This window comes from Tiliqua scincoides, chromosome 5 (genome assembly GCF_035046505.1).
Source record: "Tiliqua scincoides isolate rTilSci1 chromosome 5, rTilSci1.hap2, whole genome shotgun sequence".
NCBI classification, from domain to species: Eukaryota; Metazoa; Chordata; class Lepidosauria; order Squamata; family Scincidae; genus Tiliqua; species Tiliqua scincoides.
Window position 1 is genome coordinate 113952701 of NC_089825.1, and position 143381 is coordinate 114096081.

At 44.1% G+C, this 143381-nt stretch overlaps 8 protein-coding genes and 2 pseudogenes across 8 annotated transcripts; 9 read left to right on the forward strand and 1 right to left on the reverse strand.

The window, feature by feature from the left end:
• Positions 1–794: 794 nt before the first annotated feature.
• Positions 795–9516, forward strand: LOC136653243 (vomeronasal type-2 receptor 26-like). The gene is made up of 4 exons (XM_066630151.1): positions 795–937; positions 2369–2501; positions 7787–7913; positions 8609–9516. Exons 1-4 carry the CDS (start codon positions 795–797, stop codon positions 9514–9516), a joined length of 1311 nt encoding a protein of 436 aa, XP_066486248.1.
• A 10669-nt stretch (positions 9517–20185) lies between these two features.
• On the forward strand, positions 20186–41671 carry LOC136653244 (vomeronasal type-2 receptor 26-like). The gene is made up of 4 exons (XM_066630152.1): positions 20186–20293; positions 39049–39276; positions 39447–39573; positions 40773–41671. The coding sequence occupies exons 1-4, from the start codon at positions 20186–20188 to the stop codon at positions 41669–41671; spliced, it is 1362 nt and encodes a 453-aa protein (XP_066486249.1).
• Positions 41672–51934: 10263 nt separating this feature from the next.
• LOC136653245 (vomeronasal type-2 receptor 26-like) lies at positions 51935–64552 on the forward strand. The gene is made up of 5 exons (XM_066630153.1): positions 51935–52167; positions 58412–58703; positions 59750–59881; positions 62386–62512; positions 63654–64552. The coding sequence occupies exons 1-5, from the start codon at positions 51935–51937 to the stop codon at positions 64550–64552; spliced, it is 1683 nt and encodes a 560-aa protein (XP_066486250.1).
• Positions 64553–76545: 11993 nt separating this feature from the next.
• Positions 76546–77448, forward strand: LOC136653246 (vomeronasal type-2 receptor 26-like). The gene has a single exon (XM_066630154.1). It carries the CDS (start codon positions 76546–76548, stop codon positions 77446–77448), a length of 903 nt encoding a protein of 300 aa, XP_066486251.1.
• Positions 77449–87840: 10392 nt separating this feature from the next.
• Positions 87841–88740, forward strand: LOC136653247 (vomeronasal type-2 receptor 26-like). Its single transcript, XM_066630155.1, has one exon. The coding sequence runs from the start codon at positions 87841–87843 to the stop codon at positions 88738–88740; it is 900 nt and encodes a 299-aa protein (XP_066486252.1).
• A 2364-nt stretch (positions 88741–91104) lies between these two features.
• Positions 91105–91224, reverse strand: LOC136654667 (5S ribosomal RNA; annotated as a pseudogene).
• Positions 91225–92950: 1726 nt separating this feature from the next.
• Positions 92951–93069, forward strand: LOC136654664 (5S ribosomal RNA; annotated as a pseudogene).
• A 3318-nt stretch (positions 93070–96387) lies between these two features.
• LOC136653248 (vomeronasal type-2 receptor 26-like) lies at positions 96388–102513 on the forward strand. The gene is made up of 4 exons (XM_066630156.1): positions 96388–96477; positions 96598–96702; positions 98933–99059; positions 101612–102513. Exons 1-4 carry the CDS (start codon positions 96388–96390, stop codon positions 102511–102513), a joined length of 1224 nt encoding a protein of 407 aa, XP_066486253.1.
• A 3188-nt stretch (positions 102514–105701) lies between these two features.
• Positions 105702–113079, forward strand: LOC136653249 (vomeronasal type-2 receptor 26-like). The gene is made up of 5 exons (XM_066630157.1): positions 105702–105718; positions 107028–107319; positions 110213–110440; positions 111424–111547; positions 112181–113079. Exons 1-5 carry the CDS (start codon positions 105702–105704, stop codon positions 113077–113079), a joined length of 1560 nt encoding a protein of 519 aa, XP_066486254.1.
• A 3971-nt stretch (positions 113080–117050) lies between these two features.
• Positions 117051–130362, forward strand: LOC136653250 (vomeronasal type-2 receptor 26-like). Its single transcript, XM_066630159.1, has 6 exons — positions 117051–117062; positions 118658–118842; positions 119788–120079; positions 124419–124652; positions 126768–126894; positions 129431–130362. Exons 1-6 carry the CDS (start codon positions 117051–117053, stop codon positions 130360–130362), a joined length of 1782 nt encoding a protein of 593 aa, XP_066486256.1.
• Positions 130363–143381: the final 13019 nt, after the last annotated feature.

Genomic DNA, 143381 nt, shown 5'->3' on the forward strand with positions numbered 1-143381 from the left:
CTTAGGGAAATGTGAACCATATCATTAAGTCAAAGCACTACGATTGGGACCCCCCAGAGTCCAGAGTGTTTTTCAGAGACTCTGATCGCTCTTCAGAATCAAGTTGGAAAGTGGATATAAGCAGCATCCTGTATTCAACATAAGGGGCAGTGTGAATAGATGAGGTTGTCATGATGATCTGTAAGCTTTTTTTAACTTCCTTAGATGAGCAACTGGCAGGCAGGGCCTCTGCAAGGAATTTTATCAGGCACTACAAAGTTTCTTTTGGGCCCCTTTTGAAAGAGGGAAGGGGTGTAACAGAGTCTAGGGGTAGCAATGGGGGTGGGCAGAATAGGGGGAAAGTGGCAACAGCCAGAATAGTCTTTGGAGCCCAGGTCTACCAGTCTTCCCAATGCAGAGCTCAGGTCTACCTGCCTGCCCGGCGTTGGTAGCTAGATACGGAAAACCAAACACACTCAGAAGCTTCTCCAAACTCTTTCAGATGTATAAATGTATTGCAGGAGATGGTTATCATTGTATTTAGGCTCACCCTAGAAAGGAGAGTGTCCTCCCCCTTTAACCCCTACTCCTAGGTCCTGGTGGCAGGATCAGGAACCATTCAAGGGTGGCTTCTGCCAGGTGGATAACACAAAATGAGAAAAGATCTTCAGGAGGCTACTCTAAGCTGCCTCACAGAAAGGGACAATATGATAAAGGGAAATTGCAGCTTCAGTGCGTTTGCTCTCAATATTGCGGTGGCATCTGTGTTCCTGCTCTTTCCCATTCACTGCAGAGCAGACACTGCCATTTGCAACATGGCAAATCACCTGGAGTTCCCACCTGAGCATTACCAGGCAGGGGATCTTCTCATTGGTGGGATGGCATCTCAGCTCATCACGGATATTGACACTGAAGACTTCAGTGAACTTCCCAGAATACGGCGTATGGAACTGCCTGGGTAAGGAGATCTTTTTTCCTAAGCTGAAGGACAAGGTCAGGTGATCACATCTTCAGATGGAAAATGTTCATGGACCATCACTATTTACTTACTTACTTACTTACTTACTTATATATATTTTGGTGTTTATGTAACACTTTTCTGTGACATTGAGACAGCATTCAAGGTGGCTTACATGGGCAGGCTAATCTAAACTACCATTTTCCAATGGAGGTTTTACAACGATAATCTGTAAATCACAGAATCCTCAGTCACCAGGTGTAGCCTACACTGTGAGGCTTTGGCTTCCTTTCTCATCTCACACAATATGATGACCTAATCAAGCATGTACTTTCCCTTTTCAGTGCAGTACCAAGGAATTACCAGACTGTCCTCTCCTTGATATATGCTGTCAAAGAGATCAATGAGAACCCCACCATTTTGCCAAATATCAGTTTGGGACTTCACGTTGAAAATGACCTTTTTGATGCAAGGATGATTTATCAGAATACCCTGAAACTTCTGTCTGATCAGGAAAATGTCATCCCTAATTTCAAGTGTGGCAACTGTGAAAATCTAATAGCTGTCATTGGGGGATCTGACACAAGAAGTTCCCTCTTGATGGACACCATCTTAAGCATCTACAGGATTCCACAGGTAAGATCCCAGGAACTTAGGTGTGAAGGGAATTTTATTATTTGCAAAAGTTCCAATGAAGCATGGCTGCAACTTGTTCATGACACTCTTTATAGTCAGTTTGGGTGATCTTACTATAGGCACTGACCTGATAGTGTCATCCTTCATCTTACAAAGTGGACATCTGCTGTAGTCATTCATCTTCTGAAATTTTGCTTTGATACTATGTGTTGAAAGTGCCTGTTCCTGTGCAGCTAGGATGAGACCTTCCACTTCTTTCTTCATTTTGCAGCCATTTCCAAGGGTTTTATAAATTTTATAAAGAAGGCAGGGCTGCAGCAGGCTGCAGGAGGTGCGGGGAGTCCTGCACAGCCCACCGCAGCGCACCCCAAGGCTTGACGCACTTGGAAATAGCAGGACAAAGCGCTTCCTGCAAATGGAAGTGCCTTGCGCCCGTTTTCTCCGAACGTTCCAAGCCATCATACAGGCAGATGTTCATGGACCCATAATATCCTTAACAGATGTTTAAAATGTGCTTTATTTAAAGGTTGCTTATGGCACGTTTGCTACATGGAAACGTGGTGGGACCCAGACCTCTACCTTTTACAACATGAATCACAGTGCTCAATACCAGTATAACGCGATTGTTCGATTACTCCTGCATTTCCAATGGAACTGGGTTGGGGTCATTGGGTCCGAATCTGAAATAGGACAGACATTCACAGAGACACTGACAGCAAAGCTTTCCCAGCATGACATCTGTGTCGCCTTCACAAAAACAGTGCCAGGCAGTGAATCTCTTTTGATCTTTTTCAGGTATGAAGATATGTGGGATATAATCTCTTCTCTAACAAACACCAAAGCAACTGTCTGCATCATATATGCAGATATACAGACCATGGGTACATTCCATACATTCCTACTTGTGGAAACCATCTCTGTTGGCAAGGTGTGGATCATGACTGCCCACTGGGATTCTTCATCACAGTTAATAATCGAGGCTTCGAGTAAAAAAAACTTCCATGGTTCCTTCTCTTTTGCAGTCCATTCTGCGGAAATGCTGGAGTTCCAAAATGTCCTCCAGAGGCTAAATTCAGAGTGGGAAAAAGAACGGTTCTCAATGACAGACTTTTTAGAAGGGGTCTCCAACTGTTCCTTGCCAAACTTCAAGGAGGGTCAAGGAAACAATGGAAGCTGCTCTGAGCCAAAGCTGGAGGATATTCCTGAGACACTGGTGGATATGAGCACAACCCGTCAAAGCTACAGCATCTACAGTGCTGCCTATGCCATTGCACATGCTTTACATGCAATGCACATGTCCAGAACCAGGCCAAAGGTGAATGGAGACAAACTGGGACCTCCAGCTCTGCAACCTTGGGAGGTACGTTTTCCATCTACACAGCTACGGCACTTTTTTGCTGTTTATTTTATTTTTTAAACACATTCACCCTTTGGATAAGGATGCACAAAGAGTCTTACAACGTTGAAAACCAGTATTGTTTAATTGTTTATTTTGATTTGAAAAATTTATATCCATTAGGAGAGGGGGAACTGTTTCGTCCATAAAAAAGCAGTCAAGCCACTGCAGTGTTACAAAGGCATAGAGAGCAGACCTTAATCCAGTGATTTTCAACCAGTATGCTGGGACACACTGGTGTGCTGCAAATAGTCCTCAAGTGTGCCTTGGGAGTTTGAGGGAGGGTCATTTATTAGTAGGGCTATAGGGGATGTGACCCCCCACCGGCAATGTGGTGTGCCTTGTCAATTACCCAAAAAAGTGATGGTTGCCTTGACAATTTTAGTGCCTTGTCAGTGTGGCATGAGATGAGGAATGTTGAAAATAGGTGCATTAACCCATCAACCAATTGCCAGATGCAACAGGGAAGACTTGTCCGCAAGCCGCCATCCCCCTAACTTTGGATAGAAGAAGAGCCCCCCAGATGACCTAAGAGGGTGACCCGGATTATGTGGGAGAAGGTGGTCCCTTGGATAACCAAGAATCATGCATCACTCCTTTATTCATAGCACAATTATTCCCTCGAGCACCCCAACACATTATCTCAGCAAGGGCTTCTGCACATACACCCACATACACTCACAACAGACTTAGACCAACACAAAATAGCAACATAAACCAATGAGACTGCAACCTGTATCTCTGTAGCAGCTTAAGGGGGAGGAGAACAGCAGAGAATCCAGCCAGGCAAGAGGTGCTCTCTCCAACCTTCAAGTTCAGAAGGAATCCCGTTGTGCCCTATAACTTTCACATTCCTTTCACCAGAATGGAAATGGTTTCACCAGATGGTTTCACTACATCTACTGGTTCATGCAGGCTTTCCTGCAAAAGAAGACCAAAGGCCAGGAGTAGGGTTGCATATTAAGAATATAAGAACATAAGAACTGGATCAGGCCATAGGCCCATCTAGTCCAGCTTCCTGTATCTCACAGCGGCCCACCAAATGCCCCAGGGAGCACACCTGATAACAAGAAACCTGCATCCTGGTGCCCTCCCTTGCATCTGACATAGCCCATTTCTAAAATCAGGCATTCTGACATAGCCCATTTCTAAAATCAGGAGGTTGCACATACACATCATGGCTTGTAACCCATAATGGATTTTTCCTCCAGAAACTTGTCCAATCCCCTTTTAAAGACATCCAGGACAGATGCTGTCACCACATCCTGTGGCAAGGAGCTCCACAGACCAATCACACGCTGAGTAAAGAAATATTTTCCTTTGTCTGTCCTAACTCTTACAACACTCAATTTTAGTGGATGTCCCCTAGTTCTGGTTTTATGTGAGAGTGTAAAGAGCATCTCTCTATCCACTTTATCCTTCCCATGCATAATTTTGTATGTCTCAATCAAGTCCCCCCTCAAGTGTCTCTTTTCTAGGCAGAAGAGGCCCAAACGCCATAGCCTTTCCTAATAAGGAAGGTGCCCCAGCCCACTTGCATCTTAGAGTGCAATCCTAACCCCTTATGTCAGTGGTTTCCAGCACTGACATAAGGGCAATGCAACTCTGAGGTAAGGGAACAAACATTCCCTTATTTTGAGGAGGCTTCCGTGAGTGACGCCCAACTGCAGGATGCAGCACACGTCCCATTGGCATCGCTATGCCAGTGCTGGAAAGCACTGACATAAGGGGTTAGGATTGCGCCCTTAGTCACTTTCTTTTGCACCTTTCCCATTTCTACTATGTCCTTTTTGAGATGTGGCGACCAGAACTGGACACAATACTCCAGGTGTGATCCCAAGCATAGACTTGGACTTCTTCACTGCCGCCGCACATTGGGTTGACACTTTCATCGACATGTCCACCAACACCCCAAGATCTCTCTCCTGATCTGTCACAGACAGCTCAGAACCCATCAGCCTATATGTGAAGTTTTGATTTTTTGCCCCAATGTGCATGACTTTACACTTACTGACATTGAAGCGCACCTGCCATTTTGCTGCCCATTCTGCCAGTCTGGAGAGTTCCTTCTGGAGCTCCTCACAATCACTTCTGGTCTTCACCACTCGGAAAAGTTTGGTGTCATCTGCAAACTTAGCCACCTCACTGCCCACCCCTATCTCTAGGTCATTTATGAAGAGGTTGAAGAGCACCGGTCCCAGGACAGATCCTTGAGGCACACCGCTTTTCACCTCTCTCCATTGTGAAAATTGCCCATTACATCCACTCTCTGTTTCCTGTTCTTCAACCAGTTCTCAAACCAGGACAGGACCTGCTCTCTAATTCCCTGACTGTGGAGTTTTTTCAGTAGCCTTTGGCAAGGGACTGTGTTGAACACCTTCTGAAAGTCCAGATATGTAATGTCCACGGGTTCTCCTGCATCCACATGCCTGTTGACCTTTTCAAAGAATTCTGAAAGGTTTGTGAGGCAAGACTTACCCTTACAGAAGCCATGCTGATTCTCCCTCAGCAAGGGAGAGTAGTAGACTTGCTGTAACCTGGCAATCCTGCTGGTGACTTCACGGGCTAAAATTCATAATCCTGGACCTGTGAATCGGATTTCATAAACAGCAATCAAACTAAACCCACTGCTATCATATGCATTAAAACACAATAATGATATAATTAAACATGAAGAGTCCAAACAATATTATCCACAGCCTCAAAGTCTAGAAGATGTAATGAATCCATTTCAATAGGACAAAAGTCTAAATTTTGGTGCATGTACAGAGTCTTATCTGCAAAGTGCATACCTAATTCATCTCAGGGAGCAACTGAGGGCCCAACCTTATCCACCGTTCCCAGGAATGCCCTCCTGATACCTTCCCCCTGATCCCACATCTCTCAGTGCATACCTGCGCCAGCAGCTGGAGCTCCCATTGTGACACTGAGGGAGTAGCACACTCCTTCCAGCTTACTGTCTGAGAGGCACAAATGTGCTTGATGGCATGTTTGTGACACCCACACGGGTGCTGCAGGTGCAGGGCTGGCAGTGGGGCAGCAGAGGATCAGGTTACCCATGACAGTAAAGAAATATTCTTTCTTTGCTGCCATCCCCATTACAGTGTAGGCTTTGGAGCATATCAGGGTGAGAGGGAGAAGGAAAAAAGGCCTTCTTCCTTCCTACAATGTGATGAAGTTGCTTCTTCCAAACCTCGATCCACCTTCCTTGGTTTTCATGGACTTGAGCCAGTAAAATGGCTTGGGCAGGACTGATTCGACCCATCACAGGAGTGGAGGCCTAACTCACCTAGGCAAGGGGATAAATGGAGACCGCTGGGACAGCCTTCCTTTGGGATGCAGCACAAACTCCACCTGCCTGGCTCCACTGGTGGGGGGGGGGAGGAGTTAAACAGAATTTGCAGTCAATCTCATTGCTTTTTTTTAAAAAAGGATCATTCTTCCTCTTCAGCTTCACCCTTTCCTGAAGATGTCATTTAATAAGAGTGTGGGAGAGAAGGTTTCTTTGGATCAGGAGGGCAAATTTGCAGCTGGACTTGATCTTATCAACTGGGTTGTTTTTCCAAACCAATCCTTCTTGGGAGTGAAAGTAGGAAGAGTGGATCCTCAGACTTTGTTGGGCAAGGAGTTGACCATTAACGTGGACAGTATCAAATGGCACAGCTGGTTTGACCAGGAGGTAGGTGAATGAAGCTCTTTCAGGACAAAGTTAAGTGGAAAATGTTCCCTAATATTAATAAAGTCTCTTAAAACAAAAACATTTTTACTGTGAAAAGGGTGTCCTCCATACAGGTAAAATGTCATTCGTACCTTGATAATCTTTCTCTGTTTCACCATGCAAGTTGACCTGTATCCTAAACTGCTTTCCTGTTCCAGTGCTTTCAAAATATAAAACTGTTAAGGAGAGGGTTCCCATCCACTCTGTGCTGAATTCACAAGACACAATTCTTTTACTGAAATGTAGGGCTTGTTTGGTGTCAAATAGGATGAACACCAATTATATTTTCAATGTTATTTTGTTACATGGAAAACAAAATCTGAACATAGCAACATGAATGAAAAAGTGATTGATTGTATCCCATGAATTCCTGTAATGACATAGTTCCATTGAACAACGAGACTTAAGCTATCCTCATCTTCTTTACCTCACTGACATTAACGATGCTTCATCAGGAATGTGCTGAGGATACAATATTTCTTTCAAGGTTTGTAAAACAAAAATTGACAAAGGATTTTCAGTCCCCAGAGGTCTCCTCTTGGTCATTTGTTTCCTTGCCCAGGGATAAGCCTCAACTGCCCAAATGGGCCTACTTGAACAAACACTCGCTGCTGAAAGAAGTCTCAGTGGACTCTGGTAGAGGATCAAGGAGACAGGATATCAGTTATGCCACCATTACCAGCCACTTCTTGGCCCTGATCCACACACACACACCCCGTCACATCCTGGTCTCCAACTTATTCCTTCCCCTCCCTCTCCCATTCAACCAACCTCTTGCCTCCATCTTCACGAGTGCTGACTTCTTGGAGCCAAGGCTCCTTCTCTAGCCCCTGGTGTGTGGCTGCTGCTGCAAGTTGTGGCCCAGCCATACTGAATGGCATGTTACGTTTGGTGACAGCCACAAAGGGCACTGTGTTGCGAGTACACTCGTTCCAGCAGCACAAGGCCCCATTCGATTGTAACCAAGTGGTCATTATATTTCTTCATCATACGTGACCTACATATGTGCTGCTCGCTCTCCCAGGTGTATGATAACATTATAAGACTGGAACAGCCTTCTCCCCTTCTGTTTTGTTTTTGTTTTCTTTTGTGTGTACAGGTGCCTCCTTCCTCATTATGCAGTGACCACTGTCAGCCAGGCCACAGCAAGCAAAAGAAAGAAGGGATGCCATTTTGTTGCTATGATTGTCCTCCGTGTCCAGAAGGGAAGATTTCTAACCAAAAAGGTGTGCAGTATAGAGAACAACCTCCTAACTCAACCGAGGAAGAAATTCCTACTGCTCCTCAGCGTTTGGACCAATCTAGCATTGGAGTACCCAAGATCAAGGGTGGGCACATGTTCAATTTTAGGTGCCCTGGACCTTTAACAATTGTATAGAAGAGGGAATTTCAAGCTGCACCTGCTGAAATTCTCTTGCTTACACAATAGTTGAAAGTCCAGGATCTCTAAAGTCGAAAGTTTGCTCACCCCTGCCCTGAATAATGCCAGAGAAAAACTGTGAGGGGCGGCGGGGTTTCTGTCTGAGGGAGGAAAGGGACAGGGACATTTGAAAAGAAGATATAGGATCCAGCATGTGCCACTGCTACCAGATCCACCACCACACTGCCCCAGTTCCTCCCTTATCCCTCCCCAGAAACACTATCGTTCTCCCACTCTCTCCCCCATCCCTCCCAACACCAACCCCCACCGGCAGGAGTGTCCACCAGTGACTTTGCCGGCAGCCTTCTTGTTCCTGTTGGCAGTGCCAGATTGCACAACATCTGCCAGGATCCCAACAGTTCAGGATGCCAGTGGACCCCAATGACTGGAATTGGCTGCCTGTCTATAAGGGCTCATTTCTTTTGATAGAGGATACTCTGCAGCAGAGGAGCAATTATTGTAAATCTGAGAAACTCAAACAGCCTCTTTTCCTTCTTTCAGACTTGGAAAGCTGTTTCCAGTGCCAAGAAGATCAATATCCAAACAGGGACAAAGATCAATGCCTTCCCAAAGGTCTAAACTTCTTGTCTTACGAAGAACCTTTGGGGATCACCATGGCTGTCTTGGCACTGTCTCTTTCTCTGGCCACAGTTATGGTGCTAGGAATCTTCATCAGGCACCAGAACACTCCCATCGTCAAAGCCAACAATCGGGATCTCACCTATTCTCTACTCGTCTCCCTCTTGGTCTGCTTCCTCTGCTGTTTTCTATTCATTGGCCAGCCTCAGCCGATCACCTGCTGCCTACGACAACCTGCTTTTGCAGTTACCTTCTCCCTGGCACTTTCTTCTGTACTGGCCAAAACCATCACTGTGGTTCTTGCATTCATGGCTATCAGGCCAGGGTCCAGAATGAGACTGTGGCTGGGGAAGAGACTCACACTCTCTGTTGTCCTCTCTTGTTCCATCCTTCAAATAACTCTGTGCACGGTGTGGCTCTGCACAAGTCCTCCATTCCCTGCTCTGGACCTGCATTCACTGGCAGAAGAAATTGTGCTGGAATGCAATGAAGGCTCATCTGTCCTCTTTCCTTGTGTTCTGGGCTTCCTGGGCATCATGGCTCTCGTCAGCTTCATTGTGGCTTTCTTTGCTCGGAAGCTGCCCAGCAGGTTCAACGAAGCCAAGTTCATCACCTTCAGCATGCTGGTCTTTTGCACTGTTTGGGTATCTTTTGTTCCAGCTTACCTGAGCACCAAAGGAAAGTACATGGTTGCCGTGGAGATCTTCTCCATCTTGGCGTCTGGTGCTGGTTTGCTTGGTTGTATCTTTGCCCCCAAATGTTATATCATTCTCCTGAGACCAGAGTTAAACAGGAAAGAGCATCTCACACAAGTTAAGCTGACAGAATAGGATTCTTAGGGTGCAATCCTATCCAATTTTCCAGTGCTGGTGCAGCTGTGCCAATGGTTCGTGCACTGCAGCCTGTGGTGTGGAGACAGTGACATAGGCCTCCTCAAGGCATGGGAACACTTGTTTCCTTACCCCAGGGCTACACTGCGGCTGCACCGGTGCTGGAAAGTTGGATAGGATTAGGCCCTTAGTCCTTTCCTTGGTTTTTAAATGCTGAAGCCAATTTCAAAAGTAGTCATTGTAGTAGCAGTAGTACTTCCTTTTCTATCTTGCACTTCCTCCAAGTAACTACTCTTTTAGCCCAACAATACTTATGTTAATAAATGTGTCACGGCTCTTAAAAATGGACTCCTGCTTCAGAAACCATGAATACGTTAAGTTCATGCATGGTCCTGACTTCTACATCACATAAGCAAGGAAGACCTATACTGTTTGACATACTGTGCTGATTTACCAGTTAGATTCTGTGTACCTCCAGCTTGCCTTAGTCTGTTAGGTGTAGGGCTTGGGGATGTGTTCAGGCAGAAACTCAACATGTGTAGCTTTACAAAACCCTTTCTGCATAAGTGGCAAATGGATGCCTGCCTTTTCCTTCCAGGCAAGGAATAGCCTCATAAGAACATAAGAACATAAGAACAGCCCCACTGGATCAGGCCACAGGCCCATCTAGTCCAGCTTCCTGTATCTCACAGCGGCCCACCAAATGCCCCAGAGAGCACACCAGATAACAAGAGACCTCATCCTGGTGCCCTCCCCTGCATCTGGCATTCTGACATGCCAACATTCTGAAACTCAACATGTGTAGCTTTACAAAACATGGCATTCTGAAACTCAACATGTGTAGCTTTACAAAACCCTTTCTGCATATGTGGCAAATGGATGCCTGCCTTTTCCTTCCAGGCAAGGAATAGCCTCCCCCCTCCTCCAATGATTTCATGTTATTTCATAAATGTCTGAAAAGCTACATTGTCCCTCTTCTGCAAGTACTTCATTCAGCCTGCGCACCTGAGCCAGGCACTTCAGTAAAGGACATACCAAAGTGGTCAAACTCGTTTCATGCAGCCAGCCGAATCACATTCATGATGCCTGCTGAGGGCTGGGAGTGGTGGCATTAAGTAGGTACTGATGCCATTGAGCAGGTCATAACCAGAAATAAGCACTTTCTTCTCACTTAGGGACTCAGTAGCTGCAAATGTCAGAAGCGAAAATATGCAGATAACTTGGTAACTTCAAGTTATGGGAAAGTCCAGTTATCACGGGGGCTGCCCTTTCAGCAGTGACACCTCAGCTGGGAGCAGCTGACCATGGTGCTGGGAGAGCCCAAGAGTTGTAGAAAGAGTTTCCATGGGCCAGATGTGTTACAAGTCCCAGTCACCCCCCCCCCCCGAAATCACACATTTTGGGCACTCAGGTCAGACTCGAGTTCTCAACACTGATTTATTAGACCTACACCCTGTATTTTTCCAAAGTCTTTGTTTAGTTTCCCTTTCCGGAAAGCCAGTCATTCAATTCCCTGATTGATTTTTGACTTTTAAGTTGATATCAGATTTACTTACTCCCTGATTCCCATTCAGACTTCAGGGACTCTTATACATATGAAAGCTGTGCCCCAAGCACCCAGCAATCAAATTCAGTACCCAGCCACCCCAAAATTCTTTCTTACTCCCAGCTCAGCGCATGGTAAAAACCTCCTAAGCCCTTATAAGAGAGGTCTTCCACTAGAACTCTTTCTCTCTCCTCCCAACTGCTCTACAGGACAGGTAACTACGTAATTCCACTTGCAGACCTTTGACTATCTCTTCCCCCATCTCCCCATTCTCTTTGTCTTTAGTGCCTAGCAATTGGGGTAGAAGGACAGGGTCCCCTAAAATCCTTCCCTGCAACCTTCTTCCTTTTTCTGATTTCTCCCGGGTGCCCCAAACACACTTCACAAGCAAAAACCATGAAAAACCACAAAACTGGAAGTGGAGCACCATCGCTCTACTTTTGCTTCAAAGCGGCTGGGGAGCCCTGCAGGCACTCGCGCAGGGCTGCCCACACCCCGGGAAGGCTGCTGCAGGGACTGGTGAGTACATCCCAGTCCCTGCAGCCCCCCTGAGCAGTGCTATCCTGGTGATCAAGTCGCTACCTTCCCTCCTGCCCCCGCCCCTTAAGGGGGCAGAGACCAGGGCTCTCAGACTGGGGTGAGCATCTCTCTCCTTAGCGTTGTAGGAAAGCTGTTTGCCCGAGTTGTACTAAAGAGGCTCCAGGTACTTGCAGAGAGCGTCTATCCAGAATCACAGTGTGGATTCCGAGCCAACAGGTCCACCACTGGTATGGTATTCTCCCTTAGACAACTGCAGGAGAAATGCAGGGAACAACGACAGCCACTCTTTATAGCCTTCATAGATCTCACAAAGGCTTTCGACCTGGTCAGCAGAGACGGCCTCTTCAAGATTCTCCCCAAGATTGGATGTCCACCCAGGCTCCTCAGCATCATCAGATCTTTCCACAAGGACATGAAGGGCACTGTTGTCTTCGATGGCTCCACATCAGACCCTTTTGACATCCAAAGCGGAGTGAAGCAGGGCTGTGTTCTTGCACCAACCTTGTTTGGGATTTTCTTCGCTGTCCTGCTGAAGCAGGCCTTTGGAACTGCAACAGAAGGCATCTATCTCCGGACCAGATCAGACGGAAAGCTCTTCAACCTCTCCAGACTGAGAGCAAAATCCAAAGTCCAGCTGAAATGTCTGCGTGACTTCCTCTTTGCCGACGATGCAGCTGTCACTACCCACTCTGCCAAAGATCTCCAGCAGCTCATGGATCGTTTTAGCAAGGCCTGCCAAGATTTTGGACTGACAATCAGCCTGAAGAAAACACAGGTCATGGTTCAGGATGTGGACTCACCTCCCTGCATTACAATCTCTGAGCATGAACTGGAGGTTGTCCATGACTTTGTGTACCTTGGCTCAACGATCTCCGACACTCTTTCTCTCGATACCGAGCTAAACAAGCGCATCGGTAAAGCAGCTACCACGTTTTCCAGACTCACAAAGAGAGTCTGGTCCAACAAGAAGCTGACGGAACATACCAAGATCCAGGTCTACAGAGCTTGCGTCCTGAGTACACTTCTGTACTGCAGCGAGTCATGGACTCTTCGCTCACAACAGGAGAGGAAACTGAGCGCTTTCCACATGCGCTGCCTCCGACGCATCCTCGGCATCACCTGGCAGGACAAAGTTCCAAACAACACAGTCCTGGAACGTGCTGGAATCCCTAGCATGTATTCACTGCTGAAACAGAGACGCCTGCGTTGGCTTGGTCATGTCGTGAGAATGGATGATGGCCGGATCCCAAAGGATCTCCTCTATGGAGAACTCGTGCAAGGAAAGCGCCCTACAGGTAGACCACAGCTGCGATACAAGGACATCTGCAAGAGGGATCTGAAGGCCTTAGGGATGGACCTCAATAAGTGGGAAACCCTGGCCTCTGAGCGGCCCGCTTGGAGGCAGGCTGTGCAGCATGGCCTTTCCCAGTTTGAAGAGACACTTTGCCAACAGTCTGAGGCTAAGAGGCAAAGAAGGAAGGCCCATAGCCAGGGAGACAGACCAGGGACAGACTGCACTTGCTCCCAGTGTGGAAGGGATTGTCACTCCCGGATTGGCCTTTTCAGCCACACTAGACGCTGTGCCAGAACCACCTTTCAGAGCGCGTTACCATAGTCTTTCGAGACTGAAGGTTGCCAATACAATACAAAGACCATGGGTACATTCCTGACATTCCTACTTGCGGAAGCCATTTCTATTGGCAAGGTGTGGATCATGACAGCCCACTGGGATTCTTCATCACAGTTAATAATCGAGGCTTCGAGTAAAAAAAACTTCCATGGTTCCTTCTCCTTTGCAGTCCATTCTGCGGAAATGCCAGAGTTCCAAAAGGTCCTCCAGAGGCAACATTCAGAGTGGGAAAAAGAATGGTTCTTAATGACAGTCTTTTTAGAAAGGGTCTCCAACTGTTCCTTGCCAAACTTCAAGGAGGGTCAAGAAAACAATGGAAGCTGCTCTGAGTCAAAGCTGGAGGATATTCCTGAGACACTGGTGGATATGAGCACAACCCGTCAAAGCTACAGCATCTACAGTGCTGCCTATGCTATTGCACATGCTTTACATGCAATGTACATGTCCAGAACCAGGCCAAAGGTGAATGGAGACAAACTGGGACCTCCAACTCAACCTTGGGAGGTACGTTTTTTAACTACACAGCTACGTCACTTTTTTGCTGTTTTATTTTATTTTTTAAACACATTAACCCCTTTGAATAAGGATGCACAAAGAGTCTTACAACGTTGAAAACCAGTATTGTTTAATTGTTTATTTTGATTTGAAAAATTTATATCCTGCTTTTTCCATGTTGTAGCAAAAACCCAAGACAGCTTACAAAGCTCCATTGTTAAAGTGCCACATAAGCAGCAATATGTAAACTCATGTAAACACACACACACACACAGAGAGAGAGAGAGAGAGAGAGAGAGAGAGAGAGAGAGAGAGAGCCATTAGGAGAGGGGGAACTGTTTCGTCCATAAAAAAGCAGTCAAGCCACTGCAGTGTTACAAAGGCATAGAGAGCAGACCTTAATCCAGTGATTTTCAACCAGTATGCTGGGACACACTGGTGTGCTGCAAATAGTCCTCAAGTGTGCCTTGGGAGTTTGAGGGAGGGTCATTTATTAGTAGGGCTATAGGGGATGTGAGCCCCCCACCGGCAATGTGGTGTGCCTTGTCAATTACCCAAAAAAGGGATGGTTGCCTTGACAATTTTAGTGCCTTGTCAGTGTGGCATGAGATGAGGAATGTTGAAAATAGGTGCATTAACCCATCAACCAATTGCCAGATGCAACGGGGAAGACTTGTCCGCAAGCCGCCATCCCCCTAACTTTGGATAGAAGAAGAGCCCCCCAGATGACCTAAGAGGGTGACCCGAATTATGTGGGAGAAGGTGGTCCCTTGGATAACCAAACCAAGAATCATGCATCACTCCTTTATTCATAGCACAATTATTCCCTCGAGTACCCCAAAACATTATCTCAGCAAGGGCTTCTGCACATACACCCACATACACTCACAACAGATTTAGACCAACACAATATAGCAACATAAACCAATGAGACTGCATCCTGTATCTCTGTAGCAGCTTAAGGGGGAGGAGAACAGCAGAGAATCCAGCCAGGCAAGAGGTGCTCTCTCCAACCTTCAAGTTCAGAAGGAATCCCGTTGTGCCCTATAACTTTCACATTCCTTTCACCACAATGGAAATGGTTTCACCAGATGGTTTCACTACATCTACTGGTTCATGCAGGCTTTCCTGCAAAAGAAGACCAAAGGCCAGGAGTAGGGTTGCATATTAAGAATATAAGAACATAAGAACTGGATCAGGCCATAGGCCCATCTAGTCCAGCTTCCTGTATCTCACAGCGGCCCACCAAATGCCCCAGGGAGCACACCTGATAACAAGAGACCTGCATCCTGGTGCCCTCCCTTGCATCTGACATAGCCCATTTCTAAAATCAGGCATTCTGACATAGCCCATTTCTAAAATCAGGAGGTTGCACATACACATCATGGCTTGTAACCCATAATGGATTTTTCCTCCAGAAACTTGTCCAATCCCCTTTTAAAGACATCCAGGCCAGATGCTGTCACCACATCCTGTGGCAAGGAGCTCCACAGACCAACCACACGCTGAGTAAAGAAATATTTTCCTTTGTCTGTCCTAACTCTTACAACACTCAATTTTAGTGGATGTCCCCTAGTTCTGGTTTTATGTGAGAGTGTAAAGAGCATCTCTCTATCCACTTTATCCTTCCCATGCATAATTTTGTATGTCTCAATCAAGTCCCCCCTCAAGTGTCTCTTTTCTAGGCTGAAGAGGCCCAAACACCATAGCCTTTCCTCATAAGGAAGGTGCCCCAGCCCACTAATCATCTTAGAGTGCAATCCTAACCCCTTATGTCAGTGGTTTCCAGCACTGACATAAGGGCAATGCAACTCTGAGGTAAGGGAACAAACATTCCCTTATTTTGAGGAGGCTTCCGTGAGTGACGCCCAACTGCAGGATGCAGCACACGTCCCATTGGCATCGCTATGCCAGTGCTGGAAAGCACTGACATAAGTGTTTAGGATTGCGCCCTTAGTCGCTTTCTTTTGCACCTTTCCCATTTCTACTATGTCCTTTTTGAGATGTGGCGACCAGAACTGGACACAATACTCCAGGTGTGATCCCAAGCATAGACTTGGACTTCTTCACTGCCGCCGCACATTGGGTTGACACTTTCATCGACATGTCCACCAACACCCCAAGATCTCTCTTCTGATCTGTCACAGACAGCTCAGAACCCATCAGCCTATATGTGAAGTTTTGATTTTTTGCCCCAATGTGCATGACTTTACACTTACTGACATTGAAGCGCACCTGCCATTTTGCTGCCCATTCTGCCAGTCTGGAGAGATCCTTCTGGAGCTCCTCACAATCACTTCTGGTCTTCACCACTCGGAAAAGTTTGGTGTCATCTGCAAACTTAGCCACCTCACTGCCCACCCCTATCTCTAGGTCATTTATGAAGAGGTTGAAAAGCACCGGTCCCAGGACAGATCCTTGAGGCACACCGCTTTTCACCTCTCTCCATTGTGAAAATTGCCCATTACATTCACTCTCTGTTTCCTGTTCTTCAACCAGTTCTCAAACCAGGACAGGACCTGCTCTCTAATTCCCTGACTGTGGAGTTTTTTCAGTAGCCTTTGGCGAGGGACTGTGTTGAACACCTTCTGAAAGTCCAGATATGTAATGTCCACGGGTTCTCCTGCATCCACATGCCTGTTGACCTTTTCAAAGAATTCTGAATGGTTTGTGAGGCATGACTTACCCTTACAGAAGCCATGCTGATTCTCCCTCAGCAAGGGAGAGTAGTAGACTTGCTGTAACCTGGCAATCCTGCAGGTGACTTCACGGACTAAAATTCATAATCCTGGACCTGTGAATCGGATTTCATAAACAGCAATCAAACTAAACCCACTGCTATCATATGCATTAAAACACAATAATGATATAATTAAACATGAAGAGTCCAAACAATATTATCCACAGCCTCAAAGTCTAGAAGATGTAATGAATCCATTTCAATAGGACAAAAGTCTAAATTTTGGTGCATGTACAGAGTCTTATCTGCAAAGTGCATACCTAATTCATCTCAGGGAGCAACTGAGGGCCCAACCTTATCCACCGTTCCCAGGAATGCCCTCCTGATACCTTCCCCCTGATCCCACATCTCTCAGTGCATACCTGCGCCAGCAGCTGGAGCTCCCATTGTGACACTGAGGGAGTAGCACACTCCTTCCAGCTTACTGTCTGAGAGGCACAAATGTGCTTGATGGCATGTTTGTGACACCCACACGGGTGCTGCAGGTGCAGGGCTGGCAGTGGGGCAGCAGAGGATCAGGTTACCCATGACAGTAAAGAAATATTCTTTCTTTGCTGCCATCCCCATTACAGTGTAGGCTTTGGAGCATATCAGGGTGAGAGGGAGAAGGAAAAAAGGCCTCCTTCCTTCCTACAATGTGATGAAGTTGCTTCTTCCAAACCTCGATCCATCTTCCTTGGTTTTCATGGACTTGAGCCAGTAAAATTCCTTGGGCAGGACTGATTCGACCCATCACAGGAGTGGAGGCCTAACTCACCTAGGCAAGGGAATAAATGGAGACCGCTGGGACAGCCTTCCATTGGGATGCAGCACAAACTCCACCTGCCTGGCTCCACTGGTGGGGGGGGGGAGGAGTTAAACAGAATTTGCAGTCAATCTCATTGCTTTTTTTTAAAAAAGGATCATTCTTCCTCTTCAGCTTCACCCTTTCCTGAAGATGTCATTTAATAACAGTGTGGGAGAGAAGGTTTCTTTGGATCAGGAGGGCAAATTTGCAGCTGGACCTGATCTTATCAACTGGGTTGTTTTTCCAAACCAATCCTTCTTGGGAGTGAAAGTAGGAAGAGTGGATCCTCAGACTTTGTTGGGCAAGGAGTTGACCATTAACGTGGACAGTATCAAATGGCACAGCTGGTTTGACCAGGAGGTAGGTGAATGAAGCTCTTTCAGGACAAAGTTAAGTGGAAAATGTTCCCTAATATTAATAAAGTCTCTTAAAACAAAAACATTTTTACTGTGAAAAGGGTCTCCTCCATACAGGTAAAATGTCATTCGTACCTTGATAATCTTTCTCTGTTTCATCATGCAAGTTGACCTGTATCCTAAACTGCTTTCCTGTTCCAGTGCTTTCAAAATATAAAACAACTGTTAAGGAGAGGGTTCCCATCCACTCTGTGCTGAATTCACAAGACACAATTCTTTTACTGAAATGTAGGGCTTGTTTGGTGTCAAATAGGATGAACACCAATTATATTTTCAATGTTATTTTGTTACATGGAAAACAAAATCTGAACATAGCAACGTGAATGAAAAAGTGATTGATTGTATCCCATGAATTCCTGTAATGACAAAGTTCCATTGAACAACGAGACTTAAGCTATCCTCATCTTCTTTACCTCACTGACATTCACGATGCTTCATCAGGAATGTGCTGAGGATACAATATTTCTTTCAAGGTTTGTAAAACAAAAATTGACAAAGGATTTTCAGTCCCCAGAGGTCTCCTCTTGGTCATTTGTTTCCTTGCCCAGGGATAAGCCTCAACTGCCCAAATGGGCCTACTTGAACAAACACTCGCTGCTGAAAGAAGTCTCAGTGGACTCTGGTAGAGGATCAAGGAGACAGGATATCAGTTATGCCACCATTACCAGCCACTTCTTGGCCCTGATCCACACACACACACCCCGTCACATCCTGGTCTCCAACTTACTCCTTCCCCTCCCTCTCCCATTCAACCAACCTCTTGCCTCCGTCTTCACAAGTGCTGACTTCTTGGAGCCAAGGCTCCTTCTCTAGCCCCTGGTGTGTGGCTGCTGCTGCAAGTTGTGGCCCAGCCATACTGAATGGCATGTTACATTTGGTGACAACCACAAAGGGCACTGTGTGGCGAGTACACTCGTTCCAGCAGCACAAGGCCCCATTCGATTGTAACGAAGTGGTCATTATATTTCTTTATCATACGTGACCTACATATGTGCTGCTCGCTCTCCCAGGTGTATGATAACATTATAAGACTGGAACAGCCTTCTCCCCTTCTGTTTTGTTTTCTTTTGTGTGCACAGGTGCCTCCTTCCTCATTATGCAGTGACCACTGTCAGCCAGGCCACAGCAAGCAAAAGAAAGAAGGGATGCCATTTTGTTGCTAGGATTGTCCTCCGTGTCCAGAAGGGAAGATTTCTAACCAAAAAGGTGTGCAGTATAGAGAACAACCTCCTAACTCAACCGAGGAAGAAATTCCTACTGCTCCTCAGCATTTTGACCAATCTAGCATTGGAGTACCCAAGATCAAGGGTGGGCACATGTTCAATTTTAGGTGCCCTGGACCTTTAAGAATTGTATAGAAGAGGGAATTTCAAGATGCACCTGCTGAAATTCTCTCACTTACACAATTGTTGAAAGTCCAGGATCTCTAAAGTCGAAAGTTTGCTCACCCCTGCCCTGAATAATGCCAGAGAAAAACTGTGAGGGGTGGCGGGGTTTCTGTCTGAGGGAGGAAAGGGACACGAACATTTGAAAAGAAGATATAGGATCCAGCATGTGCCACTGCTACCAGATCCACCACCACACTGCCCCAGTTCCTCCCTTATCCCTCCCCAGAAACACTATCGTTCTTCCACTCTCTCCCCCATTCCTCCCAACACCAACCCCCACCAGCAGGAGTGTCCACCAGTGACTTTGCTGGCAGCCTTCGAGTTCCTGCTGGCAGTGCCAGATTGCACAACATCTGCCAGGATCCCAACAGTTCAGGATGCCAGTGGACCCCAATGACTGGAATTGGCTGCCTGTCTATAAGGGCTCATTTCTTTTGATAGAGGATACTCTGCAGCAGAGGAGCAATTATTGTATATCTGAGAAACTCAAACAGCCTCTTTTCCTTCTTTCAGACTTGGAAAGCTGTTTCCAGTGCCAAGAAGATCAATATCCAAACAGGGACAAAGATCAATGCCTTCCCAAGGGTCTAAACGTCCTGTCTTACGAAGAACCTTTGGGGATCACCATGGCTGTCTTGGCACTGTCTCTTTCTCTGGCCACAGTTATGGTGCTAGGAATCTTCATCAGGCACCAGAACACTCCCATCGTCAAAGCCAACAATCGGGATCTCACCTATTCTCTACTCGTCTCCCTCTTGGTCTGCTTCCTCTGCTGTTTTCTATTCATTGGCCAGCCTCAGCCAATCACCTGCTGCCTACGACAACCTGCTTTTGCAGTTACCTTCTCCCTGGCACTTTCTTCTGTACTGGCCAAAACCATCACTGTGGTTCTTGCATTCATGGCTATCAGGCCAGGGTCCAGAATGAGACTGTGGCTGGGGAAGAGACTCACACTCTCTGTTGTCCTCTCTTGTTCCATCCTTCAAATAACTCTGTGCACGGTGTGGCTCTGCACAAGTCCTCCCTTCCCTGCTCTGGACCTGCATTCTCTGGCAGAAGAAATTGTGCTGGAATGCAATGAAGGCTCGTCTGTCCTCTTTCCTTGTGTTCTGGGTTTCCTGGGCATCATGGCTCTCGTCAGCTTCATTGTGGCTTTCTTTGCTCGGAATCTGCCCAGCACGTTCAACGAAGCCAAGTTCATCACCTTCAGCATGCTGGTCTTTTGCACTGTTTGGGTATCTTTTGTTCCAGCTTACCTGAGCACCAAAGGAAAGTACATGGTCGCCGTGGAGATCTTCTCCATCTTGGTGTCTGGTGCTGGTTTGCTTGGTTGTATCTTTGCCCCCAAATGTTATATCATTCTCCTGAGACCAGAGTTAAACAGGAAAGAGCATCTCACACAAGTTAAGCTGACAGAATAGGATTCTTAGGGTGCAATCCTATCCAATTTTCCAGTGCTGGTGCAGCTGTGCCAATGGTTCGTGCACTGCAGCCTGTGGTGGGGAGACAGTGACATAGGCCTCCTCAAGGCATGGGAACACTTGTTCCCTTACCCCAGGGCTGCACTGCGGCTGCACCGGTGCTGGAAAGTTGGATAGGATTGGGCCCTTAGTCCTTTCCTTGGTTTTTAAATGCTGAAGCCAATTTCAAAAGTAGTCATTGTAGTAGCAGTAGTACTTCCTTTTCTATCTTGCACTTTCTCCAAGTAACTACTCTTTTAGCCCAACAATACTTATGTTAATAAATGTGTCACGGCTCTTAAAAATGGACTCCTGCTTCAGAAACCATGAATATGTTAAGTTCATGCATGGTCCTGACTTCTACATCACATAAGCAAGGAAGACCTATACTGTTTGACATACTGTGCTGATTTACCAGTTAGATTCTGTGTACCTCCAGCTTGCCTTAGTCTGTTAGGTGTAGGGCTTGGGGATGTGTTCAGGCAGAAATTCAACATGTGTAGCTTTACAAAACCCTTTCTGCATATGTGGCAAATGGTTGCCTGCCTTTTCCTTCCAGGCAAGGAATAGCCTCATAAGAACATAAGAACAGCCCCACTGGATCAGGCCACAGGCCCATCTAGTCCAGCTTCCTGTATCTCACAGCGGCCCACCAAATGCCCCAGGGAGCACACCAGATAACAAGAGACCTCATCCTGGTGCCCTCCCCTGCATCTGGCATTCCGACATAACCCATTCCTAAAATCAGGAGGTTCCGCATACACATCATGGCTTGTACCCCATAATGGATTTTTCCTCCAGAAACTTGTCCAATCCCTTTTTAAAGGTGTCTAGGGTAGACGCCAGCACCACATCCTGTGGCAAGGAGTTCCACAGACCGACCACATGCTGAATAAAGAAATATTTTCTTCTGTCTGTCCTAACCCGCCCAACACTCAATTTTAGTGGATGTCCCCTGGTTCTGGTATTATGTGAGAGTGTAAAGAGCATCTCCCTATCCACTCTGTCCATCCCCTGCATAATTTTGTATGTCTCAATCATGTCCCCCCTCAAGCGTCTCTTTTCTAGGCTGAAGAGGCCCAAACGCCGTAGCCTTTCCTCATAAGGAAGGTGCCCCAGCCCCGTAATCATCTTAGTCGCTCACTTTTGCACCTTTTCCATTTCCACTATGTCTTTTTTGAGATGCAGCGACCAGAACTGGACACAATACTCCAGGTGTGGCCTTACCATAGATTTGTACAACGGCATTATAATACTAGCTGTTTTGTTCTCAATACCCTTCCTAATGATCCTAAGCATAGAATTGGCCTTCTTTACTGCCGCCGCACATTGGGTCGACACTTTCATCGACCTGTCCACCACCACCCCAAGATCTCTCTCCTGATCTGTCACAGACAGCTCAGAACCCATCAGCCTATATCTAAAGTTTTGATTTTTTGCCCCAATGTGCATGACTTTACACTTACTGACATTGAAGCGCATCTGCCATTTTGCTGCCCATTCTGTCAGTCTGGAGAGATCCTTCTGGAGCTCCTCACAATCACTTCTGGTCTTTACCACTCGGAAAAGTTTGGTGTCGTCTGCAAACATAGCCACTTCACTGCTCAACCCTGTCTCCAGGTCATTTATGAAGAGGTTGAAAAGCACCGGTCCCAGGACAGATCCTTGGGGCACACCACTTTTCACCTTTCTCCATTGTGAAAATTGCCCATTGACACCCACTCTCTGCTTCCTGGCCTCCAACCAGTTCTCAATCCACAAGAGGACCTGTCCTCTAATTCCCTGACTGTGGAGTTTTTTCAGTAGCCTTTGGTGAGGGACCGTGTCAAACGCCTTCTGAAAGTCCAGATATATAATGTCCACGGGTTCTCCCGCATCCACATGCCTGTTGACCTTTTCAAAGAATTCTATAAGGTTTGTGAGGCAAGACTTACCCTTACAGAAGCCATGCTGACTCTCCCTCAGCAAGGCCTGTTCGTCTATGTGTTTTGAGATCCTATTTTTGATGAGGCATTCCACCATCTTACCCGGTATGGATGTTAGGCTGAGCGGCCTATAGTTTCCCGGGTCCCCCCTCTTTCCCTTTTTAAAAATAGGCGTGACATTTGCTATCCTCCAATCTTCTGGCACCATGGCCGTTTTGAGGGACAAGTTGCATACCTTAGTCAAGAGATCTGCAACTTCATTCTTCAATTCCTTAATAACCCTTGGGTGGATGCCATCAGGGCCCGGTGACTTATTGATCTTTAATTTATCAATGAGGTCTGAAACATCTTCTCTTTTAACCTCTATCTGACTTAACTCCTCGGTTAGGAGGGGCCGTTCGGGCAGCGGTATCTGCCCGAGGTCTTCTGCCGTGAAGACAGATGCAAAGAACTCATTTAATTTCTCTGCCATCTCTAAGTCTCCTTTTATCTCCCCTTTCCCTCCCTCACCATCCAGAGGGCCAACCGCTTCTCTGGCAGGTTTCCTGCTTCTAACATATTTGAAGAAGCTTTTATTATTCCCCTTAATGTTGCTGGCCATGCGTTCCTCATAGTCTCGCTTGGCCTCCAGTATCACCTTCTTACATTTCTTTTGCCACAGTTTATGTTCCTTCTTATTCTCCTCATTAGGGCAAAACTTCCATTTACGGAAGGAAGCTTCCTTGCCCTTCACAGCCTCTCTAACTTGGCTGGTTAGCCATGCAGGCACCCTCCTGGATTTAGTGGAACCCTTCTTTCTTTGCGGTATACACCTCTGCTGGGCCTCTATTACTGTTGTTTTAAGCAGCCTCCATGCACTCTGGAGAGATTGGACTATTTTTACCCTCCCTTTCAACCTCCTTCTAACCAGCCTCCTCATTTGAGGGAAGTCCGCCCGTCGGAAGTCAAGGGTTTTTGTTAGAGATTTGCCTGGTATTCTTCCCCCAACGTGCACGTCAAAACGGATCGCAGCATGATCACTGTTCCCCAATGGCTCAGTAACGTTTACATCTCTAACCAGGTCCTGCGTACCGCACAATATTAAATCCAGAGTCACCTGTCCTCTGGTGGGCTCCATGACTAGCTGATCTAAGCCACAGTCATTTAGCATGTCAAGGAATCCGGTTTCCTTATCGTGACCAGAACACAAATTGACCCAGTCAATATGAGGATAATTGAAGTCCCCCATGATTACAACCCTGTCCCTCCTTGTCACCTCCCTGATCTGTTTCCTCATTTCAAGGTCCCCATCAGATTTCTGGTCTGGAGGACGATAGCACGCCCCCAGTATTACATCACTGCACAAGCCTGGTAATTTAACCCACAGAGATTCTACGGTGGAGTCAGACCCACCTTCAATCTCTACTTTGCTGAATTCTATCCCTTCCTTAACATAAAGGGCCACCCCACCTCCAACACGCCCCTGCCTGTCCCTCCTGTAGAGTTTATAGCCCGGGATTGCGGTATCCCACTGATTCTCCGCATTCCACCAGGTTTCCGTTATGCCCACTATGTCAATATTTTCCCTTGTCACCAGACATTCCAGTTCTCCCACCTTTGCTCGTAGACTTCGGGCATTTGCATAAAAGCATTTATACATGGAATGCCCCAGGATGGGCTGCTTATTCGCTCCTTTGTCCCCGCATCCTCTCATTGTGCTAAATTGTCTATCACATCCCATCACCCTACCTTTCCCAATTTCTTCTCCTACTCTGCCTTTGTCTTGTTGTTCTCTAACCTCCCCATCCTCATCCCATAGGGATGAGGAGTCCCGAACCGGATGCCCCTCGGCTCCTGTCGGCCTTCCCCCAGGGATCAGTTTAAAAGCTGCTCTGCCACCTTTTTAATGTTATGCGCCAGCAGTCTGGTTCCATTCTGGTTCAAATGGAGCCCGTCCCTCTTGTACAGGCCCCGCTTGTCCCAAAACGTTCCCCAGTGCCTAACGAATCTAAACCCCTCCTCCCTACACCACCGTCTCATCCACGCATTAAGACCCCTTATCTCCGCCTGCCTAGCTGGCCCTGCGCGTGGAACAGGTAGCACTTCAGAGAACGCTACCTTTGAGGTCCTGGCTTTCAGCTTCCTGCCTAAAAGCCTAAATTTGGCCTCCAGGACCTCCCAGCTACACTTGCCCACGTCGCTGGTGCCGACATGCACCACAGCCGCTAACTCTCCCCCAGCACGGTCTACTAGCCTGTCTAGACAAGAAGTGATGTCCGCAACCTTCGCACCAGGCAGGCAAGTCACCATGCGGTCCTCACATCAGTTGCAAACCCCCCTCTCTATGTTTCTAATAATCGAATCCCCCACTACAAGAAGCCCCCGACCCCCCTCCCACCGAGGAGTATCCCGAGTGCGCTCGGATATGGGCCCATCCCCTGGAGAAGAGGTCCCCCCTAGGGGATTGTTTCCCTCCTCTCCAGGATGACGTCCTCCAGTCCCGAGACTTCCCACCCGGGCAGCCGAGGAGCTGCATGCCTGAGGTTGGGACGAAGCCTGATTGTCCCCAGAAGTCTCCCCACGGTCCTCCTCTGCCTGCCTGAGCTTCTCCAGGTTGGCCACCAAGGCTTCAAGGGAGCGGACACGTTCCCTGAAACCCTGGAGCTCCTTGCACCGAGGACACACCCATGACTTATGCCCCAGAGGCATATAATCATACATGTGGCACTCCATGCAGAACACTGGATAGCCCCCACCCTGCTGCTGGCTGTCTGACTGCATAGCTTTTTTGTTGTTGTTGTTGTTGTTTTATTTAGGGGTCCTTTTAAAAACCCTACACTGGATAGCAGCCCTCTTCTCAAGGGAAGAGGAAGGGCAGTGTCTGGGGCCCTGGCCTCCTCGCCCTGCTGCTGAACTCGCCCAGATGCTAAACTCTCGTGCCTTACCTGGCACTTAGTTCCTGAGGCACTGGGTTCCCAGAGGCCACACGCGATGGCCTGCCTAGCTTTATACTCCTGGCTGGCTCCTCCTCCCTCCTTCCTTCCTGATTGAAAGGGGGCTGGCCTTCCCAGCTGAGTTTACAAAAGCTCGGGAAGACAACAAGCCTACTCTGCAGGCTCCTGAATGGACTGCTTGGATTAGCCTAATGGGGCGGGAATTGGCCCTTCCTAGGTTCTTTCCCTCCTAGTTCTGTTCTCTTAGGCTGGACTGTTTTTGTAACCTCAAGCTAGTTTTTATTTGGGTTTGTTTAATTATTTATTGCTCTCTAAATCCTGTGTCCTGTGTCCCAATTTACTGACCTGTTTAGGTTATGTTCTAACTTAGATTAAGTTTAACCTGGGTTAAGTATAGGTTTAATTTAAACAAGTAGAAAAAACTGCTTTTCACTTTATCCTCCTCCCTTCCTTCGATTAGGTGCTACCTTAGGTGCAGCTAACTTTCAACCTTGATTTAAATGCCTGACCCTTGGGCTCTTACTCACGAGTAGGACTCTGCTCTTACTCACGAGTAGGACTCTGCTCCTGCTCAGAGTAGACCTATGTACCTCCCTTAGGTGCTAACTTTCAATTTTGATTTAAGGTTGCTTTAAAGGTAAGGTTAAGGTTAGAAGACAGGGAGTTAGAAAGACAAAGCGTTAGAATGAGTACACTTACCTCCTCCTCCTGCTCCTCCTCCTCTCCTTCTCCAAAACTCAGAGGTCTCCTTGACTTCTCCTCGCCCAGATGCTAAACTCTCGTGCCTTCCCTGGCACTTAGTTCCTGAGGCACTTGGTTCCCAGAGGCCACACGCGTCTGCAGAGCCTCCCCCCTCCTCCAATGATTTCATATTGTTTCATAAATGTCTGAAAAGCTACATTGTCCCTCTTCTGCAAGTACTTCATTCAGCCTGCGCACCTGAGCCAGGCACTTCAGTAAAGGACATACCAAAGTGGTCAAACTCGTTTCATGCAGCCAGCCGAATCACATTCATGATGCCTGCTGAGGGCTGGGAGTGGTGGCATTAAGCAGGTACTGATGCCATTGAGCAGGTCATAACCAGAAATAAGCACTTTCTTCTCACTTAGGGACTCAGTAGCTGCAAATGTCAGAAGCGAAAATATGCAGATAACTTGGTAACTTCAAGTTATGGGAAAGTCCAGTTATCACGGGGGCTGCCCTTTCAGCAGTGACACCTCAGCTGGGAGCAGCTGACCATGGTGCTGGGAGAGCCCAAGAGTTGTAGAAAGAGTTTCCATGGGCCAGATGTGTTACAAGTCCCAGTCACCCTCCCCCCCCCCCAAATCACACATTTTTGGCACTCAGGTCAGACTCGAGTTCTCAACACTGATTTATTAGACCTACACCCTGTATTTTTCCAAAGTCTTTGTTTAGTTCCCCTTTCTGGGAAGCCAGTCATTCAATTCCCTGATCAATTTTTGACCCTTGAGCTGATAACAGATTTACTTACTCCCTGATTCCCATTCAGACTTCAGGGACTCTTATACATATGAAAGCTGTGCCCCAAGCACCCAGCAATCAAATTCAGTACCCAGCCACCCCAAAATTCTTTCTTACTCCCAGCTCAGCGCATGGTAAAAACCTCCTAAGCCCTTATAAGAGAGGTCTTCCACTAGAACTCTTTCTCTCTCCCCCCCCAACTGCTCTACAGGACAGGTAACTACGTAATTCCACTTGCAGACCTTTGACTATCTCTTCCCCCATCTTCCCATTCTCTTTGTCTTTAGTGCCTAGCAATTGGGGTAGAAGGACAGGGTCCCCTAAAATCCTTCCCTACAACCTTCTTCCTTTTTCTGATTTCTCCCGGGTGCCCCAAACACACTTCACAAGCAAAAACCATGAAAAACCACAAAACCGGAAGTGGAGCACCATCGCTCTACTTTTGCTTCAAAGCGGCTGGGGAGCCCTGCAGGCACTCGCGCAGGGCTGCCCACACCCCGGGAAGGCTACTGCAGGGACTGGTGAGTTCATCCCAGTCCCTGCAGCCCCCCTGAGCGGTGCTATCCTGGTGATCAAGTCGCTACCTTCCCTCCTGCCCCCGCCCCTTAAGGGGGCAGAGACCAGGGCCCTCAGACTGGGGTGTCACAACGCCCCAGTCTGAATAAAACTGCTATACTCTGCAGGCTATACGTATCTGTCAGTAAGCACCACTGAACACAGTGGAACTTCCTTCCAAGTAGACATGGCTTCCTAAAAGTTTAGAATTCCTGTTTTATAAAGTTTTTGAGCTATCCCCTTCACTGGCAGCTTCTTTGATGCCAGCAATCATTGTGAATAACCAGGACACTCTTACTGTCAGTCAACAATCAGACTCTTATTCCCAATTCATCTTCCCCTTGCTCTGCTGTTTTGACACCTCACTATACATTGGCTTCCTGAAACACTGGTTGTATAAACACTGGTGCATACAGCCAGATGGCTTTTGCGGCAATCTTTTGAGATCCTGGCTATTTCTTGTGGTTTGGGAGAGGGGGGAAAATCAGTGTGATTCCAGCTTTAATGGCCACTAAGCCAGGATCCAAGATTAGAGACTGGATAGGGAAAAGATCGGCATAGGCAACTGGGTAGGGGAAAGAATCACCAATTCAGTTGTGCTTGCTGCTTCACCCATTCAAGCAGGAATTTGGACTATCTGTACTGTTTTCCTATTCCCAGGTATAGACATTATTATTTTTATTATTTATTGGATTTGTAATCCGCCTTTCTCCCCGAAGGGCACCCAAGATGGCTGACATCACTTAAAAAGACATAAAATACATTTAAAATACATAGAATTATGAAATATAATAATAATAAAATAAATAATACAACAGCAAGACCAGCAGCAATAAAACAAGCAGTATAAAAACAATTATTCAAAAGCAGCCATCATGCCCTCTAACAGGCACTGAACGCTTTCTGAAATAAAAAAGTCTTCAGGCCTTGCCGGAAGGTTAACAATGAAGGAGCTGTTTGAACCTCAAAGGGGAGGGAATTCCACAGTATAGGAGCCACCACCGAGAAGGCCCTGTTTCTGGCCGACATCCCCCTCACCTCTCTCAATGGTGGCACAACCAATAGGGCCCCCCCGATGACCAAAGAGGATGAGCCAGACTATATGGAAGAAGGTGGTCTCTCAAATACACTGGTCCCAAGTTGTATAGGGCTTTAAAGGTCAAAACCAGCACCTAGAATTGGGTCCAGAAATGAATGGACAGCCAGTGCAGCTGCCGGAGCAACAGCGTTACAGAGTCAAACTGCTGACCTCCAGCAACTACACGAGCCACCGCATTCTGCAGTAGCTGCAACTTCTGGACCATCTTCAAGGGCAGCCCCACGTTGAGCATGTTGCAATACTCTAATCTTGATGTCTCCATGGCATGGACCACTGTGGCCAGCTCCGACTGAGGCAGGTACGGCCGTAGCTGGTGCGCCAGCCAAAGCTGGGCAAAGGCGCTTCTGGCAGCTGTGAGTCCAGGATAACCCCCAGGTTGCGAGCCTGCTCTTTCAGAGGGAGTGCAACCCCATTCAGAGCAAGGTGATAGTCCAGCAGCTGCATCGTGGATTTCTGCACCAGGAGGACCTCTGTCTTGTCGGATTGAATTTGAGCTTGTTCGCCCTCATCCAGATCTCAACTGGCTCCAGGCAGTGCTCCAGGACAGAGACAGCCACTCTGGAGTCCGGTGGAAAGGAGAGATAGAGCTGGGTGTCATCAGCATACTGATGGCACTCAACTCTAAAACCCCGGATGACCTCTCCCAGAGGTTTCATATAGATATTAAATAACATGGGGGACAGTATAGAACCCTGTGGCACCCCACACTCTAAAGGCCAAGGTGTTGAACAGGAGTCCCCCAAGACCATCATCTGGGACCTGTCGACCAAGAAGGAGTAGAACCACCACAAAACGGTGCCTTCAATCCCCAACTCAGCCAACCGTCCCAGAAGGACATGTTCAATGGTGTCAAAAGCCTCTGAAAGGTCCAGAAGGACCAGCATGGATACACTCCCTCCATCCAGCCCTTGACGTAGGTCATCCACCAAGGTGACCAAGGCTGTCTCTGTCCCAAACCCAAGCCTGAAGCCAGATTGAAAGGGATCCAGATAATCCACTTCATCCAGGGCCCTCTGGAGCTGTCACCACTCGCTATACCACTTTGCCCAGAAATGGAAGGTTTGATACTGGCCAATAATTATCTAATATTGAAGGGACCAGAGAGGGTTTTTTCAGGAGGGGGAAAACAGAGCCTGCTTTAAAGCCAGTGGCAACACCCTCTCTGTCCACTCGGCCAGTCCCTCCTGGGCAGATAAAATCAGCCATGCTGGGCACAGGTCCAGCAGTCAGGCAGACGGCCTCACATGCCACTCTGTGCTGAATTCACCAGACACAATTCTTTTTCCTGAAATGGAGGGCTTGTTTGGTATCAAATACGATGAATACAAATCGTACTTTCAATGTTCTTTTGTTACATGGAAAACAAAATCTGAACATAGCAACATGAATTAAAAAGTGATTGATTGTATCCCATGAATTCCTGTAATGACAAAGTTCCATTGAACAATGAGACTTAAGCTATCCTCATCTTCTTTACCTCACTGACATTCACGATGCTTCATCAGGAATGTGCTGAGGATACAATATTTCTTTCAAGGTTTGTAAAAAAAAAAATTGACAAAGGATTTTCAGTCCCCAGAGGTCTCCTCTTGGTCAATTGTTGCCTTGCCCAGGGATAAGTCTCAACTGCCCAAATGGGCCTACTTGAACAAACACTCGCTGCTGAAAGAAGTCTCAGTGGACACATCTGGTGTTTTAGCTGAAAACTGGAAGTTGCGTTTTTAGACCTTCTGGGAACAAATGTTCCCATACCTTGAGGAGGCCTCTGTGATTGCCTCCCCACCACAGGATGCAGTGCACACCACATTGGCACTGCTGCACCGCACTGGAAAATTGGATAGGACTGGGCTCTAACTCAGTCTTTTCCAGACCTAAGCTGGCAGGGGCAGAGAGATCATCCTCATCATTAGTTGTGACTGGGTTATCATCATCTCTCTTCTGTTTGAATAGAACTGGTGGAAATGAATAGGTGGTAGAGCACTCTCCATAAAATATAATACAATGTATCAAAACTGCACATTAGGTTTCCTACCCTTTCAGTCTGAAATTTTGCCCTCTGGACATGGAGCACAATCGTAGGAACAAATGGCTCCCCCTCCTTCTTTTTTCTTCTGTAACCTGGAGGGCAGTTGTCATTACAAACTGAAAGTGGTAGCACCTATACATAAAAAGAGGGAAAACCTATGACTTTTTAAGTCTTGTTTGCAAAGTACTCTACATGGGTATTTACCAAGGTGCTTCTTTTTGGGGGGTGAGGCTCACTGGCGAACCTAAAGGGGGTTAATATCAGATCTCTCATATTTCCCCAGCCAGGCTGTGGTATCGCTAGGGGACTGTGGGGGCTGTAGACCACACCGGGTGATGCGCATAGGGGGGTGACACCACTACTGGCCAAGATTTTTAAAAGCTTTGAATAATAATAGCATTATGTTGTATATCAGTCAATGCATAATTTCATGCAGAATGCAATGAACAGTGTTCAATCATCTCTATTCTGTCAGAAGTTATAGCCAAAAAACCAGCCAGGGTAGGGCAATGCTATATCACCATACCCACTGCCTGAGGCATTGCCCTGCCCACTGCATGGGAGGAGGGCCATCATGGGGTGACATGCTGGCCTCCTGTACCTGATGGCACAAACCCAGGTGATGCCACTGTTGCCAGGTCTCAGGGATTCACCTTCCAGTGAAATAGAAGTATGCTGAAGCAGAGCTTTCTTGCTTAGCAAAGGTAGCTTCTAGGTCTGTAGCCACAATTTTTAGCTTGGGGGAAGGATACAGGAAAGGACAATAAGAAGACTGTGTGATTCATTAAAACAAGGGGAAAAAAATTAAACTAGGTATTAAATAAACTTCTTAAGTTTGCACATATCCCCACTAGGTTTTATTGAGCTCTGAAAAACAATGTCCTGGAAACATTAATTTCACAATGCTGCCAGTAGTGTCTTGAATTGCACAACACTCCAGGGACGTGACTGAGAAACTTGTCATTATTTCCAATTGCAGAGATTCCTCCTTCATCTTGCCAAACCCAACACAGAATTTCTGAGGCAGTGATCAATGATACAGGCTGACAGCTGATATTAGATGTCCTTGTGACAGTGAGATATGAGGGGCTGAGGGGCTCTGAAGAGGTGGAGCTGAAACGTTGTCCTGGCATCCAACAAACCCTTAGAAAAGGCAGGAATTCATGATGTTGCATGAGAGAGAGAGAGAGAGGGCATAACTGAAGCAAGCAAAACACAGAAATGGCTGGGATGTTCCTATTGTTTTTGCTCTTTCTGCGAGTACATGAAAGTGTCAGTAAGCCTCCTGCTTGTAAACCAATCCATCCCTTCCAGCTGCCCTACAAATATTATAAGGCAGGAGGTGTAATCATTGGAGCAGTTGTTACTCAGTTTGGCTGCATATTTGATGACATCTCATTCACTGAAGATCCAAACTCAAAGAGTGAAAATGAATTTCTGTATGGCAATCTATTTCTTTCTTTTTTTCCCCATAATGATGATCTAACCATGATAAGGCAAAAATAAGGGACACCACCAATGAGAGATACAAGTGATGATGTCTTCAGAAACCCTCAGCAAATTACTTTGCACTCATGTAGGGCAATTTAGGGCATTTAGAGAAAATATAAGCACTTTGTCCTATTTAAAGTTCTTGGCATTTTCCGCATTTGGTTTCCCTCCACCTCTTGACCAATCTATATCACCCCTCCCATCTCATTATTTTATTAATTTTACCTCTTCCTATTTTGTCCTTCAGTTTAGTTTTCTTTCCTTTCGTGCATTTATACGCTTTTGTGTTTGCTGCTATATGGCACCAGAACTTCTACTGACAAGAATTCCCAATACAAGTCAAGGAATTTCAGTATCTTGGTCTCCGGTTTTATTACCGGCATTTCTGGTCTTCCCATCGTCTTACTGTAATCAACTCATCCAAACTAGCTGTTCAGGCTATTACTCGTTTTTTCTTCTCTTAGAGTAACTCATTCATTCCAGCTGCTCTCCAGGCTTTTAATGCCAAAGTTACACCTCAAATTTTGTATGGCATTCCAGTTTGGATGCCAGCATTAAATGAGTCGATTGAAAAGATCCATTCTAATTTTCTATATAAGATCTTAGGTGTACTGCATTGCGTTCCTTTCGTGGCACTTTGCCTGGAAACAGGCCAATTTAGGCTGGAGTTTCTAGCTTGGTCCAGTTCCTTAAAATACTGGGCCAAAGTGTGCTTCAGGGCTGACCAAAACCCATTGTTAAAGGGATTATTGACTGACTCGCTGTTATCTCCTTGCTTAGCTCTATTCAATAAGAAAATTAGACAAATGGGTCTTGAGGAAGATCTACAAGAAGCTGCTACACTTAAGGTTTCTATTACGCTCTTGACAACAAGACTAACTGACATAGAAAGGCAAGAGATTTTGGCTGCAGCACAAAAAAAATGTTTGCCCCTAAATTTCCATCTTAACAATACCTTTGGTCAACAACCAAAGTACCTGTCCTTCTTAGAGTGCCCCTTTGAAAGGAGGGCTTTTACATTAGCCCGATGCAACGTGTTGCCTTCTAAAGACCTACTTGGTAGGTTTAGAAATGCCCGAAGAAAGAACAATTTTGCAATTGTGGCCTCAGAGAGGCAGACTCTCTTCCACACATAGTTCTGCACTGTGCTTTCAATCAAGTGCTCAGAGTCCAGTATCTCCCCTCATTGTCAGGAATCAAAAAAGGTCTCTCTGAGATCACCTCTTTACAACTTTTGCTGGCGGGTGAATCTGAATTAGTGGCCCTTCCAGTTGCTGAATTTTTATATTTGAGCAACTGAAGTGGGCTAAGCTGCTGGTCCTAAGCAACTTGGAGCAACTCTGTAAGTAAATTGTCATGTTTTAACCCTTATTTTTATCTCTTTTAATATATACCTTCATACATGACTGTCTGGAGATATTAGTTGTAAAACTATATGCCTAATAAAGGTTTGTTGTATGTTGACAAGAATTCCTACCCACTCTCATTTACTATATTTACTGCTGCTATATGGCACCAGAACTTCTACTGACAAGAATTCCTACTCACTCTCATTTACTGTATTGGCCAGAGACATTGTTGACAAGGGGTGGCCAAACTTGCTTAACGTAAGAGCCACATATGATAAATGTCAGATGTTTGAGAGCCGAAATGTTTAAGAAACACTTACATTCTTAAATATGTTTAGTCGCCATGAACATTAAACTTGTGTTTTAATCCAGTGAACTCTCAGTTTATACCTTTTTTTAAAGCTTGAAAGATTGCTTATTTAGCTTTTATAGGTGAGTTTAAAAACCTGAGGCCCAAATTCTAACCAACTTTCCAGCACTGGCATAGTAGTGCCAATTACATGTGCGCTGTATCCTGCAGTTGGGTGGTACTCACAGATGCCTCCTCCAAGTAAGGGAATGTTTGTTACCTTGGAGTTGCATTGCCCTTATGTTGGTGCTGGAGAGTGGGTTAGGATTGCACCCTAAATTGTTGAAATTATTTCCCTTTAAATTTTGCATTTTCTGTTTTCTACAGAGTTAGACGTATATATTTCAGGCCATTGAACACAATTCCATATGTTCAGACAAGTAATTCATATAGGGTTCAGTGACTCTCATTCAAATGAATTCTTATTCTAGTGGAAAGCCGAAGGCCTATCTGCAGATCCTGTCTTTGGTGTTTGCTCTAAAAGAGATCAATGAAAACCCCACAATCTTACCCAATATCAGCCTGGGTTTCCAAATCTACGACAGTTATCTAAGTGAAAGAATGACTTATCAGAACACTCTGAAACTTCTTTCCAACCAACAAAGTTTGGTTGCCAACTACAAATGTGACAAGCACAAGAGTTTGATAGCTATCATTGGAGGACTTGACTCAGAAACTTCACTCTACATGGCTATTGTATTAGACGTCTACAAGGTTCCACAGGTAGGATGGGCATTTGAGCCATGGACCTTTTCCATTTGAAATAATATTTATCCTTTTCCCATATCTGTCTTTATTATTTGTCTTTTTGTTTTTAAGCACAGTGAAAGATAGTTGTGCAAACATCACTAAAAGGAAATATATATATATCAGGAACAAAGTGTGGCATTCCCTTCTGCTCAATATATATGAGGCAGGGGGTTTATGTGATTTCATAAAATAAAATCTGTGAAGGTGGAAAAATATTTAAGCGGCTGTTTATTAATGAAACAGCATAAAAAATTGATTTTCTGAATATGTCTCCTTGAACTGGATTGTTCCTGCTACAATATATGGCCAAAATAGGAATGGTATTTCCTAAAAGAAACTGTAAAACATTTGTGGTGACAGGTTGTGAGGTTACCGTTTCTTAATTTCAAGATTAAATGTATAGTGGATACCAATGTCTGCTCTTGCAACACTATAATGATATGGTTTCTTGTTCTCCCCATAGTGATTGGTTATAAGGGAAGATGTGGGGGATATTCTGCTTGTGTTACTCCTGATGCAATATTCCTAAGGAAATTGACATGAGTGGAAAAGAGATTCAGTACCCTTGAGCGTTAAGTTACAGCTAAGCACACTGTAGAGCAGAAGAATGCTAACCTACCATGCTATACATGCTATCATGTATATCTACCATATAGGGTAGAGCTAGAAAAACAATTGGGGTCTTAAAGGAATCATTTTAATTTCACATTAATTCTGCCCTCTATTCTTTTTTTTTTTTCTTTTTTGCTTAGATTGCGTACTGTGTAGTAGCTCCAACGATGAATGTTAAATCCCAGCTTCCCTCCTTCTACAGGATGGTCCCCAATGAATACCATCAGTACAAAGGGATTGTACATTTACTTCTGCATTTCAAATGGACCTGGGTTGGGCTCATAACAGCAGATGATGAAAACGGAGAAAAGTTTCTGCAGATATTGATGTCCATGCTTGCCCAGTATGGGATCTGTACAGCCCTTAATGAAAAAACACCAGCTGTATCTCAAGCTATAGATAATTATAGTTCATTTGAATCCCTCCGGGCTCAGGCTACTTCAATACTGAGCTCCAAAGTCAAAGTATATGTTGTAAATGCAAGTCATCAGACCACACTATGTTTGACATGGTTGATCTACCTGCATTCCTTATTTGAAGGTCTTAAAACGTTTTCTGTTGGTAAGGTGTGGATATTGACTGCCCAGTGGAATTTTGCAGCAGAGACACTGCACAGGGCATATGATATACAGACCTTTGACGGTGCCTTGTCTTTTGCAATTCACACCAATGAGGTTCAGGGGTTCGCACAATTCCTCCAGAGTTTAGATCCTCACTCTCCTAAAGGAGATGGCTTTCTCAGGATCTTCTGGGAACAGGCATTCAACTGCTCATTTTCACAAACTGATCAGGATGGAGAGAAGAGCAATATATGCAGTGGGCAAGAGAAGCTGGAGAGTCTCCCTGGGACTCTTTTTGAAATGAGAATGTTGGGTCAAGGCTACAGCATCTACAACGCAGTCTACGCCATAGCACATGCTTTGTATAAGTTGAACACATCCAGGTCCTACTTCAGCTCAATTTCTGAGGGAGGAAAACGGGATCATCTGAATGTACAACCTTGGCAGGTAATATTTCACATCAAGAACTAGCCTGTCATGTCTAGTCAACTGCCTGTTACAACTTTATGAAGGGAGTACTCCAGCATAAGTTATAGGATAACTTATCCAGGATAAGAATAGGTCCTCAGTTTGGCTGTACTTGTCATAAGTCGCGACTAAACAGCCATTGGGTAGATGGAACTTGTTTGCCTGGGAAGGTAGCTCATCTGAGAGAAGGAAAACTCTGATCCCAGATCTCCACTGCCTTGTGGCTACATCCAGTTATGGAAAAGGCTTCAGGAGTCAACCATGAGGCAAAATCTGGAGTCCCTAAGGCAGTTCATGGCTGAACACAGTCAAGTTCTGGCAACTCCTGCAACGCCGCTGGAACCAACCATGCTGGCCTCTGCCTTTCCATTGGACCATTCCAGCGACGTGGAGAGGGGGGATTTGCTGCAGGGGAAACAGTCTATCCTCCATATCTACTTTACCCAGGCTTCACGCACTGGAGAGGACACTGTTCCGGAACCACCATTCAGAGCGCGATACCATAGTCTTCCGAGACTGAAGGATGCCAACTATAACTCCAGCACATACACAAATGTGCACTGTATTCCCCTGTTCTTCAGCAGACATACAAATGCACACAGTATCTAATTCTCAACACAAGCATCCACATCCTCCTTGAAAAGTTACCACCTCTTCCCCATAAATAGTAATTAGCAGCATTTATATTGTACTTTCAGAGTGTGCGAAACACCTGACAAGTCTAGTCTTGGTGGCATCATTGCAGCATACTTGTAAGGTGGCATTGTTACTCATGTAATGCAGCAGGTGGCCCAATCCTACTAATACTGGCCCAGCCAGGCATCCTGGCCTGCGCTGAATCCACTGCAAGTTGAAGCCTGCTGGAAGGCAGCTATTTAGCTGGTGGAAGTTTGAGCAGTCTCATGTGTGGCTACCTGGCTTGGGAAGGGGGTTATGATAAGTCAGGCTGCCATTGATTCTCTCCCCCCCTCCTGGGCTGGAATTTCTCCTCATTCTGCCCTCCTCTCCCCAAACCCCCTGTTTTAGAAGGGTAAGGGTCAATTACTACATAAAACAAATCACGTCTTCTAAGGTTTACAATTGGAATGAGATTGGTTTAATATGCTCTATAGCAGGGGTGCTCAGTATGTCGATCACGATCCACCGGTCGATCGTGAGGCAAAATGAGTCGATCGCAGGCTTCTCTCCCGTCCATGCATCCCTGGGAGTGAGCTCCTGTCCAGGCATCCCTGGGAGTGAGCCCCGTCCTGGGAGTGAGCTCCCTGGGAGTGACACATCCCTGGGAGTGAGCTCTTGTCCAGGCATCCCTGGGAGTGAGCCCCATCCTGGGAGTGAGCTCCCTGGGAGTGATGCATGCCTGGGAGTGAGCTCCTGTCCAGGCATCCCTGGGAGTGAGCCCTGTCCTGGGAGTGAGCTCCCTGGGAGTGATGCATCCCTGGGAGTGAGCTCCTGTCCACGCATCCCTGGGAGTGAGCCCCGTTGACTCTACTGGGACTGACTCGTGAGTAGACCTGGAGAGGAGCCGCTGGCAGGCTTCTCTCCTGTCCGCGCGTCCCTGGGAGTGAGCCCTGTTGACTCTACTGGGGCTGACTTACTTTTCCCCTGTTTTTGCACTGGTATGTATGGAGATCTGCCCCCCCCCCCCCAAATTCCATCTGTTGGTTCTGTGTGCAAGGGGTTTTGCACTGGTCTTGCTGTGATGTCTATATAGAGATCTTCCCTCCCCCACAACTTTCCCCAGTTTTTGCACTGGTCTGTATAGAGATCTGCTCCCCCCCCCACTTGTATTGGAATTGAGGAAGATCTGGTGAGGAGGTAGATGTGGTGTCAGCAGTGGCCCCTTTAAGGGTAAGGCCTCCTTCTAACCAGCCTCCTCATTTGAGGGAAGTTCACCCGTCGGAAGTCAAGGGTTTTTGTGAGAGATTTGCCTGGTATTCTTCCCCCAACGTGCATGTCAAAACGGATCGCAGCATGATCACTGTTCCCCAATGGCTCCGTAACATTGACATCTCTAACCATGTCCTGTGGACCGCACAATATTAAATCCAGAGTCACCTGCCCTCTGGTGGGCTCCGTGACTAGCTGCTCTAAGCCACAGTCATTTAGCACATCAAGAAATCCGGTCTCCTTATTGTGACCAGAACACAAATTGACCCATTCTATATGAGGATAATTGAAGTCCCCCATGATTACAACCCTGTCCCTCCTTGTCACCTCCCTGATCTGTTTCCTCATTTCAAGGTCCCCATCCGATTTCTGATCTGGAGGACGATAGCACGCCCCCAGTATTACATCGCTGCACAAGCCTGGTAATTTAACCCACAGAGATTCTATGGTGGAGTCAGACCTACCTTCAATCTCTACTTTGCTGGATTCTATCCCTTCCTTAACATAAATGGCCACCCCACCTCCAACACGCCCCTGCCTGTCCCTCCTGTAGAGTTTATAGCCCGGGACTGCAGTATCCCACTGATTCTCTGCATTCCACCAGGTTTCCGTTATGCCCACTATGTCAATGTTTTCCCTTGTCACCAGACATTCCAGTTCTCGCATCTTTGCTCGGGGACTTCAGGCATTCGCATAAAAGCATTTATACACGGAATGCCCCAGGATGGGCTGCTTATTCGCTCCTTTGTCCCTGCATCCTCTCATTGTGCCAAACCGTCTATCACATCCCATCACGCTACCTTTCCCAATTTCTTCTCCTACTCTGCCTTTGTCTTGACTCTGCCACTTTCAGCAGGATTTTATGGTGAGACATTCTGCTATAAAATTATATATTGTCCATTCAGTAATGTTGGATATAATTAATTCCACAAACGTCAGTGTGGCACCCAGAAGAAAGAAAATAAATGAAAAGGCTCGAACATACAATCACAATTCACTGTCCGTAATACTTTGTAACACATGTGTTCACTTCTTTCAATTCAGCTTCACCCTTTCCTGAGGAGCATCTCCTTCAACAACAGTGCTGGGGAAACCATCTTCTTTAACGAGAACGGAGAATTGGCAGCAGGATATGATATTATCAACTGGGTGACTTTCCCCAACCAAAGCTTCTTACAAGTGAAAGTAGGGTGGATGGACCCACAGGCTCCACAGGGCAAAGAGTTCAGCATTAATGAGAAGGCCATCATGTGGCATAGCATGTTTAATAAGGTGAGATTTCAGTATGAGCAGAGGGGTCCTGTGGGAGAAACGTTTTCTTGGAGGAATAAATTTGGTAACTTATTTGCCTTTATTTGAAACTGCTCCTTTGAAATCCAGTCCACAGGACACTTTGTTGCTAAAATATGACAGCCAGTCTTTTTCTTCTCTCTTTCGAACAGGTGCTGCCCCTCGCTGTGTGTAATGACAACTGCCCTCCAGGTTCCAGCAGAAAAACCAAGGAGGATCAGCCATTTTGTTGCTATGATTGTGTTAAGTGTGCAGATGGGAAGATTTCAGACCGGAAAGGTAGGAGAGGTCTGCCCTATTGAGATATTTTAAAAGCAGGGAAAATGGTAAATGGTGCTGGGCAGTAAAGAGACCCATCCTCATGGCCTACCAGCATTCAGAGCAATGTGTCCATCGCAACCTGAATCCTCTCATCACCCTGGAAGCGACCTAATTAACGCTGGCCAAGGAATAGGAGATCTTTTCTCTTGGGTCACCAATATCACAGGCCAACACACATTTTGCTTCGTTAAATGTTACACCAATTCCTGGGTATATTTCGGGTGCCAATTCCAAAAATGGCATCCGTTTTGCCCTATCACATCTAGTTTTGGCAACATGGCATAGCCTCTTTAGTGAATGGTTCAAGCAGCTTCCTCATGAGGAAGCCTACACCATGGCTTCCTCGTGAGGAAGCTGATTGAACCATTCACTAATGAGGCTGTACTATATCTCCAAAACTAGACGTGATGGGGCAAAACGGATGCCATTTTTGGAATCGGCACCCCAAATTCATATCAAACCACCATAAAGTTTGGGAAAAACTTTTCTGACCCTCCATTTTGTAGGCCTGTGTTTAACAAAGAATATTGGAATCAAGGGATACTATGGAGTGCCTTGCATAAACAAATGTCTAAACATACATGAGACATACCTAAACATGTACACAGAAGCAGCTTCATATGCAGCCTGCTAAAGTGAAAGTCAGTTTTTATCTGGTGGCTCAGTGACCTCTGACTGCCTACTAAGTGAATAATGTAATTGCTCTCATTTCAAGCATGAGCGTGTGGAGATAGGAATTGTAGGGACCAGGGAGGTGGTCTCTACAGAAATGACACAGCAGGATCTTCCCATGATGTGAAGAGGAAAATGGAGCTCCTTTCCTAAGCTGGTGTTTCTTGTCTTAAACTCAGTGAGAGGCTGGTTGTGGAAGACATGCTATAATTTTGATAAAAAGCCGTGACTAAGTACATCAATTCAGGGTCTTACAATACTAGAGAGTGAGCTGCTCATAGCTTGATGGTCCAAAAATGATTCAGTTCCATTGAATTTAAGTGTTTTCACAGACTTGTATTTTCACATTACAATGACTCACATTTCAATACTTAAAAAGTAGCATTTCAATTATACTTGTTTTCTTAATATACTAATTTCAAGGGCTCAGGATGATATATGCAAGGATGCTAAGAGACAGGGATATCATCTGCTTTATTTTTCAGATATGGATGACTGCTTCCAATGCTCAGAAGATCAATTTCCAAACAAGAACCAAGATCAATGCCTTCCAAAGTCAGTCAACTTCCTTTCATTCCTAGAAACTTTGGGAATGACTTTGGTTTTCTTAGCGCTCTTTTTTTCTCTGCTCACAGCTTTGGTACTGGGTATTTTCATTAAGAATCACAATACTCCAATTGTGAAAGCCAACAATCGGGACCTCACCTACTCTCTCCTCATCTCCCTGCTGCTTTGCTTCCTCTGCTCCTTATTATTCATTGGCCAGCCTCAGACAGTGACGTGTTATTTACGCCAAACTTCTTTTGGTGTCATCTTCTCATTGGCTGTTTCCTGTGTCTTGGCAAAAACCATCACTGTGGTTTTGGCTTTCATGGCCACCAACCCAGGATCCAGGATGAGGAAATGGGTGGGGAAAAGACTGGCTAGTTCCATTGTTCTTTCCTGCTCTGTGGCTCAAACCAGTGTTTGTGCTATATGGCTAGGAACTGCTCCTCCATTCCCAGACTTGGACATGCACTCTGTGACTGAAGAGATCATAGTGGAGTGCAACGAAGGGTCACTCACCATGTTTTATTGTGTTCTGGGCTACCTGGGATTTCTGGCTATTCTCAGCTTCACTGTGGCTTTTCTTGCCAGGAAGTTGCCAGACAGTTTCAATGAGGCCAAATTTATTACTTTCAGCATGTTGATCTTTTGCAGTGTGTGGCTGTCTTTTGTCCCATCATACCTGAGCACCAAGGGCAAATCTGTGGTGGCTGTGGAGATCTTCTCTATTATATCCTCCAGTGCTGGGTTACTGGGTTTTATTTTCTTCCCCAAATGCTACATCATAATTGTGAAACCTGAGCTGAACAGTAAGGAGCAACTTATTAGGAAAAAGTAGTATCAATGTTTCAGATGCTTTTATCTCTCCTCTTTTTTCAGTTGTGATGCATCAATGGCAAAAGTCTGACACCATTTTCATGGACACGCTTTCCAAGTTAATGCTTACCTTTGTCCTTTGTTTCAATTCATTAATGCATATATCATATTATACTTCATATCTCATAGTATGCTGTTACTCTTCATTCCTGTTAGGAATTCTTGCAGATTAAAAAAAAAAAAATACTCATGAGAGAACATTTTCTGTACTGTTGATATGGTTGGATGAAATATTGGGTTGATGTTTTAGTGAATTAACCACAGTCTACTCAAGCAACCAGGCATCCCAATCCACCGCAACTCCCCATGCGTTGTCATAGTGGTACCAAAGCAGTGTCTTCTGCATCCCCTTGGGCATTTTGGTTCTGGAGGCCAGAACATTTGTTCCCTTGCGCTGGTCATTCCAGCCATGTGGGTCTGTTTGGACCTGTGGCATCTAACTGGCACAAGCTTGAGTTAACATGTAAAGAACAACTGGGCCTAGGAAGGGGTAAGGATTTGATCTACACTGCAGCTGAACCCACCCAATTTGCCCTCTTTGCCACCCCATCACCTCCCTGATCCACCCCCTCCAAACCCCTTCCACCCCTCCAATTCTATAACTTTATTTGATTTTGATAAATTAATTTTCTGCACTTGCTTGGCTGCTACTGGGGACGTTTTTTCTTAACCTACCAGCACCAGGCTGTACAAAGGGATGGTGCTGTGAACTAGATTGGCCACTCCTGCAGGTATATTGCAGGGCAGGGAGGAGGATAAGGGATTTGGTGTGCACCCTGAGGTAAGCAAGAGTTAGAGGGAGAAACAGAAACCAATCTCAAGGGGCTGCCTGGGCCAGAGATGCAGGCTGGTGATCCCTTTGGCTTGAAGTGCAAAAACCATCTCAAAGGTTGTCGGGGTTGGAATGAATGGAGCAATTTTTTTTTGCCTTCGCTACCTTCACAGGAGGTAGTGGAGACAACCTGGGTTTCAGAAGGTGACTCTGGTCTGGAGCCAGGAAGTTGAAGCTTGATAGGAGAAAAAACAGTGGCTTCTGCCTGCTCCACAGGAGGTGCCTGCATGAAAGGGAGTGCAAATTATATTGAGTGTGATCCATTCTGTATGTCATGCATTATCAATTGTAACTAATAAAGTTGGCTAATTTAAACCAAAATTGACCTTGATTCATAGTGATGGGGGGGGGGGGGCAAAAGACCACTTGGCACATGTCCTCACTGTGCATCATTCTTCTCTTTCAGCAGGCTCCAGGCACCATAATCCCCCACCGGATAAAAAGAAATTGCCTCTGTGATATTCAAGACCATAAATGTAATGGAAAGTAGGAGAAACTAAGGGTATAATATAGGGCTGCGGTTTTCAAACTCCCTGGGATTTTGAAAGCCTCAGTGAGTTCTTAAAGGGGCAGGGGGAGGGGAGGCAGCGGGGCAGGGGAAGGCAGCGGCACGACCCCCAGGATTGCATTGCTCAGGGGGGCTGCAGGGGCTTGGGTACACTTACCAGAGCCTCCTGCAGCCCCCCGGGGCTGTGAGGAGCCCTGCATGGCTGTCCACAGGGCTCCCCGAAGCTTCAAAAGTGAAAATGGAGCAATTGTGCTCCACTTCTGGTTTAGCTGAAGCAGAGCGCGATCGCCCCACCTTCGTTTGTGAAACTTCGGGGTGCCCTGCAGATAACTGCGCAGGGCTCCCCGCACCCCCAGGAGACTGCAGGAGGCTCCGGCAAGTACATTCAAGCCCCTGCAGCCCCCCTGAGCGGCATGATCCCAGGGATAGCACCACTGCCTCCTCCCTGCCTCCTGGCTGCCCCCGCCCCTTCAGGGGAAACAGGCCTGAGCCCACAGGCTGGGGCATCGCGATGCCCCAGTCTGAAAAGCCCAGATATAGGGGAATAGTAAAGCAGCGTAATGCATTAGAAACCCTTAAAACTAGATGTTTAATTTTTGAAGTGCATGTGTCCCCAGTTCATTGCGTTGAGATCTGACAAACATGTTTTCATTTCCATTCCGGCCCAAATGTTCTCTTGAACAGCGCAATACTCCAGGGACATAATTGAGAACCCTGTCATTACTTCCAGTTGCTAAGGTGCATCGTTCATCTTGCAAAGCTCCACATGGAGCTTCTGAGGCAGTGGACAAAATTCAGGTTGACAGATAGAGGTTGACAACTGTTATAAAATGTCCCTGTGACCGTCAGTTATGGGGTGAGGGACTCTGAACTGAATCCTTTTCCCCTCATCCAACTGATCCTTAGAGGTTGCAGGAATGTCTGATGTTGCATAAGAGACAAAGAGAAATGTTATAATCTGAATCAAGAAACGGAAGGGATGTTCCTGTCATTGTTGTTCTTTCTGCAACTGCCCGAGTGTGACAGCAGGCCATGTGCCAGAATCGATCCCTTCCAGCTGCCTCATGAGTATTCCAAAGCAGGAGACGTACTCATTGGAGCGATTGTGACTCAGTTTGGCTGTGTATTTGATGACGTCTCTTTCACGGAAGATCCAAACTCCAAGAGTGAGAATGAGTTTCTGTACGGAAATATGTTCCTTTCTTCCAGAATGGGTACGGGGCCAGGATAAGTCTAAGGACAGAGACACCCCCAGTGAGTGACACCAGCAATGACACGTTCAGAGAACCTTCTGCCAAGGAAATTTCACACATCTAGAGTTATCATAGTTCTATGAACACTTCCCTCTGCAGAATGTTCTTGCCGTTTTCCACATTTGGTTTCTCTTCTCCTTTTGACCAGTCTATATTCCACCTTGTCCTCTTTCTCACATCACATTTTTCTATCAATTTAACCTGCTTCCTTCCTGTTTTATCCCATTCTCTTTCTGTGACATTTCTTGCACTTCTACCTTGCTGTGTTCACTCTCCTATGGCCACAGAGCTTCTTCCCACAAGGGTTCCCACTGACTCTCATTCACTCTCAGTCATCATAGTGTATGGTAAGTATTTATAATATTTAAATGAAATGGATCAATTTGTAACAGCATTATGTCTCTTTCTTTTGTGCTCCTTCCTCCTCCTTTTCCTATGAACTCAGATAAAGACCTAGCTGGAATGCACTCTTTTCCTTTATTTTCATTATATTGAAAATGATAGTTTACCAATGAAACCACAGTGCTCAGTGATAAGTGGTTTCTGATATGAGAGGGGGATGAGGAGCTGACCAGTTTCCCACAGAGAGCTGCAGCTCACAATTCAGGATTTGCACAAACCTATTTGTGGTTCTCTTCAGCAACCAAAAAGGCAATTGACAAAATTAAAAAACCAAAAAACAAAAACCCACAATTATTTCATTTGACAATTGTGCATAATACAGATATTCATGCATTTCAAATGAGCAAGGAAGAAAACATTTTTGTTAAAAATTCCACTGAATTGAACTGGACACTTAATCTAAGTTGTCTTCTATATATTCTTTACCTGGTGAATTTGTCTAAAGAAAGGTTGGACATACAGGCTACGCATGAAGCATGCCAATGTGATCCAGAGTTTGGAAAAAGGGGCTGTTGCAATTATCTATCTATCTATCTATCTATCTATCTATCTATCTATCTATCTATCTATCTATCTATCTATCTATTTATTATTATTATTATTATTATTATTATTATTATTATTATTATTATTATTATTATTAATAAATGTATTTATTATAATTTATTATATTATTAATAAATAATTATGTTGTAATTATTTATTTATTATCCCCTGGGGGCTGGGGATATGAATAGGCCCTCAGCTTGGCTGTACTTGTTGTAAGAGGTGACTAAACAGCCACCGGGTAGATGGAACTCGTTAGCCTGGGAAGGCAGCTCATCTGAGAGACTGAAAACTCTGATCCCAAACCTCCACTGCCTTGTGGCTACATCCAGTTATGGAAAAGGCTTCAGGAGTCAACCTCGAGGCAAAATCCAGAGCTGGAGTCCCTGAGGCAGTTCATGGCTGAACATAGTCACATTCTCACGTTCTGGCAACTCTTGCGACACTGCTGGAACCAACCGTATTGGCTTCTGCCTTTCCATTGGACCACTTCGGCAACGTGGAGAGGGGGGATTTGCTGCATGGGTAACAGTCTATCCTCCATATCTACTTTACCCAGGCTTCGCGCACTGGAGAGGACGCTGTTCCAGAACACTATTCAGAGCGCGATACCATAGTCTTCCGAGACTGAAGAATGCCAGCAAGATGTAATTATTTCCTGTTCCATTTTGCTTTTTCTGTCTTCTATAAGGATATAGACACTTCAATCCACTAAACTCAATTTCATACTCTCAATCCAGTCATTCATGTAGGGTTCAATATCTCTCATGCACGTTATTTCATTTTTTCTAGTGGAAAGCCAAAGGCCTACCTGCAAGTCCTGTCCTTTGTATTTGCTATCAACGAAATCAATGCAAACCCCAAGATCTTACCCAATATCAGCTTGGGTTTCCAAATCTATGACAGTTATCTAAGCGAAAGGATGACTTATCAAAACACTCTGAAACTTCTTTCCACCCAAAAGAAAGTGGTCCCAAATTTTAAATGTGACAAACACAAGAATTTGATAGCTGTCATTGGAGGGCTTGACTCAGAAATATCTCGCTATCTGGCTATCGTCTTAGGCAACTTCAAGATTCCCCAGGTAGAATGAATGTGTGAACCATGAAGCACCTCCTTCTGAAATAATTTTTATCCTTTCAGCATGTTTCTTTATCTGCCTTTATTTTTGTCTATTAAAAAAAATGAGTGAACAAGACAGAGAGAGAGAGAGAGAGAGAGAGAGAGAGAGAGAGAGAGAGAGAGAGAGGTGTAGACAGCACTAAAAGGAAAGAAATTCTGGAAGAAGAAAAATGTTTTGCCTTTATCCTATTTCATAGACGTGGGGCAGGGGAGTTAATATGATTTCATTGAGTAAAACATATGAAAGTGAGAAAAACTTAAAGAAATGTTTGCATGATGTCTTCCGCCCCCAAAATGAATTTTTTGCATATCAGTCTGAATAAGTTGGTCCCAGCTAAAATTTATGCCCAAAATAGCAATGGAGTCTCCAAAAAGGAAGCATAACACTTTTGTGGAGTGGAATTGCGAGGTTGCTGTTTCCTAAATTCATGATAAAATGCATATTCTACTCTTTCCACTCAATATTCTAGAGATATCCCCCCCAATAGTGATGGGAGTAAAGTGTAGGGAGTAAAGGCAGATGCATGAGCTGCTCTGACTGAGTTGCTTCTGATGTAATGTTCTCGAGTAAAGTGACACGTTGGAGAGGCGGTTCAGCATTGAAACAAGCAATTCATGCATATGATGACACACAGATTAGAAGAGCATCATTGTCTCATGGATATCTGCTGTTTTGGCTAAAGGCAGTAGAAATGGGGATCTTAATGGCATCATTACAGTTTAGGATTAATTCTGGCTTTTTTCCACTTTTGGTTTAGGTTGCTTATTGTGTATTAGCTCCAGTGATGAATCCTAAAATCCAGCTCCCTTCCTTCTACCGCATGGTCCCCAATGAACAACATCAGTACAGAGGGATTGTACGTTTACTTCTGCATTTCCAATGGACGTGGGTTGGGCTCATAACAGCAGATGATGAGAATGGAGAACGGTTTGTGCAGACACTGATATCTCTGCTGTCCCAGAATGGTATCTGTGCAGCCCTCAATCAGAAAGTACCGGCTATATCTCATAGTGTGGATGCATTTGCTTCATTTGAAAGCAAGGCTATTTCAATACTGAGCTCCAAAGTCAACGTATATGTTGTGAATGCAAGTCATCTCACCACTATATGTTTGACATGGTTGATCTATCTGTATTCCTTATTTGAAGGTATTGTGAAGTTTTCTATTGGTAAAGTGTGGATATTGACTGCCCAGTGGAATTTTGCAGCAGAGACACTTCACAGGGCATATGATATACAGACCTTTGATGGTGCCTTGTCTTTTGCTATTCACTCCAATGAGGTGCCAGGGTTTACAGAGTTCCTCCAGAGTTTACAACCTAACTCTCCAAAAGGAGATGGCTTTCTCAGGATCTTCTGGGAACATGCATTCAACTGCTCATTTTTGGATCAAGGTGGAGAGAATAGCAATACATGCAGTGGGCAAGAGAAGCTGGAGAGTCTTCCTGGGACTCTTTTTGAAATGAGAATGTTGGGCCAACCCTACAGCATCTACAACGCAGTCTATGCCATTGCATATGCTTTGCAAAGGTTGTTCACATCCAGGTCCTATGTCAACTCAATGTTTGAAGGAAGAAAATGGGATCATCTGAATGTACAGCCTTGGCAGGTAATATTTCACATGAAGACCTATGCTCTCCTCACGGCTAATCTGCTGTCTGTTACAATGTCATGAAGGGAGTACTCCAGCACGCTCAGAACTACACATGGTGTTCCCCTCTTTTTCAGCAGACCCTGAATTGCACACAGAATTTTTTTTCCTATCATCTTCCATGTCTTTCATGTACACGTACCTTTTCTTCCCAGAAATAGTACTTAGAATTTCAGGTTCAGTTCCACATTGGAAGAGGCTACTTGTACGATTTAATAATCTAAATTTAAGACCATGTATCATAGCAGCTGAGCCTCTTTAGCTAATCTCATGACTTACATTGCACATGACAATTGCAATTGTCTTTCAGGTAGCACACTCCACAACCAAAGTTGTAGATCACCAAAGTTCCACTTGTGTGCATTAAACAGAATGCAGCTGATCACCTTTGCAAGTGAGACAAAATTGGTTTATTACAATGTTTCCCTCAACTAGTGGTACGGGTACCACCAGTCGTACTTGAGGTGGTGCCTGGTCGTACTTGCCGGACCCCCAGATCCCTGCCACCCAGCAGCGAGACTAGGAACATGATGCAACAAACAGTGGTAGGAGGCTTGGCTTAGTGGGCAGAGCTCTAAAGCATGATTTTCTGTGCTTGAAAAGACCTCCTGTCTACCCTGAGCCTCTTACTGCTGTTTGTCACATCACATCTGGCCTCCCAACCCAGAAGTAACTGGCAATGATGTCTTCCGGAGGTACTATGAATAAGTGGACCATGTGAAGTAGTAGACCAGAGGACAAACACTGAGAAACACTGGTTTATTTTGCTGTTTGCTGTGCTTGGTTGTATGTTTCGGAAGGAGGTATAAGACCTGATATAACAAAGCTTACTTTAAACAAGATTTTATAATGAGATGTTCTGATGTCTAATTATGTGAGAGGCCTCCATAAATGCTGGATATGATGAATTCCACAAATGACATTGTGGCTCACTACATGAAGGAAAATAAATGAAAAAAGGATCAAACACACACTCAAACCTGCAATATTTTGCAAAGTCTTATTTCAATTTATATCAATTTATATCTGTGTTTGCTTATTTCAATTTAGCTTCACCCTTTCCTGAGGAGCACCTCATTTAACAACAGTGCTGGGGACACTATCTTTGTTAATGGCAATGGAGAACTAGCCTCTGGATATGATATAATTAACTGGGTGACTTTCCCAAACCAAAGCTTCTTGCAAGTGAAAGTAGGATGGATGGATCCACAGGCCTTACATGGCAAAGAGTTCACAATTAATGAAGAGGTCATCAGATGGCACAGCATGTTTAATCAGGTGAAACATGACAATATGTATGAGAAACAATGTTCAATTTAAAAAAAAATGCTTACAGTGGTTCCCAAACTGTGGGTTTGTGACCCACCAGTGAGTCCCAATTTTTTATTATTATTATTTTTTTGGGGGGGAGGGGTCAAGAAACTGACAAATAGACTAGGCTATGATTAGACTATACAATTAGATTAGGCAATGTGTATCAAAGTTAAACAATCTGCTACTTGGGAGAGAGAACTATGGCCAAATAACCACCTTTATAGCCACTGAGGCTTGAGTGGTTGGTAAAGCTTTAGGTGATTCCCGATGCTAAAAAGTTTGGAAACCACTGCAAATACACTGGTTATCCCTCCACCTTGCTGAGAGAACGATTGATAATGCCAAATTGGAGATTTCCTGGCTTTGCAATGTGAACATCAAAGGCTCCAATTTTACATGAGAGCAGTGGAAAAGATCCACATAGGACACACTTCTAGTCCTTCTCCCCACTTTGCTACTCATGAGTTCATTGAAGAAAATATTTACACTGTCCTCTTTTGCCAGGACATTTCCTCTTTTTTATCCTCATGTCCTGGAAAAGAACTTAAATGTCCTCCTTTTCCCCGTGAGCGGGCCCCTGCAGGCAGCACATAGCCTACTTGTAATTAAGAAATTATATGCAATAAATTATATGTAATAAAGTTTTACATTTAATAATAAGTAATATAGCGTTTAACCATATGAAATCAATATATCAGCATTTTTAGTTTGTCATGTCCTATAGTTTTCTTGGCTGTCCTACATTTTGGGATGCCTTGTCCTCTTTTACTGTTATAACACCTGGTCACCTTGCTCTATGACTGTGAACATTGTTGGTCCTTTCTGAAGCCACTCCTTTGAAACCCGGTTCTCTGTTTTAGAACTCAGGTTCTTTTGTCCTGTGGATTATGTCCCAAACTAGCCATGTTATGATCCTTCCATTAAGTCATAACCATAGCCTTACTGCCTTCTCTATAAGTAGGAAATGTTGTGTTCTGTTTTTCCTCCATAGTGGTCTTTGCTGTTAAGATATCGGAGTCATTCATTTTCTCCTCTCTTTGGAACAGGTGCTGCCCCTTGCTGTGTGTAATGACAACTGTCATCCAGGTTCCGTCAGAAAAACCAAGGCGGGTCAGCCATTTTGTTGCTATGACTGTGTTCGATGTCCAGACGGGAAGATTTCGGACCAGAAAGGCAGGATATGTAACTCCTTGTGAGGCATTCTAAAAGTGGGGAAAATGGTTAATGGTGCTGGGCAGTAAGGAGACTTCTTCTTCTGGCCAACCAGCATTGACAGTGGTTTCCAAACCATCTGCTACCTGGAGGGAGAACAATGGTCAAATCACCTTTATAGCCACTGTGCCACTGACACTTGAGTGGTTGGCAAATCTTTGGGTCTCGATGCAAAAAAAATTGGGAGTGAACTACTGATAGATAGACTGATGAACCAACAATGCTTCCATTCCATTGTGTTTAATTCTTTTCATAGACTTGTATTTCCACTTCACAATGACTAAGATGTAAATATTTTAAAAGTAACATTTCAAACACGTGTGGTTTCTGGAACAAACAGCCAAGTCTGGAGATGGGCAACCCAATTCCAAGCTGCCCATTCCGCAAGGACTGCTGTGGCACTGAAACAACTGCCCTGGCATCCTGTGCATAACAGGGCAGCCACCAGTGGCTCCTTGGGAGAAGGGAAGTAGCCCTGCAATGGGGCTACTTGATTCTGTGGAAAACCATGGGCTGCCGTAGTATCAAGAACCTCCATGTTGGTCCACACAGCCTGACGCAGAGCTAAGGATCTGGTGGAGCTGAACTCCACCAGTCCTGACTCCCTCCCGCTCCCTCCCCCAGCTTGCCTACTCCCTGCCCTCTCCCATCCCTCCCCCTGCCTCCCTCCACCCCAAAACACCTCCTCCCCACCTCGCCACATGCCCCCACTTACCCTTCTGCTACCCAGTGGTTCAGGTGACCACTGAATGGTGGAGAATCAGCAGCCCAACCATGCTAGCCAGGCACAGGATGGGCTCAGGATGATATATGCAAGGATGCTAAGTGACAGGGATATCGTCTGCTTTATTTTTCAGACATAGATGACTGCTTCCAATGCTCAGAAGATCAATTTCCAAACAACAACCGAGATCAATGCCTTCCCAAGCTAGTCAACTTCCTTTCATTCCCAGAAACTTTGGGAATGACTTTAGTTTCCTTAGCTCTCTTTTTTTCTCTGCTCACGGCTTTGGTACTGGGTATTTTCATCAAGAATCACAATACTCCCATTGTGAAAGCCAACAATCGGGACCTCACCTACTCTCTCCTCATCTCCCTGCTGCTTTGCTTCCTCTGCTCCTTATTATTCATTGGCCAGCCTCAGACAGTGACGTGTTATTTACGCCAAACTTCTTTTGGTGTCATCTTCTCATTGGCTGTTTCCTGTGTCTTGGCAAAAACCATCACTGTGGTTCTGGCTTTCATGGCCACAAAGCCAGGATCCAGGATGAGGAAGTGGGTGGGAAAGAGACTGGCCAACTCCATTGTTGTCTCCTGCTGTGTGGCTCAAGCCAGCATTTGTGCTATATGGCTAGGAACTGCTCCTCCATTCCCAGACTTGGACATGCACTCTGTGACTGAAGAGATCATAGTGGAGTGCAACGAAGGGTCACTCACCATGTTTTACTGTGTTCTGGGCTACCTGGGATTTCTGGCTACTATCAGCTTTACTGTGGCTTTCCAAGCCAGGAAGTTGCCAGACAGTTTCAATGAGGCCAAGTTCATCACTTTCAGCATGTTGGTCTTTTGCACTGTTTGGTTGTCCTTTGTTCCATCATACCTGAGCACCAAGGGCAAGTATGTTGTGGCTGTGGAAATCTTCTCCATCTTGGCATCTAGTGCTGGATTACTTGTCTTTATCTTTTCTCCAAAATGCTACATAATTATCTTAAAGCCTGAACTGAACAGCAGGGAGCAAGTAATTAGGAGAAGGTAGCATGAAAGGCTCAACATTGCAAGGCATCAACATTGTTGTCCTTTTGCCCCACCCTTCTCATAGTTCAGGTTAGCTGAGGGGAGTCAGGTCCTTTGAATTACTGGGGCAATAAAAGTGGGGCCTGGGCTGTAGTAATGGCCACTCCATTACTTACCTCTCATTTTACAGCTTCCCTCTCATTTTGTCAGAGAAGCCTGTTCTCTCTCCCATCCAGCCTGAGATCAGTCAGTCTGAGATCAGCTGGTCGTCTTTTGGGCCAAATAGGAATTTTTGGCTACCCTAATTGGCTTTAGCTGTGGAGATTTTTCTGTTTGTCTTTTTGGTTTGGTTGTAGTTTAACCAGGTGGTCACAATTGGTGGTACATACTGCCTTGAACTCACTTTTTGTTTAATAAATGTGATCAAATTTAAAATCTAGTTTGTGACTCCTTTGCTTATTTGAGTGGGGATACTCAGGCGAAAGAAACCATTGATGGAAATATTTCGGATTCGTTCTCTGAGTCAATGCTAAACAGGCACAAACTCCTTTAAATTGTATAGAAAGTTTATTTACAAGCTATTTACAGATTAGGAATAGATTTGAGATTTCAGGATGGATACAGGTTGGTTACAGAAATGCTACCCCAAGGTGGATCCTTTGTTTCTCAGAGAACCACACCCAAAACTTCTCTATTATACCTTGCAACAAACAAAGTACCCATGTGACATTGCCATGTGGTTCTGTATGTCATTTCCCTTTCCTTATTTGGCATACTATGACAATTTAGTACAAGGTGCCAGCCCTAACTGGAAGTCTTTACCCATCTAAGGTAAAGCTTATGTCTCACAACTTTGGTTATATAAGACCCTGGAATTTTCCTTTTGGGAAAGCTATGACACACATGTTTTCCTCTGTAGGTCAACCTGACATGACTTTTTCTATCCTGTTTTTAACAGAAACACTAGTCACTGCTTTGGCTCTAATTTCGGTTGTTTTTCCTATTTGAGAGAAGTTAGGTTAACCCTTTAAAATCTCCATCACCATAAGAACATAAGAATAGCTCTGCTGGATCAGGCCAAGGGCCCATCTAGTCCAGCTTCCTGTACCTCTCAGTGGAGCTCACAAGACAACCTTCATCCTGGTGCCCTCCCCTGCATCTGACAATCAGAGACAGCCTGCCTCTAAAACCAAGAGCTTGCACATACGTACTATGACTTGTAACCCGTAATGAACTTCTCCTCCAGAAATTTGTCCAAACCAACAACTTTTTTTGTAGGTGTCATGTGTATACGTGTTTTCTCTCCTTTAAAGATAATATTTCTAGTAGACTCTAAAGGCCCAATTTGTAAATACCTGTGTGGTGTGGTTTCTGTTCCCATGGAAATAGATAACAGGTCAATGTGGATGGGCATATGAATTCCATCTCTTCTCCAAGTAATCTGCCATGACTGAAGGAACTCACAACCAAATTATGTGAAGCAGCTTACACAGGCAAGCACACTCATGTAAAGAATAGAAAGTGCTGGTCGTCAACAAAGGGAAGGCTAGGAAGAGCTAATAGTATTAGAGCTAGTATTAGGTTACAATCCTGTCCACACTTATCTTGGAGTAAGCCCCATTGGCTATATTGGTACTTACTTCTGAGTACACATGCTTAGGTTGGGCTCTCCCACTTCTCTCTCAAGAGCCTCTGCACCATACCAGCCAGCAGGGTGTCATGAAGAACAGCCTAAGAAGGATTGGGCCAGCATGGAGAGGCATTTACAACAGTGGAACAGTGTTTTGCTGTTTTTTCTGCAAAAGGCCGCAGTGTACATGTACCAGGATCAATCCCTTCCAGATGCCTTATGAATATTCCAAGGCAGGAGACGTCATCATTGGAGCAATTGTGACTCAGTTTGGCTGCGTATTTGATGGCATATCTTTCACGGAAGATCCAAACTCAAACATCAAAATGGAACTTCTGTATGAGAATAATTTCTTTTTCTCAATCGTGTGCAGGAGGCCAAATTTGGGAAATAATTTTGATGCTACAACATTGTGACACAATCACTACAGAAAAAGGGTCTAAAACATCTTTACACGTATTTATTATAGCATTTTCCATGTGTAACTTTCTTCCATGTGTAACTTTCCCCATCATCTTATCTTGCCTATAAACCACCCTAAGGGCACAATCCTAGCCAAGTCTACTCAGAAGTAAGTCCTATTTTGTTCAGTGGGCCTTACTCTCAGGAAAATGTGGTTAGGATTGCAGCCTAAGTGGGTTATAAGTGGTAAATGTAGTCATATACCTAATGTTTTTCTTGTGTTTTTTTCTTTGTACTTCCTTGTCTTGATTTGTATTGTAGGCAATTGATATTTTTACCATTGAACCATTCACTAATGAGGCTATACTATATCTCCAAAACTAGATGAGATAGGGCAAAACGGATGCCATTTTTGGAATCGGCACCCCAAATTCATATCAAACCACCAGTTTGCATATCAGTTTAGGAAAAACGTTTCTGACCCTCAAATTTGTAGGCCTGTGTAATCAGCTAATGATGGATTGACTTCCTATGTGAGTGGGACAGACTAGTTGATGAGAACTGAAGATTGAGGGGAAGACACCAAGGCAGCAAAAGAAGTCCAGATGCCATCCCTGTTGTCAATGCAACATCAATAAGACTGTCACTACATTGCTTGTTTCAAGCTATGAGAAGGTGGTACAAAATGCTGAACATTTCTGTGGCAAAATGCCACAACTTTATGCTGTCTTGTTGTCAGTCACATTCGTAATAAATACATCTCAACATTTGCAACCCTCTATGAATTTTACAAAGCTCACATTTCAGTCTGTTCCTCTGTTAGGAAACTGTAGATGCATGAGAAAAAGGAATGTGTTTGCATGTGTGTGTCTACATTTTGCTAAATGGGGATAACTGACCAAGTATGATCAAGTCCACAAACATGAATTCCAGAAATATTTTTTTTCACATTTTTATATTGCTCTTCCTCCAAGGTGGAGCTCAGGGTGGTATACATAGTTTCTTCTCTTCTTTTGACTTCACAACAACCCTGTGAAGTAGGTGAGGCAAAGAGATAGTGACTGGCCCAGGGTCATCCAGGAAGCGGCATGGCTGAGTGGGAATTTGAACATGACTCTACCAGGTCTAAGTCCAACTTCTGGACCATCAGGTGCACCACCCTGGCTGTTATAACTTAAGGAACCACGAGCGAACCACAGGCAAAATGTCTAAGGCCAAGTTCTGGTTCTAATGTGAAATTATATGTGAAAAATTCATGCAGCTTCATGCACTTGCCCTTTTCATATCCTTATGCAGGATGTGTGACATGTTTGCTTACATGTGAACCTAGTGCAGTGTGCCTGCCAGGGCAGCCTGACCTAGGTCAGTATCATTTTTTAGAATTAGACAGACAGCAACAAGCCTATAGAAAGGACATTCTTTTAATTTGTCAGAGCAATCACCCACTCTTGACTGACTGGGATAAACTTTGCCTGGCTTTTGTTTCTTGGAAAACTCCATGCGCAGCTGCACTTTGCTTGCACGACACATTCAATCCTGTTGACAAAAGCCTAGGGACTTCCTAACTTGGAGTAAACCAAGTTGTTAGTCACAGAAAATGAAGATCTCCAACTTTAGCTTCCCTCACCAATTCTGTGGCCTAGTTTAATCAAGAAGACCTTGCTAAGAACTCAGATATTTCCCACAACAACCTGCCACACTGTTGGAGCACAAAACAACAGACCAGGGATGTCAAATTCACTTCATACAGAGGATTGGAGTTAATATTCACGGTGCCTGCTGAGAGCAGAAGTGACATCATTGAGCAGGACGTGATGTCATTAAACAGATGATGGCCAGAAATGCGCACTTTGTTCTCACACAGAAACTTATTAGCTGCAAATGACAGAAGATAAAATATGCAAATCTTGTTCATATTTTCAAGATATGAACCCCATTATCATACTGGGAGAGCCCAATTCTAATGGGGACCAGATAAATTGCTTCTGGGGGCCTCTTTTGGCCCGTGGGCCTTATGTTTGACACCTCAGCAATAGAAGAACCTGTTTAGGGCCCAGGATGACCAATAAAGAGCCAGCGCGTTACAAAAGAAAGTTCCTGGATTTAAAAAAAATGGGAGGAAAAAGTGAAAAAGCTGGGAAGCCTTCATTCTTTATTCCTCATTTTGCTGCCTTGCTTATTGCTTTTGTTGTCTGTTGTCCCAGCTGTGCTATGTAAGTATCCAAAAACCACGGTGCCAAGTTGGTATCCAGGATGGGTAACTGACAACTCCCTTCTCTTTCCAACCTCCTTCCCTGCTCTGTTTTTTCCTGAGCTCAAATGAAAAAAAACCTACTGCAACACCTGCACCCTTTTCTCCTGGGAAGCGGCTCCAGCTCTCTTACCCTGCTTACATCCATACAAACAACTTCAGTCTAGTGTTTGGTTTCGCTTTCTGGGGCCTTTTCCATCATTTAATTCTGTTTTTGATCAAGAGTCTTGGCAATTTAGCCCTACAATTCCCGCACCACTTCACACACAAATCAGCAGGGTTAAAGTGTTAACCCTGGTCCTTGGCCAAGCCTTTCCATCAATCCATAAAGCCCCACACCTTTCCTTCTTTCATCTGCAGTCTAATTGTCAACACTACTCTAGTCTTCAGCCTTAATGCCACTTATGTCCCAAATATACAAACTCCTTCACTTTCTCTGTCCCATCATCTTTCTGTACTTCTCCCATTTTTCTCTCTGAGCGATCCAGCACATGCTTGCCCCCTGACCCCATATGCTTTGGTGAAATCAGACAAACATGTTTTTGTTTTTTTTCTGCTCCAAGTAGCGTCTTGAACAGCACAATACAACAGGGAAATAACTCAGAAGCCTGTAATCACTTCCAATTGCTGGGATTCAGCCTCCACCTTGCCAAACCCAACATGGATTTCTCTGAGGCAAGAGACTCCATCAACAACACCACTTGAAAGCTGACATAAGATATTCCTGTGACATTCAGATATGGGGGATTCTGAACAGGCAGATGTACACTGGTCTGAATCTATTCCTTTTTTCCTTCATTCAAATAATCCATAGAGACTGAAGGAATGACTGATGTCAGATGAGAGGGAGCAACTGAATGTTCTGAGTCATGTTTAGCCCTGAGATGTCAGGGATGCTTTTACTGCTGCTGCTCTTTCCGTGGCTGCCTCAGACAGAAGGCCAGCTACGCACTGTTATTTGTGCCACAAGTGATCCCTTCCAAATGCCCTACGAATATTATACGACAGGAGACTTCCTCATTGGAGCAATTGTTTCTCAGTTTGGCTTTTTATTTGATGAAATCTCATTCAGTAACAATCCTAACACAATGATGATAAATGAACTCCTGTAAGGAAAATGTTTTCTTTCCTCTCTAAAATTCACTAGCCCAGGATAGGATCAGGACCAGGTGACACCATAGATGTATGTTACAAGCAATGACATCTTCAGAAAATGTTCTGCAAATGCCTTTACAAACTTTTTGAACTTGTAAGGAGCAGTTCCCACTACCAAATATTCTTATATATACATTTTCTTTGCAAGCCCTTTGAAAATAGATTTATCTTAGTTTCTGTTTGTAAGTGTTCAGTTTGTATTTGTATGGTGTTGTTAAATATGTATTTTTTTTCTTTCACAAACATGAAAAATAAAAATAAAAATCATTGAATAAGGTAAGGAGCTCCCAATATCTATTGCAATATGGGCATAAGAAACTATATTATTTCTGTTTTTGACTCATTGGTTTCAAGTAGGGAGATAAAATATTTTCTCAATAGCACACCTATGAAATCCACTGGAGTGACCTGCACTTAGTTTAGGCTGACGTATAACCATGCTTGTCTAAACTTAACCGTGGGGGGGGGCATAGCTTAGACATGAAACAGGCACATATGATTAAGAACATGGACAAGTCTGACTACATGTCTTGTTTATTTTACATCTTTTCTGTTTTTCATGGCTGTGAAGATATGCAGATTTCACTGCAATGAACACAATGTCATACTCTCAAAATGCCATGCTGTCAAGCAGTTCTCTCATGTACAGATCAATATTTGTCTCACACATGATTTAATTCTATCTACAGTGGAAAGCCAAAGGGCTATCAGCATGTCTTGTCCTTGGTATTTGCCGTCAAAGAGATCAATGACGATCCTGAGATCTTACCCAATGTCAGCCTGAGTTTTCAAATCTACGACAGTTATATAAATGAAAGAATGACTTATCAAAACACCCTGAAACTTCTTTCCAACAGGAAAAGGATAATCCCCAACTTCAAATGTGACAAGCAAAAGAATTTGATCGCAGTCATTGGAGGACTTGATTCTGAAATCTCCCGTCATATGGCTACTGTCTTAGACATTTACAAGATTCCTCAGGTAGAATGAGTGTGTGGGCTATTAAATTTTTCAAGAGAAACAAAGATGGTTGTTTTAGTATATTCTCTGAATTTTCTTTCTCATTTGCTTTAACAATGTGTGCAATAATCAGAGATGTGCAAAGAACACTTAAAAAAATTATGCAGGAACAGTAGCAGCGTTTTTCAATTTCCTCTCAATTCATGTATATGACACAGGAGCTTGGTGTGATTATGGTCACAATCCTAACCAACACTGACATAAGGGCAATACAGCTCCAAGGTAAGGGAACAAACATTGCCCTACCTTGAGGAGGCCTCCATGACTACCCCCCCAACTGCAGAATGATTCCGCTTATGTGTCACTGAATAGAAGAGTTCAAACAGAACTTTGTATCTAAATCGGGCACCAAACATGTGAGGTGTGGAGCTTAGGTTCCTGCCTTTCCAGATCAAGTGTGTAAGTATTAAGGTCTGTTCCTTGCATACCCTATTGATGGTGTTCACATTATTCTTTCCATTGTGGTTGGTAATAAAGGCAAATATGGAAAGCAGTACATTTGGGTTACCCTTGAAGAGATATGGCCCAAAACAAAGATATAATTGCCCCAAAGATAATGTAATAAGAAATGCGTTCTTATGCAATATAAAATGCATGGGCAGAGTAGAGAGAAATATTTCATGGATGTCTTCCATCCAGTTTAAAGTTAGCAGAAATAATTCTATGCCAGCAAGTGGAAGAAAGTGTTTTCTGAGGAGCACTGTAACTAACTAACTAACTAACTAACTAACTAACTAACTAACTAACTAACTAACTAACTAACTAACTAAAATAAATAAATAAATAAATAAATAAATAAATAAATAAATAAATCTGCAGCATTAAACAGATGAATGAGAGATTTCATGCTGGGATAGCGAATGTGGAAAAAACCAATGCATTATTTTCAGTGCCATTTTATAAGTGGGGATGTTACACAGAACAAGAAGTTTATGAGAAGGAGAAGCCATTCTGGTTCAGCATTCATTCTGCATCTTGTTGTGATTTTTTTTTCCTGTTTTGCCTAGATTGCTTATTGTGTAATAGCTCCAGTCATTAACGTTAAGATGCAGTTTCCTTCCTTCTACCGGATGGTCCCCAACGAAGAACATCAGTACAGAGGGATTGTGCATCTACTTGTGTATTTCCAGTGGACGTGGGTGGGGATCATTACAGGAGATGATGAGAATGGAGAAAAATTCCTGCAGACACTTCTTTCAATGCTTGCCCAGAATGGCATCTGTTCAGCCCTCAATGAAAAAACACCAGCTATATCTCGAGCTATTGATACTTATAGTTCATTTGAACTCCTCCGAGTGAAGGCTGTTTCAATAATGAGCTCCAAAGTCCAAGTATATGTTGTAAATGCAAGTCACCTGACTACATTTTTTTTGACATGGTTGTTCTACCTGTATTCTTTATTGGAAGGCATTACAAAATTCTCAGTTGGTAAAGTGTGGATAATGACTGCCCAATGGTATTTTGCAGCAGAGACAATGCACAGGGCTTATGATATACAGACCTTTGATGGTGCCTTGTCTTTTGCCATTCACTCCAATGAGGTTCTGGGCTTTACACAATTCCTCCAGAGTTTACGACCTGATTCTCCGGAAGGGGATGGTTTCCTCAGGATCTTCTGGGAACAGGCATTCAACTGCTCATTTTCTGATTCTTCTGAAGGCAGAGAGAATACTGGTACATGCACAGGGTCAGAGAACTTGGACCAGCTCCCTTCAACTCTCTTTGAGATGAACATGATGGGCCAGAGCTATAGCATCTACAATGCAATCTATGTCATAGCACATGCCTTACATAAGATGCACACATCCAAGAAAAAGCTCAGTGGAATAGTTAGCAAAAGCAAAAGGCATCACATGAATGTGCTACCTTGGCAGGTATTATTTCATATCAAGATCAATTGTATTCACATGGTGAGCCTATTATATGTTAGCATTTGATGAAAGAAGTACACATGGAAATCCCACAAGCATTTCTCATCCTGTATACTCAGTATACCCTGTAGTTCATGCAAGATTCTTCTGTCCACATAATCCTCCACGTCTTTCATGACAGATCAAAAGCTTCTCCTTTGCACTTGTGTTGAATGTCCCTAATTTAACCTTACTTTTTGCCTATTTTTTAATCCTTCTCTCCAAGGCAGTGAAAGACCTGGCCCCCATGGTGCCCCAGGGCACAGGTCTATGACTATGACCCCCTGCATCATGCTTACTTAGGTAAATGGAGCCTCATGAGTCATGCTAATGTGCTAGAAAAGCCTTCTAAGGCTTCTGGTGCAATCTTAAAAATTACTTCCAGTTTCCCAACAAAACCGAAAGTACTGTTTAAGATCACGCCAGAAGCCTCAGAAGGCTTTAAACAATATTTACTATTGTAAGGCCCAGATAGGATTGGGCCCTTGAATTCTCAATACCACCTCTCTTTAACACTCTGTAAAATGTCTGCACTTGTTCCAATCCAGCTTCATCACTTCCTCAAGAGCATCATTTTTAACAACAGTGCTGGGGACACAGTGTTTTTTAACGAGAAAGGTGAATTAGCGGCTGGATTTGATATTATCAACTGGGTGACTTTTCCCAACCAAAGCTTCTTAAAAGTGAAAATAGGATGGATGGATCCACACTTTCTACCAGGGAAAGAGTTCACTATTAAGGAGAATATCATCACATGGCACAGCACATTTAACCAGGTGGTATTCAACGATAAGTACAACATACCAAGCTACATTTGAAAAGTGCTTCAATATTGACCCATATTAACCCTGTCACCCTGCTGGGATAATTCACTAGGAAATATTCACAATATTCACTAGGAAATAGTCACAGTTAAATTTCCTGACTCCAGCATATGAATTCTAAAGGCTGAAAAATAGTTGGCAAAGGTTGACGGGAACATTCATCATTGTAGACTGTGCAAGTATGAGGGGAAAAAAAACCAAGTAGTTTGTACATGAATACTCAAATGTACCCTGAAATCAAGTGTCTTACACTTCTTCCCTCATTTTGAAGTACATGGGCAGCCCAATCTGTTCCCTTGTCAGCCCATAGCACACAGAGCACACACTCCATACTGTGGTAGTAGGGCAAGCAGCTGGCCCAGATGTCTGTACTTAAGTTGAAATGTACTTAATCCATTTTTGCCCAGCCCACAGGTGTACACATTTGACCCCTATTGTGTATATGCAACATTGGGCAGAAATGGCTTAATTTGAAACATTCAGTTCCTGCCAGTCCATTGCTATGGTGCCTATGTGAAAGCACTACTGAAAGACAACTATTTTTTGCATGAAAACATCAGTGAAGCCATCCATACATTTGACATCTGTATTCAGGGAACCAGCATACAACAGCAAGGTCCAGCTTTATTTACCAGCCACCATCTTCCACAAGTTCTCCATCTGATCTTTGAAGAAAAAGTGGAAACCATCTTATCAACACATGGATCTTAGAATGGATCCACCATTCCTCACTTTGTTACCCATGACTAACCTGGCTGATTGCCCAGAACTGAGCATCTAAAACACAACCTTTGCATAAGTTCTAAACGTAGCCTTACAATCTTGCTCATAAGAAGGAAATTTGGCTCCATAGACTTTTTTTTCTGCCAATATGTGACAGTAATCTATTTCCTCCTCTGTTACGAACAGGTACTACCCCTTGCTGTTTGTAATGACAACTGCCATCCAGGCTACAGCAGAAAAACCAAGGAAGGAGAGCCATTTTGTTGTTATGAATGTGTTCCATGTGCAGATGGGAAGATTTCAGACCGGGAAGGTAGGAGACAAAAAAAACCATCTTTGAAAATTCTAATAGTGGTTCAGTGTTGAATGCTGGCAAGCCACAAATATATCCGCCCTCAAGTCTGACTAATCTGAGTGGTAGGAGTGCCCCCTGGAGCATTTCCAATGCTTTTGTCCACCATTATGCTTGCCTTTTCCACTCCATCCTTTATCTTTCTAATCATCAGAGAGAAAGGAGTTGACCCTGATACATTGTGAGGTAAGAGGATGGCAACATTTGGCAGTCAGAAAACAGATACAGAGAGGTCTTGCCTATGCTGACCAGCTATGATATCAAATAATAAATCCATCATACCATGAAGTTCCTCATCCATCATCAGAATTAGCTGTTTCATGGAAGCTAGAGAACAGAAAACATCTTCAGTTGAGTGTTGGAAGAGTTAGGACAGACAAAAGAAAATATTTCTTTGCTCAGCATGTAATTAGCCTGTGGAACTCCTTGCCATAGGATGTGATGATGGCATCTGGTCTAGATGCCTTTAGAAGGGGATTGGGCAGATTTCTGGAGGAGAAGTCCATCACGAGTTACAAGCCATGATGGGTATGTGCAACCTCCTTATTTTGAAAGTAGGCTACCTATGAAGGCCAGGTGCAAGGGAGTGTGCAGGTGCAACCAGAATGCAGGTTGACTTGTGTGCATCTGGTGGGCCTCTGTGAGATACAGGAAGCTAGACTAGATGGGCCTTTAGCCTGATCCAGTGGGGCTCCTCATATGTTATTATGATATATTATCCTGACCCAGAAGCATTTAATACATTACATGGGTAGCAAAGGGACACTACTTCGAATGTTTATTTTCCCCATTTTCCCCATTATGTAGAGCTGGGCAATTGATGTATTGACCCATAGAATCTGAGGAGGTTTCATACTTAGAGTGGGCTATGGAGGCTTCTCTGTTTCTGTGTGTATGAATTGGTAATTGTCTTCACAAGCACACTAAAAAGACTTACTCATGAGACCTCCACTCTACAAAGATGTAGATTTATGCATTTGGAGTAGATTCATGTATCAAAGCCATGTGTCAAAGTTTCATACAGAAACCCAGATATTGATATGCCTAAGAAGGTAAATGAAACGATTACTGTGGGATTGAGATATTGCATTTTATTTTTCAGATATGGATGACTGCCTCAAATGCCAGAAAGATCAATTCCCAAACAAGAACAAAAATCAATGCCACCCCAAGCTCATCAGTTTCCTCTCTTTCTCAGAAACTCTGGGGATTCTTTTGCTTTCCTTGGCTCTCTTCTTTTCTCTGCTCACAGCTTTGGTTCTAGGAATTTTTATCAAGAACAGGAATACTCCCATTGTCAAAGCCAACAATCGGGACCTCACCTACTCTCTCCTCATCTCCCTTTTCCTCTGCTTCCTCTGTTCCTTACTATTCATTGGTCGGCCTCAAGCAGCGACATGTTACTTGCGACAAACTACTTTTGGTGTCATCTTTGCTGTGGCTGTTTCCTGTGTCTTGGCCAAAACCATCACTGTGGTTCTGGCTTTCATGGCCACCAAGCCAGGATCTGGAATGAGGAAATGGGTGGGGAAAAGGCTGGCCAACTCTGTTCTTCTTAGTTGCTCCTTGATTCAAGCCAGTATTTGTGCTATATGGCTAGCTACAGCTCCTCCCTACCCAGATTTGGACCTGCACTCTCTGGCTGAAGAAATCACAGTGGAATGCAATGAAGGGTCACTCACTATGTTTTATTGTGTTCTGAGCTACCTGGGATTCCTGGCTGTTGTCAGCTTCATTTTGGCTTTCCTAGCCAGGAAGCTTCCAGACAGTTTCAATGAAGCCAAGTTCATCACTTTCAGCATGTTAATCTTTTGCAGTGTTTGGTTGTCCTTTGTTCCAGCTTACCTGAGCACCAAGGGGAAATCTGTTGTGGCTGTGGAGATCTTCTCCATTTTGACCTCTAGTGCTGGGTTATTGATTTTTATCTTTTTCCCCAAATGCTATGTAATTATTTTGAGACCAGATCTGAACAGCAAGGACCAACTAATCAGAAGAGGGTAGCAATAACATAATGGTTTTCTCTGTGTAAAAGCTCCAGTAAAAACAATGAGATTTATGGTCGAATCCTAACTAAAATCTGTGCTGTCACAAAAATGCAGTAAATCATTTTGCGACATCATGCTGGAGCCTTCCAGTGCATAATAATAAGCCCTTCAGTAGTCCATGAAGTCCTATCATTTGCTTCTGTGGAAGGGATAGTCTTTCGCACTGTCTAGTCTCCCCTAGCCAATGTCCCAAGTCACTGAGAAAGAGAGTAATTGATTAAAGCAGGGCTTTCTCTTGTTCTCATAGTTCTTGGTGGATCAGTTAGAAAAAATTTCACACTGTAGCCTTTGGGCTGATCTCAGCATTCTCCCTAAGACAGTCTAAAATTTGACTAAGAGCCCAATCCTATGCAGATCTATTCAGAAGCAAGACCCATTATAGTCCATAGAGCTTTGCGGCACTTGCCGAACCAGAATGGTGTCTCCTTTCAGGAATGGCTGTGATGGTGAGTAGGAGGGGCTGCTTACACCATGCATTTCAGCACCTGCATTACTTACCATTTCCCCCTCTAGCTATGCTACTGAGGGCCCAATTCCATCCAATTTTCCACCACTGATGCAGCTGCAAGGAAGCTCCAAGTTAAGGGAACAAATGTTCCTTTATCTTGAGGAGGTCTCTGCACATGTCCCATTGACATGGCTGCAACAGTGCTGGAAAGTTGGATAGGATTGGGCCCTGAGTCATAGAAGGGCCACTTGTATTCAAAATACATGAAATCCCACACTTTCTCCGCCCCATCATTTTTCTTTACTTTCCTAATGTTTTCTCTTTGAATGATCCAGGATATTCCTGTCACATGCATGTTCCTAATAAGCTCCGTGAGATCTGACAAACATGTTTTTGTCTCCTTTCTGCATCAAGTACTGTTTTGATCAGCAGAATACAACAGGGACAGAAACCTGTAATCCTAGTGCTGGGAATTAGTCCTTTTTCATGCCAAACCCAACATGGACTTTTCTGAGGCAAGGGACTTCATCAAGAGCACAGCTTGAAAGCTGATAAAGGATATTCCTGTGACACTCAAATATGGAATGAGAGACTCCGGACAGATGAAACTACACTGGCCTGAATCAATTCATTTTCCTTTCATCTAAATAATCTATAGACATTGAAGGAATGGCTGATGGCAGATGAGAGTCAGAAATTGGATAGCCTGAATCAAGTTTAGTCCAGTATTGGCAGGAATGCTTCTGCTGCTGTTGCTCTTTCTGTGGCTGCCTCAGACGGAAGGCAAAGGACACACTGTTATGTGTGCCATGATCGATCCCTTCCAGATACCCTACGAATATCATAAGGCAGGAGATGTAACCATTGGAGCGATTGTTTCTCAGTTTGGCTTTTTATCTGATGAAATCTCATTCATGGAAAATCCAAACACAATGTCGGTAAATGAACTCCTGTAAGGAAAATGTTTTCTTTCCTCTATAACATGCACTAGTCCAGGATAGCAGGATCCAGTGACACTATACTATAGTATAATATACTATAGAGGTGATACTATAGTTGTGTGTTCCAAGCAATGTCATCTTCAGAAAATGTTATGCAAATATATTTTCAAATGTTTATTGTAGTTGTATGAGCTGTTCCTGCTACAAATTCTTGACATTTTCCATACCAGGCCTTCTTCATTCTCTTGTCCAGTCTGTTACACACCTCCTTTTCCTCCTTCACATCACAACTTCCTTCCATTGGCAATTTCTACATCACACCCAGACTTTGTTCTTCAAACAGATGTTTATTACCTTTTAATGCAGAGGTTATTTTCAAACTTTTTTTGCCACAACCGAAATAAATAAATAAATAAATAAATACATGACATAGGAGACTGGGGACCCACCATCAATCCAGCCCCCCACCAGGAATCCCATTAGTCCACTCCTTGCCCCTGTTGTCACCCACTCCCTTCTCCCATTATACCCTCCCAGCACTGTTCGCTATAGACAAATATTAGAGAGAGCAGAAAAAGTTGCCATAAGGCCCGGCACTAGTGAAATTTATTTTAGTACAATTGCTAAGAACCTGAGCAGGAGAGAGATAAATATCCTGAAGGGATATTCCAGATGCCCCCCTTTACCTGGCGGTACTCCAGTTCAATCATCTTCAACATTTTTCATTCCTGTATGTTGCCGTGACCCCACATCTGGGGCTTTGTGATCCCATTGAAGTCCCGACCCCAAGGTTGAAGAACACTATTTTAATGGAATGGGTCAATGTGATAAAGCCTAAAGTTTCTTTCTTTCTTTCTTTCTTTCTTTCTTTCTTTCTTTCTTTCTTTCTTTCTTTCTTTCTTTCTTCTTCTTCTTCTTCTTCTTCTTCTTCTTCTTCTTCTTCTTCTTCTTCTTCTTATTATTATTATTATTATTATTATTATTATTATTATTATTATTATTATTAACAGTATTTATATACCACTTTTCAACTAAAAGTTCACAAAGCAGTTTACAGAGAAAAATCAAATAACTGTACTGTATTTCCTTTAATGGTGTAATGGTTCACCAATTGTTGCTTTGAGCATATGTACAATCCCAACTGGTATGTCTGGTCTGACCAAAGATACGTTGCAAAGTGGTAAGCATTCGTTTCCTTTGATTTTATTGTATTTAAAACCATACTTTTAATAATGGCTTATGAAGAGCTTAAAAGGAATAGAGAAGGGGGCAGCCAGGTAACACACATGGCTGCAGCCCACAATGCAAGCTTACTGCTCTTCTCTTCAGCAATCCACAATACACTGGGCAAAACTGTGCAGCATCTTTTAACATTTGGGGGCTCTCAATATCTATTGCAAGATGGGCATAATCCATAAATAATATTAAGTGCTGTCTTTGACTCAGTGATTTCAAGAATATCTTCTTAATAAGACAACTACTGAAATCCAATGGAGTGACCTACACTTAGATTTGGCTGCCTTATAGCCTTTATTTAATAATACAAAAAGAGAAGGAGAGTGTAAGTTTATGTTCCCTACTGTGCAAATTTCTCTAAAGTTAATCAAGGAAAAAGAAACATAACTTAGACATGAATCATATTCCAGTGATAAAGAACTTGGACAAATCTGGTTAAGGGTGCAATCCTAACCCCTTATGTCAGTGCTTTCCAGCACTGACATAAGGACAATGCAGCTCTGAGGTAAGAGAACAAACATTCCCTTACTTTGAGAAGGCCTCCGTGAGTGAAACCCAAGTGCAGGGTGCAGCACATGTCTCATTGGCACTGCTATGCCAGTGCGGGAAAGCACTGACATAAGGGGTTAGGATTGCGCCCTTAGTATATGATTGATTTTATATGTCTTTTTTCCTGTTTTCAATGGCTGTGAACATGACGCGTTTCTGTTCAATGCACACAGTGTCATGCTATCTGAATGCCATCCTGTAGAGCTCAATATCCATCTTACACATCATTTGATTCTTCCTTTAGTGGAAAGCCAAAGGTCTACCATCAGGTCCTATCTTTGGTATTTGCTGTTAAGGAGATTAATGATGATCCGGAGATCTTACCCAATGTTAGCTTGGGTTTCCAAATCTATGACAGTTATGTAAGCGAAAGAATGACCTATCAGAATACCCTGAAACTTCTTTCCAACTGGAAAAGGATAGTTCCCAACTTCAGTTGTGACAAGCAAAATAATTTGATAGCTGTCATTGGAGGACTTGACTCTGAAGTCTCCCAGCATATGGCTACTGTCTTAGACATTTACAAGATTCCTCAGGTAAAATGAGTGATGCAGTTCAAAAAAAACCTTTATCCTTCTAGCACATTCTCTGTCTTTTCCATCTCATTAATTATCTTATGTTGATTAGAAAAAAAGTATGCAAAGATGAGAGATGTGAAAAGAAAGCTATGCTGGAAGAGTAGTAGTGTTTTTCAATTTCTTTTCATTGCATGTATGTGAGGCAGGGGGGCTGTGTGATTTATTTCAGTAAAATGACAGTGGGGATGGGGAAGATGAATGATGGGATTTATCTTTCTTCTTCCTATTGTGGTTGGTACTAAAGGCAAATATGGGAAGTGGTACATTTTGGGTACCCCAGAAGTGATCTGTGCAAAATGGTGCTGGGGTACTTAGAGCCCCAGCACAGCTTGCACTGCCTTTCCAGGCAGCTCTTGAGAAAGAGGTGGGGAAACCCAGGGAGACTCTTGGCTGCCAGGGGCTATGGGGATGTGGTGCAGCGGTTGCTGCTTGGCTGCCCAGCGTCAGTCCGCACCTTCATTGCGAACCCCTCCCTCCTATGTACAGTCTGAGATTGTTTCCACACTGTCCAATGAACACTCGAGACAACAGATATGGAAGAAAGGGCCACTTTATTGTACATAAACAAGAGGAGCAAAGGCTGAGACCTGCAGCATCCGAGGCAGCGAAAGCCCCTGTGGTGCGGGAGGGACCTCTGGGCGGTACCAGAAACCTCTGCCCCCAGGCGGGCATGCACCTGACTCCGAGTCGCGCCCCGCTGCTGGGACGGCACATCTCATCCATGTCTATCCCTTAAGGGGAAGGCAGCCGGACCGCAGACTGCGCCACCTTGAGCTGCTGAGCCTCTGAGGTGTGCCCCGCGGTCCCGGCCAGGGCCCCGTCTATGTCCTCGTGCCGCCAAGCCCCTGAGGACTGAAATAGGGTTCTGCCCTGCCTATGCCGCCTGAAGGTGCATGCCAAAGTCCCATTCACGCCTCCTAACCTGCACCACCTGTCCTCTTAAAGTGACCAATGGCAGCTTGCAAACGAGGGGGGGCATAACCCCCTGGCCCATAACAGTCTGGGGTAGGCGAAAAAACTGCCTGCCCCTCGGCCAATCTTGGCAGGCAGCAAAAAATTCCTACCCGGCCCCAAACGGCGACCAGTTAAACTCAGACTGCCTCTAGGGCGGGCGGGCGGGTGGGTATTCCCACGGTGCCCACGTGCACAAGGAGGAAGAGGGCTGGGTCTCGTCCCCTTTTAAAGGTCCGCTGTGGCTGCCAGACCCAGTCCCCTCTCGCCTCCCCCTTGGGGAGGGACTGGACTCTCGTGTCAAGGCCAGGCCAAACAAACTCCGACCCCCTCTTTAATTGGGTGATCGGGAGTAGCTGACTGCTGTTTCAAGGATTGGGTAGGAATTTTTTTGCTGCTATCCTGATTTGCATGTGGTTAGCAGTTTTTTTTGCCTGCCCCAGACTGGCAGGTGGGAGGATGTGTTTAATAGTCTAGTTAGTTTTGGGTTTGGCAGGTGGCATGCTTGCAATGTAGCCAGGGTGGCATGCATGTTGAGATTACAAGGTGAGGGGGTGCACCAGGTCTTCTCTGACAGCACTTGCCTGGATTGGGGAGGCTGGTTGACTAGCCCCCTCATTGATTTAAGCAGAGACCAACTCACCAGTGTGAGTCAGTGCCATTCAGCTGCCTCAACTCTTTGGGGTTGGCCGGGATAAGTTAACCCAGTCTCAGATTAGGAGTCGCTTTGAGACAGTTTTTCACATCTGCAGGGTCTGGGGGAGGTAGACAACCTGTGCTCTTTCCCCTGATTGATTATCAGCCAGCACTCATGATGGGTTTTCCCAGACGTGTTTTCCCTGATGCAGGTGATTCGCTATGGAATGTTAATAAAAGGTAATCACCCCAAGCCTCTGTCTCATGTGCTTCTTGCGGCGTGAAAGTGTAAATGAAGATATAATTGAAGAAGCAATTCAATATAGAAGGAAGTACTGGAATAAAAAATACTTATACTTAGGTTAGAAAAAAATGCATGGATGTCTTTCATTCAGCCTAAAGTTAGCAGAAATAATCTCATAACCTAGCAAGAAGAAAATGAAAGTGTTTTCAGAAAGCATATTCTGTTAACAAACAAACAAACAAACAAACAAACAAACAAACAAACAAACAAATAAATAAGTGAATTCAGCAGCAATACACAGAAGGATGGGGAATTTCATGCTGTAATAGCTAATGCTTAAAAACAATACATTCTTTTGCACTGTCTTTTGTAAATTGAGGGTGTTTTCTGTGTGTCTACAGAAGAAGTTTAAGAAAAACCAATCCATTTTAGCACTTTAACTGCAATCTGTTTATTTTCCCCCATAGATTGCTTACTGTGTAATAGCTCCAGTGATTAACATTAAAACCCGGTTTCCTTCCTTCTACCGGATGGTCCCCAATGAAGAACATCAGTACAGAGGGATTGTGCATCTACTCGTGTATTTCCAGTGGACGTGGGTGGGGATCATTACAGGAGATGATGAGAATGGAGAAAAATTCCTGCAGACACTTCTTTCAATGCTTGCCCAGAATGGCATCTGTACAGCCCTCAATGAAAAAACGCCAGCTATATCTCGAATTATCGATACTTATAGTTCATTTGAACTCCTCCGAGTGAAGGCTGTTTCAATAATGAGCTCCAAAGTCCAAGTATATGTTGTAAATGCAAGTCACCTGACCACATTTTTTTTGACATGGTTGATCTACTTGCATTCCTTATTAGAAGGTATTACAAAGTCTTCTGTTGGTAAAGTGTGGATAATGACAGCCCAATGGTATTTTGCAGTAGAGACAATGCACAGGGCTTATGATATACGAACCTTCGATGGTGCCCTTTCTTTTGCAATTCACTCCAATGAGATTCTGGGGTTTACACAGTTCCTCCAGAGTTTACAACCCAACTCTCCAAAAGGAGATGGTTTCCTCAGGGTCTTCTGGGAGCAGGCATTCAACTGCTCATTTTCTTCTGCTTCTTCTGAAGGCATAGAGAATACTCAAGCATGCACTGGGTTAGAGAAACTAGAGACACTCCCTTCAAATATTTTTGAAATGAGCATGTTGGGCCAAGGCTACAGTGTCTACAATGCAATCTGTGCCATAGCACATGCTTTACATAAGATGTACGTATCAAATAAAAAACTCAGTGGAATGTCTAGCAGAAAGAAATGGGATCAAGTAAATGTTCAATTCTGGCAGGTATGATTTTATGTAAATAGTAAGTCTACTGTATGTTAGGCAGTACACTGAGAAACTCAATGTAACCTTCTTCTTCGGTAAACCACAGACAACGTTTCCTCTTGTAGATCCTATACTTCATGCAACATTCTCCTTTCCACTTAATCTTCCAGGTTTTCCATGCTAAATGAAAGGATTCTCCTCCTCAGTTTTGGTGCATGTTCCTAATCTCCCATACATTTTTGTTTGTCTGTTTTTGACTTTTCTTATCCCCCAGGTAATTCTGCTAGCATCCTAAGCACCTGCTGAGCTCTCCTGCTGTAGTAGCCATTGGTCTGGAGTATGTCCTTCAGACTCTTTGCATTCCGTACTATGGCAGTGCCACCATGTGGCAGGGTAAAGGGGCATTTTGTGGATTGCTTACCTTCCCATCCAGCTTCCCCGGAAACAATACATTTTAGCCCTCCAAAATGTTCAAAAGCTGCTTGGGCATCCATGCCCACTTGAAAAGGTGAAAGGGCAGGGCAAGTTTCCAAATTGGCCTTAACTATCCAAATTACCTTCTAACTGACTCACTCCCTGCCCCAATCTGCCCCAATCTTCCCACAGACCTCACCTGGACCACCCCTGATACTACATTACCAAAGACTGTGGAGGACAACAGAAGTTCTGCAAGCTGGTGGTGCCCATGTGCAATCTCTAACTATTTGCACTAAAAGACCTAGTCCACAGAATGATGAAGTGCCTTTTGTGCCATTGTCCCAGGACTTTACAGTGGCAGAGTGTGAGATCAACTGCCATAAGGTCCAGGTAGGATTGGGCCATTGGATTCTCACTGTTGGCTCTCTTTAACACTTTGTAAAATCACTGCGCTTGTTCCAATCCAGCTTCACCACTTCCTGAGGAGCATCATTTTTAACAACAGTGCTGGGGACACGGTGTTTTTTAATGAGAAAGGTGAATTAGCAGCTGGATTTGACATCATCAACTGGGTGACTTTCCCAAACCAAAGCTTCTTCAAAGTGAAAATAGGGTGGATGGATCCACAAGCTGGACCAGGGAAAGAGTTCACCATTAAGGAGAATATCATCACATGGCACAGCATGTTTAACCAGGTGGGGCTCAATGATACGTATGAGATGCCAAGCTACCATTTAAAAGTGCTTCAGTATTGACCCTTGCAATCCCTGCCACTCTGCTAGGATAATTCATTTACAGGTATTCCCAGTTTTAAATATGAATTTTGAAGGCTAAAAATAGATGTCAAAAAGGTGGAGGTAAACATTATTTAGAAGGGGACACAAGACAAGATGGGCCAAATTCTTTTCTAGATGAGATTTGAATTTGAACCCTGAATGAAGTACAATCCACTGTACTTCCCCAACATTTCATATGTTAACTCTGGCAGCAAAAGAATTGAAAGGCAGTTATCCCATTGCTCTGTACAGGCAGGGAGTTGGTCTTGATGATCTTATAGGTGTCTTCCAATTCTAAGATTCTATGTCACTCCCCACTCGGGCACCAGGCACGCTGCAACTGAACTAGGTACCGGAAATCTAGGTACCAAGAGCCTATAATCTGGGCAATAAATGCTGTTATCTGAGCAACATTCTGTAGCACTCAGACCTTTCTCAAGTGATTTTCTTCCCATAAGAAAGTTATGTGGTTAAAAACTGGAATCCTTTCCTCCACCGTATTTTCTGTTTGAAACAGGATATAATCAGAAGGAACAGGCTCGGCAAAGAATAAAGTGTGTGGTGTGTGGAATTAGGTTCAGTGTGAATGTAACATTCAGCATTGTAGACTATAGAACTATGAGATAAGAACAGCCATATAGTTTGTATGTGAGTACACAAACTCACAATGAAACCATGTGTTTTTAGCTACTTCCTCCATTTCCTCTTTTTGAAGTACATGGGCAGCCCAATTCTATCCACTACCAGCCCATTGCACGCAGCATCTCTAGTCAGAGTGTGTGAGGCATGCTATGGTGGCAGGGCAGCCAGATGGCCTGGGAGAGCTAAGGAAACATCTTTTTTTACTTCTTTGGGGTAATTTTTTTTAACCTACTTAACCAATTGTCCTCCAGTGAGTCTCCTCAGACCAGCTCTTTAAGAATTTTGGAGTGGAAAAGGGGTTAGGAACATAGCAATGGCTACTGCTGACAAAATCTCTTGCCTCTACTCCCAAGCACCCTGGCTTGGCTTGCAGCCCATCTCATTCCACGCTTGATCCTCACCTGAACCACTCCAGTCACTGACATCCATTCTCTGGCAGATGCTGGGTGAGTCACTGGCGTACCCAGGAACTCCGGCTATTTGTGCTGGCAGCTCCTGCCCATGTGCTGTCAGGGCCACTTTTGCGCCCGTGGCTCTGGGTTTATGCTGATAGACCATGAGATCTGTCAACAGGATTGGGCTGTAAGACCCCTACTTACGTACAGGAACCTACTCTGTAAATTGTAGCATATGCAAATTGAAACACCCACTTCTTGCCAGGCCAATACTACGATGCCTGTGTGAAAGCACCACTGAAAGATGCACTACACCTGTGCAAAAGTGTCAGTGCAGCCATCCATAACTTGGACATTCATACCGCAGGGAAACAATGTAACAGTGAGATTCAGCTGTATTTACCAGCCACCATCGTCTACAAGGTGTTCATTTGATTTCACAAAAAAAGTGAAACCCATTTCCTCAAGACATGGATCTCAGAACGGATCCAAGAATCCTCATTTGTTACTCATGACTAGTCCTACCACTTTGCCATTGACAAGGAACTTTGTTAGCAGCTCCATAGACAATAGTGTTGCGCAGAAAAGAAAAGAAAAAGAAAAGCAGCTTTTGAGAAAGATCCATTTCTTCCTCTGTTATGAATAGGTGCTACCCCGTGCTGTGTGTAATGACAACTGCCATCCGGGCTTCAGCAGAAAAACCAAAGAGGGAGAGCCATTTTGTTGTTACGAGTGTGTTCCATGTGCTGATGGGAAGATTTCAAACCGGGAGGGTAGGAGACTGAAACCATCTTTCAAAATTCTAAAAGCGGTGCAGTGTTGAATGCTGACAAACCACAAAGATACCTCTCCTCAAGTTTGACCCACCTGATTGGCAGGGGTGCCCCCTGGAGCATTTTCAGTGCTCTTGTCCACTATTCTATCTGACTCCACACTTCTTTTCTTCTCTGTCTATTCTTTTTCCAACCCACGGTGTGGAAGGAAGAGAACCTGACACATCATGAGTTAGGAGGAGGAGTAGACCCTGTGGAATCATGAGGTAATTTGGAAGCCAGCTGAAGATTCTAAGAAGTCTTGGGCCAGACTTGCCTAAGCTGGCCAGCCATAATACAAAACAATAGATTAGTGGTAACACAAGCCTTCTAAAGCCTCCCATAATCTTCAGAATGCTCTATTCAACTGAATTTCAAGAGGAGAAGACATCCTCTCCTGACCCAGCAGCATTTAATATATACTGGAGCAAAACTACTTCCAGCATGTTTTTTTTCTAATTTTGTAGAGTCGGGCAATGGGGTTATTGACTTGTAGAACTGACAGAGTGACTATTAGAGTGGACTGTGGGACCTTCCTTGGTTCTGTTCATAGGAATTGGTGTTTTCCTTCACAAACAATGGCAGCCCGAATCTGGGCAGCAACGCTTGCTTGCATACTGCCTGGGGAGCAGCCATCAGAAATGTACTGTAAGGCATGTTGCGGCGGCCTCCAGATGAATGACACTGGCAGGGAGGTTCATGCCACTGGGCGCAGGGCTTCCCTGGTGGCATCAGGACCAGCAAGAGAGGTGCACAGTTAGCTCTCTGACGAGCAGCAGAGAGGCATTTTCTGGTCAGGAGGAAGGTGGCAAGGGGCAAAAATGGGCGAAGGGACGGTGGATCGGCCAAAGGGTGGATCAGGCCTGTGTGGGGTGGGTATGGTGGCAGAGGCTGCCACCGGATCTTATACTCCCTCCTGAACATTGGAGTCCAACATGCTTGCTTCTGTGTCCACGAAATAGTAAATGCTCCGAGTAAACCCATTGGGGCTGCTGGAACTCTAGAAAGGGCAAGGAAAACAATGTTCTCTTACCCTGAGCAGACCTCCAGCTGCTGTTCTGGCTCTGCAGGAAACAGTGGCGGTTGTTTCAGTGCCACTGCTTGCTTTGGTAAACCTTTATTGGCATATAAAAAATATTCATCGATAATAATAAATATAACAAGGCAAGGAGATAGAACTTTATCAGTTATTAGCTTCTGGCCTTTGCCATAGAAACTGCCTCCAAAAATTCCGCCACCAAAATGGTGATGGAAGGGGAATAGTCACTAAGAAGGATTGGGAAAAGATCAACAAGGGAAACAGGAAGAGAAGAAAGAAAAGGGCCAAGTAGGTGGGACCTGAGATTATGATGGGCAGTACACCGAAGAAGAATATGATCCAAAGTATCTGGTTCAACTGAACAAAACAGACATGATCTATTTGAACAAGGGATTTTAGAAAATCTACCTTGGTGTACTGCAGATGGAAATATGTTCCATCTCGCTAACATGAAAGCCCTTCTTTTGCTGGGATTAGTGAGTTGGACAAAATAATTCGCAGGGCAGCCAAGGGAGGGGGACAATCCAAAGAAAAGGGGTGAACAGGTCGAATTTAAATTAGACAGTAATGTTATGTATTCTTGCTCCCACAGTTTGAGTTTAATGAGATGATGCGCTTTTTGAAGGTCCGTATCAGCTAAAAGTTCAGGAGAAAGATCTAAGGAAGATAATTTGGCATGGATAAGTTTAGACCAATTGGATGAAAAAGGGTCTTTCAATAAACCTAAGAGAATGGAATTCGGGTCAGTACCACTGTACCACGCAGTGCCAGGGCAGCATAGGATTGGGTCCTAAAAAGATTTATCATGAGACCTCCACTCTCCAGTGATGTAGATTTGTGTATTTAGAGTAGAAACATGCGTCAAACAAAATAGTCTTTGGAGAGAAATCCAGATGCTGATAGACCTAAGAAGATGAAAGAAAAAAATTACTGTGGGATTGAGATAATGTATTTGATTTTTCAGACATGGATGATTGCTTCAAATGCCAGGAAGATCAATTCCCAAGCAAGATCAAAGATCAATGCCATCCCAAGCTCATCAGTTTCCTCTCTTTCTCAGAAGCTCTGGGGATTCTTTTGCTTTCCTCGTCTCTCTCTTTTTCTCTACTCACAGCTTTGGTTCTAGGAATTTTCATCCAGAACAAGAATACTCCCATTGTCAAAGCCAACAATCGGGACCTCACCTACTCTCTCCTCATCTCCCTTTTCCTCTGCTTCCTCTGTTCCTTACTATTCATTGGTCGGCCTCAAGCAGTGACATGTTACTTGCGACAAACTACTTTTGGTGTCATCTTTGCTGTGGCTGTTTCCTGTGTCTTGGCCAAAACCATCACTGTGGTTCTGGCTTTTATGGCCACCAAGCCAGGATCTAGAATGAGGAAATGGGTGGGGAAAAGGCTGGCCAACTCTGTTCTTCTTAGTTGCTCCTTGATTCAAGCCAGTATTTGTGTTATATGGCTAGCTACAGCTCCTCCCTACCCAGATTTGGACCTGCACTCTCTGGCTGAAGAAATCACAGTGGAATGCAATGAAGGGTCACTCACTATGTTTTATTGTGTTCTGAGCTACCTTGGATTCCTGGCTGTTTTCAGCTTCATTTTGGCTTTCCTAGCCAGGAAGCTTCCAGACAGTTTCAATGAAGCCAAGTTCATCACTTTCAGCATGTTAATCTTTTGTAGTGTTTGGTTGTCCTTTGTTCCAGCTTACCTAAGCACCAAGGGGAAATCCGTTGTGGCTGTGGAGATCTTCTCCATTTTGACCTCTAGTGCTGGGTTATTGATTTTTATCTTTTTCCCCAAATGCTATGTAATTATTTTGAGACCAGATCTGAACAGCAAGGACCAACTAATCAGAAGATGGCAGCAATAACATAATGGTTTTCTCTGTGTAAAAGCTCCAGTAAAAACAATGAGATTTATGGCCGAATCCTAACTAAAATCTGTGCTATCACAAAAATGCAGTAAATCATTTTGCGACATCATGCTGGAGCCTTCCAGTGCATAATAATAAGCCCCTCAGTAGTCCATGAAGTCCTGTCATTTGCTTCTGTGGAAGGGATAGTCTTTCGCACTGTCTAGTCTCCCCTAGCCAATTTCCCAAGTCTCTGAGAAAGATTAAAAGCAGGGCTTACTCTTGTTCTCATAGTTCTTGGTGGCTCTTAGAAAAAATTTCACACTGTAGCCTTTGGACTGATCTCAGCATTCTCCCTAAGACAGTCTAAAATTTGGCTAAGAGCCCAATCCTATGTGGATCTACTCAGAAGCAAGACCCATTGTAGTAGAGCTTTGAGGCACTTGCCAAACCAAAATGTTGTCTCCTTTCGGGAATGGCTGTGATGGTGAGATGCTTACACAGTGCATTCAGCACCTGCATTACTTACCATTTCCCCCTCTAGCTATGCTACTGAGGGCCCAATCCCATCCAATTTCCCACCACCGATGCAGCTGCAATGAAGCTCCAAGGTAAGGGAACAAATGTTCCTTTATCTTGAGGAGGTCTCTGTGACTGCAACGCCACCACAGGATGCAGCACATGTCCCATTGACATGGCTGCAGCAGTGCTGGAAAGTTGGATAGAATTGGGCCCCGAGTCATTGAAGGGCCACTTGTATTCAAAATACATGAAATCCCACACTTTCTCCACCCCATCATTTTTCTATACTTTCCTAATGTTTTCTCTTTGAATGACCCAGGATATTCCTGTCACATGCATGTTCCTAATAAGCCCCGGTGAAATCTGACAAACATGTTTTTGTCTTTTTTCTGCATCAAGTACTGTTTTGATCAGCAGAATACAACAGGGACAGAAACCTGTAATCCCAGTGCAGGGAATTAGTCCTTTTTCATGCCAAACCCAACATGGACTTTTCTGAGGCAAGGGACTTCATCAAGAGCACAGCTTGAAAGCTGATAAAGGATATTCCTGTGACACTCAAATATGGAATGAGAGACTCCGGACAGATGGAACTACACTGGCCTGAATCAATTCATTTTCCTTTCATCTAAATAATCTATAGACATTGAAGGAATGGCTGATGGCAGATGAGAGACAGAAATTGGATAGCCTGAATCAAGTTTAGTCCAGTATTGGCAGGAATGCTTCTGCTGCTGTTGCTCTTTCTGTGGCTGCCTCAGACGGAAGGCAAAGGACACACTGTTATGTGTGCCATGATCGATCCCTTCCAGATACCCTACGAATATCATAAGGCAGGAGATGTAACCATTGGAGCGATTGTTTCTCAGTTTGGCTTTTTATCTGATGAAATCTCATTCATGGAAAATCCAAACACAATGTCGGTAAATGAACTCCTGTAAGGAAAATGTTTTCTTTCCTCTATAACATGCACTAGTCCAGGATAGCAGGATCCAGTGACACTATACTATAGTATAATATACTATAGAGGTGATACTATAGTTGTGTGTTCCAAGCAATGTCATCTTCAGAAAATGTTATGCAAATATATTTTCAAATGTTTATTGTAGTTGTATGAGCTGTTCCTGCTACAAATTCTTGACATTTTCCATACCAGGCCTTCTTCATTCTCTTGTCCAGTCTGTTACACACCTCCTTTTCCTCCTTCACATCACAACTTCCTTCCATTGGCAATTTCTACATCACACCCAGACTTTGTTCTTCAAACAGATGTTTATTACCTTTTAATGCAGAGGTTATTTTCAAACTTTTTTTTGCCACAACCGCGATAAATAAATAAATAAATAAATAAATAAATAAATGACATAGGAGACTGGGGACCCACCATCAATCCAGCCCCCCACCAGGAATCCCATTAGTCCACTTCTTGCCCCTGTTGTCACCCACTCCGTGCTCCCATTATACCCTCCCAGCACTGTTCGCTATAGACAAATATTAGAGAGAGCAGAAAAAGTTGCCATAAGGCCTGGCACTAGTGAAATTTATTTTAGTACAATTGCTAAGAACCTGAGCAGGAGAGAGATAAATATCCTGAAGGGATATTCCAGATGCCCCCCTTTACCTGGCGGTACTCCAGTTCAATCATCTTCAACATTTTTCATTCCTGTATGTTGCCGTGACCCCACATCTGAGGCTTTGTGATCCCATTGGAGTCCCGACCCCAAGGTTGAAGAACACTATTTTAATGGAATGGGTCAATGTGATAAAGCCTAAAGTTTCTTTCTTATGTACTGTATTTCCTTTAATGGTGTAATGGTTCACCAATTGTTGCTTTGAGGATATGTACACTCCCGACTGGTATGTCTGGTCTGACCAAAGATACATTGCAAAGTGGTAAGCATTTGTTTCCTTTGATTTTATTGTATTTAAAACCATACTTTTAATAATGGCTTATAAAGAGCTTAAAAGGAAAAGGGAAGGGGGCAGCCAGGTAACACACATGGCTGCAGCCCACAATGCAGGCTTTCTGCTCTTCTCTTCAGCAATCCACAAGACACTGGGCAAAACTGTGCAGCATCATTTAAGATTATTGCACGAGGGGCTCTCAATATCTATTGCAAGATGGGCATAATCCAGGGTGGTGTAGTGGTTTGGGAGGTGGACTTAGACCTGGAAGACCCAGGTTCAAATCCCCCCTTAGCCACAAACCTTCCTGGGTGACCTTGGGCCAGTCACTTTCTCTCAACCTCACCTACCTCACAGGGTTGTTGTGAGGACAAAAGGAGGGGAGCAGCTGTGTACACCGCCCTGAGCTCTTTGGAATAAGGGCGGTATAAAAATGTGAAATAAATAAATAAATAATATTAAGTGCTATCTTTGACTCAGTGATTTCAAGAATATCTTCTTACTAAGACGACTACTGAAATCCAATGGAGTGACCTACACTTAGATTTGGCTGCCTTATAGCCTTTATTTAATAATACAAAAAGAGAAGGAGAGTGTAAGTTTATGTTCCCTACTGTGCAAATTTCTCTAAAGTTAATCAAGGAAAAAGAAACATAACTTAGACATGAATCATATTCCAGTGATAAAGAACTTGGACAAATCTGGCTAAGGGCACAATCCTAACCCCTGATGTCAGTGCTTTCCAGCACTGACATAAGGGCAATGCAGCTCTGAGGTTAGAGAACAAACATTCCCTTACTTTTAGGAGGACTCCGTGAGTGATGCCCAACTGCAGGATGCAGCACATGTCCCATTGGCACCGCTATGCCAGTGCGGGAAAGCACTGACATCAGGGGTTAGGATTGCGCCCTAAGTATATGATTGATTTTATATGTCTTTTTTCCTGTTTTCAATGGCTGTGAACATGGCACGTTTCAGTTCAATGCACACAATGTCATGCTATCTGAATGCCATCCTGTAGAGCTCAATATCCATCTTACACATCATTTGATTCTTCCTTTAGTGGAAAGCCAAAGGCCTACCATCAGGTCCTATCTTTGGTATTTGCTGTTAAGAAGATTAATGATGATCCGGAGATCTTACCTAATGTTAGCTTGGGTTTCCAAATCTATGACAGTTATGTAAGCGAAAGAATGACCTATCAGAATACCCTGAAACTTCTTTCCAACTGGAAAAGGATAGTCCCCAACTTCAGTTGTGACAAGCAAAAGAATTTGATAGCTGTCATAGGAGGACTTGACTCTGAAGTCTCCCGGCATATGGCTACTGTCTTAGACATTTACAAGATTCCTCAGGTAAAATGAGTGATGCAGTTCACGAAAAAAAAAAAAAAAAAACCTTTATCCTTCTAGCACATTCTCTGTCTTTTCCATCTCATTAATTATCTTATGTTGATTAGAAAAAAAGCATGCAAAGATGAGAGATGTGAAAAGAAAGCTATGCTGGAAGAGTAGTAGTGTTTTTCAATTTCTTTCATTACATGTATGTGAGGCAAGGGGGCTGTGTGTGATTTATTTCCATAAAGTGACAGTGGGGATGGGGAAGATTAATGATGGGATTTATCTTTCTTCTCCCTATTGCGGTTGGTACTAAAGGCAAATATGGGAAGTGGTACATTTTGGGTACCCCAGAAGTGATCTGTGCAAAATGGTGCTGGGGTACTTAGAGCCCCAGCACAGCTTGCACTGCCTTTCCAGGCAGCTCTTGAGAAAGAGGCAGGGAAACCCAGGGAGACTCTTGGCTGCCAGGGGCTATGGGGATGTGGTGCAGCTGTTGCTGCTTGGCTGCCCAGCGTCAGTCCGCGCCTTCATTGCGAACCCCTCCCTCCTATGTACAGTATGAGAGTAGCTTACTGCTGTTTCAAGGGTTGGGTAGGAATTTTTTTACTGCTATCCTGATTTGCATGTGGTTAGCAGTTTTTTTGCCTGCCCCAGACTGGCAGGTGGGAGGTTGTGTTTAATAGTCTAGTTAGTTTTGGGTTTGGCAGGTGGCGTGCTTGCAGTGTAGCCAGGGTGGCATGCATGTTGAGATTACAAGGTGAGGGGGTGCACCAGGTCTTCTCTGACAGCACTTGCCTGGATTGGGGAGGCTGGTTGACTAGCCCCCTCACTGATTTAAGCAGAGACCAACTCACCAGTGTGAGTCAGTGCTGGTCAGGGGTTGGACGGGATAAATTAACCCAGTCTCAGATTAGGAGTCGCTTTGAGACAGTTTGTCACATCTGCAGGGTCTGGGGGAGGTAGACAACCTGTGCTGTTTCCTCTGATTGATTATCAGCCAGCACTCATGATGGGTTTTCCCAGACGTGTTTTCCCTGATGCAGGTGATTTGCGATGGAATGTTAATAAAAGGTAATCACCCCAAGCCTCTGTCTCATGTGCTTCTTGCGGCGTGCAAGTGTAAATGAAGATATAATTGAAGAAGCAATTCAATACAGAAGGAAGTACTGGAATAAAAAATACTTATACTTAGGTTAGAAAAAAAAAAAATGTGTGTATGTCTTTCATTCAGCCTAAAGTTAGCAGAAATAATCTCATAACCTAGCAAGAAGTAAAAGAAAGTGTTTTCAGAAAGCATATTCTGTTAATAAATAAATAAATAAATAAATAAATAAATAAATAAATATGTGAAATCAGCAGCAATACACAGAAGGATGGGGAATTTCATGCTGTAATAGCTAATGCTTAAAAACAATACATTCTTTTACACTGCCTTTTGTAAATTGAGGGTGTTTTCTGTGTGTCTACAGAAGAAGTTTAAGAAAGACCAATCCATTTTAGCACTTTATCTGCAGTCTGTTTATTTCCCCCCATAGATTGCTTACTGTGTGATAGCTCCAGTGATTAACGTTAAAAACCAGTTTCCTTCCTTCTACCGGATGGTCCCCAACGAAGAACATCAGTACAGAGGGATTGTGCGTCTACTTGTGTATTTCCAGTGGACGTGGGTGGGGATCATTACAGGAGATGATGAGAATGGAGAAAAATTCCTGCAGACACTTCTATCAATGCTTGCCCAGAATGGCATCTGTTCAGCCCTCAATGAAAAAACGCCAGCTATATCTCAAGCTATCGATACTTATAGTTCATCTGAACTCCTCCGAGTGAAGGCTGTTTCAATAATGAGCTCCAAAGTCCAAGTATATGTTGTAAATGCAAGTCACCTGACCACATTTTTTTTGACATGGTTGTTCTACCTGTATTCTTTATTGGAAGGCATTACAAAATTCTCAGTTGGTAAAGTGTGGATAATGACTGCCCAATGGTATTTTGCAGCAGAGACAATGCACAGGGCTTATGATATACAAACCTTCGATGGTGCCCTTTCCTTTGCAATTCACTCCAATGAGATTCTGGGGTTTACACAGTTCCTCCAGAGTTTACAACCCAACTCTCCAAAAGGAGATGGTTTCCTCAGGGTCTTCTGGGAGCAGGCATTCAACTGCTCATTTTCTTCTGCTTCTTCTGAAGGCATAGAGAATACTCAAGCATGCACTGGGTTAGAGAAACTAGAGACACTCCCTTCAAATATTTTTGAAATGAGCATGTTGGGCCAAGGCTACAGTGTCTACAATGCAATCTGTGCCATAGCACATGCTTTACATAAGATGTATGTATCAAATAAAAAACTCAGTGGAATGTCTAGCAGAAAGAAATGGGATCAAGTAAATGTTCAATTCTGGCAGGTATGATTTTATGTAAATAGTGAATCTACTGTATGTTAGGCTTTGATGAAGGAGTAAACTGAGAAACCCAAAGTAACCTTCTTCTTCGGTAAACCACAGACACCATTTCTTCTTGTAGATCCTATAATTCATGCAACATTCTCCTTTCTGCTTAATCTTCCAGGTTTTCCATGCTAAATGAAAGGATTCTCCTCCTCAGTTTTGGTGAATATTCCTAATCTCCCATACATTTTTGTGTGTCTGTTTTTGACTTTTCTTATCCCCCAGGTAATTCTGCTAGCATCCTAAGCACCTGCTGAGCTCTCCTGCTGTAGTAGCCATTGGTCTGGATTATTTTCTTCAGACTTTTTGCATTCCGTACTATGGCAGTGCCACCATGTGGCAGGGTAAAGGGGCATTTTGTGGATTGCTTACCTTCCCATCCAGCTTCCCCGGAAACAATACATTATAGCCCTCCAAAATGTTCAAAAGCTGCTTGGGCATCCATGCCCACTTGAAAAGGTGAAAGGGCAGGGCAAGTTTCCAAATTGGCCTTAACTATCCAAAATACCTTCGAACTGACTCACTCCCTGCCCCAATCTGCCCCAATCTTCCCACAGTCCTCACCTGGACCACCCCTGATACTACCTTACCAGAGACATTGGAGGACAACAGAAGTTCTGCAAGCTGGTGGTGCCCATGTGCAATCTCTAACTATTTGCACTGAAAGGCCTAGTCCACAGAATGATGAAGTGCCTTTTGTGCCATTGTCCCAGGACTTTACAGTGGCAGAGTGTGAGATCCACTACCATAAGGTCCAGGTAGGATTGGGCCATTGGATTCTCACTGTTGGCTCTCTTTAACACTTTGTAAAATCACTGCACTTGTTCCAATCCAGCTTCACCACTTCCTGAGGAGCATCATTTTTAACAACAGTGCTGGGGACACGGTGTTTTTTAATGAGAAAGGTGAATTAGCAGCTGGATTTGACATCATCAACTGGGTGACTTTCCCCAACCAAAGCTTCTTCAAAGTGAAAATAGGAAGGATGGATCCACAAGCTGGACCAGGGAAAGAGTTCACCATTAAGGAGAATATCATCACATGGCACAGCATGTTTAACCAGGTGGGGCTCAATGATACGTATGAGATGCCAAGCTACCATTTAAAAATGCTTCAATATTGACCCTTGCAATCCCAGCCACTCTGCTAGGATAATTCATTTACAGGTATTCCCAGTTTTAAATATGAATTTTGAAGGCTAAAAATAGATGTCGAAAAGGTGGAGGTAAACATTATTTAGAAGGGGACACAAGACAAGATGGGCCAAATTCTTTTCTAGATTAGATTTGAATTTGAACCCTGAATGAAGTACAATCCACTGTACTTCCCCAACATTTCATATGTTAACTCTGGCAGCAAAAGAATTGAAAGGCAGTTATCCCATTGCTCTGTACAGGCAGGGAGTTGGTCTTGATGATCTTATAGGTGTCTTCCAATTCTAAGATTCTATGTCACTCCCCACTTGGGAGACCTTTCTCAAGTGATTTTCTTCCCATAAGAAAGTTATGTGGTTAAAAAATGGAATCCTTTCCTTCACCGTATTTTCTGTTTGAAACAGGATATAATCAGAAGGATCAGGCTCGGCAAAGAATGAAGTGTGTGGTGTGTGGAATTAGGTTTAGTGTGAATGTAACATTCAGCATTGTAGACTATAGAACTATGAGATAAGAACAGCCATATAGTTTGTATGTGAGTACACAAACTCACATTGAAACCATGTGTTTTTAGCTACTTCCTCCATTTCCTCTTTTTGAAGTACATGGGCAGCCCAATTCTATCCACTACCAGCCCATTGCATGCAGCATCTCTAGTCAGAGTGTGTGAGGCATGCTATGGTGGCAGGGCAGCCAGATGGCCTGGGAGAGCTAAGGAAACATGTTTTTTTTTTTTTTTCCCTTTGGGGTAATTATTTTAACTTACTTGACCATCCAATTGTCCTCCAGTGAGTCTCCTCAGACCAGCTCTTTAAGAATTTTGGAGTGGAAAAGGGGTTAGGAACATAGCAATGGCTGCTGCTGTCAAAATCTCTTGCCTCTACTCCCAAGCACCCTGGCTTGGCTTGCAGCCCATCTCATTCCACCCTTGATCCTCACCTGAACCACCCCAGTCACTGACATCCATTCTCTGGCAGATGCTGGGTGAGTCACTGGTGTACCCAGGAACTCTGGCTATTTGTGCTGGCAGCTCCTGCCCATGTGCTGTCAGGGCCACTTTTGCGCCCGTGGCTCTGGGTTTATGCTGATAGACCATGAGATCTGTCAACAGGATTGGGCTGTAAGACCCCTACTTAAGTACAGGAACCTATCCTGTATGTTGTAGCATATGTAAATTGAAACATCCACTTCTTGCCAGGCCAATACTACGATGCCTATGTGAAAGCACCACTGAAAGATGCACTACACCTGTGCAAAAGTGTCAGTGCAGCCATCCATAACTTGGACATTCATACCACAGGGAAACAATGTAACAGTGAAATTCAGCTGTATTTACCAGCCACCATCGTCCACAAGGTGTCCATTTGATTTCACAAAAAAAGTGAAACCCATTTCATCAAGACATGGATCTCAGAATGGATACAAGAATCCTCATTTGTTACTCATGACTAGTCCTACCACCTTGCCATTGATAAGGAACTTTGTTAGCAGCTCCATAGACAATAGTGTTGTGCAGAAAAGAAAAAGAAAAGCAGCTTTTGAGAAAGATCCATTTCTTCCTCTGTTATGAATAGGTGCTACCCCGTGCTGTGTGTAATGACAACTGCCATCCGGGCTTCAGCAGAAAAACCAAAGAGGGAGAGCCATTTTGTTGTTACGAGTGTGTTCCATGTGCTGATGGGAAGATTTCAAACCGGGAGGGTAGGAGACTGAAACCATCTTTCAAAATTCTAAAAGCGGTGCAGTGTTGAATGCTGACAAACCACAAAGATACCTCTCCTCAAGTTTGACCCACCTGATTGGCAGGGGTGCCCCCTGGAGCATTTTCAGTGCTCTTGTCCACTATTCTATCTGACTCCACACTTCTTTTCTTCTCTGTCTATTCTTTTTCCAACCCACGGTGTGGAAGGAAGAGAACCTGACACATCATGAGTTAGGAGGAGGAGTAGACCCTGTGGAATCATGAGGTAATTTGGAAGCCAGCTGAAGATTCTAAGAAGTCTTGGGCCAGACTTGCCTAAGCTGGCCAGCCATAATACAAAACAATAGATTAGTGGTAACACAAGCCTTCTAAAGCCTCCCATAATCTTCAGAATGCTCTATTCAACTGAATTTCAAGAGGAGAAGACATCCTCTCCTGACCCAGCAGCATTTAATATATACTGGAGCAAAACTACTTCCAGCATGTTTTTTTTCTAATTTTGTAGAGTCGGGCAATGACTTGTAGAACTGACAGAGTGACTATTAGAGTGGACTGTGGGACCTTCCTTGGTTCTGTTCATAGGAATTGGTGTTTTCCTTCACAAACAATGGCAGCCCGAATCTGGGCAGCAACGCTTGCTTGCATACTGCCCGGGGAGCAGCCATCAGAAATGTACTGTAAGGCATGTTGCGGCGGCCTCCAGATGAATGACACTGGCAGGGAGGTTCATGCCCCTCAGCGCAGGGCTTCCCTGGTGGCATCAGGACCAGCAAGAGAGGTGCACAGTTAGCTCTCTGACGAGCAGCAGAGAGGCATTTTCTGGTCAGGAGGAAGGTGGCAAGGGGCAAAAATGGGCAAAGGGAAGGCAGATCGGCCAAAGGGTGGATCAGGCCTGGGTGGGGTGGGGATGGAGGCAGAGGCTGCCACCGGATCTTATACTCCCTCCTGAACATTGGAGTCCAACATGCTTGCTTCGATGCCCACGAAATAGCAAATGCTCCGAGTAAACCCATTGGGGCTGCTGGAACTCTAGAAAGGGCAAGGAAAACAATGTTCTCTTACCCTGAGCAGACCTCCAGCTGCTGTTCTGGCTCCGCAGGAAACAGTAGCGGTTGTTTCACTGCCACTGTACCATGCGGTGCCAGGGCAGCATAGGATTGGGTCCGAAAAAGATTTATCATGAGACCTCCACTCTCCAGTGATGTAGATTTGTGTATTTAGAGTAGAAACATGCGTCAAACAAAATAGTCTTTGGAGAGAAATCCAGATGCTGATAGACCTAAGAAGATGAAAGAAAAAAATTACTGTGGGATTGAGATAATGTATTTGATTTTTCAGACATGGATGATTGCTTCAAATGCCAGGAAGATCAATTCCCAAGCAAGATCAAAGATCAATGCCATCCCAAGCTCATCAGTTTCCTCTCTTTCTCAGAAGCTCTGGGGATTCTTTTGCTTTCCTCGGCTCTCTCCTTTTCTCTGCTCACAGCTTTGGTTCTAGGAATTTTCATCCAGAACAAGAATACCCCCATTGTCAAAGCCAACAATCGGGACCTCACCTACTCTCTCCTCATCTCCCTTTTCCTCTGCTTCCTCTGTTCCTTACTATTCATTGGTCGGCCTCAAGCAGTGACATGTTACTTGCGACAAACTACTTTTGGTGTCATCTTTGCTGTGGCTGTTTCCTGTGTCTTGGCCAAAACCATCACTGTGGTTCTGGCTTTCATGGCCACCAAGCCAGGATCTGGAATGAGGAAATGGGTGGGGAAAAGGCTGGCCAACTCTGTTCTTCTTAGTTGCTCCCTGATTCAAGCCAGTATTTGTGCTATATGGCTAGCTACAGCTCCTCCCTACCCAGATTTGGACCTGCACTCTCTGGCTGAAGAAATCACAGTGGAATGCAATGAAGGGTCACTCACTATGTTTTATTGTGTTCTGAGCTACCTGGGATTCCTGGCTGTTGTCAGCTTCGCTGTGGCTTTCCAAGCCAGGAAGCTGCCAGACAGTTTCAATGAAGCCAAGTTCATCACTTTCAGCATGTTGGTCTTTTGCAGTGTTTGGCTGTCCTTTGTTCCAGCTTACCTGAGCACCAAGGGCAAATCTGTGGCGGCTGTGGAGATCTTCTGCATTTTGGCCTCTAGTGCTGGGTTACTGATTTTTATCTTTTTCCCTAAATGCTATGTAATTATTTTGAGACCACATCTGAACAGCAAGGACCAACTAATTCGGAGAAGGAATTAAAAACATACTGGCTCTTATCCATGTAAAAGCTGCACTGAAACCACTTAATTCTAAATAACACGTATAGAATTGCAGTGCATATATTTGAAATACGTCTCATCACCTCTATGTTAATTGTGGTCATGATCTAGAAATACGCATTTAAAAACATTCCAAAAAGGCATCTCATTTTCCCAGTTAATTCTTACCTTCCTCACATATGCATCAATCCCTCTTGGTCATTGGATGGATGGGAATTTACAGGGAGTGAAACTGCATCTGTACTTATCTTGCTAAAGACACCCGAGTACAGAGAACTCTGGGTACTAAGGCAAGGGACTCATGGCTATGGCTAAGTGACTCCCAACAGGTTCTAATTGGTGCAATGTATCAAAAAGATAGGGATTGTATGATTGGACTCTAGTAATATAAAGATAAGTCTCTTAGAGCTTGAGTTTCCCTATCCTTGGCCAGGTAGGGGGAATGTAAGTTATGGCCTAAGCCTGTTATGACAGCAGATGTTCTCTTCCACTGTCACCACTGCAGCAGTGATACCACAAAAAGTGTGTTGTTGCACAGAGCAGACGAACTGGCAGCTCAAACTGCTGGCTGCTTCCAATGCTTGCCAATGGATAGCCCAGACCCCACCAAAGTAATGAGTGTGTAATTTATAAGCATGATGGGGGCATTACTGGGTAGATTGGGGAGAGGAAAGGAGTTGTGTCAGGGAGGGAGGGAGTCTATTGTATCCCAGAACAAGAGATGTTCTGGAATGCTGTCCCTTCCAGACCCTTGCAACATACCTCTTTTCTCCACTTGGACATCTATATTGTGGGCACAATATAGATGGTGCGGGACCAAGAAGACCCATAGGTGATTGCAAGGCTTATGGAAGGGTAAGGGAAAATAACATATAGCACTGCCTAATTTGGCACACCTGCATGCTATAACATGGGGGAGGATAGGCTTGAGCAATTAGACTTTAGATTCTTTTGTTTTCTGTTCAGTATGAAAAATGTTTATTCCCCTTATTCACCCCCTTGAGTAGTTTCCCTTTGATACTAAAGTCCATATTTTAATCTTGTGTCATGAGTATACTTGTTTGTCTTGGAAAGGAGGTTGCTTATCTGAATCCACCCTTGAATTGCTTTTGAAGTGGCTGTCAGGACTCTCTGGCCTTGTTTGGGAGAAGCATGACCTTTTTTAAAAAAGTGGTGGTAGCATTGCAAAAAAAAAAATCTGAGCTGTTTCAAGAGGACTAACTAGCACTGCACAAAAACCTAATTCCTTTTGGAGGGATCAATTTGGACATCTGCCCTCCTCCATACATCTGTCCCCTCTACTTGGAGGGAGGTAGCATGGGGTAGGGGGCACTAGGCTGGGGAGTACATGGATACCTATTGGGGTGTGCTCACAGTTGAGCAAACATGGAAAGTGGAGTGACCAGTCTGCATGAAGCATAAGTGGCGAACACAGCACCTGGTCACCATGACATGGGGGTGGAGGGAATTGGCCTTCTAGGGCCTCTGAAAGTTTATATTAGCCTGGAGGTGAGATTTGATTGTAGAAGAAAGCCACAAGGATTTTTTTTAATAAGCTCTCTGTTCCTTGTAATACAGGTGCTCATTCCAAGAGGGGCAATAGGAAAGGAAGGACAATGCTTTTCTTTCCCACTCTCTTGCTAGCTGAGTGATTTAGAGTGCAAACCTAACCCACTTTCCAGCACCGACATAAGGGCAATGCAGCTCGTAGGTAAGGAAACAAGCATTCCCTTCCTTTGAGGAGGCCTCCTTGAGTGCCACCCAATGGCAGGATTCAGCACACGTTCCATTGGCACAGCTATGCCAGTGATGGAAAGTGGGTTAGGCTTTGGGCCTTAGATACGTAGCAATGCAATTCTCAGGTACAGGGCCATAAATCACCCCCACATCTAAATCTTTAGCTGAAGGGGAGACCATTTCAGGAGAGTTCCTTGTTGTTGTTGTTGTTGTTGTTTTTTCTGCAACCCCTGTGAAATATTTGTCCACCCTTGTAAGTCCTTATGGATTTTAAAAAACCTCATAAGCCCTTCTGTTATGGACTAGTGATAGGGTATAAATGTTAGTGTCTGTTTATATTTGCATGTGTGTGCCTTGTGCTAAATGAAGATAGCATTTTTTTAAGAAGTAGGTTGAACCCACAAAGATACATTCCAGAAATACTTTGCTGTAATGCAGCATTTCTCAAACTGTGGATTAGGTGGATGGATCCACCCTACTTTTGGTGAATGGAAACTAGAAATGAGTCACAGTTGCTTCAGAGAGCTATTTTGAGCACAGGCAGGCCTGTAGAGGGTGCCAGAAGAAGAATGGTTGACAACCTTCAGTCTCGAAAGACTATGGTATAAGCCTGCAGCACCCAGTATTCCCAGGTGGTCTCCCATCCAAGTACTAACCAGGCCTGACCTTGCTTAGCTTCTGAGATCAGACGAGATCAGGCATGTGCAGGGTAACAGTTGCTGCAGAGAGTGCCATGGGAACCCCAAACCCTCCGGAGGGTCAGTAAACCCCCTTTTCCACAGTGGTGGCAGCACAATTCCAGAGGTGCCATTGCTGCTGTCACAACATCACCACACCCCTTAAGGGGGTAGCAACCAGTTTTCCCTGGTTGGGCCATAGTGACACCTGAGCTTGGGAACCTCCGCACTACATCATTCTGGCTCATTTCTTTTCTGGGTCACTTGGAGCATACATGTCACTAATAAGTTTTGGTAAGTTCTTAAAAACATGTTTTCACGTTCCATTCTATCTCCACCTGTGTCTTGAACAGAACAGTAGTCTAGGGACATGACTTAGAAACCTGTCATTACTTCCAATTGCTAGGTTTCATCCTTCTCATTGCCAACTCAACATAGAATTTCTGAGGCTGCAAACAGAATCAATAGCACAGACTGAATGCTGGATTAAGATACCGGGTGACAGCCAGAGATGGGGTGAGAGAAGACTCTGGGTGGGCAGAAGCGCACCCGTGTGAACCGAATCATTTTCCTGCCATCCACACAGTCTGTAGAGACTTAAGTGATGGTTGACGTTGGATGATCTGAATCAAGATTAGCCCCAAGATTGCAAGGATGTTTCTGTTGTTGTTGCTCTTTCTGTTGCTGCCTCAAACTGAAGGCAAGCCACACACGTGTGCCAGGATAGCTCCCTTTCAAATACCCTATGAGAATTACAAGACAGGGGACTTGATCATTGGAGCCATCATTACTCAGTTTGGCTGTTTGTTTGGTGAGATATCCTTCGCTAAAAATCCAAACACAATGGTTGAAAGTGACCTCCTGTAAGAAAATATTTTTCCTTTCCTCCATAATGTGCAGTAGGCCAGAACCGGGCACAGATAGGTGATATCACACATGTCTAATAGAAGCAACGACTTCCTCTGAAAACAACCTGCACATATCTTGTTAGATATCTAGGGTGATTATAGTTTGATGAGCATCACACTCTCCAGGACCTTAGATCAGTGTTTCTCAAACAGTTGATCAGGACCCACTAGGTGGGTTGCGAGCCCATTTCAGGTGGCTCCCCCTTCATTTCAATATGTATCTTATTTTTGATGTATTGGACTTAATGCTACCATGGTATGTGACTGCATTTGGGGAAAATGTTACAGATCTGTACTTTTAACAGGCTACTATGTATATGCTTTTAACAATGTCAATGGGGCTTACTCCAGGGTAAGTGTGGATAGGATTGCAGCTTTGGGGATGTTTGGGAATTTTTTTTTAACAGATCAGCAACTGCTTAGGAGGATTCTTCATTTTAAATAAATTTTTAAACTTATATTTATTGTAAGCTTTGGTTTTACCTAATTTGATTTGATTTTGTCATATGGGGGTGTTGAGAAGTTTCCTACCTGATGATGTCACTGCCACCAAGACATCACTTCCAGGTTAAAGACATCACTTCCAATTGGTCCTTACAGATTCTGAAAAGTGGGTCCCAGTGTTAAAAGGTTTGAGAACCACTGCCTTAGATAACGGCACAGGGGTGGTCATTAAGGAAGTGAGAGGAGAAGGTGGTGATCCGTTTCCTCACACACATAGAATGCACAATTATAAGATTTAGCCATGCTGCAGGAACCCAGAATACAGAAGACAAAACCTTTCATTTGAGTAGGCATCAGTGCACTTTCATTAGAGGGCTCTCAATATGTACAAGAAAGGCATATCCTTGAATAAAGTTAAACACTTATTTGATACATTATTACCCTGCACATGCCTGATCTTGTTTGATCTCAGAAGCTAAGCAGGGTCAGGCCTGGTTAGTACTTGGATGGGAGACCGCCTGGGAATACTGGGTGCTGTAGGCTTATACCATAGTCTTTCAAGACTGAAGGTTGCCAACCGAATTGTAAGGGGGGGGGGCAGGAAAGAGAAAAAACATGATAAAGGAATCTCCTTAAAATCAGTGGGAGTAACTCATTGAGGCTGAGCTGAGGAATTTGTTGAGGCTGAGTTGTACCTATGAATCTTATTTAAAAATTGTAAGGCATCCCTAGGTATTCGGTCTTTGTAGATCTGTGTAAAAAAAATTTGGGAGGAAATATAGAATAGACATGAAACTTGCCCATATGGTTGAAAGGTTGGAAAACTGTGCTATTTATATTTTTTATTTTATCTTTTTTGTTTGCATGTTTCCATTGGGTGTGAAAATATATATTTCAGTCCATTGAACACCGTGTCAGGCTCTTAACAATGTCTTGATGTCAGCTTCGATATATGTCTTACACATCTTTTAATTATTCCTGTAGCACAAAGCCAAAGGAATACCAACATGTCCTGTCCTTGATATTTGCTGTGAAGGAGATCAATGACAATCCAGAGATCTTACCCAATGTCAGCCTGGGCTTCTTAATTTATGACAGTTATCTAAATGAAAGGATGACTTATCAGAACACCCTGAAACTTCTTTCCAGCCAGAAAATGATTGTTCCCAACTTCAGATGTAACAAGCAAAATAATTTGCTGGCTATCATAGGAGGACTTGACTCGGAAATCTCCCGTCACATGGCTACTGTCTTGGGCATCTACAAGATTCCACAGGTAGAATAAGTTTGTAGGCCATGAAGCCTATGCATAGGACATGTTAAGGTCTGGTCTATTTAGTGGCATGGTTTTTTTTCTTCTTTCTCTATATTTTTTGGTAATATAAACAAAAGTGGGAAGTAGCATGATTTGGTCTCTCCTGATGTGATTTGCCCAAGAAAATAGACTGAAGAAAGAATTTAGGGCTTTAGAATGTAATCAGTACCTGTCTCTTAGTCTAAGGGCCAAATCCTATCCAACTTTCTAGCACCAATGTAGCCACAATGCAGCCCCAATGTAAGGGAACATATGTCCCCTTACCTTGAGGAAGCCTCCGTGACTGCCGCCCCCAATGCAGGATGCAGAAAATACTCCATTGGCACGGCTACATCGTAGCTGGAAATTTCTATAGGATTGGGCCCTAAAGCTAGAAAAAATGGAAGAAAGAGTTCTCTGCAAAACTCAAAAATGACTTGGACAATAGTAAAAAAAATGAAGAGAGTTTCATGCTGGGAGAGCTAGCGTTCTAAAAGAGGGCATTTTTTCCAATTTTTTTTCCCTTAAGCATCAGAATTTTCTTTGGAGTTTCAGAGCAGTAATATCGGAAAGTAAACATTATAGTTTATCATTAACCCTCCTTCGCTCTCGTCCTCCCCTTTCTTTGGGCTTAGATTGGTTACTGCGTATTAGCACCAGGGACGAATGCTAAAATCCAGCTCCCGTCATTCTATCGGACGGTACCCAATGAAGAGTATCAGTACAAAGGAATTGTTCAGTTACTTGTTCATTTCCAATGGACATGGGTTGGGCTCATAACAGCAGATGATGAGAATGGAGAAATGTTTCTGCATGCAGTGATGTCAATGTTTGCCCAGAATGGGATCTGTTCAGCTCTCAATGAAAAAACACCGACTATATCTCGAACTGTAAACATGCTGGTATTATTTGAACTCCTCCGGGTCAAAGCTATTTCAATCATGAACTCCAAAGTCAAAGTGTATGTTGTGAATGCAAGTCATCAGACCACTATATGTCTGACATGGTTGATTTATCTGTATTCGTTATTGGAAGGGATTACTAAGTTTTCTTTTGGGAAAGTGTGGATAATGACTGCCCAGTGGAATTTTGAAACTGAGACTCTGTACAAGGCTTATGACATACAAACCTTTGATGGTGCCTTGTCTTTTGCAATTCACTCCAGTGAGATTCTGGGTTTTACACAATTCCTCCAGAGCTTGAATCCTAACATGCCACAAGGAGATGGTTTTCTCAGGGTCTTCTGGGAACAGGCATTCAACTGCTCGTTTTCTGATCCTTCTGAAGACAAACAGAGTACAAATACATGCACTGGGCAAGAGATGCTGCAGAGCCTGCCTGCCACTGTTTTTGAAATGAGTATGACTGGCCAAAGCTACAGTATCTACAATGCGGTCTATGCCACAGCATATGCTTTACATAGGGCTTACACGTCCTCGTCATACCCCCAGGTGGTTGACAGAGATAAATGGAATCATCAGAATATGCAATCCTGGCAGGTAAGATTACACATCAAGAATAATGATCTCCTAAAAGCTAGTGTTTTGCATGTTAGCACTGTTACTGGGGATGCTCTAAGTCAGGCACATGCAGGGAAAACAGCTGTGTGTTTTGGGAACAAGTGCAACATCTCATGGTATAAAACAGTGGTTCCCAAGCTCCTACAGGTAAGTATTTGCATGGGTGGGGAGGGGGCAGGGAGAGGGGTAGTTACTGTGCCACAAGGATCATGGTGCTGCCACTTCTAAGGGGCTTGTTTACTTACTGGGGAGAGGGCAGTGCTAGCCTCCTGAAGAGTCCTAGACACTCCGGTTTTTGGGAAAAACAGGAAGTAGCTTTAGATCAGAGAGAAGGGCTGTTTATGGCAGCCATGAAGGAAATCAGAGGGGGCTGTGAGTGCCCAGGTAAGTAAAAAATCTCCCTGGAAGGCGGCAACACCACAATCCCTGCAGTGCTGTTGCTGCCATCAGAGCAGGGCCACACCCCTTAAGGGGGAATGCCCTACTTCCGGTTCTCCTGGTCAACCAGTTTGGGAACCACAACAGCAGGTATAAACAGCAGGAAAGGGGTTCCTACCTGAATTGGCAGGAAGGGAGAAGAAAGGCAAGGATATAGGTCTGCCAATTATGGGGATAAAAGTACAATGACCAGGAAAGGAAATTAAAAACAACAACAATGCTATGCATTTTTCCTATACACTCACTTGCCCATGTAGGCCTAAACTTCATCAGCTTCTAGGCAGGCAAAAGCAAAAGATGAAATTGTTGCAAGGAATGCATTACAGTGCAAAATGGAGAAGGGAAATTTTAAGTTGACATTTCAACTTATCTTCTTAAGGAAATCAGGGAGGTTTTCCATGGGGTGCAAGGGAGTGATGATCTGGGTGTTATGCAGTAGTGAACGAGGAGGGGAGAAATTTGAAGATGGAGGAAACGAGAAAAGAAGCTGGAGAGCTCCAAAGGTTCCAGCTGTGATATGAGATTGTGGCTTGGGTCTGTGCTGCAGTCTGAATCAGGACTGCTGGCAAAGACCCAAGCCTCTCAGTGGGCTGTAAAACACTTCAGGCGATGGCGGTGGTGAAGCTTGAGTGTCCCATTGACCAATTGCTGCCAACCATTGTCCCAAGTCCCCAAAATGGAGATCAATTGGAAGCAATGGTTCTCCTTGTTCTCAGAATGTGTCTTATTGTGGCATGTGGGTAACAAAGGATTAAGCAACGCACTCATTATTGCCTTTCTGCCAGGCTTTGTAAAACGTGTCTTCTTATTTCAATCTAGCTTCACCCTTTCCTGAGGAGCATCTCATTCAACAACAGTGCTGGCGACACAATAATCTTTAATGAGAACCGTGAATTAGCTGCTGGGTTTGATATCATCAACTGGGTGACGTTCCCCAATCAAACTTTCTTACAAGTGAAAGTAGGAAGTCTGGATCCACAGGCTTTACCTGACAAAGAGCAAAAGTTCATTTCGTTCAGGATGAATGAAAGGGCTATCACATGGCATAGCAGCTTTCATCAGGTGGGATTTGAGTATAAGTATGTTATGAAATGTCTATATTTTATGTGCCATTCCCTGCCTTTTGCTAGGAAAGTATTTCAAAGATCTTTAGTTTGCTTCATTTACATGACATTTTCTGCTGGAAACCAGAGATATTAGATTAGAACGGATCCAGCAATTGGCTCAGATTCCTCCCTCCTGTCATCCAGGCAGGCCAAAGGTAGAGATCAAGTTTCTCTCGGATCAAGAACTGGGAAGTGACTAGGCAGCTGGCACTCCTCCACTCTAAGGTCAGGATAATGTCATTACAGTGGAACGATAACAACAAATCAGGACAAAGTGGTTCTCTTCTTCCTCTGATTGGCTCGGGAAAGCTCATCAACCCCACTCACTGTGACTGTGAGCTGGATGAGCTGGTGGTTCCATCATCCAGGTACAATCAGTTAAGGATTATGTATGTAGTATTGTCAGGTTTTATGTATTCTAGGATTGTCTAAACCAGTGTTTCTCAACTGGTGCTACTCATGGAACCACTGGACTTCTGCCACCTGGCAGCAAGACCAGAAACACAACACAACAAAGAGCAGTAGGAGGCTCAGCTAGGCAGGCAGAGCTCTACAGCATGCATTTCCACACTTGAAATAGCCCTCCCGTCCACCCTGAGCTCTTACTGGTGTTTGATGCATCACACCTGGTGTCCAGCCCAGAGGTAACTGGTGATGACATCACCACTTCCTGTGGTATCTCCAATTGGTGGACTATGTGAGGTGGTACGTCGGAGGACAAGTGTTGAGAAGCATTGGTCTAAACCCTTACAGGCCTATTTTGTTCTGAGCTCATTCAAAATTCCTAGCAAGTTAGGTCTGAGTTTACAACTCCTGAGTGAGCTTCCACAGCACCTCAGCGCCACCTGCTGTCCAAGTGCATGATGGCAGCATGAAACCCTCTTGCTAGATTCAATGCTATTTCCCTTTTCGTCTTGTTCATTTGGTTTTGTTATCTCTTTTTTCCCCTTTTATTAGACTTTTAATAAATCTTTTACATTATTACTCTGCCTAGTTCCTGACAAGGGAAAATCAGTGAACTTTCACAATTCCTCGCTCTGCACGAGGTACGGTGAGAGTGATTTTTGGCCCAATCCTATTGAAAGATAACAGGAGTGGAATACGTGTTCTGCAGGTGTTTGCTGCTGCTAAAGCAGTCTAAAGCTCTTTGCAGCAGCACAGAGAGCCAGCATGCCAGTGGGAAGGCCAGAGCCTTCCTGCACATACTGGTAGGTATGAGCAGGTAAGCCAAGAACAGGGTTGGGGAGGACTGAAGGAGGGTCGAATGAGGAAGGGAGAAGTGAAATGGGGAGGAGATGGAGTGGGGCAAATTGGACCTGGAGGTGGCACACACTTAATCCTGACCCCCCTCCCCAGGCCTGATCCACCTGCATAGGTCAACATGGACTTGGGCCAGCAATACTGCTGGCACAGATCTGAATTGATCCATTGTGGCTGCTGGGGCTTATGCTGGGACAAGAGGACAAATGTCCCCTTATGCTGAGAAGGTGTCCAGCAGCAACAAATCCCCCATGAGATGCCAGCATCTCTGCATTGCTGCATGGGGACTTAAGTAAAATTGGGCTGCCTGAGAGACCCCTAAGATTCAATATAGTTCTAGCAGGGGGATTCTGCCCAGGGAACCTTCTGGCTAACCTCCTGGGCTGATGGCAGCAAATTCAATCTACCAAGATTTTTCCAGGCAAACTACATATCCAAACAGGAGAGGGGAATGGGAAGGGAGTGGGCATTCTAACCACTAGGTACTACTGCCCTGGATCAGCATGTGGTCACTGGCAGCCCCTCTCCTGACAAAGTGTCAGATGAAAACCTTAATGGGAAGGTGCTTCAATATTGACTCTTGATAATCCTATATATCAATTTATTGACTCTCACACATTAATATTGACATCTAAGAAAAACAACAATTGGGACACAATGAAACAGCTCCCGCTCTAGAAAGTGAGAACTCTAGCTCAGATAGTAAGGGGAAGGAACTTCGGTGTTAGTTCTGTTGAGTACTTTGTTGTGAAGGTATGAAAGAGCAATCAATGTTCTCTTCCAAACAGGTGCTGCCCGTTGCTTTGTGTAATGATAAATGTTATCCAGGTTACAGCAGAAAAACCAAGGAGGGTCAGCCATTTTGTTGCTTTGACTGCATTCAGTGTGCACATGGAAAGATTTCGGACCAGATGGGTAGGAGACATAAACCCTCTTTGGGCATATTCAAAGCTGGTAAAATGTTCAATGCTGACAAGTCACAGGAAGTCCACTTCCCCCCTCCCATGTGGTTGGCCTAAGAAAAGCCTTTCCTGATGTTCATTTCCTAGAACACCCCTTGAGCAGCCTCCTTGCTTGCATAACACATTTGCATGCATGAACAAAAGCCATATCCTGGGAGCTTTCAGGCTAGGAGTACACAACCATGTCAGGCATCAGATATCAGGAATTAAAATAAAGGGCATGAAATGTTTTCTTAGGTATCAACCCTTCTCTACACTTCCTCCTCTGCTCGATTACCCCCTTCCTTTTTCGGTTCAGCCAATGTGAGGAGCAGAGGCTAGGACACCATGAGGTACGGGAGTGGAAAGATTTGGCAGATAGTGTCAGGTGCCAGCATGTTCTGGGATGGCCCTGCTGTTCCTTTTGATCAGTCATCATTTAAAATAGTTTACCCATTGCAATATGAGTCTGCTCAGTGGCGTCGCTAGGAGGGTGCGGGCGCTGTGGACCACACCAGGTGATGCACAAGAGGGGGGTGACGCACACTGGGAGGGTGACATGCTAAAATCACGGTGGTTAGGAGTAATACCATCATGTTATATACCGTTGGATGTGGAATTTCGAGCTGAATGCAATGCAAAAAAAAAACAGAAATGAAATATCACTTTTCTTTCAAACGTTATTGGCAAAAACCCAGAAAACAAAAAATGCATAGAGCCTAATGGAAAGTGAAACCAAGCCATATCATGCATCTACTCATGAGTAGGTGAACGTGCCTTCATCCATCTGAAAGGGCAGGCTGAGAGGAATCCAACAACACCAGAATGGTCCTGATCTAATGAATGTAGCCCACACAAAACACCCGAGAAGGAGGTCCCTCCCTCCAAGCTAGTGAATGTATTGAGCCCTATGAAAAGTGAAACTAAGGCACATGGTTGCGTTTACTCATGAGTAAGCAAACATGCCTTGGCTCCTGGGCAGGGCAGGTAAAGAGAAATGTGAGGCCACCAGAATGGTCCTGATTTGATGCAACTGGAGCTCAACAAATGCTCTAGAAGGCAGCCCCCCCCCCAATAAAAAAAAATGAAACAGAGCCTTGAGAGGGTAAGGTGAATTTTTTTTCTGTTTTAGGCTGCAATCCTATCCACACTTTTCTGGGAGTAAGCCCCACTGACTATAATGCAACTTACTTCTGAGTAGACAGGCATAGGATCGGGCTCTCAGACTTGAAAAGCCAGATGGGTTCTGATAGTGATATGCTTGAAATATAAGAACTTAAATTGAACTGGGTACTGGGTAGTGGTGAAAATCTTACTGATGCTTTTTTTTTTTTTGGGGGGGGGGTTATTGAAGGCAGGCTACAGAGAAAATTCACTTGGTGGAACAGGGCTGGCTTTCCCTTATTTATTTATTTTACTTTAATTTATTTATAATTATTTATTTTAGTTTGCTTTATGATGGGTCCTGGACAGATTGCCATTCTAAAAAGTGGGTTCCAGTGCTAAAAGTTTGAGAACTGCTCCAATAGGGTATTAGTAAGTTGACACCCGGGGGGGGGGGAGTGACACCACTAGTGACCAAAATCACTAAAATCATAGTTTGCAAAAATAATACCATCATGCTATATATCAATCAATGTATAATTTCATGCAGAATGCAATGAAACAAACTGGATTGACATATCTTTATTCTATCAAAAGGTACAGTCAAAAAAAATTGGGGACTGGGCGATGGTAGATCACCACGCCCACCACCTGGAGTGTTGCCCCGCCCACTGCAGGGGGGTGATGCGCTGGCCTCCCGCAATGGGTGACGTGAACCCTAGTGACGCCACTGAGGCAGCTGCATAAACACACACACCATTATCTTCAGCATGTTAAAGTTAATCAGGGAAGATAAGACATGTACTCTAACCCACTGGCATTAAACATACTGCATGGAGGAGTAAATCAATATAACTTCTGTCACCTGTTTTGTCCCAATGGAAAGGTGGACTATCGAGATGTGGACAATTGTAATTCGAAGGATGATTCACTCAAAATGGACTGTGTAATTGGCCTGTGGAACTCCTTGCCACAGGATGTGGTGATGGTATCTGGTCTAGATGCCCTTAAAAGAGGATTGGACAGATTTCTAGAAGAAAAGTCCATCACAGGTTACAAGCTGTGATGTGTATGTGCAACTTCCTGGTTTTATAAGTAGGCTCCCTGAGGCTCCTGGTGAGCCACTGTGAGATACAGGAAGCTGGACTGGGTGGACCTTTGGCCTGATCCAGCAGGGCTCTTCTTATGCTGTTATGATGCTTTCTCTAATTCTGTTCATAGGAATCAAAGAAGGGGGAATGCCTTAACAAGCGCCCTTTCAAGATTTCTCATGAGATTTCTACTATCCTATGATGAAGATTTGTGCACTAAGAGTAGAATCACAATTAACTTCTCAAGAGAGTACCAGAGATAGGAAGCAACATAAATGCTGATGATAAATGATAGGATTACTCAGATACTGATGTATTTTTTTTCCTCCAGACATGGACGATTGTTTCAAATGCCGAGAAGATCAGTTCCCAAACAAAAAGCGAAATCAATGCCATGCCAAGCAGATAAACTTTCTCTCTTTTTCTGACACATTGGGAATTATATTGGTTTCCTTGACTCTCTCTTTTTCTCTGCTCACAGCTTTGGTACTATCAATTTTCATCAAGAACAAGAACACTCCCATTGTCAAAGCCAACAATCGAGGCCTCACCTATACTCTCCTGATTTCCCTTCTCCTCTGCTTTCTCTGCTCTTTATTATTCATTGGCCGGCCTCAGACAGTGACGTGTTATTTACGACAAACTACTTTTGGTGTCATCTTCTCAGTGGCTGTTTCTTGCATCTTGGCCAAAACCATCACTGTGGTTCTGGCTTTCATGGCCACCAAGCCAGGATCCAGGATGAGGAAGTGGGTGGGGAAAAGACTGGCCAACACTATTCTTCTTGGTTGTTCCTTGGTTCAAACAAACATTTGTGTGTTCTGGTTATGTACTGCTCCTCCATTTCCATATTTGGACATGCATTCTTTGGCTGAAGAAATCACAGTGGAATGCAATGAAGGATCACTGACCATGTTCTACTGTGTTCTGGGCTACCTGGGATTTCTGGCGATTGTCAGCTTCACTGTAGCTTTCCTAGCCAGGAAATTGCCAAATAGTTTCAATGAGGCCAAGTTCATCACTTTCAGTATGCTGGTCTTTTGCAGCGTTTGGTTGTCTTTTGTTCCGTCTTACCTGAGCACCAAGGGGAAATACGTTGTGGCAGTCGAGATCTTCTCCATCTTGGCCTCCAGTGCGGGGTTACTGGTTTTTATCTTTTGTCCCAAGTGCTACATAATTATTTTGAGACCGGATCTGAACAGCAAAGATCAACTCATTAGGAGAAAGTGGTGAGAATCAAACAGTCCAGTCCTATTCAGGACATACTCTGATGGCTCTCATCAGCGTAAGCCGCAGACCAATGATGGAAGGAACTGCTCCACTCTACAATGGGTCCCAGCTGCCAAGGCAAATGGCAAGAGTTCATGTGTGGTTGACAGCAGCCTCCTAAACTTTATCTGGTTCATGCTGCTCCCAGAAAGTCAGCAAGGGGTGTAAATGGGGGAAAATCATGCGCAGTGCAGGGCAGAGAGATGGTTAAGATGGAAGTGGTTCAGGAGCTGAAAGGGGGGACCTTGGGAGCTGCAGCACACACCAAGATGCTATATAGGTTTCCCCACTTGACTGCCCCTGAGGCTCATAGGACACCAGCTAAATAGTGAGTATTGATCCAAGGAGACCAATTGGAAATAAGGCAGCCTTTGGGGAGATAAGTAAACAATCTTTTGATTACCTACATCAGTCCGTCTAGTTTCCCTCTGACCATACCTTACAGCACATGTTCCCTTAGATTCACTGCATGCTCTGGGCAGGCAGGGTGTAGGATTGGGCCAGGAATGTCTACTTTTCATTCACTTTTCTTTCTAAACTGTTACATTTACCTGAGGGGAACTTTTGACACCATATTTGTGCACACGTGATTCTTTCCCAATTTATTCTGACCTTCATACCCAGTGCTTTGATTCCTTTCCTGAATTAATGTCTATCTGATACGATTTATACTTCAACTTTCTTAAAACTTGTGCCAGGTAAAAAAAAAATTCAACCAGGAAGCAGTCCTTTTGGTGATGCCTGTATGAATGGTGGAAATTTAATCTTACAATGTTAGTAAAGTAACATAAATCAATTAGAACTCTTTACTCAGTTATCCTCAGCCTCACAGGAGTTCAACCCACACTGCTAAATGTGAGTTACTCAAATGAAAATCACATCTACTTGAATCCAGGCCATGATGAAGAACTGAAACCAACAGAATGTGACCATTGGCTGCAGGGAGCACATTGGAGATTCTCCACACTGATTCACACAGTCCCCGATTGGTGCACTTGGGCCAGCTGCAAGTAGAACTTAAGAAGTGTCTTCCATGCAGGTTCCATCCCCAGCATTTCGTGACTGGGGGACATCACAGCCCCAACCAGTCAATACAACGAGATTACTTGGTCACCTTTAGGGATTGGTTAAGAATGTTTTTGGTTCTTTACCTGATTGGCTGTTTTGTTTTTGTTTTGCCTACCCCAGAATATAAACACAATGTCATGATTAGCCAGGCTTCAATCCTGACAGGTATAGTGTAGAACAGGATTCAGGATCAGGGATTTTGGTGTGTGTCATGACAAAATTAAGAGTCTGAAAGTGAACCACAACTGATCTCAAGAGGCTGTCTGGCTCAAGGATGCAGGTTGGTGAGCCCTTGGGCTTTTATTTTCTGTTTCAAAGGCTGTCAGACTCCCTTACAAGGTAGAAAAGCTGAGCTTACCAAGTGGTGACCTCAGGGTGGAGCAAAGTGGAATTGCCCAAGAACATAAGAAGAGCCCCACCATAGGCCCATCTAGTCCAGCTTCCTGTATCTCACAGTGACCCACCAAATGCCCCAGGGAGCACACCAGATAACAAGAGACCTCATCCTGGTGCCTTCCCTTGCATCTGGCATTCTGACATAACCCATTTCTAAAATCAGGAGGTTGCACATGCACATCATGGCTTGTAACCCGTGATAGATTTTTCCTTCAGAAATTTGTCCAATCCCCTTTTAAAGGCATCCAGGCCAGATGCCATCACCGCATCATGTGGCACACTGAGTAAAGAAATATTTTCTTTTGAAGATCCCAGCATATTTGGAGTTATGGGAGTTGCTCCCAATTGGGCACCATGTTACCAAAAGGGCTGTTTTGTTTAGGGAGAATTATAACACTACCCTTTTAGAACCTCAGGATCGCAGGCTGGATAACAAGACAGCGTAATGCAGAGAAATTCCCTTTTAGCTTAAAGAGGAGACTGGGAGAAAGATAACTTTTAATAAAAGATTATAGTTTTATTACAAAAGCACAAAGGTAAACATAATGCACATGGAAAAAGTGGTAAGTATATGTTTCTTGGTCCTAGTACTTGAATCCAGTGTACCTAGCTTTCATGGTGGTTGTGTGTGGAGAGTATTTGGTGCATCCGAGGAAATTAGAAAAAGGGAAGGTTGTAGGGAAGGATTTTAGGGGTCCTTGGTCTGCCAAACCCAGTTGCTAACTAAAGATGGGGAGGGAAGGGGAGAAAAAGGGGGGGAAAGAAGGGAAAAAGTTCCAGATGCCAGATAGTTACCTGCCTTGTAGAGCAGTTGGATGGGGGGGGGGGAGAGTCCTGTGTGGAAGACCCCCTGACACAACACAGATGTGTTGTGTCCTTGGAGGGGGAGCCAGAGAGAAAGAGCATGTGGCAGAAGCCCTATTTTTAAAAAGGGGTTTGCTGGCTGTCTGAGCCCGACAGCTGTCTGAGCCCGACAGCTGTCTGAGCCAGACAGCTCAGGCAGGTTGCTTACTACCACCAGCAGGGTGTTTGGAGTCAGGATGTCCCTTATCAGCAAAATTCAATGGGGTCTAATGGCTGGCTTCCTAGCTGGAGGAACTCAAAAAATATCATGAATGGGCAACCCAGGAAGGCAGTTCAAATTTTGCATGCAGTACTTAAGAAGTGATTGTGTTAAAACAATACAATGAATAGGAGACACTTAAACAATGCTTTAAGATGCCAGACTTCTGCCTATAACCACAGCAAAGTGGAGGTTGTGTAAACTTGTGACTTGACCTGATTGTGACCTGTGTGTTGAGGTTTAACCTGCATGATACTTCAGTCCATAGTACATAACCAGATAGAGAGGAAATCACATCTAAAAGGCAAAAAGGGGATTTTCACGTAACAACCATGCCTAAGTGGTCCCTACACTAGCATGGATTAAAATAATAATAATAATAATAATAATAATAATAATAATAATAATAATAATAAATGTACTAAATTATTTCAGAATCACTAAAACAAGTGGTTTTGTAACTATTTACTTTTCAAAGATAATCTACACATTTTGTTTGTTTACTTGTAGGCCTACATATATGCAATTTTATATTAAAATGGGCTTAGACCCATATAGTCTGTTAAGGGCTCAACGCTACCCTGTTTTCCAATGTGCTGCATCCTGCAGTGAGTGGAAGGAAGTCATGGAGCCCTCCTCAAGGTAAGGGAATGTTTGTTCCCTCACCTCAGGGATGCATTGTGACAGGGTTGGTGCTGGAAAGTTGGATAGCATTGGGCTCTAACTCATATTTTTACGTGCACATTTTGATTGCTTTCCATTCTAATAAATTTTACTTCTATCTCTAAGATTCCACAGACCTTGGCTTTACCTTTGGAACCTGGGCCCCCACAAAAAGTGTTTCCAATTGGGCCCCGCCGCTCCTAAGGCCAGCTCAGATGACAAGGACATTTCCACTGTGTTGAGATACGACAAACATGTTTTCCTTCCCATTGAAGCAGAATGGAAAGGAAAAAAAAATGCTTGTCATAAATAGCACTATAATCAAGGGACATGACTTTAGAAGCCTGTCATTACTTCCAATTATTAGAATGTACACTGGCCTTGTCAACTGGGCATAGGATTTCTGAGATAGGAATGACTTGATATAAGCTCCCCGTGTGATATTCATCGATAGGATGATCGATTCAGGACACTCAGATCTGCACCAGTCTGTCAATTAAATCATCTTGATCAAGAATAACCCCAAGATGTCAGGGATGCTTCTGCTGTGGTTGCTCTTTCTGCGACTGCCCCAAACTAAGGGAAAGCAGCACAATGAAATGTGTGCCCTGATCAATCTCTTCCAGCTGCCCTATGAGTGTTACAAGGCAGGAAACCTGATCATTGGAGCCATTGCTAGTCAATTTGGCTGTTTATTTGATAAACAGTTTATTTATTTGACATAACTTTCAGAGAAGATCCGAACAAAATGAGTGTAAATGAACTTCTGTAAGCTACAGTAATTCCGTCATTGTAATGCGTTCTGAAAATATATTCTCACACTGTTGTATATGGACATCTTCCCACAAGGATTTTCACATGCTGAAATTCCTTATATCATGCATAGACATTGTGATTCATAATGACTTTGGTTCATGTATAACTTGTTTATAAAATGGAGAAATTTGAAAGTGGAGAAATGACAACGTTTCATTCAGTTGTACTTCCTTCTGCTGATTTGTAGAGTAGACCATTGATTATTGTGACTAGCTAAGGCACTTTCTGAGCTAGAAAGCACATTATCTGCCATCTTACATTTCGTATTGAACTTTGATAATGATCTGGTCAATTATAAAGAGAGAAGAGAATGTTATTTATGTTATTCTTGTGATTGTGACTTTTTCTGTTTTAATCAGTGTGAAGGTATGTTCATTTGTGAACCCTAAACACAAAATCATGTTCTCACAAAACAAAATCCTTCATGTACTTTTCAATATCTGTCTTCTAAATTATTTCCTTCTTCCTTTAGTTCAAAGCCAAAGCTTTACCATCAAGTTCTCTCATTGGCATTTGCTGTGAAGGAGATAAATGAAAACAGCAAGATCTTACCCAATGTCAGCCTGGGTTTCCAAATTTATGACAGGTATAAAAGTGAAAGAATGACCTATCAGAACACGCTGAAACTTCTTTCCGCCCCCAAAATGATAGTTCCCAACTTCAAATGTGACCAGCAAAAGAATCTGACTGCAGTCATTGGAGGGCTTGACTCGGAAGTCTCTCATCACATGGCTACAGTCTTAGACATCTACAAGATCCCACAGGTAGAATGATTGTTGGAGTCATGAAGCTCTTCCAGTTAGAATGTAGCTTATCCTTGAAGCATATCAAAATATCTATTCTTTATTTTATCATTTTCTTTGTTCTGAAAAAGAGAGTGAGCAAAAAAGCAAGATGTACATGGGCAGAACAATCATAGCTCGCCCCTGAGCCAGCGCAATCCCTTACGCCGGCTCCTGACTGTCTCTAATGTTCTGTAGAGAGCATTCATGGCTACTAAGGAGCAGGTTAAGCCAGGGCGAGGACATGTAATTGGAGATGGATAAGGCCCAGGAAGCAGAGCAGGCTAGATCCTAATCCATGCCCCCCAGCAGGAGCACTGTTACATGGCTATTTGGATTTGCACCCGTGATTTTGGCCTGCCTGTTACAGCACAAGTTAGGATTATGTCCTAAATATTTTTACATTCCCTTTCATTTCACATATGTGGGACAGAGGCTGTGTATGATTTCACAATAGAATATCTGAAAATAGAAATAATATTTAACATGCATGTTGATGGTGCAACAAAAGAAATGGTTGTATTATTGTCTCGGAACACTATGGTTAAAACAAACAGTACAAATAAAATATTCAAAAAAAACTCTACAAAAGTTGGATTGGGGAGTTATGTGGTTTGGGTTATTTACAATACAGAATGTGTAGGAGATGCTAAAGTACACTCTTGTAATATCTGGGTGTTGTTTCTTCTCTTTGGGACCGGTAATAGGTAGATTTGAGAGGTGGGATGTTTTGGGAATTTCTGAAGTGATGTGCCCAAGAAAGTGGACATGACTTGAGTAAGGGATCAGCTCTGGATAGTCAAATCACAATTATCACAACAGAGTAGAAGAAACTTAACACTACACATATTTCAGTTTAGCCACAACTATTAGAAATGAACTCCTACCCTAGAAAGAGAAAGAGTTAGAAAGTGTTAGAAAGAGTTCTTTGAGATTAGGTCAAATACATTTTTTACAGCTTCATGCTGTAAGACCTGATACTCTGAAATGAATACACTCTTTCGTTCTCTATTTTTTAATTCCAGGATTTTCTCCAACGTACCAGAGCAGCAGATATTAGGGAGGAATTACTATAATCATTAATTCCACCCTTTGTTGTGAATTCTGTTTTGTATAGATTTCTTATTCTGTATTAGCTCCAGTGATGAATGCTAAAATCCAGTTCCCTTCCTTCTACCGGATGGTTCCCAATGAACACCATCAGTACAGAGGGATTGTGCATTTACTTGTGCACTTCCAATGGACTTGGGTTGGGATCATAACAGCAGATGATGAGAATGGAGAAAAATTTACACAGGCAATGCTATCAATGCTTGCCCAGAATGGCATCTGTGCAGCCCTCAATGAGAGAACACCAGCCATATCTCGAGCAATAGACATGTTGACTTCCTTTGAACTCCTTCAGGACAAGGCTATTTCAATACTGAGCTCCAAAGTCAAAGTATACGTTGTAAATGCAAATCATCATACTACTTTATATTTGACATGGTTATTCTACCTGTATTCTTTATTGGAAGATACTGCAACATTTTCTATTGGAAAAGTGTGGATAATGACTGCCCAATGGATTTTTGCAGCCGAGACCTTGGACAGGGCTTCTGCTATACAAACATTTGATGGTGCCTTGTCTTTTGCAATTCACTCCAATGAAGTTCCAGGTTTTACACAATTCCTCCACACTTTGCATCCTCATTCTCCAGAAGGAGATGGTTTTCTTAGGCTCTTCTGGGGCAAGGCGTTCAACTGCTCATTTTCTGATCCTTATGATGGCAGAACGACAACTGATACATGCAGTGGGCAAGAGAAGCTGGAGAACCTCTGTGGTACTCTTTTTGAAATGAACATGTTGGGCCTGGGCTACAGCATCTACAATGCAGTCTATGCCATAGCACATGCTTTACATAAGATGTTCACATCCAGGTCAAAACTCAGCACAATGACTGAGAAAGGTAGAGGGCATCATCTAAGTGTAGCTCCTTGGGAGGTAAGATTTGATATCCATGGCGATGTTTTCATGCCTAAGTGCCCAATTCTAGATAAATCCTACAGCACAGATGCAGCTGTGCCAAAGGGGCATATGCTGCATCCTGCTGTGGGTGAGGGAGTTTGAAACCTCCTGAAATTGAGGGCAGTGAGGGCTAGAGGAATGGCTCTGAAGGGGAGGGGCCCACTTGCATGGCGCATTCAGGTCTCCCCTAGCTATGCCACTGGTCGACGGAACTTTTGTTCCCTGAGCTCAGAAAAAGCCTTTGTTTCTGCAATAAGTTTCCTCATATCTACACCAGCTATATATCTGGCATAAGTCTGTGGAGATAATGGAAGACAAATGGGGCTAAAGAAGGGGAGTAAGATTCCACTGCAAACAGGACATTTATGCATTCAAACAGAGAAAACTTAATACGTTTTAATTTTCAAGGTGGTGGCTGTATTACATATTTTACCTGATTTTTGTTTTACGCAATGTACCTTATAATGAAAACAGTTAAAAAGAATAAAACTTGCAGCCCTATTTCAAAAATATTAACAACACTATAATAGCTATCAATTATCAAAATGGTACATCTCAAACTCACTTTTCACACAACTTAAAACATGTTCAGGAAGGTACAAGCCTGCACAGGCTGAACGTTTTTGCATATTTGCAGGGAATAAGCCCAAATTGAGTTCACTGTGGCTTACATATGAGTTGACATGCATAAAAGTATATTTCAAAATGCTGCACAGGTAGCCAGTTGAGGGATACAATCCTATACATACTTTCCTGGGAGAAAGTCCAAAGGATACTCCTTGCAAATATTGGAAAGTATTAAATATGCGCTTCTGCTTGCATCTCTTCAACACTTTCTAAAACGTGCCTTTGCTTATTTCAATCTAGCTTCACCTGTTCTTGAAGAGCATCATTTTTAACAACAGTGCTGGGGAAACAGTCTCCTTTAACAAGGATGGTGAATTAGTTGCTGGATTCGATATCATCAACTGGGTGACTTTCCCCAACCAAAGCTTCTTAAAAGTGAAATTAGGAGGGATGGATCCGCAGGCTCCCGAAGGCAAAGAGTTTTCCATCAACGAGGAGGCCATCACATGGCACAGCATCTTTAAGCAGGTGGGATTCAAGGACAATCAAGGCATCCAAGCAAAACAAAAAAAACTGTTTCAGTATTGACCCCGGATAACCCTTCCTTTCCTGCTAGGACAATTCATTTTTGTGATCTTCCCAAAATTTAGATGTCCCAGTTACTTTGATTGGTAAATCTAGTTGTCTCCAGTTTTTGGAGCATTACAGGCCCAACCTTATTATACACGGATTTTTTATACATGGATTTGACTGAGCACAAATGGCCCCTGCAAATGAGAAGGAATGTGCTGATTGCTGGAGAAGAGGAAAAAATCCATCCCTTTAAAATCACAGTTTAGAATACTGCTTTTTACTGTTGTAGAGAGACAGTCATGCAAGTGATTACAGGTATAACCTAATTATCCATGGATTTTTTTTTTTTGGGGGGGGGATCCACAGATTTTCCTATCTCAATGCTGATGAGAAGTACCCTTTAAATTAAAGGAAAACAGTTGTTTAATAATGCGAGAGAGGATAGCCTGCTGACAATCCATCAATCATTCTCTCTCCAGGCACAAGGCAAACTCCTCCCTTCCCCCTGAACACTTCTACATGTGGCACTTTGACATATAATACGATATTTTATGGATACATACTGCCTGTTTTTGCATCCCAGTCAATATTAATGTAAATAAAAAAATGTTCAAGCTTTATAATTATTGACTGGGTATAAACTGACAGTCCTGGTTAGTACTTGGATGGGAGACCGCTTCGATTTCTATGCTGTAGGTTTACACCATAGTCTTTCAAGACTGAAGGTTGCCAACCATAAACTGACAGTCCATTAGATGAAAACGTAAGTTTAATGTTCATGGTGGGTACATATATTGAAGAAATTAAGTGCCTTCCATACAGTTTTAACCATCAGCCTATCATCTTCACTGTGAGAAAGAAATGTGTTGTTTGTTCACAAATAACTTTGACATTAAGGTATGACAGTCACTCATTTTCTCCTCTGTTATGAATAGGAGTTGCCCCTTGCTGTGTGTAATGACAAATGCTATCCAGGTTATAGCAGAAAAACCAAGGAGGGAGAGCCATTTTGTTGCTATGACTGTGTTCTATGTCCTGAGGGGAAGATTTCAGACCAGAAAGGTAGGAGAAATAAACCCTCTTCTGGTGTGGTTAGAGTGGATAAAGTGGTTGCCAATAAGCCACACTAAGACCTCTCTTCCTGTACAGTAGCATGAAAACCCAATATGTTCTTGGCAATATGAGGCTGCCTTAGTCCCTTTGAGGGATCATCTTTGGGGGATGCAATGTTTAAAGTGAAGAAGTCACAAGGAGACCTCTCAGGTACAAGATTGACAGGGACCATCCACCTATACCCACCCACTATGCCTCCTCTTCCTCACGCTCCCTGGATGCTCTGACCCAACGTTCCTCTCTCATCTATGCTTTCTCTTCTGCTTCATCCCTCTCTTTCTTTTTTCAGTCTGGAGAGTGAGAGGAGCAGACTCTTTGACATCATGAGGTAAAAAGAAGAAAGCATTTGGTAGGCAGAAATGGATTGTATGGGCTCCTCCTCTTTCCTCTCACATTCCTAATCTCCATGTTTAGGCCTCTCTGCTATTGAAGATGTGACAGAGGCAGAGTAACATTCAGTCTATGTTGGCGCATAATTTTCCTGGCATTTTCTGGTGCCCATGATGCATGCTAAATGCTATGCTCATTGGATTGTGGTGCTAGTGTACTTGAAAGTAAGCTGACTTTTTTTAAATATTTCAGACATGGATGATTGTATTGAATGCCCAGAAGATCAATTTCCAAACAAGAACCGAGATCGGTGTCTTCCCAAAGTGATGAATTTCCTCTCTTTCTCAGAGACTTTGGGGATGATTTTGGTATCCATGGCTCTCTTTTTTGCACTGCTCACATGGTTCTTGCTGATTGTTTTCATCAAGAATCGAAATACTCCCATTGTCAAAGCCAACAACCGGGACCTCACCTACTCTCTGCTCCTCTCCCTACTGGTTTGCTTTCTCTGCTCCTTACTCTTCATTGGTCGACCACAGACAGTGATGTGTTACTTACGACAAACCTCCTTTGGTGTCATCTTCTCTGTGGCTATTTCTTGTGTCTTGGCCAAAACCATCACTGTGGTTCTGGCTTTCATGGCCACCAAGCCAGGATCCGGGATGAGGAAGTGGGTGGGGAAAAGACTGGCCAGCTCTATTATTCTTTCCTGCTCTTTGATTCAGGTCTGTATTTGTGCTGTGTGGCTATGCACAACTCCCCCATTCCCAGATACTGACATGCACTCTCTGACTGAAGAAATCTCTGTGGAATGCAATGAAGGGTCTCTGATCATGTTCTATTGTGTTCTGGGCTACCTGGGATTTCTGGCTCTTGTCAGCTTCACTGTGGCTTTCCAGGCCAGGAAGCTGCCAGATAGTTTCAATGAAGCCAAGTTCATCACTTTTAGCATGTTAGTCTTTTGCAGTGTTTGGTTGTCTTTTGTCCCATCGTATCTGAGCACCAAGGGGAAATATGTTGTGGCTGTGGAGATCTTCTCCATTTTGTCCTCTAGTGCTGGATTGCTGTTTTTTATCTTTTTCCCCAAATGCTACATAATTATGCTGAGACCAGAGCTGAACAGCAAAGATCAGCTAATCAGGAGAAAGTAGTGAGTCTAGTGGCCCAGTCCGATAGGCTATGTAAAATAGTGGGACTAGTGTCCTGCTGGCATATAAGGCCCTGCAAAGGCATGAAGATCTTGCCACTGTTGGGCCATTTCAGGTCACTGCCATGGTATAGCTGCAGCAGTGGATCCCTGCTTTCACTGACTGTTGCCACTGACATTGCCATGGCAGGTAGGTTGGCTTGTGAGTGGTTCATGGGTGGGGAGGGGGAGGCCAGAGGAGTAATCCAGCAGGGAAGGGGCTAAATTGGGGAGGTGTTGAGGCAGGAAGGGTTGGATACTGGGTTAGTGACTTTTACCAGATCCCTGTTTGGCAACATAATATGACAACAAAATGGCAAAATGACTGTTTCTGAGGAGAACCATAGATGATTGGTCATGCTACCAGGAAGTAAGTGAAGAAGAAATATCTCCTCCAGGGCTGCCCAGTTGACTGCCCTCACCATAACTTGCGCCATGTTCCACATAGTCATGGCAGTATGCTCTAATGTGAAGGATATGAATCAGCTTTGTCTAATTTTGCTTAATTTTATGCCAAGAATGTAGCTCTTTGCTCAAGGAACTGGATGCCTCTTATCAGATTTGCAACACCAATTTACACTTCTTAACTCTATAGCCCATTTTATTGTTGTTGTTTTTTTTCTAGTAACATAAGCATATCTTGCCTTCTGATTTGTTGTGTGCCTTATAAAGGAGTTTGTCAGGTCAGCAGGGGACGATAGCCCTTGCTTCCCCGATAACAAAGTGGCACGGGAGTGTAGGGAGACAACACAAGAAGCAGGCGATCCCAAACAGAGCCAAAGAAGCAGACCCAGGCTTGTTTGTTGCAGAAGCAGGTATTGGTAAAAGGAGCAGTCAGAAGAGTAGTCAGTCATACGGTCCAGAAGTCAGGGATACAGCAGGTCACAGTCATGAGAAGGCAGTCCAAATCAGTACACAAACCAGCAGCACATTATGCAGAAACTCCAGGACAACAAACCACACCTTGGTGTCTGTGCTTGCCCCATATATACCGGGGCCAGCCAATCAGAGTAGGGCGACCTCATAGTCACAAGACAGTCCTGTGACCAGTGCTTTTTTTGTAAAAAAAAAAAAAAAAAAAAAAAAAAAAGGTGCAGGAACTCACAACATGTTAATCTTTTATTTATTTATTTATTTATTTATTTATTTATTTATTTATTTATAAACAATTTTTTATTGGAGAAATAAAATATTTTTTATGTGTTTCCCCCCTAAAGATGAACTTACTTCTGAGTAGACATGCATAGGATTGGGCTGTCAATCTCCACATCCCCTTTCCCCTAGCTACTTTTTCTACACATGGGGAAAAATACTGTACAGGTACACTTGTAACGTGTAATATGTAGTGTGGCACTACTTCGAGGAGAGGAAGCAATGAATGGATTCCGAAAAATGGCTTACATTAGTTCCATGTAGTAAAATTACTCTAAGCGACTGTGGGAGTAAGAACAAAAAAGGAATTCTTACATGAGAGGGGTCCTTAGGTGCACATAGAAACAGCTACGTTTGCAAACAAGTGATTAAATGTGGTTTAATTCAGGTATCAGAATACTCTGTGTCTTTGGGAAGGTGCTTGGCATGCAATTGTATGTTCTCTGCTGCCCTGAGCAACTGCTGTGCATTGCTGGAGAGGAGCTGCAAACACTGGCTGGTGGAGGGCATGCTTGTGGGGGAAGGATGAGGAGGATCTCTGGCAAGGCTGGACAGCACGTTGTACACATGTAGAATCCCTTTTCACCTGCCCTTAGCATGTGAAAGCAGGTGCAGATATATATCTCTGCCAGGATTAAGATCCCAATCCTAGGTATGTCTACTCTGAAGTAAGCCTTGTTCTAGTCAATGGAGCTTACTCCCAAGAAAGTGCCTAGGATTGCAGCCTAAGAGCCCAATCCTATGTATGTCTACTCAGAAGTCCACTTTAGTGAATGGGGCTTACTGTGGATAGAATGGCAGCCTTAGAGTCAAATCCTGTGTCTGTCTACTCAGAAGTAAGTTCCATTATAGTGAATGGGGCTTCCTCCCAGGAAAGTGTGGAGAGGACTTCAGCCTCAGAGCCAAAGCCTATGGCTGTCTACTCAGCAGTCAGTCCCATTAGAGGCAGTGGGGCCTCCTCCCAGGAAAGTGTGGACAGGACTGCAGCCTCAGAGCCCCTCCTGTGCCTGTCTACTCAGCAGTCAGTCCCACTAGAGGCAGTGTGGCTTCCTCCCAGGAAGGTGTGGAGAGGACTGCAGCCTCAGAGCCCTTCCTCTGCCTGTCTACTCAGGCTGCAAGGCTATGACACTTTCCACAATTGAACACAATGGAACTTACTTCTGAGTAGACATGCATAGGCTTGGGCTCTCAGGCTGCAAGGCTATGCACCCTTTCCCAGGAGCAAGCCTCATTGAGCACAATGAGACTTACTTCTGAGTAGACATGCCTAGGCTCATGCTCCAGATTGGCATGGGGGCTGCACCAGCCAGCTTCCTTCCCCTCCTCCTCCACCAAGCCAGTACCTGGGTGTTCTGTGGGTGCCGCAGCCCATCTCCCTGGCTGGCTGGCTGGCTGTACTCCTCCTTCTCGGCGCGTGTCCCCCGTGCCCTCCATTGGCTTGGAAGCTGCGCAGGAAAGCAGAGCGCGGGGGGAGGGGAGGTGGGCTGGGCTCAGGCGAGAGCTTGGAGATGGGGGCAGGAGGGGGTTTTTGTGTGGTCAGGCAGGGGCCAGGTGCCCGCCCACTCTGCACCCCCCAGCACCCACCCAGTGAATGCCTCTGTTTTGCTCCCCCCCTCCTGGAATGCCTCTGAAGGGGAGGGGCCCCTGCAAAAAGGTGCCGGAACTCCGTCCCCCCGTGTTCCATTGGAAAAAAAGCCCTGCTTGTGACCCACTCTGATTGGCTGTCCAGTGGTGCATTGCACCACTCCACCATAGCCTACGTGACTCTGCACATGTACTCTCTCCAGGTCACATGACTCCCACCTAACACAGGTGCATCTGATTTCTAATCACACACATATACAGTGCAGCTGCTCTTCCTTTAAGTACATTTTATACCAGGCCTGGACATCAAGGCCCCTCCTGCCACATCCTGGCTTATAACAATTCAGTGCCTGGGGTGCCAAAGGCCTGCCAGAGTTTCACCTTAAATATTGCTTGTACATGATAATTTTCCATTTCTCATTGTGTGATTCTTAAAGTTGGTCTAATAAAATATTGTTGTTGTTCTTGTTTTAAAAAAAATAATATATTACTATATATCACTATGTCTGTTTTGCACAAGGCCCTGTTGCACACTTCAAGGCACCCTATACAAAATTGAGAACAGGGTAAAAAAAAAACCCAAGAATGCCAGTTTCATACAGAGGTTGAAAGATAGCATTCATGGTGCCTGATGAGGGCTGGAAGCGACATCATTAAACAGGACGTGATGTAATTAAGCAGATGATGGCTAGAAATAAGCTCTATGTGGGGAAAAAAAGCTTACTCAACTCATTAACTGCAAATGACAGAAGAGAAAATGTACAGAAACTACTTTCAAGATATGAGAGAGCCCAATTATCAAGCTGGGAGAGTCCATTTATAATGGGGGCCTGATAAATTGCTTCTGGGGGTTACATTTGGCCCACAGGCCTTATGTTTGACACCCCCGGTCTAGTGATAGATACTCTGCTGAACATAAGAAGCTGTTTTATACTGAAGCAAAGCTGCCAATGCTCTCTTAGCACATTATTGTCAACAATGACTGGCAGCACCTCTGCAGAATGTCTGGCATAGGGCATCCCTACCCTCTTCTTTACCTTTAAATAACTAACGGCACTATACTCACCTTGTGCCAGAGGGGTGCACACTCCACTGGTGCAGACTGTTGCAAAAGTTCAGTAAAGTGTTTTGAAACAGTGTAGGAGTTAGTGGTGCTGGAGGCCTGCGCTGGCCTGTTGGTACCAGTGTAAACAACACAGCATGCCAGAGCAGGTAAGAGCCATACTCAGCTGCGGAAGGGTGGAGTGAGACCAGGGAGGGGGTAGAGAAGGCACGTAATGGAGTAAAGGAGGGCAGGGATGGGGTGGATCAGGCCCAGGAGGGAAGCAGGATCTGCAGTGATTGAGTGAACTACATCCTATCCTCTTCCCGGACAAGATCTGCCAACATGGGTCCACTCAGACTTGTACTAGTGAATTAGCAGCCACAAGTCTGAGTAGACCCATTGTCATGGCTGGGGCTTTCCCAGGGCAAGGGGACAAATGTCCCCTTATCTCGAGGAGAACCTCCAAAGTGCTTAATTCCCTTGCAGGCTGCAGTGCAAGCCACGCTGGCCCCACTGGATCAGCACGGGGGAATTTCCATAGGATTGGGCTGAAAAAATCTTGAAAAGCAAAGGGTAGTTGAATTGTTTTGCTTCAACCCCCACCAGTGTCTGGTAATGCATTTAAAATAGGGAACATGTTAAGATTCATGGGTGTGTTCCTGTTAGCAATGGCTCATTTTTATATTACCCACAGGCTAATCCTATCCCCCATGCCATGGGGGGAATGCATGCTTCATCGGTAAGAGGAGGAGGATGCTGGTGCCAATCCCTATCCAGCATTCCAGTGACTATGCAGTCATGCCAATAGGGCCTGTTTTCCATCCTGCAGAGGAGGGCAGTCACGGAGGCTTGTTCCCTTACCCCAGGACTGCATTGTGGCTGCATTGGCAGTGGAAAGTTGGATAGGATTGGGCCCTTAGTTTAGAATTGGTTTGCACTGTATTAGCACACCAATCCTATCCTCTTCCTGTGCTTCCCCTCTTTCTCTGAGTTCTGCAGAACTTACTTGTCATACATGTGCAGGGGCAGAGTCAGTTTAAGTTGGGGGAGGGGCACGAGCACTACCTTAAGAACAAGAGCCCTGCTGGATTAGGCTATAGGCCCATCTAGTCCACCTTCCTATGGAGACTGCAGGTCAATCAGGTAGGTAGACCTGTGCTCTCATTTTGAAACTGCCGCCTCTTCCAATTGGGTAGACCTGGGTTCCCAGTCGGGCATGAATCTCGCTGCCATGCCCCATCAAATGGGTGTTCCTCTGGCACCCGACTTTGCTCCCCATCCCAGAGGGTGTCATTCCCCTCTGCCCCAACAATTGGGGGAGGAGTCATGCACCCATCCCCCCCTCCCCCAGAAATCTGCCCATGTGTAACTGTCCCCAATACATTTTGGTGAGTTCAGACAAACATGTTATCACTTTCATTCTGTCTCAAGTGGTTCCTTGAACAGCACAATACTCTAGGGAGATGATTAATTAACTTCCATAATTAACTCCAATTGCTGGGATTCCTTCCTCTTGCCAAACCCAACATGGATTTCTAAGGCAACTGATGGAATCAACAGCACAGCTTGAAAGTTGATATCAGGCATCCCTGTGACATTCAGATATAGTCAGAACTGCACCCGTCAGAAGCAAATCATTTTCCTTTCGTTCAAATGATTCGGAGATTGAAGGAATGACTGATGTCCTGAGAAATGCATAATCCGAATCAAGATTAGCCCTGATGTGTCAGGGATGCTTCTGCTGCTGCTGCTCTTTCTACAGCTTCCACAATCTGAAGGCAAGCTACACGCTGTTACATGCACCAGGATTGAGCCTTTCCAGGTGCCCTATGAATATTACAAGGCAGGAGACCTGATCATTGGGGCGATTGTTACTCAGTTCGGCTGTTTATTTGATGACATGACTTTCACTAAAGATCCAAACAAAATGAGTGTAACCGAACTTCTGTAAGTTGCAAGCAATGCTACTGTCAGAAACTATTCTGCAAATATCTTCTCACACTTTTAGGGGTATTATTATATATACGCTCCACACTGGGCTTTCTGCTTCTCCATCCTATATTCCTCCTGTTTCTCTTACTTATTATTGTATTTCACCACCTCACCCTATTTTATCCTTTCTCTTCTATGTCCTTTCATGCTTCTATCCTGCTGTGTTGCTGCCATATGGCGCCAGAACTCTTTCCCACAAGGGTTCTCATGTGCTGAAATTTGCTGTATCAGCCACGGGTGTTACAGTTCATGCTGATATTTCTAATAGCTAAATGAAATGGACCAATATGAAATAGCATACTAGTTCTTTCCTTTACTCTTCCATTGATTTATAATTAGAACATTTTTGTTAGCGAAAGAACATTCCCAACTGGAAAGCATTTTTTCTGGACATCTTATATTTCATTTTAAATTTTTGATAATGATCTGAAAGTTGTCAAGGATAAGGAAATGAGAGGAGGAGGAAGAGGAGGAGTTAACCAAGTGCCTCATGCAGGCTCAGCACATAACTAAGAGTTTTGACAAAGCTGTCTGCAGCTTTCTACAGCAACTCAGGAACCACTGGCCAAAACCTATATTTTGGGTTACAAGTGTGCACAAGCATTTCGACATCAATGAATTAGGTGCTGCCAGTGTTGTAAGAGAAATATACATATGTCAGATTGTAGCTGCCTCTAAAGAAAAGTTGGTAAGACACATAGACTAGATATGAAGCACACCTCTGCAAGCCAAATTGGAAAACCATGCTAATTAATTTATTTCTGTGATATTGCCTTTTCACTTTTCTGTCAGTGTGAAGATACGAGTAGTTTACATTTCAGCTCACAACACAATGCCATGCTCTGAAACAATTTCTTTATGCAGGGTTCCATATCTTTCTTATGCACCGTTTAATTTTAGTTCAAAGCCAAAGCTTTACCATCAAGTTCTCTCACTGGCATTTGCTGTGAAGGAGATCAATGAAAAACTCGAGATCTTACCCAACGTCAGCCTGGGGTTCCAAATTTATGACAGTTATAAAAGTGAAAGAATGACCTATCAGAACACGCTGAAACTTCTTTCCGCCCCCAAAATGATAGTCCCCAACTTCAAATGTGACAAGCAAAAGAATCTGACTGCTGTCATTGGAGGACTCGACTCGGAAGTCTCTCGCCACATGGCTATTGTCTTAGACATCTACAAGATTCCTCAGGTAGAATGATTGTTGGAGTCATGAAACTCTTCTGATTGATATATAGTTGATTCTTGTAGTGTGTCTGAATGTCTATTATTTTATTTAAAAAATTTTCTGAAAAAGAGATGTACAATTACCACTAAATGTTTTCCCATTCCCTTTCATTTTATATATGTGGAACAGGAAGCAGTGTGTGATTTCACTAGGTAAAATATCTGAAATTGGAAATAATATTTAATATGCCTCTATTGTGTCACAATAAATGGCTTTCTGCAGTATTGTCTAGGAACAGAATGGTTGAAACTACACTTTGTTCCAAAAATACAAATGGAATATCCACAGAGAAACCACAGGATTTTTGGAGAGCGAAGTTGTGGGGTTTGGTTTCTTATTTTCAAGTCAAAATGTTTATCAGATGCTAAAGTCTACTCTTAGGAGAGAAACCATACCCTTCTCTCCTTCCCATAGCAATTAGTCCATGTTGGCAACCTTCAGTCTCGAGAGACTATGGTATCATGCTCTGAAAGGTGGTTTTGGAACATCGTCTAGTGTGGCTGAAAAGTACTAAAGGAAGATTTGGGAGGTAGGATGCTTTAGTAATTTCTGATGTCATTCAACCATGTAAGTGAATATGATTAAAGTAAGGGTTCAGCATTGTAGACACGTAGAGTAATAATACAGGTATTTTTCTATACCGCCTTTCTTGGTCCTCAGATTTCTCCTTAGACTTTATTCAAGGTGGTCTACATAGGCAGGCAATTTAAATCCCTATAGGGACATTTACAATTTGAAAGAAGGTTTCTATCTTTCAAGAAACCACAACATTCAGATGTTTCTTTCTTGATCTGGTCGCACATTCTGGCCTCCATCCTCCCACTCTCAGAGCAGATGGAATAGCTCAGCTCAGCTTGTCAGCTGCTTCAAGGTCGCACGGTGCCGGTGGCCTTGAACTGGCGACCTTCGGATGTTATCTTCAGGCAAATGGAGGCTCAACCCTCTAGACCAGACCTCCTGCCCAGTGTAGAGTATAACTACAATTCACAAAAAGCATAGTATGGAAGAAGAGTAGTACTGCAAAGATTTCAGAGTTAATAGAAAGTTAATAGAAATGATTTCCTATCTTAGCAAGAAGTTCTCTCAAAGCAGCTCAGTGAAAAAAAACAAACCAACACTGAATTTGACAACCATTAAAAATATAATGTGGTTTCAAGCTGTGAGGTGTAATCCTCTAAAACGAATATACCATTTCAAATTCTTGGCTGCCTGTGGTCTTACCCAATGGGCAGGGAGAAACCTATAGTGGGGCTGGCAGCAGGGAAGCCCGCAAATATAAATGTGAGCCAAGCAGACATTTGCCTGCACTTACCTCAGTCAACAGAGGCAAATCATTGCCTGCAGGGTCTGTGCAGGTCTCAACTCTAGCAGCCAATGACTCAGGGTAAGTTCAAAGGATCCTTGAAGGAGGGTCCAGCCAGGAGATTCTAGCTCTACTATGGAGGAAGGGGAAAGGAGGGTGGACAACAGGGAATGAGGCCATAAAGGAGGGCATGGGAGGAATGCCTCGGAGAGTGGGTAGGGGCAGAAAGGAGGAAGGTCATTCAAGGTGGGAAACTACAAAAGAGCCTCCCTGCCTATGATAAGGAAACTTATCATAAGGCACCTTCCTTATGAGGAAAGGCTACGGCGTTTGGGCCTCTTCAGCCTAGAAAAGAGACGCCTGAGGGGGGACATGATTGAGACATACAAAATTATGCAGGGGATGGACAGAGTGGATAGGGAGATGCTCTTTACACTCTCACATAATACCAGAACCAGGGGACATCCACTAAAATTGAGTGTTGGGCGGGATAGGACAGACAAAAGAAAATATTTCTTTACTTAGTGTGTGGTCGGTCTGTGGAACTCCTTGCCACAGGATGTGGTGCTGGCGTCTAGCCTAGACACCTTTAAAAGGGGATTGGACAAGTTTCTGGAGGAAAAATTCATTACGGGGTACAAGCCATGATGTGCATGTACAACCTCCTGATTTTAGAAATGGGCTATGTCAGAATGCCAGATGCAAGGGAGGGCACCAGGATGAGGTCACTTGTTTTCTGGTGTGCTCCCTGGGGCATTTGGTGGGCCGCTGTGAGATACAGGAAGCTGGACTAGTTGGGCCTACGGCCTGATCCAGTGGGGCTGTTCTTATGTTCTAACTTTTTTTGGGGGGGGAACAGAGGGTGGTAGGGATAACTGCTTGACTGGGTCCCATCACAAGCTCTCTAAGAGGAGCCTTGAATCCCCTGGGTGGAGAGACTGAGTGCATCAACCCCCCCTTCCACCCCCTACTCTGTTGCAATGCTAAGGGCTTCCCAGCAATTCATTACTCTCCACCATCACTGTTACCAAAATGGAGTGCCCTCCATCCTCAGCGCGAACCTTTCACTGCAATATATATTGGAACAATGATGCTCCTTGCAAGTGGATGGGCAGAGGCAACCCCCACAGCTTTCATTTCTTAAATTTCAGGATTTTATCCAGAGTTTCAGAGCAGCAGCTATTAGGAAGGAACCAATGTAGTTAACATTAATTCTTATCTTGGTTATGATTTCTGTTTTCTTTAGATTGCTTATTGCATATTACCTCCAGTGCTAAATGCTAAAATGCAGTTCCCTTCCTTCTACCGGATGGTCCCCAACGAAGAGCATCAGTACAGAGGGATTGTACATTTACTTCTGCATTTTCAGTGGAGTTGGGTTGGACTCATATCAGCAGATGATGAGAACGGAGAAAAGTTTTTGCAGATAGTGAAATCAATGCTATCGCAGAATGGGATCTGTTCAGCGCTCAGTGAGAAAACACCAGCTATATCTCGAGCTATGGACATGTTGACTTCATTTGAACTCCTCCGAGTCAAGGTTATTTCAATACTGAGCTCTGCACTCAAAGTATATGTTGTAAATGCGAGTCATCAGACCACTATATGTCTGACATGGATGATTTATTTATATTCCCTATTTGAAGATATCACAACATTTTCCATTGGTAAAGTGTGGATAATGACTGCTCAGTGGAATTTTGCAACTGAGACCCTGGACAGGGCTTATGATATTCAAACATTTGATGGTGCCTTGTCTCTTGCAATTCACTCCAGTGAAGTTCCAGGTTTTACACAATTCCTCCAGAGCTTACATCCTAACTTTCCAGAAGGAGATGGTTTTCTCAGGGTCTTCTGGGGCAAGGCTTTCAACTGCTCATTTTCTGATCCTTCTGATGTCAGAGGGACAACTGATACATGCAGTGGGCAAGAGAAACTGGAGAGCCTCCCTGGAACTCTTTTTGAAATGAGCATGTTGGGCCTGGGCTACAGCATCTACAATGCAGTCTATGCCATAGCACTTGCATTGCATAAGATATCCATATCCAGGTCAAAACTCAGGGCAGTGACTGAGAGAGGTAGAGGTTATCATCTACAAGTATATCCTTGGAAGGTAACTTGCACCCCCCTTTTTCAGGCTGCCCTCTCCTTTTTCTGTCCTTGGAAATATACCAGCAAAGTGGCTGACATTAGTTTGAGGAGACCCGTACGCGATCTAGCAGTCAAAAATAGAGGTAGTGGCTATAGATTAGCAATCAGAAATAAAGTTAGAGTTAAATATATGTCTTTCGTACAGTTGTGTAGCTGAAGGGGGCCACAAGGATCAAAGGACCCTGGATTGCACTCTTCCAGTTGTTGCAGTCCTGCCCCACCTCACTCATAGCCCCTGCGCTCCCCCCAAACATGACCTCAGCTGTGCTCCGGTCAGGTCTGGAAGGTGTTCTGAGGCCCAGGAGACTGCGTTCAACCTCCGTGGGCCTCAGAAGGCCTTCTAAGGTTTTCGGAAGGCCTTAGAATGTTACTTCCAGTTTTCTGGAGAAAACCGTAATGATGTTTTAAGGCCTTTAAAAGGCCTTCTGATGCCCCAGGAGGCCAAACTCGGCTTCTCCAGGTCCGAGAAGGCTTTCTAACGGTCATAAAGCATCACTTCCAGTTTTCCGGAGCCTTTTAGAAGCCTCAGAACACCCTCCAGACACAACCAGAGAGAAGTTCTGGTTGCATTTGGAGGGGTACAGGTAAAGGTGTGCACGGCGCAGGTAAGGGGGTGGCCCTAAAAGTTGTGCTCCAGGGTGACACTCCTTCCAGCTACACCACTGCTCTTGTATGACCCCAGGGGTACAGTGTGAGTGAAGCTGTTTTTTGTTTTTAATTTTAGGGGCTAGAAAACCGAATAATTCAACCAATAGTCATTGTAAATATTAGAATGAAAGTTTTAACACATTTTCACTGTTGACTCTATTGAACCATTTCTAAAATGTCCCTTTGCTTATCTCAATCAAGCTTCACCCTTTCCTGAGGAGCATCTCTTTTAACAACAGTGCGGGGGACACCCTCTTCTTTAATGAGAAGGGTGAATTAACTTCTGGCTTTGATATCATCAATTGGGTTACTTTCCCCCACCAAACCTTCTCAAAAGTGAAAGTAGGATGGATGGATCCACATGCCATACGGGGCGAGGAGTTTTCCATTAATGAGAAGGCCATCACATGGCATAGTATATTTAAGCAGGTGGGAGTCAACTAATACCTTTGCATTAAATGACATTGAGTCAAGGTCAGCTTTTGGGTAAACAGGTCACATTTGTTGAATTACAACAACGTCTGTTTTCCAGAGGATCCAAACTACACAAAACAACCTCCCCTAGATTGGTGCCTACTTTGGAGGGATGCCTCCCGCTCATATGGTTGGCAACCTTCAGTCTCGAAAGACTATGGTATAAGCGTACAGCACCTGGTATTCCCAGGTGGTCTCCCACCTAAGTACTCACCAGGCCTGACTCTGCTTAGCTGACAAGATCAGGCATGTGCAGGGTAGCTTTGCTCCTCCTGTTGACTCTGGTTTTTATACTTCAGACCTGAAAGGGGTTTCAAGGCAGCCAAATAGTCCAATCTATCTCAAGACAGGCAACCTTTGAGATAGAAGTAGTAAGGAACAGCTTAGCATTAGCCCTCTTGTAGAAACAAAGGCAGAATAATTGAGACTGTGCATTGGTGAAGGTGCATTTAGTAGGAGGAGGCTTGGTCACCATTGCCACTCCTCAAAATAATTCTTTGCTGTCATTTTGATAGAGGAGGTATGGCCTGAGGCAGGACTCTGAATAAGCCCAATTGGTCTGAATATGGGCCAATCTTACCTAACTTTCCATTCTGTGATGCAGCAGTGACAACACAGTGCCCACTGAATCCCATGGGGGGAGAGAGTTTTGGCCTTTGGAGGCCTCCTTGGAGGAGGGGAACATTGTTCCCTTTCGCAGGCTATGCACCGTCAGCCTGGTGGGTCAATTTTGGAGCTGCACCAGTGTTTTTGCTTGCGCAAATCCACATTGACCCAGGAAGTTGTTTGAGGCCCTTCTTGAATTCCCCTGCTTTGAAGGAGAGTTGGGTTTCAGAATGATTTCACCATCGTGTCTTTAAGGTAATCACTTAATTTCAGAAAAAAGTGGGAAAATGTTCTCAAAGTATTAATGTCAGAATCAATCTATTATTCCTCACTTTGCTACATAAGAGTGACATGAGCAGAGGTTTACACTGAGGTAAAATGTACCATCTGAGGCATTGTTTTGGACATGGCCTTATCCTTCTTGAAATCCTGCCTTTGAAACCCAATGTGATACCTCTACCTGATTTCTCAGAAGCCAGTTTGTTTAGCCCAGTGTTGAGTGTCCAAAACCATCGAGCATCCCAATCCTGAGCTTCCTGGAGCACGAGACTGCCGCAGCTCCAAAATGGCAGCCACAGCATCCAATGCACCTCATGAGAAGGGGACTTTCATCCCCTTCCCCCAAGTAAGGGATGTAGCCCCACAATGGGGTTACTCAATTTAGCTGCAGCTCTTGTACCGGCGCTTGAACCAGCTTCTTGTACCAGAATCAAAGTTCTGTATTGGAACTCACAATCTGAAACGGGGCTCTGGATCTGGTGGAGCTGAGTTCCACTGGTCCCAGCCCCCTCCTTTCCCCCCACCCACCACGCCTCCTCCCCACCCTCCACCTGCCCTCCAGCCGCCTCCTCCTGTTCCTGAACACTCCCTCCGCACCTCCCCCCACACCACCTCACTGCTGCCAGGCTGTCTGGGCAACTGCCAGGTGGCAGAACGCAGGCCCAGCATGGGAGCTGGCCCAGCATGGGCTCGCACTGGGCTAGCTCCGGCACTGGGCCTGCGGTAAGGGCTCACAAATGTGCCTTACAGGACGTTTGCAACAGTGCGCACCAGTGGCAAGCCAGCGTGCACTGTTCAGGATCGGGCCCTAAGGCAGAGATGTCAAACTCATTTCAGACAGCGGACCAAAGTTAGCATTCATGGTGCCTGCTGAGTGTCAGAAGTGACATCACTAAGCAGATGATGGCCAGAAATAAGCCCTTTGTTTTCACACAGAAACTCATTAGCTGCAAATGACAGAAGAGAAACTCTTATTTATATTTTCAAATTATGAGAGAGCCCAATTATAACAGGGGCCAGATAAATTGCCTCAGTGGGCCTTATGTTTGACACTCCTATGGTTTGGGCCTTCCATGAAGATAGCCATCACCCTACCACCTGCCTCATCAAAGGAAATGTGCTGTGTTTCCATGGAGTCCTTTGTTGTGAAGTTACAAGAGGATAATAAATTTTCTCCGCTCTCATGAACAGGTGCTGCCCCTTGCTGTCTGCAATGACAACTGCCAACCAGGTTATAGCAGAAAAACCAAGGAAGGACAACCATTTTGTTGCTATGATTGTATTCCTTGTGCAGATGGGAAGATTTCAGACTGGAAGGGTAGGAGACATAAGCCCACTTGACACATTCTGAAAGTGGATTAAAACATTCAGTGTTGATAGATGATGAGGAAAACTCTTCTCCTGGGCAGACAATATTCAAAACAATGTTTAAAAAACCGATATTTCTGAATTTTCCCCCCTGCTTTGTTCTCTTCCCCTCTTTCAACTGATGCCTGCCATTGAACAGCTTCCCATTCCCTCTGCTGGGCATTAATAGTTATTGCATCGTTTAGGTGAAAACTTTCTTTATGTTTTCTAGCAAGCTTAGGCAATTCCAGTAGCCTGCTTCTACTTTTATTACTCACTTTTCTTTGCACATTTTGCTTAATCCCTTTTGTTTACATTTTTTGGGGAAAATAGAAAAGTTCTATTTTGATCCTTTGTATGCCTGGTCCATGTTCACAGGTCATTCAGTGGATTTCCATGTCTCTTCACCCTGTAGAAGCTACTATGGGATTGATTTTTAATAAGGAGCTCTGAGTTTCAGTGCTGTCTTGCAGGGGAGGGGTTTCCCAGATGGCCCTTCTCTGCCTAGTCTCTGTAACCTGCAATAGTGACAGCAATACAATCTACCAAGGTTATTCCCCATTCAGCTGCTGGTCCTGTAAAGGGAAAGTGAGAACTAGGAAGAAGTGAGTTCATGCTACCATTGCGCATTACTCCCCTGGGTCAGCCTGCCTTCTCCTGGGAGTTCCCTTCCCTGAGTAGGGCTAACCAACTGTTAGATATCAGATCAATGTCTATTAATGAAGGCATAAAAATGCGAGACAAAGGTTTTTGTATGAAGGAATAACAGCCCAATCCTGCCCTAGAGCAGGCAGGCCAGCAGGCCTGCCCCACATCCAGACCAGGGTTGGGGCCAGCTACGGCTCAGCCTGTGGCAAGGGGAACTATTTCTCCTTACCCCAGGTAAAGCCGCAGCAGCCCCAATGAGGCTACTTGGATCTGCACCACATCAAGAGGCGGGGCAAATCCGGGCAGTCAGAGCCTGGCCCCATCACCCACTCACCTGCTGCCCGCGCATGGGCCCACCCTCCCTCACCCCAAAACGCCTCCTTCCTGCCCTCAGTCCACCCCCCAGAGCCTCTTGCCAGCCTGACTCAGTTGGCGCCACCTTCCAGATCCGCCAGGCCTCCTTCCTTGAGTGATGGTGTGAAAGTGCTTTATGGCATTTTTGCAACACTGCTGGACTAGCGCAAGGGACTTGCGCCAGCCTAGCCTGAGGTTGGGTTTACACCCTAAAACTTTTGAGGTATTAGCAAAAGTAACATATTCCTGAGAAATGGGCTTGAACCTGAACTCACCCAGTACCTCAGGGATGTTCATGACCCACTGAGCCCATTGGTGAAGCCCTGCGGAGCTCATGTGATTTGTGTTCTTCTCCCTTCAAACTTGACTGATGCTCTTTGCAACAGTATTACCTTTCTATTTATTGTTTTGTATTGCTAATTTGTTGTACTGTTAGTAATCTCTACATAAATACATGGCAGCAACATGAGTCAGGTTCATATGCCTCACCCTACTCATCCTCTCATGTGGTCTCACCTTGCCTTCTGGACATTGTGCTTGTGGAGGATGCAACCAGAGACAAAACTGTGAAGCATGCCTTCAATGCATTGGTTGAAGGCCCTAGCTATCCAGCAGTTAGTGGAAACAGCTTCTCATTGGAGGACAGCCCCAAATTAGGGGAGAGGCAGTGTCCAAGGACAAAGCTAGAATAGAGGCAAGAAAGGAAAGGTCAAATGCCCGTGGTCATGGCAAGTGGAGAAAAAGGAGCTGCCAAGGCCTATAATAAAGTGGCTGACATAGTACTGGAATGGACACAGGTTCCATGAAGGATGTCAGTTAGGAACTCCCAGGAATAGAGCTAAGCAATCAGTGCTGGAGGGCCAGGGGTGACTCAACCCACTCCCCACAATAAACTCTGAGGCCTTATAGTGTTCAAACACAATTCATACCCTCCCAGCTGATGAGGAAAACAATGGCTGTTGCAGCAGAGGTGTCCCTCTTGCTAGACCTCCGCCCATCCGCTTGGGGATAGTATGACAATATATGGGGGGGGGGAAAGCAACAATAAGGTGACAATCTAGTTTGTTATATGAACATACACTTCAGACCATTTTGATGTAAACTTTGTTAATTTTAACAGATATATATGTTCAGTTCAGTAAGACCTGAACTGAGATATATATGTATATTTCTAAATTTGCTGTATATATTTGAGCAATTCCATCATCTTTACAGTTGAAGGAAATTATTGTAGTGGCAGAAATGAATAAATCGTCAGGTCCTGATGGGTGTCTGGAAGAAGAAATATCAAGACATTATCAGAACACTGTTTGAAATTGATCAGGTTATAAGAAAGGTTCTCTATTTTTTTCCCATAAAATAACTTTGTTTTGGGTATTTAAATTAAGTAATCAAAGAGAAATCAGGAGACAATACCAGACACTGGAGATGGTTACTGTAATTTCATGGGACAAAAGCATGTTAGGAGATTGACATAATCCCTGTTGTATTTTTTCCCCCCACAGATATGGATGATTGTTTTAAATGTTCAGAAGATCAATTTTCAAACAGGAACAAAGATCAATGCCTTTCCAAGCGCATCAGCTTCCTCTCCTTCTCAGAAACATTGGGAATGATTTTGGTTTTCTTAGCTCTGTCTTTATCTCTAATCACTACTTGGGTGCTGGGTGTTTTCATCAAGAATCGCAATACTCCCATCGTCAAAGCCAACAATCGGGACCTCACCTACTCTCTCCTCATCTCCCTGCTACTTTGCTTCCTCTGCTCCTTATTATTCATTGGCCAGCCTCAGACAGTGACATGTTATTTACGCCAAACATCTTTTGCAATCATCTTCTCAGTGGCTGTTTCTTGTGTTTTGGCCAAAACCATAACTGTGGTTTTGGCTTTCATGGCCACCAAACCAGGATCCAGGTTGAGGAAATGGGTGGGGAAAAGGCTGGCCAACTCCATTGTTCTTTCCTGCTCCCTGATCCAAACCAGCATTTGTGCCATGTGGCTAGGAACAGCTCCTCCATTCCCTGATTTGGACATGCATTCTCTGACCGAAGAGATTATAGTGGAATGCAATGAAGGTTCAGTCACTATGTTTTTCTGTGCCCTGGGCTACCTGGGATTCCTGGCTACTGTGAGCTTCACTGTGGCCTTTTTAGCCAGGAAGCTGCCAGACAGTTTCAATGAAGCCAAGTTCATCACCTTCAGCATGTTGGTCTTTTGCAGTGTTTGGTTGTCTTTTGTTCCTTCTTATCTGAGTGCCAAGGGCAAATACATGGTGGCTGTGGAGATCTTCTCCATCTTGGCTTCTAGTACTGGGTTGCTTGTATGTGTCTTTGCTCCAAAATGTTACATAATTATCCTGAAGCCTGAACTGAATAGCAAAGACCAACTAATGGGGAGAAATAGAAGCCGCAATGCTGGTCAGGCAAGGAAAGTTTAATCTGTCATTTAAACACAAAGGGCACAATCCTAACCAACTTTCCAGCACCAAGGTAAGAGCAATGCAACTTTGAGGTAAGGGAACAAACATTGCCTTACCCTGAGGAGGCCACTGTGGTTGCCCCCCAACTGCACAATGCAGAACATGCCCCACTGGCACAGCTATGCCATTGCTGGAAAGTTGGTTAGGATTGCACCCAAAATTATTTGGTGTGAGATGTCAGTCTAAGACACATTGCATAGATCATGGGGAAAAAAATAGCTTCATGAGTTCTACCTTAAGATGTAATGAAATTGAAGGCTCCACCATGAAGTTTTGTAGAAATGCATCCAATGTCAATGTGATCTAAATACTCCTACTCTGTAAGGGCACAATCCAAACTGCGCCTTATGCCAGCCCACGTCCCTTGGGCCGGCCTAGGAAGGTCTCAAATGTGCCATGACGCACGTTTGCACCTCCTCAAGGGGAAGCCAGGCCAGTACTCTGAGAAGCGCTGGCCTGCGGTGGCTGACATAAGCCTCTGCGCCAGCTTCCCCTCAGCTGCTTGTGTTGGCCCGCCTGCACCGACAAAAGTGGCATAGGCAGGCATGGGGGGGCAGGGAGGAGGAGGGAGGGAGGCGTTCCTGGGCAGAGGGAGGGAGGGCGATGGGTGGCCCTGGGGGCAGGAGGCGGGGCTGGGATCTGGCAGTTATGCCTGATCCCAACCCCCGTCCCTGGGGAGAACGGAGCGGCTTCAAGCCACTCTGCTCTCCTCTGACTTGTGCCACCTCAGGAGGTGGCACAAGTCTGAGGAGACCCATTGTGGGCAGCAGCCCTTTCCCAGGGGTAAAGGGAAAAGTTTCCCCTTGCCTCTGGCTGAGCCGCTTCTGGCCACAATCCTGCACTGGATACAGTGCAAGCCTCCTGGCTTGCCTGTTCCAGCACAAGTTTGAATTGCACCCTAAGTTGTTTTGTTCATAAAGCGGAAACAAGAAAATGTATTTACAGGTCATCCCTCATTATCCACTGTGATTCTGTTCCATAACCCCTAGTGGACAAAAAAAAAAAAAGTGGAAAAATAGATTTAGGGCGCAATCCTAACCAACTTTCCAGCAATGACATAGCTGTGCCAATGTGGTATGCACTGCATCCTGCAGTGGGACGCAGTCAAGGGGGGCCTCCTCAGGGTAAGGACATGTTTGTTACCTTACCTTGGGCCTGCATTGCAGCTAGGTCAGTGCTGGAATATTGGTTAGGACTGTACCCTTAAAGACCCACTTCCAGGTTTCTTGCCCCTCCATTGCTCCTCATGGAATAAGGTCATGCCGCAAAATCTGCGGGGGTTTGATTCGGGGACTCCCTGCTGATACCATAAAATGTGTTAAATAAAAATAGTAAAATTTTTTTTAAAAACTGCATATCTTTACAATTGTGGTTTAAAAACAACTTTTCTTACTGTTGTAGAGAGGCAGTCAACAATTGGAAATGCAAAGGACCCTCTGCCGTTGCCTGATTCAGTTGAAGAATGGAATGATCACTTGTATGACTGTCTCTCTACAACAATAAGAAAAGCAGGGTTTAAAACAGAAAACTAAAGGGATGCATTTTCCCCTTCTCCTGTGATCAGCACATTCCTTCTCATTTGCAGTGGCCATTTGTGTTGAGTCAAATATGTGTATTAAAAATCCATGTATAACAATGTTGGACCTGTACATTCAACATAATTTGCCAGTAAATGTTAGTTATGACAAATTAACTATGAACTACCATAGGTCAAATTCGCAGGACACTCCAATGGTTCCACTTTGTTCAGAATGCAAAGCAAGTGCTCTGCCAGTGAGCTCCTCCCCACATATCCATGGCCACAGATATAAACTGAAGAAAATGTTCAAAGCTTTTTCAAAATGGACCACAACTTGTATTCAGATCTATGCATACTCATGTATAGCAACACCTTGCTGAGGATCTTATTTCCAGTCACTCCATCCTCTCTCAGTGAAGGATCCTGCTTTGGAGAACACAACTGATGATTGCTTAGTACCCTTAAGTACTTCCACCCTGGCTCAAAGCTGAAGACCATCTGCTGACAATCCTAGCTCCTCAAGTTCAGCAAGGGGTTCAGGAAGCTGAATTGCACCTCTTCCTATAAGCTGGCCAGACTTTAAAGTTTATTTTGCAATTTGGGGCTGCTTTCACAGTCACCCCAAGCTAGAATTCCTTGAGTACTCAAAGGAAAAATTCACCTGCAAACCTGTTCCTTGTCAAAGGCAGTGGCTCACAGCTATTCAAACTGCATTGCCTTTATTGTGTATTGGGATGTCTGCTAGTTGATAGTGAGTGGAGGAGATGCCTTCACATTGGTATCACTGCATGGAGTAGCTCTGAATCAGCAGGACGAATCAGGAGGTGTGTTGAGGCACCTGCAAAATGTAGTGCTTTACCCCCGCTTGGGGACACTACAGACACTGCTTGGTTATTATACCAAAAGCAAACAGTGGTGTTCATAAACTCATTTTTCCAAAGGTAGACCATGATCACAATTGGAAAACCCTTTAAAATGTTACCAGTCATTCCCAATTGTATCCAATCTACTGGCCATGCCTCCCTGACATAGGCCCAAACCCCAGTGTTGTCAGTTGAAACCCAAACTCTGGTAAGTGTCCATCCAGGCAGAACAAAACTTCATTGAGTTTCCACAGGAATTCCAACCATGTGCACACATCTAGTGGCGTAGCTGGAGGGGGTGCAAAGCACAAAGTTTTGCAGACACCTGAATGCGCCATGCAAGCGTCCCCTCCGCCTTCCCTTTGGAGCTGTTCTGGGTGGTTCCACCTCCATGTTGCTCCCACCCAGTGGTGTCACTAGGATTCGAGTCACCCAGTGCGGGAGGCCTGTGCATCACCTCATGTAGTGGGTGGGGCAACGCCCGAGGTGGGCTTGATGATGTACCATTGCCCTGCCCCCACCAGTTTTTTGGCTGTACCTTTTGTTATAGCACAGATATTTCAATGTGGTTTGTTTCATTGCATTCTGCATGAAATTATGCATTGATTGATATATAACATGATGGGATTATTCCTCCAAAGTCTGATTTTAGTGATTTTGAAAAACTGTAGTCTCACCCCCCCCCCCGTCAACTTATTAACACCTTATTGCGGCAGTTATCAAACTTTTAGCACTGGGATCCACTTTTTAGAATGACAATCTGTCCAGGACCCATTGGAAGTGATGTCATGGCCAGAAGTGAAATCATCAAGCAAATTAAAATAAATAATTATAAATAATTAAATTAAAATGCAATAATTACATAAGGGGGAGCCAGTCCTGTTCCACCAAGTGAATCTACTCTGAAGTAAGTCCTATTGTGGTCAATGGGGCTTACTCTCAGGAAAGTGTGGGTAGGATTGCAGCCTGTGAGCCCAATCCTATGCATGTCTACTCTGAAGTAAGTCCCATAGTGGTCAATGGGGCTTACTCTCAGGAAAGTGTGGGTAGGATTGCAGCCTGTGAGCCCAATCCTATGCATGTCTACTCTGAAGTAAGTCCCATAGTGGTCAATGGGGCATACTCTCAGGAAAGTGTGGGTAGGATTGCAGCCTGTGAGCTAAATTATATTTAAATTATTTACATATGAAACAAAAATTATGAAACAAAAAAGGTTGAAAATCACTGGTGTAGGCAGTCTGCCATCCTCTGTATCTGGTAACCATGGCTATGAATCTCCTTGACAGTAATGAAGGAAGGATGGGGGAAATGTACAATTTGCAAGCAGTACAACAGAGTGCCCTCCTGTGCCACTGGGCATCACTCTGCCCAAGTTCCTCTGCTGGGTCTAGCTCTCTGGATACCTGAACTAAAATGCATCTGCTCCCTCCCTCCATACCAACCCCAAAATGGCTCCAGAGTTGAGAAACAGCTGACTTTTAGATGTGCCTCTGCCAATGAACTGGATCAATTCTCCCTCTTCGCCTGGTTCAAGAAGGATGAGTCAAACCTGCCCCTCAGCTGCAATCCCATTGGTGCCTGAGAAATATTTCAGGAGTATCTTATGCTTTAAGATACCATAGTAAATAACAGTTTGATTGCTGACACTGTTTTTTGGTCCCATTGACAACATTTTATCCAATTCTAATATTTTGTCAGAGAATTTAGCCTCCATCCCATTTTCTTTCTCCATGTTGCTCCTTTTTTCCCTCTGCAATTTTTGCCCCAATTAGTTCTCATGAAATTTGGCAACATGTTTTCATATCCATTCTGATCCACATGATGTCTTGAACAGCAAAATACTCTACGGATTCTACTGAGAAACCTATCATTACTGACAATTGCTAAGACACATCCTTCATCTTGCCATACTCAACAAGGAATTCCTAATTCAATAGACATATTCAATAGCTCAGCTTGAATGCAAATATAAGCTATCCCTGTGACACTGAAATGTTGTGTGAGAGACTCTGGACAGCCACAACTGTACCACTATGAATGGAGTCATTTGTCCTTCATCCCCTTACTCCTTAGAGCAGTGATTTTCAACTCTTTTCATCTCACAGCACACCAGCAAGGCACTAAAATGGTCAAGGCACACCATCAGCTTTTTGACAATTGACAAGGTGCACTGTGCTGTCAATGGGGGCTCACATCCTCTAATGGTCCTATTGATAAATGACTCTCTCCCAAATTCCCGCGGCACACTTGGGAACCACGGCACAGTGGTTGAATGGCTACCTTAGAGATTGATGGAACAGCTGCTATGGGTTGAGAGAGAACCTGGGAAATCTGAATCAAGATTAGCCCCAAGATGCTTCAGTTGCTGTTGATATTTCTGTGTTTGCCTTGGACTGAATGCAAGTCACACACTTCCCTGTGTAGCAGGATTGATCCCTTCCAGATGCCCTACGACTATTACAAGGCTGGTGACATCATCCTTGGAGCGATTGTTAATCTGTATGGCTGTGTATTTGAGGAAGCCTCTTTCATGGCAAATCCAAACACCATGATTATAGATGAACTTTTGTAAGGAATCAGTCTTCTTTCTTCTATAATATGTAGTGGGGCAGAATAGGGCACAAATAATTGCCCATGCAAACCCCCCCCCCAAAAAAAAACACAAACAAACAAACACATGAAACGGAGGCTTGTGTAAAACTGGATAACTTTGTTGAAGTAAAATAGAGAACCTGCAACAGGGAAAATACTTAAAGACTCAGCCCCACAATATGAGGGCTACTAAACTTTGGAAATGGTAGACACTGTATATTCCCCCAAATAATCACAAGTGAGGCCATCGTGACTTAAAGCTGCAATCTCTCAAGTGACAGAGCAAGCTTATTGTCAGTCAACCCTGAAAGGTTGAGACAGCTGGACTGTGTAGGCTCCCTCTAGCCAGAAAGAAATTGAGGCTGTCTTTTTATGAATCCAAGCCAGAGGGCTTACCAGCCAGCCTAAGTAAGCATCATTCGATGGGTACTGGCTCACCCTCTGACCTTATTTACCTCTGGATGCACAGCCAACAGTCAGCTCTTGCCTCCTTGGCCACATGACACCTGCCTAAAGCAATCAAAATAGAATGTGTAAAGAGAGTCAAAAGAACAAAATTTCAGCCACTAAAAAACCAGTGCCAGTCTGGGGTACCATAAAAAAAAAATCTGCAAACAGTTCCAGCTGTGTCTTTCTACTACTGGTTTAAAACTGGGGGAAGCATTTTTCTCTGTCATCTTATATTCCATATTACACCTTTGAGAAGGGTATGGTGGTGGAAAAAAAGAAAAGAAAAAAGATGAGGGTTAAGCACTTTTTGAACTCAGATTTCAGGATTGGAAGAGAGAAATTATTATTAACAATGGCTTCAGGGAGTATTCATTTTCACTCACACATATTTGAATTCTTCCTTTAGTGGACTGCCAAAGGGCTACCTGCAAGCCCTGGCCATAGCATTTGCTGTAAATGAAATCAATGACAACCTCAAGATCTTACCCAACCTCAGCCTGGGTTTCCAAATTTATGATAGTTGTGTCAATGCAAGGATGACTTATCAATATACCTTGAATCTTCTTTCCACATGGAAATGGATCGTCCCCAATTTCAAATGTGGCAAGCAAAAGAACGTGATCGCTAACATTGGAGGATTTGACTCTGAGATCTCCCTTCACATGGCTACCCTCTTAAGCATCTACAAGATTCCACAGGTAGAATGACTGTGTGAACCATGACACTTTTCCAATGGGAAAACTGTTTTTTCAGCTATCTTACTGCTTTTCTTCACTTTTATTTATTTTTTTCATTTTTCTGAACAAGAGGGTGAGCAAAATCGAAATCTGCCTGACACTAAAAAGAGATATTCTGGAAGAGGAAAAATCTTTTTGGATATTCCTCTTATTATACATCAAATATGTAGATACTAAGGTCTGATCTTATCTTACAGGTAATTTTGATTACTCTTAATGCAGATTTCTTCCCAAAATAACTCCCATAGTTGAAAATGGACTACAGCACAAAATAACGCAATAAAGAGTTCACACACATACATGCTCATCCGCATTTAGACTAAAAGTATTACAAACAATCTCCTCTCCTAGTAGGAAGTGGAAGAAGGTATTAGCTGGGAGTAGCATTGAGACCAAAAGAAACAAGGAAGCAATGAATTTGACAACAGTGATGAAAAAGGTGGAGATTTCATGCTATGAGAGCTAAGGCTCTAAGGCAGTGCTTCCCAAACATTTTAACACTGGGATCCACTTTCTAAAATGACAAGGTGTTGTGACCTACTAGACCACCCCCAAAAGATATTTGGAAAGAAATAATTTTTATTTACTATTGCTAGTTAGTAAATTATTAATAACACAGGCCTACAAAATTGAGGGTCAGAAAAGTTTATGGTGGTTTGATATGAATTTGGGGTGCCGATTCAAAAAATGGCATCCGTTTTGCCCTATCACGTCTCGTTGTGGAGATACAGTATAGCCTCATTAGTGAATGGTTCAAGCAGCTTCCTCATGAGGAAGCCATGGTGTAGGCTTCCTCATGAGGAAGCTGCTTGAACCATTCACAAAAGAGACTATGCCTTGTTTCCAAAACTAGACGTGATAGAGCTAAACGGATGCCATTTTTTGAATTGGCACCCCAAATATACCCAGCAATTGGTGTAACGTTTAAGGAAGCAAAATGTGTGTTGGCCTGTGTAATAGTCAAGATCCTGTGCTCCTGAGGTTGCTAGAGACCTTACATTATGTGTGTACGTGTGTGTATGTGTGTGTTCACCTGCTAGCAAGGCTGAACTGGAGAGCAAGATGTGAGGGAATTAAAGGCCAGACAAAAATCTGAAATTGTGTTCACCTATGATTTACAGCATGACGAATACTAGAGAAAATTGGAAAATGTGACATTTTAATTTGGGAGTATGAGGATTTCTTCATTCTACTGGTTAGCACTCCAGATAACAATTTTCTTCTGCAAACCAGGCAAAGATGTCTGCAAAGTTTTTTTTTTTTTTTAAATGTTTCAAAAACTTTTTCTGATCACCAAAACCCAGCTTACAATGCACTGGTGGGTCCAGCCCCACAGTAAGGGAACGCTGCTCTAATACAAGGTCATTCTTTCAAATGCTTTTCTCTTAGTTTCAAGTTCAAGAAACCTTTATTGGCATATTTAAAATACAAACAATGTAAAACAAAAGATTGGATGGAGGGATGCATGAATCAGACAGTTCACCTTCAGCCGTAACCAACTAGATCTTACTATATAGGCTCAACCATTTGTGACCATCATAGAGATATGTCTCTTGATTATCATATGTATATATTTAGCTACCACTCCAGAAAGCTCTTCATTTGCCCCACTGAGTATGTAGGCAATTTTATTCTGGTCACTCCAACCCAAGAAAGCGACCAACATTGGCAATAAGTAACTTATGCAAAGATACTGATATATTGGACGGTGTAATAAAATGTGAGGGAGTGTTTCAATATTCCCCTGCCTGCATGGACAAACTCTGTCTGCAACTCTATACCTCTATATCTGCCAAATAACTGCTCAGATGGAATGATGTTGCATCTCACAAGAGTAAACGCCCTTCGTTCTTGAGGACATTCTAGAAAGTAAAAATACTTAGGCCTCCTTACAGGTAAAATGGAAACTCTTCTCTTAAACTACAGGATTTTATCAGGAGTTTCAAAGCCACAGATATTAGGACGAAACAATTATACTTTGGAATTAATTCTGCCCCTTATGCATGTCTGTCTGTCTTTGCCTAGATTGCATATTGTGTAATAGCTCCATTGAAGAATGTTAAAGCCCAGCTCCCTTCCTTATACCGGATGGTCCCCAATGAACAGCATCAGTACAGAGGGATTGTGCATTTACTTCTGCATTTCCAATGGACGTGGGTTGGGCTCATAACAGCAGATGATGAAAACGGAGAAAAATTTCTGCAGACACTGATGTCACTGCTGTCCCAGAATGGCATCTGTGCAGCTCTCAATGAAAAAACACCAGCTATATCTCGAGCTATAGACACTTTGACTTCATTTGAACTTCTCAAAGTGAAGGCTATTTCAATACTGAGCTCAAAAGTCAAGGTACATGTTGTAAATGCAAGTCAACAGACCACTCTATGTTTGACATGGCTGATCTATTTGCATTCCCTGTTTCAAGGTATTACAAGGTTTTCCATTGGTAAGGTGTGGATCATGACTGCCCAGTGGCATTTTGCTACAGAGACCATGCAAAGGGCTTATGACATACAAATCTTTGATGGGACTTTGTCTTTTGCAATTCACACCAATGAAGTTTTGGGGTTTACACAATTCCTCCAGAGCATCCATCCTAACTCTCCAAAAGGAGATGGTTTTCTCAGGGTCTTCTGGGAACAGGCGTTCAACTGCTCATTTTCGGATTCTTTTGAAGGCAGTGAAAGGACTAATACATGCAGTGGGCAAGAGAGGTTGGACAGCCTCCCTTCAACTCTTTTTGAAATGGGCTTGATAGGTTATGCCTACAGCATCTACAATGCAGTCTATGCCATAGCTCATTCTTTGCACAAGATGCACACAACCACACCACAAATCAGAGCAATGATTGGGAAAGGTAAATGGGATCATCTGAATGTACAACCTTGGAAGGTAATGTTTGCATCAAGAGGAATGATAAGCCCATTGGTTAGTGTATCATATGTTAAGACTTGACAAAATGAGTACACCTGCTAGCAATGGCATGTATGTGACGAACTATTAATAAACATTCCCCTGAAAATGGACAAATAATGGCCAGCTCTGCTTCCACCAAGAGGGAACCCCTGCTAATTGGGTAACCCATGCTAATTGGTTAAGAGGCACTTTTTCAAGTGGGTGCTCCTTTTTTTTTAGCAGGGGGAGAGTAACTGGCCCACCTCACCCCAGCACTGTCTGTTCTAGTGGCTGTCTGCTGGTATTCATTTGCATCTTTTTAGATTGTGAGCCCTTTTGGGAAAGGGAGCCATTTAGTTATTTGATTTTTCTCTGTAAACCGCTTTGTGAACTTTTAGTTGAAAAGTGGTATATAAATACTGTTAATAATAATAATAATAATAATAATAATAATAATAATAATAATAATAATAATAATAATAATAATAATACAGTTAATGTCACATACACACATGCATGCCACACACACCCATCTTCTGGGGATTTTAGACTGTGTGTGGATCAGCTTTGAGTAAAAAAGAATCCCCTTTCCATAGAAGATTCGGAGAGATTCTCCCCCAAAATTATACAGGTTCTTTCCAAAAAACAAATATAGAAAGACGGTATCTAAAGCTTCTCTTTTACCAATAATGCAATAAAAATAGAATAGCTTCTGAAACATGTTATATAATGGCGGATGTGTGTGATGTATATTTGATGCATCTGAGGGGAATAAGGAAGGAGTGAACATGGGATAAGAGGAAGGAAGGCACTACACTGGGAAAACCTGACTCTTTGAGCTCTGAGCTAAGAAGGGAATGAGACGAGATTCGAGAGATAAGTGAGAAAGCAAATAGCACAATAAGTTAAAATTTTGCTCTGCCAAACTTTGACTAGGTTTCATGCAGCATTTTTTTATGTATTTCATTTCAACACTTGTAGAAAATATACAGTGCCTGCCTTCCAATGTACTCTAGAGAAGCTGGAAGATGCAGGCAATAGAGTTACATTGGCTGGGGAGATAGGACAGGGTGGGGGAGGATGGAATGAGGCAGCAACGGGGAAGGCGGTTCAGTGGATCCAGTCTGAGAATGGGGTGGGTTTGTTGGCAGCAGAGACCACTGAATCCTAACTCTGTTCCTGGAAACAATCCCACGCCATGGGCCCACATGGACCTGCATCAGCAATTTTTCTAGCACAGTCTGAAAAGATTGCCTGTGCTACAGATGTCTGTTCCCTTACCAAGAGGGGACCTGTGCAACTGCCCTCTCTGCAGGATTTTTGCGCTCCTGCATCAATAATAGGATTGGGCAGTAAGGCTACTGCCTGCATGTTAGCGCTTCCTTCCTAGCCTTTTTCAGCCTGCTTTACACAAGTGATTTGCTTGAACCTGGCTTTATTAGAATCAAGAATTCAACACATAAGAACATAAAAACATAAGAAGAGCCCTGCTGGATCAGGCCATAGGCCCATCTAGTCCAGCTTCCTGTATCTCACAGTGGCCCACCAAATGCCCCAGGGAGCACACAAGACAACAAGAGACCTGCATCCTGGTGCCATCCCATGCATCTGGCATTCTGACATTGCCCATTTCTGAAATCAGGAGGTTGCACATACACATCGTGGCTTGTAGCCCATGATGGATTTTTCCTCCAGAAATTTGTACAATCCCCTTTTAAAGGCATCTAGGCCAGATGCCATCACCACATCCTGTGGCAAGGGGTTCCACAGATTAACTACAAACTGCGTAAAGAAATATTCACTGTTGCATCTGTACAATGCTGTGGAATGTTTTACTGCTTCTTTCAATCTAGCTTCACCCTTTCCTGCGGAGTATCTCATTTAACAACATTGCCGGGGACATGGTATCTTTTGATGAGAATGGTGAGTTAGCAGCTGGATTTGATATCATCAACTGGGTTACCTTCCCAAACCAAAGCTTCTCAAAAGTGAAAATAGGATGGATGAATCCACAGGCTGTACCGGGCAAGGAGTTTGTCATTCATGAGGAAGCCATCACGTGGCACTACATGTTTAACCAGGTGAGATTCAACTGTAAGCATGATACATATAGTGCTAAATGAAAAAAAAAATGCTTCCATATTGACGTTTGGTGTTCCTCACTTTGCAGCGTAAGAACTGTAAGGAGCAGAGGGTTTGACAATGGCAAAATATTTCCCTAAGCATTATTCCAGATAACTTTGTGTTTGTTTTAGAAACCACTCCTTTGAAATGGAATCTGAACCCGTTTCCTTTTTCAGAAGCTAGGTTCTTTTGCCCAGTGACGATTGCCCAAACCATAGGTATTCTATCATTCTATTACATTATAACCACTTCCCTACCACCCTTACTGAGGAAATGTTCAGTTTGTCCCATAGAGTACGTTGCTGCAGAGGTGTGAAGGCCACCTATTTTTTTGTTGCTTTGACAGATGTTGCCCCTTGCTGTGTGCAATGACAAGTGCCATCCAGGGTACAGCAGAAAAACCAAGGAGGGACACCCATTTTGTTGCTATGACTGTGTTCCATGTGCGGATGGGAAGATTTCAGACCGAAGAGGTAGGAGGTGTAAAACGCTGCAGTCTGAGAGTGGGTTAAATGATTAACGTAGGCAGGTCACAAGAAAATCTCTCTTCCTTGGCTGTCAGTATAAGAAACCATGACAGTGTCTGGCTGCTGCGTGTCTGATAATGTCAGATTTTTATGAAGAGATGTCCATTAAAAAATGCATCAAACTTACACTGAATACACCCCACCTCCAACATCTGTCTTTATGATGTGAATGAATGCTCTAATTTTTCTCCTATGAGTTTTTGTTTTTTTTCACCCTTCTAATCCACCAGAAATTTCAGTGTTGATATTGCAGCCTAAAAGGCTCTGGGACAACTTCCTGTTAATGCCCAGGCCCTTTGTTTGAAGATACAATTTCCAGTCAGTCATGTGCTGAATAAGTACTTGGTTCATCTCTATGTCAGAACTAGCCAAATCGCCTACTGAAATTTGCATGTGAAATTTGCATGTGAACACATATCAGACACTGACCTAGAACATATCAGACCAAGAACACAGATAGCTCTACCAATTCCCCTCCAACCACTAGGTGACATTCCCACTCAGCCAGCCTCTGGCCTCTAGTGGCTTCTTCTCTGACTGAATACAATGAATAGAGTGATTGTATACAGCTACAGAATGGAAATTGAGGCAAGGAAGGCAAGGAAGAACACAGATTGACATCTTTCCTTTCCATTTCAGACATGGATGATTGTTTCAAATGCTTAGATGATCAATTTCCGAACAGGAACAAAGATCTGTGCCTTCCCAAGCGCATCACATTCCTCTCCTTCTCAGAAACTTTAGGAATGATTTTGGTTTCCTTAGTTCTCTTTTTTTCTTTGCTCACAGCCGCCATATTAGGAATTTTCATCAAGAATCGCAATACTCCCATTGTCAAAGCCAACAACCAGGACCTCACCTACTCTCTCCTCCTCTCCCTTTTACTTTGCTTCCTCTGCTCCTTGCTGTTCATTGGTCAGCCTCGGAAAGTGACATGTTACGTTCGCCAAACATCTTTTGGTGTTATCTTCTCAGTGGCTGTTGCTTGTGTCTTGGCAAAGACCATCACTGTGGTTCTGGCCTTCATGGCTACCAAGCCAGGATCCAGGATGAGGAAATGGGTGGGGAAAGTCTGGCCAACTCCGTTGTTCTTTCCTGTTCCCTGATCCAAGTCAGCATTTGTGCCATGTGGCTAGGAACTGCTCCCCCATTCCCACATTTGAACATGGATTCTCTGGCTGCAGAAATCATAGTGGAATGCAATGAAGGTTCAGTCACTATGTTTTTTTGTGTCCTGGGCTACCTGGGATTCTTGGCTACTGTGAGCTTC

Excerpts from the sequence above, each read along its gene's own strand:
- LOC136653248 (XM_066630156.1), top strand. The coding sequence starts at position 96,388 with ATGGCGGTGGTGAAGCTTGAGTGTCCCATTGACCAATTGCTGCCAACC. Across the intron at positions 96,478-96,597 it reads GAGATCAATTGGAAGCAATG|CTTCACCCTTTCCTGAGGAG; the intron begins GTTCTCCTTGTT and ends ATTTCAATCTAG. Across the intron at positions 96,703-98,932 it reads GGTTTGATATCATCAACTGG|GTGCTGCCCGTTGCTTTGTG; the intron begins GTGACGTTCCCC and ends TCTTCCAAACAG.
- LOC136653245 (XM_066630153.1), top strand. The coding sequence starts at position 51,935 with ATGCACTCTGTGACTGAAGAGATCATAGTGGAGTGCAACGAAGGGTCA. Across the intron at positions 59,882-62,385 it reads TGTATTTCCAGTGGACGTGG|GTACTACCCCTTGCTGTTTG; the intron begins GTGGGGATCATT and ends TGTTACGAACAG. Across the intron at positions 62,513-63,653 it reads GAAGATTTCAGACCGGGAAG|ATATGGATGACTGCCTCAAA; the intron begins GTAGGAGACAAA and ends TTTATTTTTCAG.
- LOC136653249 (XM_066630157.1), top strand. Across the intron at positions 107,320-110,212 it reads ACATCTACAAGATCCCACAG|CTTCACCTGTTCTTGAAGAG; the intron begins GTAGAATGATTG and ends ATTTCAATCTAG. Across the intron at positions 110,441-111,423 it reads GGCACAGCATCTTTAAGCAG|TTGCCCCTTGCTGTGTGTAA; the intron begins GTGGGATTCAAG and ends TATGAATAGGAG.
- LOC136653243 (XM_066630151.1), top strand. The coding sequence starts at position 795 with ATGGCAAATCACCTGGAGTTCCCACCTGAGCATTACCAGGCAGGGGAT. Across the intron at positions 938-2,368 it reads CGGCGTATGGAACTGCCTGG|GTATGAAGATATGTGGGATA; the intron begins GTAAGGAGATCT and ends GATCTTTTTCAG. Across the intron at positions 2,502-7,786 it reads AAACCATCTCTGTTGGCAAG|GTGCCTCCTTCCTCATTATG; the intron begins GTGTGGATCATG and ends TTGTGTGTACAG.
- LOC136653250 (XM_066630159.1), top strand. Across the intron at positions 118,843-119,787 it reads ATGAGTGTAACCGAACTTCT|TTCAAAGCCAAAGCTTTACC; the intron begins GTAAGTTGCAAG and ends GTTTAATTTTAG. Across the intron at positions 126,895-129,430 it reads GAAGATTTCAGACTGGAAGG|ATATGGATGATTGTTTTAAA; the intron begins GTAGGAGACATA and ends TTCCCCCCACAG.
- LOC136653244 (XM_066630152.1), top strand. The coding sequence starts at position 20,186 with ATGGCTCTCGTCAGCTTCATTGTGGCTTTCTTTGCTCGGAATCTGCCC. Across the intron at positions 39,277-39,446 it reads GGCATAGCATGTTTAATAAG|GTGCTGCCCCTCGCTGTGTG; the intron begins GTGAGATTTCAG and ends TCTTTCGAACAG. Across the intron at positions 39,574-40,772 it reads GAAGATTTCAGACCGGAAAG|ATATGGATGACTGCTTCCAA; the intron begins GTAGGAGAGGTC and ends TTTATTTTTCAG.
- LOC136653247 (XM_066630155.1), top strand. The coding sequence starts at position 87,841 with ATGGATGATTGCTTCAAATGCCAGGAAGATCAATTCCCAAGCAAGATC.
- LOC136653246 (XM_066630154.1), top strand. The coding sequence starts at position 76,546 with ATGGATGATTGCTTCAAATGCCAGGAAGATCAATTCCCAAGCAAGATC.